The 122,200-nt window shown below is 39.9% G+C and overlaps 3 protein-coding genes and 1 long non-coding RNA gene across 4 annotated transcripts in view; 3 read left to right on the top strand and 1 right to left on the bottom strand.

The window, feature by feature from the left end:
- Positions 1 to 12,420: 12,420 nt before the first annotated feature.
- On the top strand, positions 12,421 to 77,210 carry LOC122561445 (mucin-19-like; the record flags this gene model as incomplete). The annotated part of the gene is made up of 30 exons (XM_043713188.1): positions 12,421 to 12,517; positions 20,546 to 20,614; positions 20,727 to 20,955; positions 22,667 to 22,784; positions 30,331 to 30,409; positions 31,641 to 31,747; positions 33,508 to 33,683; positions 37,231 to 37,292; positions 37,380 to 37,505; positions 38,364 to 38,484; positions 38,594 to 38,732; positions 39,625 to 39,717; positions 40,269 to 40,341; positions 40,421 to 40,558; positions 46,236 to 46,391; positions 49,479 to 49,573; positions 51,399 to 51,525; positions 53,316 to 53,562; positions 53,644 to 53,702; positions 53,816 to 53,916; positions 54,430 to 54,575; positions 54,673 to 54,811; positions 55,677 to 55,781; positions 55,921 to 56,112; positions 57,433 to 57,669; positions 61,416 to 61,572; positions 61,850 to 61,975; positions 65,028 to 65,166; positions 65,889 to 65,920; positions 76,726 to 77,210. Coding segments are annotated over exons 1-30 (4,170 nt in total), but the record flags the coding sequence as incomplete, so codon positions are not given.
- Positions 77,211 to 77,465: 255 nt separating this feature from the next.
- LOC122561646 (integumentary mucin A.1-like) lies at positions 77,466 to 78,104 on the top strand (the record flags this gene model as incomplete). Its single annotated transcript, XM_043713600.1, has 1 exon — positions 77,466 to 78,104. A coding segment is annotated over one exon (639 nt), but the record flags the coding sequence as incomplete, so codon positions are not given.
- Positions 78,105 to 78,548: 444 nt separating this feature from the next.
- LOC122561643 (intestinal mucin-like protein) lies at positions 78,549 to 103,402 on the top strand. The gene is made up of 12 exons (XM_043713595.1): positions 78,549 to 79,110; positions 79,201 to 79,433; positions 85,725 to 85,908; positions 86,026 to 86,245; positions 87,123 to 87,307; positions 90,993 to 91,062; positions 93,022 to 93,122; positions 93,269 to 93,300; positions 96,100 to 96,195; positions 97,290 to 97,347; positions 99,792 to 99,900; positions 102,834 to 103,402. The coding sequence occupies exons 1-12, from the start codon at positions 78,948 to 78,950 to the stop codon at positions 103,009 to 103,011; spliced, it is 1,629 nt and encodes a 542-aa protein (XP_043569530.1). The 5' UTR covers positions 78,549 to 78,947; the 3' UTR covers positions 103,012 to 103,402.
- Positions 103,403 to 120,685: 17,283 nt separating this feature from the next.
- Positions 120,686 to 122,200, bottom strand: part of LOC122561647 — a 1,925-nt gene continuing 410 nt past the window's right edge. The window contains exon 2 of the long non-coding RNA XR_006315065.1: positions 120,686 to 121,554. This is a non-coding gene — a long non-coding RNA (uncharacterized LOC122561647). The remainder of the gene's footprint in view (positions 121,555 to 122,200) is intronic.

Raw genomic sequence — 122,200 nt, 5'->3', positions numbered from 1 at the left:
TGGTACGTGTATGGAATGAGCTGCCAGAGGATGTGGTGGAGGCTGGTACAATTGCAACATTTAAGAGGCATTTGGATGGGTATATGAATAGGAAGGGTTTGGAGGGATATGGGCCAGGTGCTGGCAGGTAGGACTAGATTGGGTTGGGATATCTGGTCAGCATAGATAGGCTGGACTGAAGGGTCTGTTTCCATGCTGTACATCTCTATGACTCTATGACTCTATAAAACAGGTGACCAACTTTCTCAAATCTTGACTCAGAACCTAATGCAGAGAAAACTATGAGAAAGCTACTGAAGTTAATTCAGAGAAGAGCATCTCTGCAGACTCAGAATCTAATAATTGCAGCATGTAATTTTCTGCTAAACCATCTTCAAAACAAATTATAAAATAATGTGCATAAATTGCACAAGCCCAGAGCACTTTGTCATTTCTTTTATTACTAGTATGCAGAAAACTGTCAGGAACTACTCCCACGGTGTAATGTTGCCTCACAATGTGGTGACTGAATTAAGGAATTGTCTGAATATATCATGGGATATTGAGGAGACCCAGATATTAAGTGTATAAGCTAATAATAATCTTGAGTGGAAATCACCCCTGAGGAAAATTATCCACACATACAACGATTCACAATCTGACCAAAGATCAAGTTCTTAGAGAGAAAGAATTTCTCTCGAGCGTCCACAAAGACATCAGGAAACCTCATCTCATTCAAAGGTGATGGCTCCCATATGAATTGTGAGCAAAGTTCTACATCACATCCATCCTTCTCTTCCTCCCAAAACCAGCTTATTTCTTTCTTTACAGAAAATGTAAGAAATACTCATCAGGCCTGGCAGCATCTGTGGAAAGTGAACCAAAAGTAATGAAAGATTATCAGTCGGAAATCTGAACTGTTTCTCTCTTCACTGAGTGTGCCAGGTCTGCTGACTGTATCCAGCATTGTCAGTTTTTATTTCAGATTTCCAGCATCTGTAATGTGATTGCAATTTTCTTCCTTGCTGCAAAGATTTGGATGACTGTATGGACTGAGTAGGCAGCCAAGTACCTAAGCATTGACAATGCCACAAGCTCAATGTCTCAAATGCCTCCATCTCTCTTAGGAGCATGCCACAGCCAAACATCCATTCATTTAGCATCAAATGTTACACTGCTCATATTTATCTGCTGTAGCGATGTTTGCTAGGGATCCAGGTTCGATTCCCAGCTCGGGTGACTGACTGTGTGGAGTTTGCACATTCTTCTTGTGTCTGCGTGGGTTTCCTCTGGGTGCTCTGGTTTCCTCCCACAGTTGAGAAAATGTGCAGATTAGGTGAATTGGCCATGCTAAATTGCCCATAATGTTAGGTGCATTAGTCAGGGATAAATGTGGGGAGATGGGTCTGGGGGGGTTTACTCTTCAGAGGGTTGGTGTGGACTTGTTGGGCCGAAGGGCCTGTTTCTACACTGTAAGGAATTTAATCTAATTCCAAGCCTCTCAGGGTGTATGGGTGATGAACTTAGAGCATGGATCAGTACTTGGAGCTACGATGCTATGGCCAGTACAGAGACTTGGATATCAGAGGGTAGGAATGGTTATTGGGATGTTCTGGAGTTTAGATGCTTCAAAATGAATAGAGAGGGAGGTAAAAGAGGTGGAGGAGTGGCATTGCTAATGAGAGATAGTATCACAATTGCAGAAAGGGAGGTCATTTGGGAGGGTTTGTCCACTGAGTCAGTAGATGGAAGTCAGAAACAGAAAAGGAGCAGTCACTTTAATGTCCTTAATCCTACTCATCAAGGCTTTTTCATGCCTCCTCTAGCTCTCCTAAGTAACAGAGATACAGAGGAGCAGATTAGGAGGCAGATTTTGGAAGGGTGCAGAAGTAACACGGTTGTTGTTATGAGTGACTTCAACTTCCCTAATATTGATTGGAACCTCCTTAGTGCAAATAGATTTGATGAGCAAATTTTGTCAGGTGTGTCAAGGAGGATTCCTGACTCAATATGTAGATAGGCTGACTAGAGGGGAGGCCATATTGGATTTGATGCTTGACAACAAATCAGGTCAGGTGTCATATCTCTCAGTGGGAGAACATTGTGCTGATAATGATCACAACTCCCTGACTTTTACTATAGTGATGGCGAGGAATAGAAGCAGATGGTATGGGAAAGTATTTAATTGGGGGAGGGAGAATTACAATGCTATTAAGCAGGAACTGTGGAGCATAAATTGAGAACAGATATTCTCAGGGAAATGCATGACAGAAATGTGGAGCACTTGCTGCAGGTGCTGGATAGGTCTGTCCCATTGAGGCAAGGAAGGGATGGTAGGGTGAAAGAACCAGAGATGTGGAACACCTAGTAAAGAGGTAGAAGGAAGCTTACTTAAGGTTAAGGAGGCAAGGATCAACCAGGGTTTTAGAGAGTTACAAGGTAGCCAGGAAGGAACTGAAGAATGGACTTAGGAGAGCTAGAGGAGGCATGAAAACGCCTTGGTGGGTAGGATTAAGGAAAATCCCCAGGCATTCTACACTTATGTAAGGAACAAAAGAATAGCCAGAGTGAGGGTAGAGCCAATCAGGGATAGCGGAGGGAACTTGTGCCTGGAGTTGGAGGAGATAGGGCAGGTCCTTAATGAATATTTTGTTTCAGTATTCAGTACTAAGCAGGACATTGCTGTTTATGAGGATAACGTGAAACAGGCTGATATACTTGAACATGTAAATGTTAAGAAAGAGGATGTGATGAAAATTTTGAAACACATGAGAATAGATAAGTTCCCTGGACCAGACAGATATACACAAGGAGACTAGGGGAAGCGAGGGAAGAGATTGCTGCGCCTTTGGTGATAATCTTTGCATCCTCATTGTCTACTGAAGTAGTACTAGATATTTGGAGAGTGGCAAATATTATTCCCTTGTTCAAGAAAGGGAATTACAGACCAGTCACCTTACATCTGTGGTGGCCAAATTATTGGAGAGGAGTCTGAGACACAGCATTTATGATTATTTGGAAAATCATAGTTTGATTAAAGATAGTCAGCATGGCTTTTTGAGGAGCAGGTCATGCCTCACAAGTCTTATTGAATTCTTTGAGGATGTGACGAAGCATATTGATGAAGGTGGCACAATGGATGTGGTGTACATGGATTTTAGCAAGGCATTTGATAAGGTTCTCCATGGTAGGCTCATTAAGAAAGTAAGGAGGCATGGGGTACAGAGAAATTTAGCTATTCTGGATACAGAATTGGCTGACCTGTAGAAGACAGAGGGTGATAGTAAATGGAAAGTAACCAGCCTGGAGCTTGGTGACCAGTGGTGTTCCACAGGGATCAGTTCTGGAACCTCTGCTCTTTGTGATTTTATAAATGACCTGGATGAGGAAGTGGAATGGTGGGTTAGGAAGTTTGTCGATTACACGATGATTGGTGGAGTTATGGATAGTGTGGAGGACTGTTGTAGGTTGCAGCAAGACATTGACAGGAAGCAGAACTGGCCTGAGAAGTGGAAGATGGAGTTCAACCTGGAAATGTGTGAAGTAATTCATTTTGGAAGGTCAAATTTGAATGCAGATTACAGGGTTAAAGGCAAGAATTTGGCAGTGTGGAGGAACAGAGGGATCTTGTGGTCCATATCCATAAATCCCTCAAAGTTGTCATCAAGTTGATGGGGTTGTTAAGAACACTTTTGTTGTATTGGCTTTCATTAGTGGGGGAGTGAGTTTAAGAGCCACGAGGTTATGCTGCATTCCTATAAAGCTCTGGTTAGGCTACACTTGGAACATTGTGTTCAGTTCCAGTTACCTTATTATAGGAAGGATGTGGAAGCTTTAAAGAGGGTGCAGAGGAGATTTACTAGGATGCTGCCTGGACTGGATGTCTTATGAAGAAAGTTTGAGGGATCTAAGGCTTTTCTCATTGGAGCGAAGAAGGATGAGAGGTGACTTCTTAGAGGTGTACAAGATGATGAGGCATTGATAAAATGGATAATCAGAGACTTTTTCCAAGGATGGAAATGGCTATCTTGTTGGGGCATAATTTTAAGGTGATTGGAGAAAGAGTTAGGGGAGATGTCAGAGTTCGGTTCTTTACACAGAGTATGGTGGGTGCATGGAATACACTGCCAGCAGTGGTAGTAGATACATTAGGGACATGTAAGCAACACTTGGATAAGGCACATGGATGATAGTGAAATGATGGGTATGGAGGTCAGTTTGATCTTAGAGCAGGAGAAAAGGTCAACACAACATCGAGGGCCGAATGGCCTGTACTGTGCTGTACTCTTCAATGTTCTGTGTATGTTGCTTCCACCAAATATCTCCTTACTCTGTATGCCAGTAGTCAGTTTAAAATAAGAAATATAATTTCAGTCAGAAAACTAGATGTATGCACTCTCTGAACTACCAGCACAGGCCAATTAATGATGAAAGAAATGGTAATGAAAAGGTAAGGTTGAACATTTCACTCATTTCGTTATTTTCTACTTTATACCTAAGATTTTGTACCTACGCATTTTTGTATCTAAGATGGTGCCAGGAATGGCAATTTTGTATACTTTTCACTGTATTCCTGTATCGCTGTAATAATTAACACATTTCCACCTATATTGGGTTTTCCTGTGTGGTATTCCTACTTCTCTAACATTGATGTGAAGGATAACAATTGTATGAGAATCATTTAACATACTGGTATATTCTGGTCTAACAGAGCCAGTTAGGGACAGCCTTGCTCTCTGCTTCTTACAATAAAAATTATGTCCTGAAAGCTGATAATAGAAATTACATCATTGCCCCTTTACAGCACAATTAATCCTGGTAAAGTGAGTGAGAATTTTTATCATGGAGATATGAGATACTCTTCATAGGTCTGAATGGCTATCAGGTTATCTGGGATAAAAACAATGAACATTTCTTGCTGATGTTTGGAATGAGATAGCTCCAATAGTTCTAATATAGTCTATTATAGTTTGTGTTCTTCTTTTGTGTAAGAAACATGTATGTTCTTTCGGTAAAAGTCCACTGGCACCATCTTGTGAAATTGTTCAGAGACTGACATTCATGACAAACAAAAAGAAAACTTCCCATCTATTAAGCTGAGTTCCCCACTGGGATCGATTGATATTACTTTCAGCAGGGATTATATTGGCAGGAGTGAGGAAGGAAACAGAGAGAGTCGCAAAGGGCTAAGCATGGCCAAAGAGAAACAGGTGCATCAAGAGATGTAAAAACCAAAACTGCAGATGCTGTAAACCAGAAACAAAGACAGAATTTGTTGGAAAAGCTCAGCAGGTCTGGCAGTATGTGTAGAGAAAAATCCGAGTTCTGACCCTTCCTCAGAACTGAAGGTAGTTAGGAAAATGTCAGTTTCTGCAGAAGATAGTGTGGGTGACTTGGGTAAGGAGTAAACAATAGGTTGGGATACAGCCCAAAGAGACAAAAGAACAGTTGGACAGACAAAGGAGTGGATAACAAGCAGGTATTTGTTCCAATAATGCCAAATTTGACAAGGGGGCTTCCAAAATGTCTACCTTCTTCCTCAACCAAGGATTCCTCAGCACCATTGTTGACAGGGCTCTCAGCTGAGTCTGACCCATCCCCTGCACTTCAGCCCTCACCCCCCTCTCTTCCCTCATGCAACAGCAATAAGGTAACCTTTGTCCTTACCTACTGTCCCACCAGCATCAACATCCAGAGGATCATTAGCTGCCATCTCTGCACCTCAAGTGAGATGCCACCATCAAACACATATTTTCCTCCACTCCCTTGTTAGCTTTCCACAGGGACTGGCCCCTCGTGGACACCTTCATCCACTCTTCCTTCACTCCTAACAATCCTGCACAGCCCCACGGCACCTCCCCCAAATACGATAGAAGGTAGAACACCTGCCTGTTTACTTCCTCCCTCCTCAGTATCCAAGGGCCCAAACATACTTTCCAAGTCAAGCATCGCTTTATCTGCACTTCATCCAATCTAGTCTACTGCATTCGCTGCTCACAATATGGTCTCCTCTACACTGGGGAAACGAAGCGTACACTGGGTGACCACTTCGCAGAACACATTCTTCTGTCCTAAACAGCCTGAGCTTCCAGTTGCCTGCCACTTTAACATATCACCCTGCTCCCTGGCCAACATCTCTGTCTCAGGCTTGCTGCAGTGTTCCAGCGAAGCTCAGCGTAAGCTTGAAGAACAGCACCTTATTTTCCACTTGGAAAATTTACAGCCTTCCGGACTTAAATCGAGTTCAACAACTTTGGGGCTTGAGCTCTCCCATGTACTTACCCCAGACCCCACAGACCAGGCCTTGTTTTCACATAAACTGCTAATACACACAATTCATTGTTAACGACTAACAGTCCCCATTAATAGTTATTCACCGTCCTAGCCAGATGGATATCTATTCCTTTGTCTGTCCAACTGTTCTTCTCTCTCTTTGGGTTCTATCCTTACATATTGTTTATTGCTTAGCACCTCCCCCCATCCTATCTTCTGCATATAAACCAATCTTTTCCCAGGAACTATCAGTTCTGAGGAAGGGTCACTCAACTCGAAAGGTTAACTCTGTTTCTCTCCACAGATGCTGCCAAACCTGTTGAGGTTTTCCAGCAATTCTTGTTTTTTGCATCAAGAGACATGTAGGTACAGCAGATTGGAGACTTTGAAACTATTTGTTTGGTTGTACAACTACAGAAGAAAATTTGCAGAAGTTGTGCCAGGCAAAATTCCATGTTGATATTAATTCAGATTCATTGCCAATTCAAGAACTGCATTTACCAACATTGATAAAAACTACAATAATAAATCTTGTGGCATTAAATACCACTGAAGCCTTCATGAAAAGTAACAGAAACACTTTGCTTAACATTATACTTCAAAATTGGATCTTATAAATCAAATCATTCTAAGTGTGCTTTGAAGAGCAATTTAGTTTAGGTTTAACGTGGAGTTTTTTTGTAAGTACTTATGGAATGATTTTTATTTAAAAATAAAGATGCCGGCAGTTCACTGCTGCATAATCGATTGTTTGGATTATGGAAAAGGAATTGAATGGTATAGAACAGTCAAAAAAACTTGAGGTTGATCTTTCACCATGACTAGACTTCCATGTTGCCAAAAATATCTTCGTTATAGTCATAAATTATATTTTGTTATTTCCACATAAGCTACAAGACTTATTTCCGTGTTAAGCCCAAGCGATTAAAGAATTGAAAATTAATTATAAGTTAAGGAACTAAATCTAGTTTCATAGTTAATGATCACTAAAAATTCAATTTACCTGGACTTTCTCTCAATGCATGACTAGTTCCAACATAAATCTCCCTTATTTCCGTTTGTGCCATCATCTGTAGCATTCAAGGTCACCTTTAGTCATTATGATTTTTGGCTGGAAAAAAAAATAATAAACAAATAACAAGCTACAAGATTAATGAAGAAAACATCTATCCACAGATCATTAAAGCTACTTTACTGATTTTGAAAAATTAATTAGTGTTGCATTTGATATATTTGTTACATTTGGTAATTAATCAACCTAGGGAGTAAAAGTTGGAATCTTATCTGCCCTGAAACATTTCCATAGGTTTTTAAGTTAGATTTCTGAAATTTGTCCCCAGACAATGAAAGGAAGATCAAGAGATCCTTTAACCCATTGTAAGATTTTTCAGGGCTTTCCTGTAATAACTGACTTACGACAAGTTCAATGTGTTGCTGTGCACTCATCACACATCTTCTGCAAAGTTCCTTTTGGTCAGCTGACACTATCATTTTGAAGTTAGTCCAGGAGTGTGCCAATATATTCACAGGTTGCTTTCAACAATTTGTTAGAAGACCACTTGAACCATCCCCATAACCATTCTTTGCAGAGTAGAAAGTATACAGTATTGAAGTAGCATACCAATGTATATACCAAGTGAACTGGATTCACTAATAGATCTTTCACAGCACACATGCCCAGATCTCCAAATAGATCAAGCAAATTTTCAATTCAATATGAGAAAGGGCCAAAAACTAATTCCCTGCCTTGACTGGTGTTTTTATAGCCATTCAGTATGTTGGGTGAAATGAAAACAGTTTGCTACTGGAATGTGACTTACGCCAAGACACTCTGCTGGTGCCAGACGTTAAGAGAAACAGAAAAGCCAGCCCAACATTTTGACTTCTGTCTGTGAGAGAATGCACAATCAACAAACATGCACAGAAAAGATGTACATTCTCTTGATGAATTAAAACTTCATTGTTGACACGGTAAAATTATGATCAATTAGCAAAGTTTAAAAATTGGATGAAAAAAATTTGCATTGGTGTAAAGGTAATAACACTTAAATTGGAAAGGTTTTAAAATGTCAGCAATGGAAAGCTAAGAAATTGATGGCAAGGTTAAAAAAAAAATGTGAGAGTGAATGAGCAAGAAAAACAGAAACAGATCATAAGAGCTTCCCTAAGTGTGTGAAAATAACAAGATTAGCAAAAGTAAATGTAGTTGCCTTTAGAAACAGAGACAGGCATTACTATATCAGGGAATAACCAATTGAAAAAGATACTGAACAAATACACAGTAGACTCCATAAAAATCATACCAGAAAAGGTGGAATTGAAAGTTGTAATGAAAATAAGAATCTTAAAGCAGTTAATAACAATAAAAGGAAAATACTGGGGAAATTAATGAAAGAAACAGCCTTAAGATTTCCGAGGTCAAACAAAGCAATCAGTGTACCAACAATGCATGTATCTCCTTCGATTCCGAGAATTCTCTAGTTTCTAGAACAGTTCTAGAATGTTGAAATGTGACACACATACCAATAATATCACTATTCAGTGGGGAGGGAAAGTAGAACAGGGAGCTGGTGGTTGGTTAATCTGACACCAATTGCAAAAAAAAAGTTGTGATTTATTATTAGGAATGTGATAACAGAGTACTTGGAAAATTAAAAAAAGAATGAATGATTTTATTGTCACATATATCTTGAAGATACAATGTAAAGTGATTTGTTGTCACAATCTGGTACCATTTTGAATGCCAAAAAGAAATTAAGAATTCATTTTCTGCTCAAATTGGGTCTCTGCAAAATGTTCCTGTCCTCATGGAGTCCCACTCTGGAAAAAGCAATGCCAATGGCAATGTCCCAAAAGACCCTGCTCCCGCTGCCATCCAACACCACAGAGTCCTGGCTCTGGGCCCAGCCAATGACAAGAGTCCGGCTCTGAGCCTATCATCACTAGGAGGTTCTGCTATGAATTCAGCCATCGACAAGGGTCCAGGCTCTGGCCCTACCATCACCAGGAGGTCCTGATCCAGGCCCAGCCACTGACAAGAGCCAAGGCTCTGGCACTAACTTCTCCAGGAGGTCCTGATCCAGGCCCAACCACTGACAAGAGCCAAGGCTCTGGACTTACTGTCAGTGGGGATCTCACTCTGGCCAGTGCCGCCTAGCGTCCAGGCTATAGGCACTATCACTGCCGCCAGGAGTCACAATCCAGATCTCCGACACTGCAGCCACTTCCTCGCAAACACCGCTCTGGCCTTGAAGATGAAGAAAATAGAAAGGAGAAGATGAAAAGTACATAAGAAAAAGGGTGGAGTGGACTGCTCCAATAAGCCCAAACACTATCTCCTGTGCTGGCCCAGCTATCTTTTTTAGGCAGGGTCAAAATATTTATCTATGAAAAGGCAATTATGTTTGCATTTTTGAAGGAATAACAAACAGGTTAGTTAAGGGGAAGCAATGGATTTAGTTTAAATTTCCATAAAGCACTTGATAAGGTGACACACAAACGTTGTTCCACAAGATCAGACCACTGAGGGTTGCAGTAATTACTTCTTAAAAACTTTCCATGGGATGTAGGTATCACTGGGAAGACCAGCGCATGTTGCCTATCCATGACAATTACCCTCAAATCGATGATTGATTGAGGATTAGTTATGGACTTGCTGGATTTATTTGCTCATTTTTAGGAATGTTTCATGTTGAAAGGCACTCAGTATCTGACCAAGGAATCCAACATTATAAAGGTGACATGCTGATAGCCATTGCCTCTTCTTTCATTTTTTCTGTTGTCCCACTAACCAGTGACACTATCCCCGCATACTCCATCCTTCATTCACCATGACCCCAGGTCTCTCAGCAATTCTGGGCCTCTGGTAGGGGTATTATCAGCAGCAGCCATCAGTCATGGATCTAAATCCTGGGAAAAGTCGCTACTGACCAGTTAAGCACTTGTCCTGGATCCTAAATTCTGGGAAAAGTCTGCTACTGACCAGTCAAGCACTTGACGGCCAATTAATTTCAATTAGGCTTCTCCAGTGGAGGGCTTCGGAAACCAGTTGATTCCCTGCTTGATAGGAGAGACCCTATCCACCATATTAATTTCTACCCAACATTTCAGGTCAATTTATATTGATCAGAAACATTTCTATCTGATCAAATATTAGAGTATACTAACAACCCATACAGACAAAGTCCAATCAACACAGGTTGGGAATGTTAAGAGTTGGGAATGCCAGAGTATGTGCAGCACAAGCACTGGTATTTAACAGACATATAGCACCAATAATCATACTGCTATTTGTTTAACTAGACTCATTTTATCCATTCCTTGGGGAGATATCAAATGAAGTGCTTAAGTAACTTAAGGAATCGATAGAGTAGATAAAAGAATATCTTCTCATGTGAAGTCCACAGTTTAGGAGCATTCATTCCTAATTAGAACTAAGCTATTGATGTAAGGATATGGTTTCACATGTAAAAGTGGAGACCAACATGCTCCATATGATCTTGGACACTAGAATTACGATCAACATAGGAACAAATGTAGACTTCACAGGGTATATTAGTTTAATCAATATCTAATTCATTGTTGCTAAAAAACATAATACAAATTCTACAATTGCATGAGATCTCTATATGTACCACTCAGTCATCGGTCTTCTGGTGATGGAGTAGACTCACACAGTAGTTGAGTATCTGAACTCATAGACCAGTAGAAAGCTCTCACATTCTGGCATCTTCCTTGATGTATTCATCTCATCTGTTTCTTCTCCAAGTTCTCACTTTGCTTGTGGAAAGTCCAGGTGATATAATCTTTTGCTGCATCATGACATCCTTGTTTTCTCATCCCAGTAGTTTCTTGTGGTCTACATATGGGCAGGGGATTCCCAAGACCACAATGACATCTCAACTCAGTGTACAATTGATTGTTACCTGACCCTGTAACACAATTAATGATCCTAGGATTCAGCATCAGAACCGATTAATGCTTGACCAAGCTGATAAATGTTCAGCCATTTACAAAGCAAATGTTCAGCCAATTAGCAAGCTGCTGAAGTGGAGTGATTTAGAATACTTTTAACAATGAACAAGCTTACTAAATTCAATTCTCCTACAAAGGATATGAAAGTCTTGAACTCTTTCTATTTTCCAAAACATTCTTACGGCTGGACATCAATGAACGGTTTGATAAGAGTTTGTTGAGCCAAAGTATTAGCGGTTGCAATGTATAAACATTTAGATGGAGTTGAGATATTGAAAACTGAGATATGATTCAATTAAAGTACAGGATTATGGGACTAAGTGTCCATGATCCATAAAATTCAGGTTTACAAATTCACCACGGGATACGCTAATGATTACCTGAGCTTTCAACCTTAAAAATCAAATTACTGCCCTTTGCTACCACTATGAATCTTATAAACAGGATTCTGGCATTTGTGCATGTTTTGACAATAATACATGAAGGAAATAGGGAAGGAAGATGGCAAATGAGCTCAGAACATAGTTACATTATCATCTTCAATAATCTGATATGTTCACAATGTTACAGATAAAACACTTCCGCAAAGCATCCACTTGGAAACAATTTGAGTCTGGAACTGTTATTTTTCAGGAAAATTTCCTAAAACTACTTTCCAAACAAAAACCTAATACTTAACTGCTTGGATGAACTGCTCCATGTATGAATATTTTAGATAGATGGTTGACATTGGAACCAAACCGAATAGAAAAACTAAAACAAGTATGTAGGATGTATCAACAATACTCTGGGAATTATAGAGATGCATGCAAACTTAATTGACTGCAATAAATGGATTATTTCACCAACAAAATATAATCAATGTCTGGAATGGAAATAAATCAACAATCTCCAGGTCATTCACTAAATTTTAAGTGTGTCATTGAAATTCCTCCAATTATCTGCAATCCCTACCAAAGGCAAATTCCAAAACTGCATCTTTAGTGTTTACACAATGTATCTTTAAGGTTCCTAGTCCATTTAAAGTTTTTTTAAAATCTGTTTATCTCAAGTAGATGATTAATTGCCCACAATAAAACATCTATAGAATGGAAATAGTCTCCAAAATCAGTATTGTTTTTAACTTCCTCATTCTTTTCCTATTGGGCTAACACCCACAGGAATATAAATGACTGCAATGAGGAACCTCAGGTAATGGGAGCAAGTCATTCGAATGATAATTTCTCAGCTTTAACATCTGCAATGAAATACTCTTTATCACTTGTTATTGTGGTCCTGATGCAAATCAAAGGTAAGCAATCTTTTCCATGCAGGATCCCATACAAATCCTTTTGGAGGTCCAGTGAAGAAAAATTCAGTGTATGGTAGGTGTTTGCTGATATTACATATGTGAGTTTGTGATTGCATGCATCATACTATAATTAGTGCCAATTGGCATATTTTCATCAATACATACATTAGTTTGTGAAAACATCATTTTAGATAAGGAATTTGGTCTTGATTAAATAGTCTGCAATTTTGAAGTTATGGAGCTGAGGACAAATATTTAGTGGGTTTTACAAGGAATTTACTTGTATTTATACATTTTCTTAAGGCATGGTGCATCACTGGTTAGCACTGCTGCCTCACAGCCCAGGGACATATGTACAATTCCAACCTTCAATGACTGTCTATGTGGAGTTTACATGTTCTTTGCATGGGTTTCTGATGAATGCCCTGGTTTTCTCCACAGTAAAAAAAGTGTAGGTTAGGTGAATTGGCCATGTTAAATTGCCCTAAAGTGAACAGAGATATGCAGGCTAGGTGGATTAGCCATGATAAATGCAGGGTAATAGGGAATAGGGTGGGGTCTGGGTAGGATACTCTTCAGAGGGTCAGTACAGAGTCAATAGGCTGCATGGCCTCTTTCTGCACTGTAGGGATTCTATGTGTTTCTCCATCTACAATGCTGCGAACCATGTATTAACTGTGCTGCAGAGATTGTTGCTGTATATTCTGAAATTTATATATCTTGCTCTTATGCAATAGTGAAATGCAAAATGGATAGCAAAAATTGACAATTGAGATACTAAAATTATTTGAAGTTGCCTTTTAATACTATATATTACACTTGTCAATGTTTATACTATACATAAATGATTTCTTTAACAATGGTACGTTAATGAAGCTTTGAATTGTGTCTATTTCAGGTCTGTACACCGTATTTAAATATTCCAATTTTTAAAAATGTTTTCCAATATATTTCAGATATTTTTAATGCAAACATACTTGTGTTCCCTTTCTGGACTTGATAGAGCAATTTATTTAATAAAACTTTACAAAATGATGGCTTTATGGTCTGTTGTTTTAATATAAACCTAATGTAAAGACTGGAAAGAAACTTTGTGAATTTTAATATTCAAAAAAACTTCAGTTGCATCCATTAAATGAATCAATATGTTGTCTGATTGGAAAGGCTACCGAGGTTTGATTTTTAAGGTCCTATTCTTGCCAAAATTATAGACTAAAAGGAAAAAATATAAATGATCAAAACAAGTTAATATTCAAACTTCTGAATTAAAATAGTGAACGCATATCAATATCCTTTGTTTTTAACTTTGAACAATGTCTATTCCAAAACCTGCATTTCTATTAGGTCTGAATTGAAGTATAACATGCTTTGTTGAAATGTTGTAAATGTTTAAATATTGGTTTTGTTGGAATTTGGATTGGCTGCAATTTCTGTCAGACCCATAAGGCACAATTTTGGAATTGGATATCCGCACTTTTCCCAGCAAATTCCTGTCATAACCTCAGATGGAGAGTGTCAAAACAGCACAAACCATCTCCAGATTCTAATGATCAGATCCTTTTGTGCACTGATTTCTTCTCCCAGACCTTCCAGCTGTTGGCATTGGTACATCTGAAAAGATCAGCAAGGCAGCTGCCAAAGGTGGATTTTATCTTCTGGTTATCCCAAACTCTGTTTCTTGGCTGACCGCCCAAAGACATTGCAGTGTGAATGTCAGCAAAAGGCTGCAAGGTTATTTTTAAAGTAGCAGCTTTAAGTTGTGTGTAATGTTTTGGTCAGGCTCTGATATTGAGCATGAACTCAAATGCGTATTCATTACCCATGGACACATATTATATTCATTTTATTGTTTTATTGGGAAAGGTCACATAATCACAATTTTAAAAATAATCTGAATACATGTGCTATTCTGTACATTAACTTTTTGTGAGAAATAGCAACTGACCAAAGCATTGCTGACCTTGAAGTATTTTCTCAAGTTCTTCAAGAAATTTAAGGACATTGGTGAGGCCACTTTTGGAATACTGTGTGCAATTCTGGTCTCCCTCTTATTGGAAGGATGTTGTGAAACTTGAATGGGTTCAGAAAAGATTTACAAGGATGTTGCCAGGGCTGGAGGGTTTGAGCTATAGGGAGAGGCTGAAAAGGCTGGGGCTGTTTTCCGTGAAGCATTGGAGGCTGAGAGGTGACTTGATAGAGGTTTATAAAATAATGAGAGGCATGGATAGGATAAATAGACAAAGTCTCTTCCCTGTGGTGGAGGAGTCCAGAACTAGAGGGCATAGGTTTAGGGTGAGAGGAGAAAAATTTAAAAGGGTTCTAAGGGACAACTGTTTTATGCAGAGGATGGTGTGAGTATGGAATGAGCTACCAGAGGAAGTAGTGGAGGCTGGCATAATTACAACATTTATAAGGCATCTGGATGGATATATGAATAAGAAGGGATTAGAAGGAAATGGGCCAAGTGCTGACAAATGTAATTAGATTAGTTTAGGATATTTGGCCGGCATAGGTGAGTTGGACTGAAGGGTCTGTTTCCATGCTGTACGTTTGTATGACTCTGTGAGTTTATAACTGTATGCAAGAAAGACATAAATGTCTATTTAAGATCATAGTGGTGTATTATTGGTTAATCCCAAAGCACTCTTTTACAGTAGTCAGAGACACTTCCTTTCTATTTCACAGTTATAGTGCTTAATTTTAACTGTGCTCTCAATTCCCCATCTTAAGAGCTTTGATACAACTGATCTTAGACTTTCTCAGCTTCAAATAACTGCTTCAGGGTTTTAATCAAGCCCTTTCATCTGGAACATTTAAACTGAACTCCTTACACTGAGATACTGTCCTTCTTGACAATCCTAAGGTAACTTCCTTTTTAAGAAATAATTGTTTTGCAAGTACAGCTTTGGCCAAGACTTCTGCAAACTGTCCCAAACTGAAAATAAAAAGTTTTCTTCAAAGCTGTATGTGTTTCCCTTAAGCTGGAAACAAAACTGGAGAACCTTCACTCTGATAGCCTAATACACTATACTGCGTACTTTGTTCACTTGTAAACTCTCCAAATGTAAACAAACCCCCATTATTCTCCAGGAAGTTCATAATATGGTGTTTCAAAATAACTCACCATTGTTAGAGAAATATTTACAAGTTAATCATTAAACCCTTTGAAGTATACAGAAAACCTGTAAGCCACTAATTCAAAATTCAAAAATCAATAAAAATATGTATATGTTGTACAACTTAAATCTTAACACTAATTGTTCTTTATAACTTATCTCCGCTCTGCATAAAGCTAAAGTATTGCACATCTGCAAAAGAGATCATACACAATGGCAAATGAAACAGTTTAAGGGTGACAGGGGCTTAGTGAGCTCTTGTGGTCAATGGCAAATATTCTCAATCAATGTCACTAATTCATAATGCTCCTGCAAAATGTAAATCTTTGCATTATCTTACATTGCAATAGTTCAAAAAAAGTGACGCGTAATCACCTTGTTGAGGGCCATTAGGCAATAGATACTAGCCTTGCCTATCACACTCATTTTCCATGAAAGAACAAAACAATTGTCACTTGCTGATACACTACTAAGTTGCTGTAGGATCCAAGCTTTTTTTTAACTTAAGTTGGTGTAATTTCCATAATGTATTTGCACTGTATGCCACCAGATTTTCTTTAGAGGAAATCCAAATTTAGGATGCTTTAAGTCTGAATTTGGATCAAAAATCCAAAATTATTCAGTCCAAATTTGGGTCATTTGTTTCTCAAAGTCATTCCATGAATACACTCAAAAGTATCTCAATGCTTTAGTGAACAGTGAACAAAGTTTGATGCACTGATCTGTATCTATCAGCCTGAGCTGGAGCAGGTTAATCTTACAATGTAGATAAGGCAGACTTAATGTGTGCTGGAGCACTGTGACATTGGTGCTGTACACTGGCCTCTGAAACATTAATAGCTTCACCTTGCATTCGGGAAACAATTGAGTGTAAGCCTCAACTATAACCTACCTATGGGAATGAGACACTTAATCATTAGGTCTCATTCAAGGAAATTTTTAAAAGTTAACAGCCAGTATAATCCAGCGAAGAACAATCTGCAGCGTTACAATCCTTTACCTGTCTAAAAAGCTGTAAAGGTTCATGCTACTCAGTTTTAACCCTTTGGAACATGGCAATAAGATTAGAATCAAAGGCATGGTGTACCACCAGACAAATAATTCTATCTTTGCTACAGTTCATTTCTCTTGTGAAAATATATTTAGACTGACCTCCATTTGTTTACGGGATGGGCATTGCTGGATTTATTGACCATCCCTAATTGCCCTTGAGAAGGTGGAGGTAAATTGTCTGTTTGAAACGTTGTAGTTGTTGGAGTGTAAGTGCACCATGGAGTGCATTTCAGAACTTTGACCCAATGACAGTGAAGAATGGCAAAATGGTTCCAAATCAGGGTGGTGAGTGGCTTAGAGGGAAACTTACAAATGGAGGTCTTCCCATGCGTTTACTGCCTTGTCCTTCTAGATAGTCAAGGTTATGATTTGGAAATTGTTTCAAAGGAACTTAGGTGAGTTATTGCAAGGCTTTCTGTAGATGGCACACACTTCTGCCACGGTTCTTCATGGCGGAGGGAGAGAATGTGGGGGTTGTGGATGGAGTGCCAAGCAAGCAGACTGCTTTTTCCTGGATAGTATTGAGCTTCTTGAATGATGTTGAAACTCTACACATACAAGCAAATGCAGGATATTCTAACACATTCTTGATTTGTGCCTGATATATGTGGGCAGAATTTGGAGCCAGGTGGTGAGTTCCTCACTTCAAATTCTTGGTATTTAACCTGCACCTGTTGCCACTGTACTTATTCACTCAGTTCCTCATCAGTAGTAAGGCCCAAGGTGGTAATAGTGAAGATTTAACAATGGTAATGTCACTGAATATCAAGCAGAGATGGTTTCTCTGTTGTTGGAGATGGTCACTGACTCTCACATGTGTGATGCAAATGTAACTAGCCACTTAAAAGCCTCTATATTGTCCAGGTCTTGCTACACATGGACAATGGCTCTTTCAGTATCCAAGGAGTCATGAATGGTATGAAACATTGTTCAATAGTCAGCCAACATCCTCACTTCGGACTTTAGCATGGAGGGAAGATTATTGATGAAGCAGTTGAATATGATTCAAACTAAGAAGTTGCCCTGAGGAACCCCTGCAGAGAGGTCCTGAAGCTGAAAATACTGACAGAATTCATATTGATATCAGTTTGGCTAGGGCTCCTTGATGCCACATGCGGGCTGTCATTCTCACCTCATCTCTGGAAGTCAGCTCAGAACTGAGTACCCCTGTTGGAACTGAAACTGAGTATCAGAGATTTTTGTTTTCATTGTACTTCTATGTGACATTCTATCTGACACTAGATCTGACAATTTATTACACTTGGCATATGAAGCTGTGTTTGCTTATAAAGGGAATGAACTACAAAAGTTAATACCATGATATCCTCGGAGAATCCGTAGGCATGTTTCCTTCTTTTCTGTGCCGATTTGCTGACCTCTGCTAGAACTGCAGCTGGAGTCCCATGAGTGGCCTTGGGATTTTGGTTGTGAACTCTATACCACTTTGCTGGAAAATAACAAAGGGGAAAATTGAAAATGCAGAAAGGTGCACCAAATTATATATTGAAAATGACCAGTTAGAAGGGAAAGAAGAGAAGAAACTCAATCGCTCAGACTTTGGCATCAACACATCTAAACAATATTATAAGAGTAATGAATTTCACAATTCAACACTGTCTTCTTTCGATGCTTTCATTTTGAAGGCATCCCGTGTGCACTCTATTTTGACACGGAATAACATAAGACTGAACCTCAATAAAAATATTAGGCTCAATCTTTTTGTTTCAGTTAAATGAACATTGTGCTGAGTTTTTCACTTGAGGCCCCAACTGGATCTTTCTCAACTCACCCCCTTAGCTACCTTCCTGCCCCTGTGGCATCCTTCACATCCAATTCTAACCCCATCTTAATCACAGGTCATTGCCAAAACTGACCACTCACCAGGTATCTGCCGAACAAAGTGATATGGCTTGTCCCCTCCACCATCTTGAAAAAGTCGTTGTACATACGGAGAAGTGCCATCAGTCCAGATGGGGCAGACTGGGGGAAATTGGCCACTTGCTTTGGAGGCAGGTTCCTGGAGGTCTTTCAGCTGGCACGGACACAAGATGTCCTCTTTCCTCCGAACCAGTAGGCCTTGACACAAGAAACCTTAGCGAGTGCCACCTCAGCCAGCTGAATGCAGGCCTAGCAGTGAAGGAAGAAGGTCAATGACGTTCTCCACCCCCTCAATATAGGTGTTACCATCTTCTCTCCAATGCTGCAGACTCACTCGCTGTCTGCTACTGAACACAGCTCCTATCAAGGCTCCTGCTCTCCTACCAATGTTCCCTCAAAGCCACACAGACAGGTGGAGGTTAGCCCACATTCTGACTGGTACACAGACACATTGATTTCCAATTCTGGAATCTGCTGCCATGTATGGAAATTGCAGGCCAATGCATGATACATTAGATGAAATATAGACTATCACTCTCACTATTTCCTGTGATTTCCTCCCCACTCACTGTATTGCCCTAGCCCTCACCAACATGAATGTTGTCTGTGCTGCTACTCACTCACCTGAGAGGAGAAAGTGAGGTCTGCAGATGCTGGAGATCAAAGTTGAAACTTTATTGCTGGAACAGCACAGCAGGTCAGGCAGCATCCAGGGAACAGGAGATTCGACGTTTCGGGCACAGGCCCTTCCTGAAGAAGGGCCTGTGCCCGAAACGTCGAATCTCCTGTTCCCTGGATGCTGCCTGACCTGATGTGCTGTTCCAGCAATAAAGTTTCAACTCACTCACCTGAGACCCCTCCCCAACAACACCGAATGTTAAGACTATGTCACCCACTTTAATCTTCCATAATATCCACCTCTGTCTCTCATTCCAGGAGGAAAGTAGACCACAATGGCACAAACGGTCTTAAAATAGGCTGTTGGCTGCCTGATATTCTGCTCCTTGTCCCTCATGTGGATAGCATCCTGGCTCCGATTGCCCCACATGGCTGACTGACTGCGCCAAAGCCTCTGGCCTGGTATCGAAAGCTGTCTTTCATTGATTCTGACAGGACCCACTAAGCAAAAGCTATCTCTCTTACCTCGAGTAAGGCCTGCTGATAACAACGCCAAGCATCCTGGCTTTGTGGGTGTACTAAACAGCAAAGTCAGAGTGATGTGAGAGAAGCCTGGTATATCTGGCAGAAGTGACAAAACATAAAAGGGCAATATAGGGATGGACTTAGCATCAAGAAGAGCCTGGAGACATAACTGGTCCAGTCCATGAGCTGAGTGTGTGACCTTCAGCACACAGTGACCTGACAGAACATAACAATGAAAGCTGGCAGCCTAAGGTGGAAGATCAAAGTACCATAAAGGTTTTTGGGATTTCAGCACATGATGAATGGCAATGTCCATAGTCATGGGCATTATGTGAACCACACCATGGAATGCTGGGAAACTCACCATATCTCCCAGTAAATGCAAAAAAAGATGCGAAATGTTGCTGACATTAAGTTAGGCCTCACTGGAGTTCTTACCCAGTTCTGTCACAGATCTCACCATAGGCCATATCACTCATAGCCCCGTAAGATTTCACCCATTAAGGTTATTTGAGAGATTAAAACAAGACCCAGAACTTCTCCTCAATTGCTTCCTCTGAATGTTCACATTCCTAAGGTACATGTCTTCAACAGAGTCACTTGTTTTGGTTGGTTTCAATTTCTCTTTGGACCACACTTACTGATTTAATGTGGAAGTGACAGCAAATAACAGATTTCTGGCTCTATTCATCAAATACTCTGAAATGCTTTATGATTGTAACAAGAAAATATTGATACGGCTTCATGGGAATCCCTTTAGATAATGATGTATTCTTTGCCAAAATAAACATTATTTTGTACTTCACTCTTACAAATTATATGTCTCTTTCTAAATTAGCCTTGGATGGCTCAGTGCATTCCCTTCTTCCCGGGGCAGGAGATGATACGCCACCACAGAGCAGTGTTGGTTAGTGCTCATTCTTTTAATGTATTTGTGCATCTGACTTAATGTTATTCATGTAGAAGTTCTTATCCCTGTCGTATCAATACGCCAATATTCTTTTCTTCCTTGCTTCAAGGGAACTGTTACACATGGGGGCGAGGAGCGTTTAGAACTTTCCAAGATGACTTTTTTTACTTTGCATCCAAGTGCAACTTCATACTGAGCCGTCAGTGCAAGGGTCCCGGAGAGGATTTTAACATCCAGATCCGCAGGGGAACAAATGGCAACCTGGAACACATCCACATGCTGATCGAAGGTGTCTCTGTTGTTACAGCGAATGAAACAGTGAGAGTTAAAGATGTGACGTAAGTGAGATCTATTGTGAAGTTAGTTATAGAACAATCGCCCAAAATTTTCTATTCTTCAATATACTTATATGAATGTTGAGTATCGAATAAATATCCAAAGCCTGAAAACTCCTGTCTCTTCATTGAAATGTAGTCACACAGAATTTGTAAAATATCAGGAGAGTCTTTATTGAGGATGTAGGTTTGGTCGCTGAGCTGGAAGGTTCATTTTTGTTTGTTTCCAGCTCAGCAAGCAAACCTACATCCAGAACCTCAACCTGAGCTACAAATCTTCTTAAAACTTGCTAGTCTTTATTGTCTACTGAACAAAAGCAAACACTTAAAGCAAAATACCAATTTCATGTATTCGTCTGTTTACTATGGAGTTTTCTTTTTGGAACTATGTCAGACTCTCCTTTTAGCTTCTAATACATGTCAATCCAAAGGTTGGAAGAGGGCATTGTTATTCACATTCTGCTATTCCATGAGTCACAACATCACATAAAATATAACTTTTCCAGTTACTGAAATGGCTAGTTAAATACCTTGTGCATTTTCAGTTTAAAATAAGCATATTTATCAACCCAGTTTCTTGAATAAACATAAAACAATTGGTTTATACAGTTTGTAATTTGGAAGCATCAATGTGTATCCTTCTAAGAAACCCAAAACGCACAAGCGATAACATGCACATGCACACCAGGAAAAGGATATAAAATGATTCGCCTTTCTGAAAGGAAAATGCTTTGGCCAAAGAGTTTTAGTCCTGGAAGAGGAAAAGATGCAAGTGTGGAATGTTCACAGTATTTTCCAGTCCAATAGCCTGGTAATCGTCAACAGATCACCAAGCATGTCTTAATAAACATAATTTGCTCAAGAAATACAAGCATGTTTCTTCTTGAGCTGTTAATGGGATGAGGTTTTGTATATATATCAGGAACAGGACAGTTAAGCTGACTGGGTTGTTAATTATATTCAGGGCTGAGATACATAGATGTTTAATCAATAAGGAAATCAATGGTCAAGGGTAAAAGACAGGGAAGTAGAGTTGAGGATTATTAGATTAGCCATGATCTACATTACTGGCAGACATCTGCTGGTACATCTTATGGTCTTATGGTCTTATGGGCAGTCCCTTCCTCACAGGCATTTTCCATAAGTGAAGACCAGAACAAACTCCAAGCTAAACATTCCTCGAAAGAGCAGTAGCAAGAGGTTTCCAGTAAAGCAAACAGTTTGTACAAGTCATGTGATTTCTAGCTGGGCTTATAAAAAAAGTCTCACGTCCACAATGAATTTTCAATGACTTTTTAAGAAACTAATCCAGGTATCTCCCGAAAAATTGAAAGAATTGAATTTTTCCACTGAAATAACTTCACAGAGGTCACCAAGTTATCCTTCATTTACACGTGTATAGTATTTGACACTGGTCTGCTTCCTCAGAGCCAGCCCTCCAAGTGAACAGAACCCTGATATTCCTGTTTATTTTTTTTTTACAAGCAGTGACACTCAAGTTTATTTTTTTTTCTCCTATATTCCTGTTTATATCTGTCAACTGAGGCTCCCTGATTGGACCAGATTAATAGCCCCATCAGGGAACCCATATTCTATGAGGTATACCTGGCTGACCTCGTTACGATCATTACATCCGCAAAAATTAAGTCTTCAAATAAAATCTCAAATATGAGGCTTCTTAGTAAATTATTGACTCCATTCGTTTGTTTTCTAGTATAAAACTGCCATATGATGATAAGATCATTGCTATCCAGAAATATGGAATTTACACAAGGATTTACAACAGGAAGCATACAATATCTGTTATCTGGAATCATCGGGATGCATTGTCGGTAAGGTTATGGAAAGAGATTGATGCGGATTATTGTTACAGGAGGTGTAGACAATCAAGTAGAGATTTGGTATATGTTGATCTTCCTACACATGAAGCATCGCGTGTTGCACAATTCCATGGATCATCCCTCTAGTAACTCAATCCAATTGAATGTAAATTGCTGATGCCAGCAAGATATTTGAGGACAGAGTCTACGTTTGATTTTTCACCCAAAGTACAACACATCTGGCAATACAGCAAAAGCAAAGGCCAACAAAACATTACCTGCTGGCACCTTGAATGCAGTTAAAACATCCCAATTTCACAGAAACATTATCAAACAAAATTCAAAACGAAGCAACATGAGGGGATATCGCGAATACCTCGTCTGAAACCTTTGTCAAAGAGACATGTTTTAAGAGATCTCTTACAAAAGGAAAGGAAGGGAGAGAGAAGAGGGAACATTTGAATTAGGACTAAGAGAGCTGAAATCATGGTAACTGAGAGCAGAGTGATTAAAATCAGGGATAAGCAAGTGGCCAAAATTGAAGCATAGATATCTTAGGAAAATGGCTTCAGCATCATAGAATTTTTTGAAAAGCCACCTTGGTTTTTATTGGAATCTCAAGGTCAAATATAATACTGATTTAATCTCAAAATGAGAGGAATGAAATTGGTAGCTAGAGAATGGACAAGTTGGAAATTAACATAGGAAGTATAGTTAGTAAGTTTGCAGATGACACCAAAATCAGAGGCTTAGTGGACAGCGAAAAAGGTTATCTCAGATAACAACGGGATCTTGATCAGATGGGCCAATAGGCTGAGAAGTGGCAGATGGAGCTTAATTTAGATAAATGTGAGATGCCGTATGTTGGAAAAGCAAATCAGAATTGGACTTACACACTTAATGGTAAGGTCTCAGGGAGTGTTGCTGAACAAAGAGACCTTACAGTGCAGGTTCATAGTTCCTTGAGTCACAGGTAGATAAGATAGTGAAGAAGGCATTTGGTATGTTCTCCTTTATTGGTCAGAGACTGTTGAATACAGGAGTTGGGAGATCATATTGCAGCTGTACAGGATATTGGTTAGGCCACTTTTGGAATATTGCTCGCAATTCTGGTCTCCTTCCTAGCGGAAGGATATTGTGAAACTTGTAAGGGTTCAGAAAAAAATTGTGATCTAACAAGGATGTTAGACCACAAGACCAAATGATGTAGGAGTGGATGTAAGGCCATTCGGCCCATTGAGTCCACTCTGCCATTCAATCATGGCTGATAGGCATTTCGACGCCACTTACCCACACTCTCCCCTTAGCCCTTAATTCCTTGCGAGGTCAAGAATGTATCAATCTCTGCTATGAAGACATTAAATGTCCCTGCCTCCACTGCGATCTGTGGGCAGGGAATTCCACAGGCCCACTACTCTCTGGCAGAAGAAATGCCTTCTTATTTCTGTTCTAAATTGACCCTCTCTAATTCTAAGGCTGTGCCCGCAGGTCCTAGTAACCCCGACTAACGGAAACAAATTCCCAGCGTCCAACCTTTCTAAGCCATGCATTATCTTGAAAGTTTCTATTAGATCTCCCCTCAACCTTCTAAACTCTAATGAATACAATCCCAGGATCCTCAGCCATTCATCATATGTTAGGCCTACCATTCCAGGGATCATCTGTGTGAATCTCTGCTGGACACACTCCAGTGCCAGTATGTCCTTCCTGAGGTGTGGGGCCCAAAACTGGACACAGTATTCTAAATGGGGCCTAACTGGAGCTTTATAAAGTCTCAGAAGCATATAACTGCTTTTCTATTCCAACCCTTTTGAGATAAATGACAATGTTACATCTACTTTCTTAATCATGGACTCAACCTGCAAGTCAACGGTTAGACAATCCCAGACTAGCACTCCCAGATCGCTTTGTACTTTGGCTTTATGAATTTTCTCACTGTTCAGAAAATAGTCCATGCCTGTATTCTTTTTTCCAAAGTGCAAGACCTCGCATTTCCTCACGTTTGCCGGTGTTGGAGGATGTGAGCTATAGGGAGAGGCTGAATAGTCTGGAGCTATTTTCCCCAAAGCGTTAGAGTCTGAGGTTTATAATATCATGAGGGGCATAGATAGTATAAACAGACAAGGTCTTTTCCCCGGGGTGGGGGAGTCCAGAACTAAAGAGCATAGGTATAGGGTGAGGGGGGAAAGATATGAAAGGCACCTAAGGGGCAACTTTTTCACGTAGAGGGTGTATAAATGAGCTGCCAGAGGAAGTGGTTCGGGGCTGGTACAATTACAGCATTTAAAAGGCATCTTGATGGATATATGAAGAGGAGGGGTTGAGAGGGATATGGCCAAGTGCTGGCAAATGGGACTAGATTAGGTTGGGATATCTGGTTGGCATGGATGAGTTGGACTGAATGGTCTGTTTCCATGCTGTACATCTCTATGACTCTGAGTTGGGCTGAAGGACCTGTGTCCATGCTCTAGACCTCTCTGACTCTATGACTCTCAGTTAAGCAACTGTATTTGCATTCCATTGTGATCCCAGGATAGAGAACAGGGCCTGATAATGATTTGTGTGGTCCAGTCCTAGTTCAAGCCAACTGAGCTCCATATTCTTTAAAGTCTGCAACTATTAAATGTATTGAAGTGGGGATGGAGGCTATAATGGGCAGAGTGAGGAAGAGTAATTTTCTATTGGGGACAAGGGCATCAAAGGTGGAGGTGCAGATGCAATCAAATAAGCTCTTAGAGTCATAGAGTCATAGAGTCATAGAGATGTACAGCATGGAAACAGACCCTTCGGTCCAACCCCTCCATGCTGACCAGATATCCCAACCCAATCTAGTCCCACCTGCCAGCACCCGGCCCACATCCCTCCAAACCCTTCCTATTCATATACCCATCCAAATGCCTCTTAAATGTTGCAATTGTACCAGCCTCCACCACATCCTCTGGCAGCTCATTCCATGCACATATGTTGCTCCTTAGGTCTTTTTTATATCTTTCCCCTCTCACCCTAAACCTATGCCCTCTTGTTCTGGACTTCCCAATCCCAGGGGAAAGACTTTGTCTATTTATCCTATCCATGCCTCTCATAATTTTGTAAACCTCTAAGGTCACCCCTCTGCACGCAATATTCCAACAGTGGCCTAACCAATGTCCTGTACAGCCGTAACATGACCTCCCAACTCCTGTACTCAATACTCTGACCGATAAAGGAAAGCATACCAAATGCCTTCTTCACTATTCTATCTACCTGAGACTCCACTTTCAAGGAGCTGTGAACCTGCACTCTTCTTGAAGAAAGAGACTGAGAATGCTCTTAACTGCATTCTTGTTACAACGAGGTGTGCGGAAGTTTGAATCATTTCTCAATGTTTCAGTCTCCCTCGTTGGCTACAACAGAGATTTCTATTCTTTTTAAGGCTGTGCTATACTCTATTGTGACTGTACCCTTCCCCAAACTGTAGTTAATTGATTTCACCAAAAAAAAGATTCACTTATGACATTCCCTTGAGTTTAAAAAGAACCCTGTTTATTATATACTAAGCGCAAGAAAACATGATAAAACACAACATCAACTCTCTGTAAAATCACATTGGTACACGCAAACAGCACATGCACAATCAAACAGATAAACTAACAAGTTCACAAAAAAGGAACAAATACACACACAGTTGGTGGCTTGGATTATTGACAGTAGCAAATGATGCAGTTATCCTTTGATCAGAGTTTGGAGTTTAAGAATAGAGATATGTTGTCAGAACTATTCAGGTTGTTGGAGAAGCTCAGCATCCCTCTGAGAGGGATTGACATGAAGACATACATGTTTCCTGCTTTTGACTAACACTATTGCAGCTATGAATGTGATTCTAGAAGAATGGGTTGTCAATCTGCTTTCATGGCATGCTAATGAATACAACAGAGGTTCCTGACCATTAAACCAAAAAAACTGCTTCTGAGAATGTAATATGAAAACTTCAATCCACCTTTAGAAAACTGAATATTGCTTCATTCCCAATGAAGTTTTTCCAGCCACCTTTCTAAAAGCTACAGATGGGCTCAAAGGTTCCATCCAAGATCCACACCTCATTTGGCACAAATATCCTTCAAAAGTCTCTAAGTTGTGCCCCATTGTCAGATAAGTGCACTGACATTGTTATGTTCCCAGGTAATGGAAACACTGTACAAGTCAGATTCTGGAGTGAAACATGGTTTGATAGACCATAAGTTTCAGTTTTGCAATTTGGTTACCTGGTGGTTAGTCACTGAACAAATTCACAAAAGACTGCCAATGTACTTTTCATAAAATAACATAATTTTATTCAACAAAAGAATAGGAAAATAAACGATATACAAATATATGGCAATTTGGAAATATTTTGTTGTGAACAATGAAAGGAAGATGGAACCTAATTTCCCAGGAATCTCTTTTATCGAAACTCAAACCCAGTGATGTACCACACCAAACTTCACTTTCAAGTTTCTTCTTCAACTGACAAGTTTACAAATGCTTCCTTTCAATGGTTTTCTGCACATTCATCAACTATAAATTCTCTTCATCTCTCCCACAGACAAACAGTCACAAGGTAACAATTTTTTTCTTACTAATCTCTAAGGAAAGCTTAGGATCTTTTCTGCCTACTTGGACTGCAAAAACAGCTTAAAACTTATTTCTACCTCTGATGGCCTGGAGACTGCCAAAATTAAACTGCCCTCCTGCTTATCTCTGAGCTAAACATGCTTATGATCCCTGGCCTGTCCTGTTGTTAGAAAAACTCAGCTGAGTGAACACTTCAGTGATTATCTCCTCAGGTTACCTATCCAGTCAAAAGCAGAAATTGCTCTGAAAACTCAGCAGGTCTGGCAGCATTTGTGGAGTAAAAGTAGAATTAACATTTCAAGTCCACTGATCCTTCTTCATAGCATTCTGAGCTCTGAAGAAGGATCACTAGATCTGAAATGATAACTCTGTGTTAACTCACAAGTCCCTGATGAGACCACACTTGGAATATTGTGTCTAGCTCTGGTTTCCCTACTATAGGAAAGATACAGAGGCTTTGGAGAGGGTGCAAAGAAGGTTTACCAGGATGCTGCCTGGACTGGAGGGCTTGCCTAATGAAGAAAGTTTGAATAAGCTCAGACTTTTCTCTGTGGAGAGAAGGAGGAAGAGAGGAGACCTGATCGAGGTGTACAAAATAATGAGAGGAATAGATAGAGTTAATAGCCAGAGACTTTTCCCCAGGGCAGGACTGACTGGTACAAGGGGTCATAGTTTAAGATATTAGGAGAAAGGTATAAAGGGGACATCAGAGGAAGGTTCTTCGCAGAGAGTTGTGAATGCATGGAATGCATTGTCAGCAATAGTGGTGGAAGCAGAGTCATTAGAGACATTTAAGCGCCTGCTGGAACATGCACATGGATAGCAGTGAGTTGAGGGGCGCGTAGATTAAGTTATTATATTTTACATTATGATTAAACCTTGGCACAACATTGTGGGCCAAAGGGACTGTTCTGTGCTGTACTTATCTATGTTCAATGTTCTATGTCTATGTTTCAGATTTCTACCATTCTCAGTTCCTTTTCTTTTTAACCTGTCCAGTAATTTATCTTAAATTATATGTTTTCTTACAAATGCTGTAATCCAGGTCCTTGATTCATTAATATACTCAGCTTTTATAGCAGTAACACATAGTCACTGGGCATGTTTTTCTTCTCTAGAGGCAAATAAAGTTCTGATCCCTTGTTCTGTACTGTATCCTTAGTTCATCTCCTGATTGCCAAAGCAATCCTTAAAGTAGTAACTTCATTGTGTATGCTGTGCCGACAGTATAAAAGGTTCCACCTCTAATATGTGAACACTCTTATAAAGGGGTAAATCAAATGAGCAGATGAGAGTCTTTTCATGCCTGACCAAATTTAATTGTCTTTGATAAAATATTAACTTCAGACCAGCTGTCTGTTGTCTAATCCACTTGTGTGGTCATATGATGCCTATGTCCATTTTAAATTGGTTCCTATATCAAACAATTTTTGTCCATGTAAGTCCCTGGTATTAAATTGAATGATAACAGACTGTTGGAATGCAGAAGAAAGTCATTGAAGCCTAATTGCACCTGCAAAGATGGAATTCAAAATTTCAAAATTAGATGTATTTTATCTGGATTATCATGGCACTGTGTACATACATTTCTTAAATGCGAGCTATTTATCCCCATAAGCTCCATGCCCTGTTTATGGAGGTAAGCACAGGTACTGAGGTGATGGAAACAACATCTGCCATATGCATATTTGAAGTGAAATTCATCTCCAACATGCATCGTGTGAGGCTCTCCCTGTGAGCATGCTCTTAACAATTACCAGAAACCTGGTTTGCACAAAGCTGCTGGCTTAAAGTACTTTACTAACCCCTTTATTTAAAAATTGTTTTCTTCTTTGATCCTCTGATTGTGGAATGTTCTGGCAATCAGCCGGTCAATTTCTGCAAAGTGAAGCAAGCAGCAATTTCAGTTTAAATTTTACAGCATCAGTATATTTACATGAGCATTCAAAGAGAAAGCTCTTTTTTGGGTGAGAGTGTACTAATGTGAGAATGCCTTGTTTCACATGGTTTCCCAAGATAACTTTCTACTCATTGCATATCACATTGTCACCTAAACATTTGTTTGTCTTTAATGCTGCATGTGCTGAAACTGATGCTAAGATAATCTTCAACAAAAGCTCAGGTTTCCTGTTATTACAATTACTGCATTTTGATTTGTTATGACCTGATATGGCTACCAATTGTCAGCTTGTTTTCCTAAAGTCAAGAAGCCTTGTTTTGGTAGGTCCAATGTTTGTCATGTTAGTTAACTATGGTGGTGCTGTAACAGAGAGCAGATTTACTGGTATACATGATTGTACATATATTTATTGCTTAGAGTGAAAGGAAATTCCACTGGTATTAAACTAATATTCAAAATTTAATCCACATAAATAAAGAGTTCCATTTCTAGAGAATCTTTCAAGATCTTGAGACATTCCAACGTAATTTCAATGTTAATTAGATATGTTTCCACATACAGCAATGAGATAATGACCAGGTATATTTGTTATTCGGTCTGAAATGAGAGATAATTATTTACCAGGTTAATAGGGAGAAGCCCCCTTTTCTTCTTCACAATAGTGTCACAGATTATTACACGTCTTCCTGCGAAGGAAGATGATCTCATGGTTTAAAGTCTCATCCAAAGTAAATACCCCTAACAATGCAGCACTCTCTCCGTACTGTAGTAGAGCTTCAGCTTTGATTTTATGTTCAAAGCACAGCAGCAGACATGAATCCAAAATCTTCTGACGTAGAGGCAAAGTGTTACCAACTGAATCATAACTGTTCATTTCAGATTGTGCCATTGTGATTTCACTTCATCACTAACTCACCACTACATAATTCTTTCAATTCAAATCCTATCATTTGGTCCACAAGATACATTACTTGACTGTGGTTTGTTGAACCATTTCTGAAAGGGGTTCAATTATCAAATATGTACATTTTCATTAGATATTTGGAATTTGTTATCTTTAATTTACAGGTAACTCTTGACACTAAATACAAAAATCAAACTTGTGGCCTTTGTGGGAGTTTTCAAGAAGGAACTGGCATCAATACCGGTAAATAAAAACACCAAGCTTTTTTTTATTAGAATTCCTACATTGTGGAAACAGGCCATTTGGCTCAACTTGTCCACACTGATTCTCCAAATAGCATCCCATCCAAACTCATCCCAACCCTGTAACCTTGCATTTCCCATGGCTAATCCACCTAACCCACACATCCCTAGTCATAATGGGCAATTTGGCATGGGCAATCCATCTAATCGGCACATCTTTGGACTGTGGAAGGAAACCAGATCATTCAGACGAAACCCATGCAAAATGTGCAAACTCACACAGACAGAGGCTGGAAGTTGAACCCAGATCCCTGGCACTGTAAGACAGCAGTGTTAACCACTGAGCCACCATGCTGCTCCTTTTGGAGACTTTTGTCAATGTTATTCACAGCAGGATAACTTGCTTTAGAGGACAAAGATATATTTTTTCTAATTTGAGTATATTTATTGAAATGATATATCAGTAGTTAAGATCATCATCAATCAATAAATATATTTTGGTGTGGAAGAAAGCTAAAGCTAAAGCTAAAGACCTCACCCAAAGAAAAGATTTTTACCTGATGAAAGTCAGCGGTATGGTGGCTCAGTGGTTAGCACTGTTACTTCACAGCGCAGGGACTTGGGTTTAATTCCTGCTTCGGGTGACTGTGTGGGGTTTGCACTTTCTCCCTGTGTCAGCGTGGGTTTCCTCCTGGTGCTCTAGTTTCCTCCCCCAATCCAAAGCTGTGTGCGCCTCGTGTATTGGCCATGGTAAATTGCCTGTAGTGTTAAGTGCATTGGTCAGGGGTAAATAGAGTGTAGGGGAATAGGAGTGAATGGGTTATTTTTCGGAAGGTCGGTGTGGACTTGTTGGGCTAAATGGCCTGTTTCCACACTGTCAGTAATCTTAAAAAAATACCTATGATAATGCCAAATGGACATTTTTAGAAATGCAACCTGTGCATTATATCCTGCATTGGCCATATAGTGGGCACAATGTGCAAAGGCAGATATGTTTATCAGCAAAGTTTATAATAAACATGTATATGTAATATAAAACATTAAAAATGATATTAAGATGTTAAATTATATAAAGAGACAGTTTGCAGATGTACAATAATTTAAATTGATTATAAATAGATAATGAAATTGATTTGTCATCACTGCCGAAACAATATACCATTGTTTTTAGCATTTCACTGATTTCGAACAGCTACTATCTCATGGTATATTTCCCTTCTTTGCTTTTGCAGACTCTGATAATGCTGTATATAACATCATGGTTGCGAATCAGCTGGATGTTCTGGGTCAAGTATGTGTTAACAACCAACCTACAAGTTCAACATGCTCAGCAGCTTCGGTAAGTTCCTTATAATCAAATTTTTTCACAGCAATAGTAGATATGTGTCATCTTCTCTTACTGATACATTTTTGATTATCAATATGAATCTAAAAGTTGACAATCTCCAATAAATTAACTTCTCACATTAAGTGTGTTTTATTGTATGTCCTAATGGGTAGATCAAAACTGTGGGAGAATCCAAATAATTCAATATGATTTTCACTTGTGGATTACACTGCAAAGGTACCATTTACTGTTTATTCATGAATGAGCAATGAGTCAATCATTTGCATGGTTTTATAGGCAAATGTAAACCAGATACGATTTGAAAGGGAATTACTAAACTATTTGTGTATTTATGACAACTTGGCAACTTCCATTGTCATTTTATCTCACAATCATTTACAAAATACTAAAATTTCATTCCACAACCTGCCAAGGTGAGAATTCATAACTTCTGGCTGCCAATGCAAGACTGGGAAGATTAGTTATTGCAATACATTTCTTGGAAAAGTCATCTGATTTAATGATTTCTTGCCTACTTTTATACTGTATGCATCCTCCTCCAAACTGACTGCTTTTCAGAGGCCAATATTCCATGCATTCATAGACCGACCTTTGAGCACAGCATGCACACACACAGAGTAGCAACATTATAAGAAATGTTAGTCACATGAGAACAGCAGAGCGCAGGCAGAGTGGTACGTTGTTTGACTTGAGACAAGGAGGAAGGCAGAAAGTGGGGAACTCTAGACCAGCAATGCTGATTACTGTCATTCTTAAATGTCAAACATAAATGATTCTCATTCTTTCCCAAAGCCTTTTTTTTTCCCAAACACAACAATTTCATCACCTCCATGTTCAATCCTGCACCTATTTCACCAATTCCATCTGCACTCTTTGTCCAACACTCAGTAAGGGATGTCCCCAAACCTGCTCCCTATTTTCTACAGTAACTTTGGCAGAGATCAAGCAGAAATTCTGAGGACCTACAGAAATGGGTTTTGCAGTGAAATTATGGTGACAGAAAAGGACTAATTTTAAGGAAATTACTCATCATATTTGGAGTTGCAATATGCAGATATTGAACAGAGGTTAATCTGTTCAGTGTCAGTTAACCTTTCAGCACTAACCTGCCAATTAGTCCCCCACTGACAAATTGCAATTCAGCCAAATAACTTCAGCTCTCAGTGGCACAACATTACAACTTCACAACAAAAAATGTATAAAATAATACTTCAACTCTCTGACATAACTGAGTCCTTCTCTTTTTGTAAATTTGCTGGAGATCAGCTTTATTTGAAAAATAATGTTAAAATCTAGAGGAGGAAACATTGCAACAGGGCATTCAGTTATCAAAGGATCAATCAACATCCCAAATTTCAGGGTACTCATACTGTTAAGGGCTAATATACTTGAGTATTCACATTTGAACAAACCTACTGCGATTTCCTAAATCTATGATTCTAATCTACTTGAGCATACTGCAATTCAGTGAAATACTTTATCTTGAGTTGGTGTTGAAGCTATGTGAAGGAACAGTTGGACAAGACAGCAGAAATTCCATTCCTTGGAACATTGACTGTCAATGGCTATTTTATTTGACTTATTATTGCCACATGTATCGCAATACAGTGAAAAGTATTGCTTTGTGTGCTATCTAGACAAATCATATCCTGTGTAAGTATATTAGGGTATTGCTACCAATAGTTGGAGCCATGGAATGAAAGAATTTGAACACAATTTTCTGATTCACCCTTGTGCTTCTCTACTTTCAGAACTGCGTCAAGCCACTTTCGATGTATTTTTCAATATGCTTTGCAAATCCCACCTTCACTAATGAATATTTACAATTATGCAAGAAGGATGTATGTGCTTGTGGAAATAAGGAAGAGTGTGCATGTGCAACATTTGAAGAACTATCACGGCAATGTACAAATCTACCTATAAGAAGGTAAATGTTTTATTAATTGGTGATATGGTTGATCAATTTGAATAATAATTGCTGGAAGAGTCAGTACAGGAAAACAACACCTTGATAATCAGACTCCTTGAAAGTGGAGTCACAGGTAGATAGGATAGTGAAGAAGGCGTTTCTTTATTGGTCAGAGTATTGAGTACAGGAGTTGGGAGCTCATGCTGCGGCTGTACAGGACATTGGTTAGGCCACTGTTGGAATATTGTGTGCAATTCTGGTCTCCTTCCTATCGGAAAGATGTTGTGAAACTTGAAAGGGTTCAGAAAAGATTTACAAGGATGTTGCCAGGGTTGGAGGATTTGAGCTACAGGGAGAGGCTGAACAGGCTGGGGCTGTTTTCCCTGGAGCGTCAGAGACTGACGGGTGACCCTTACAGAGGTTTACAAAATTATGATGGGCATGGATAGGATAAATAGGCAAAGTCTTTTCCCTGGGGTCGGGGATCCAGAACTAGAGGACATAGGTTTAGGGTGAGAGGGGAAAGATATAAAAAAGACCTAAGGGGCAACTTTTTCTCTCAGAGGGTGGTACGTGTATGGAATGAGCTGCCAGAGGATGTGGTGGAGGCTGGTACAATTGCAACATTTAAAAGCCAGTTGGATGGGTATATGAATAGGAAGGGTTTGGAGGGATATGGTCCGGGTGCTGGCAGGTCGGACTAGATTGGGTTGGGATATGTGGTCAGCATGGACAGGTTGGACCGAAGGGTCTGTTTCATGCTGTACATCTCTATGACTCTGTGACTGTATGACATCCAGGCAGATCACTAACATGGGTAGGGACTGTGCTGATGGGTTATATTGGACATCATCATAGGCTGGATGTTGAACTCCCATCTCAGTAGGTTTAAAGGCAGGGACATGTTCATTCCATCAAACAGCCTGCCTGTCATCTACACAACAGCCTTGTCCACACAATATTATACCTGTGTTTGGAGAGTACTTCAGCAGCCTGCCCACCAGTGGGTCAATTGACCCACAATGGATTCAATTACAGAGCCTCATCTGCCACGATTGGGATTTAACCAATAGTATGAGATGTCCATGTAAGGGGCAAACCTAGCATTTCCCTGAACTGGTAATATACCGTCTCCCTGCTCCCTACCACATTGCCATTTCACCCAGTGCTACAGCCAGACTCCAAGCCTATCCTTCCAGTACTCTCCTCCAGGCTACTGCATACTGTCACACTTGCCTGTCTCTGATGATGGTCCCTGGTGAATACTACGTTGTAATACCAGTTATTCTTCAGGTGGCACAGTGCTATTAGAGTGCTATCAGGCTCTGATTCGTCCCTAAGGCAGGACTTTCTATTGTCAACAGGTGAACATTGGCCTTCTGTTTGCCTACAGATGGCTGTGTATGTAGCTGCTCATGTGTTTATACAGTAATTTCCATAGCATCAGGATTACCCCTTACTTCATGGGAAATGAAGTATTTTTGTCAAAGTCTCAACTGCAGCTGTAAACATATTGGCAGCAGGGTGCCTCAGTTAACTGTAAGATGAATTTAGTCCATTGTGTTTTCATTGAGAATGAATATTGACCAGGTAAGGGGGGAAGTCACTGCTCCACCATTAGTAGCTGAGCCCTCAATTGCCAGTGCCCTAATATCTGGATTACTGTCTATACATCCCTCCATTTCACTAGTTTGCTTTCCTCTATTGAGATGCTCCTTCAAATCTAGCCCTTCAATGAAGCTGAAAAATGTGTTGCTGGGGGAGGGGCATTGGGAATGCAATAAGTAGAAGGAGGTTAAGGTGAGGGTGATAGGCCAGAGAGGGGGTAGGGGCGTAGAGGTCGGGAAGAAGATTGCAGGTCATGAAAGCGGTGCTGAGTCCGAGGGTTGGAACTGAGACAAGGTGGGGGGGAGGGGAAATGAGGAAGCTGGAGAAATCTGCATTCATTCCTTGTGGTTGGAGGGTTCCTAAGCGGAAGATGTGTAGCTGTGTAGTTCAGTGCTATGCTTTGTTCCATGGTACTCCTGTGAAGCACATTGGGAAGTTTTACTGCATTACAAATGTTCTATAAGTATACAGTGTTTCTGCTGCAATTGCTCACTGAACTCAGAAGAGCACGTTTTCTGTTTTTAGAGGAGGAGATTTATTTCACCAATAATATAAACAGTACATCTCTAAGTGAGGTTTTGAGCTCATTGGGAATTAAAAATTACAATCAGCAATGTGAACATAGGTATTCGCCAATCAGTTTGTTTCTTTTTTAAAATGGTATAGAGAGAAGTTTCATATCAAAATGTAACATTATTGAAATAATTTGTCCAGTGTAATTTTTAGGCTATCAGAATCATGGAAATTTACAGTACTAGAAACCTTCCAGTCCATTGTTCCTTGTGCCTGTTAGTTGAAAAAGCTATCCAATTAGTTCCCCTCACATTCTCCGTCTCCATAGCTTTGCAAATGTTTCATTTAGAGCCAAGTTACAATTGAATCCACTTCCGCCTCTCTTTCAAGCAATGCAGTACACATCATAACAACTAACTGGATTTAAAAAAGCTCCTCATCTCCCTCTAATTCTTTTACCATTAATCTGTATCCTCAGGTTGCCAACACACCCATCAGTGGCAGCAGGTTGATCTCTCTAAATCTTTCATTTATTTGAATATCTCTATTCAATCTCCCTTTAATCTTCTCTGGTGCAAGGAGAACAACCCAGTTTCTCTCATCCCCCACGACATTTGCAATTCATTGAAATGGTATCTCTACTACTGTGATCTTTTGTTGACCTCTTAAAATGTTTGGAGATTTCCTTCGAGCAAAATAGACAGCAGATATTTACAGCTGTGGTTCTGATAATCCAGATAAGTGGCTAGAGGCATCCCTCTCACAACATGACAGACCTGAGCCATTTGAATAGCATAATTTGTGTGAACCTTGTTTGGAGTTTTGCTTTTCCTACCACATGGAAACTGGTGTTCCTGGTGTATGCAAACAAACAGAGACTTACAGACAATTGCTTGAAATTTTAATGCTTCATATGCATGGATTAGTCTGGGTAGCATTGCAAATGAGAGTTTGTAAAAGAAAAATCAAAGTAAATTCTGTGTTTTTTCGTAAACTCGAACAAGCCTTAAAATATCAACATTAAAGAAAAGGAAACAATTCTTAAATGCAACTGTTCACTTTTGCTGTCATTGTGATCGATAAAACTGAGAAAGACCCTTCAGCTCATCACATCCTTGCCAGTTATTATTCTAGTTATTCGAATCTCATTTTTGAGCATTTGAACAAATGCACAAATACTTCTTAAATATATAAGGGTTTTTCTACCACCCTTACACGCAGTGAGTTCCAGTTCCCAATAATCTCTGGGTGAAACCATTTTCCCTCACATCCCCTCTACACATTCTGCCCTTACCTTAAATCGATGTCCCCCAGTTATTGACCCCTCCATCGGGGGAAAAAGTTTCTTCCTGTCTACCCTAATCTATACCCATCACAATTTTAAGACTTAGTTGTTCTGACTCGCTGTGAGACTCAGTTAATTGAAAATCTTTACTGCTTGCAGTGATAATGAAGACGACTTCTATGGAATAGATTGGAAGGAGTGGAGCTCTAAAGTTAGTTGTGGTAAGAACTGTTCCTAAATTACTGAAATTCTTAGTCCTATTCTTGGCTAAATTTGAGAATTACATGGATGTGTAACTTCTCTTTCAGTAAGTCCTGATTGTCCTGAAAATCAATTCTACCAGGAATGTGGTGCAGCGTGTATCCCAACCTGTTCTGACCCAGAAACACAGCAACAATGTGATCAGTGTGTGAATACCTGTGAATGTCCAGAAGGTAATTATAATAAGAAAGACAGTTATCAGACCTTTAGTCTTGTGCATGATTCAGATTCAATGCTGAAGGTAATGCTGTTATTAAGTGTGCTGGACATTGATTAAACTGGGGCCTATTTGTTTCTTGTGTTAAGTGTTAAGGTTTAAAGAAGGATATCGCCCAACGAAGTAGTATAAATTCTTACTAGTATTGTTTTGAATTAAATAAATGCTGTTGATTAAACAATTACAGTCTACAAGGTACAGCCACCAGAGCTTATAGGAAGTGCATTGTTATCAATGCAACTTGCTCATTATAGTCAGAGTTAAAAATCACACAACAATACCTAGCTAGCTACCTGACGAAGGAGCAGTGCTCCAAAAGCTTGTACTTCCAAATACACCTGGTGCACTATAACCTGGTGCTGATTTTTGTCCACCTTAGTCCAACACCAGCTCCTCCACATCATTATATACAGTCAAATAAGGAAGGCCATGCAAATGGACAGGGTAGATAGGAAACATAATGGAACAAGAAGTTATAAAACACAAAATTTCAAACTAAATCAGTTTAATGGATGTCTAAAAATCAGGGGTGAGATTGGAACGAGAGGTAGGGTCCTCAGTTCAGACTTTTATTTTACACACTATTATCTAACACTCGACACAAGCTGTTTTGTTAATCGATTTGTCAAAACTTTGTGCATTCTTTTAAAGAGAACTAACCGCAGATTTGATCAATTGCACATTCATTTACATTTGGCTTTTGTTGTGACAGCACTAGGACTACAGTTTTCTAACAAGCGATTATTTCAAATAAATGTCATGTTCTCTGCCTTTGTATTAGGTAGATTAATTTAGTATTTATATTGCGCTTCAGGCACTGTCCTTGATGATATAAGAGACACAGGCAAGTGCATTGACAAAACAGCATGTCCTTGTGAATACAGTGGAATGATTTATAACTCTGGACAAATACGAAACATGTCCTGCCATTCATGGTAATTATATCTATTCAGATCACACACCTTTTTCAACTCAGCTGTCAAAACTTTGACATCAATACTGACATATTGAGTTGCTTGCCTGATAATTATATTTCTTTGCAAGTGTTTGTCAGAGTGGAATGTGGGAATGCTTCGATATCAGTTGCCCTGGAAGATGCAAAATTGAAGAAGGAACGCATTTTACGACATTTGATAATAAGTATTACACATTGAAAGGAGATTGTCTCTACTACGCTGTTGTTGTAAGTTGGACTTCAATGGATTTAATGTTGGGAAGAGAGTGAAAACATATTGAGGTTGCGTAGTGCAAAAATACCATTCTTGTCACTTTTGGACTATATAGGGCACATCTTGGCAATCTTATAAATAACAAAAAAAAAGGCTTCAAATGTAATAAATCCTAGCAGCATATTTGACACCTCCTACCCATTTATTTCAATGGCTAGAAGTACATAAATTAGAATTGAATGATGTTGTGACTGATATGTAAAACTCCAAGCATATGTTAGGGATAGACACAAAGGAAATAGTGTTGACATGTTTTCAGACATAATTAATATGAAGAAAAATTCGCTGGGAGCAAACAAAGAAAGACTATATTGGAATTCAAATCTAGATCGCAAATGGAATATAGTAACAAATAAATAATAAGTAATTCAGGAGAACCTTTTTACCTAGAGAATAGTTAGAACTTGAAACTTGCTGCCACATGGAGTTGATGGGATGAATAACACTTATGTATTTAAGATAACGTTAGTTAAGTCCATGAGGGAGAAAGAAATTAGAGTAATGTTGACCAGACACAATGATTTCCAATGGGAGAAGACTCAGATGGAGCACCAGCAACGACACAGAGCTGGTGAATCCAATAAGCTGTTTCAGTGTTGTACATTCTACTTAATTAATGTTTTGATTAAATGTAAAAGGTGCATAAGTTCCAAATTGGCATTTTGCACTACATTTAATAGACCTGAAGATGAGAACATTTGAAGATCATTCAGGAATGACTTTGCATCAATTTGACTGACCCACAGGAATTCATATTAGATCAGATTGGTATTTTGGTTAGTGTATAATTCTTATATATCTATTTGACAGAGTTTAGACTCATATTTAGAAACTTGTTATCCACAGACAAAAGCTTGGAGTGTGAAGGTTGAGTTGCGACCATGTCAGATCGCATTTAAACAAACATGTTTACAGCGTGTGGTGTTCACCAACAATCAGGTGAGATTTTACAATCAGTCACTTGGGAAGTATAGGCCTAAATATTTTTCTAAAGAGAGATATGTTGCAAAAGCTTTTGTGTATTCCATTCATCAAGACAAACACAAGAATGCCAAACTTCAAACAGTCACTACGGTTTATAATACAGGAAGAAAGAGAGTTGGTTGTTTGGCAAGTCATCTCTGATCAGCTAAAGCATTGCTCTGGAGAAAAAACAAACAAACTTCCTACTATTAAATGTGATTCTGCAATTGGACAACACATGCTGATCAATCCTGAGTGCTCTATAGGTGCAGCATAGGTATAAAACCCAATTCAAGATAGACCAACCAGAGTTGACTTGCAAATTAATCAATATCCTTTTTTTCCTGCAATATAAATTGTCCTAATTGTGTAAAGTTTGGCATTCTTGTGATGAATGCAAGATAAAATCTTTTTAGCAACCTCTGTTTTGTCAGCATGATATGTAATCTTGTTATTCAGATGCTTTAGAGTGGTGCATTTGAGCCAGAAATTATGCAAAGAAGGATTCTTTTTTATCTTTTCCGCAGACCTCGTATGCATTCACTAATGATGGTAATGTGTATTCTGAAGGGAATAAAGTTGGACTTCCCCTAGCAAAAGGTAAAAGACATCATCTCATTCTAAATACCAAATTGGCAAGTAGCAGTGATATTAATCTGTGCTTATTTTCTTTTCACAGGTGATGTGATAATATTTCAACAATCCTCAATGTTCATTCAAGTAGCAATGGATTCTGGTATGAAGATGCAAATACAGACATCTCCCATCATGCAGCTTTATATCTCACTGCCTGAAACTGCCCAGGGAAGTACAAAAGGTGGGTGTTTAATGCCCGAACAAACAATGTATTTAATTTATTGTTTACCCATTGTATTACACTTGTGCCCGTGAATCAATCTGATTCACACTTCTCATGTGTTTGTGATTTTGTATTTATGCAAGGGCAATGGTGCCTCCTATTTCCAGGTCCCATATCTCTCCTGACCCCCTTATAACCCTCAATAGCTTTATTCAAGTGCTTTCCCAATAGGTTAGAATAGCAGTGTACATGAGGCCCTTCAGCCCATCGTGTTTGTGCCAGTTCTTTCAAAGAGTGAACCGGTCAGTCTTGTCACAAATCCCCACATCCATTATTTCCACATTTGTTTTCTGAAAATCGTTATTCATTCTCCTATTGAACACTAATTTTAAACTGTAATTTTAAACTATTTTGATCTCAGTTTCAGGAAAGGAATTCATTCCAAATCCTAACCAGTACTTTTGTAAAAATGCCTTTAACCAATCAATTTAAATGAAATTAAATCGGTCCTGTGTAGGCTATCGATCTTTCAGCCATTGGAAAGAGTTTTCAAAGTGGATTGACTTTTACATTCTAGGCTTCTATTTATAAAAGCTATCACAATCTCAGGTTTCAGTATGATACATGTTACACCCACTACTTTGTCAGAACATTGAACATAACATTGTGATGTGTATTGTGCAATCAGCTCCACCTCTTTGAACTTAGGTGGATGCAGTGGCACATTGGTCTTATCTCTGAGCTAGTGATCTGAAGGTCCAAATTAAGGCTCTGATGCCATAGGTTCGAAGCCATGGAATTAAAAAAACCTAATTTAAAAAAACCATGTAATTACTGTCAATTGTTGGGGGAAGAAGTAAATCATCTGGTTCACTAATGTCTTTTCAGGAAAGAAATCGCTGCTCTCACCCAGTCTGACCTACATGTGAATCCAGACAGGTAGTAAATACCTTCTGGGCAGTTAGGGAAGATCAATAAATGCTGGCCAAGCAAGTGGCACCAACATAAACAAAAATAAACACTTGTCCCCAAGTCTTCTTTTTGAGATTTTCAAGCGGGCTGCTTTACAATTTCTCAATTTTACAATTTGTGACGCTTCTTGCTGGTTTTCTGAACTTAAATTTTCATTTTCACAAATTCATTTATTAGGTAATGCTGTCACATAGTAGCATTATCTTGTGTATTTGAATTGGCATACAAGAGATAGCTAGGCTCACACAGTATCAACAATAGCTATTGATTCTACATAAACTTATAGTCCCAACATGTAAGGAAGAGCATAGCAGGTCAGGCAGCTTCTAAGGAGCAGGAGAATCGACGTTTCAGACATAAGCCCTTTATCAGGAATGAGGCTTGTGGGTCAGGGCTGAGAGATAAATGGGAGGGGGGTGGGTTTGGTGGGAAGGTAGCTGAGAAAGCGATAGGTGGATGAAGGTGAGGGAGAAGGTGATAGGTCCGGATGGTGGTGCCGGGTTGGAGGCTTGGGACTAGGATAATGTGGGGGGAAGGGAAATGAGGAAGCTGTTGAAATCCACATTGATCCCATGTGATTGCATGGTCCCAAGGCCGAATATGACGCTTTACTCTACCAGGCATCAGGTGGTAACAGATAGGAGGTGGAGGAGGCTCAGGACCTGCATGTCCTTGATGGATGGGAGGGGGAGTTGAAGTGTTCAGCCATGGGGCGGTGTGATTGGTGGGTGCAGGTGTCCCAGAGATGTTCTCTGAAACGATCAGCAAGAAGGCATCCTGTCTCCCTGATGTAGAGGAGACCACACTAGGTACAATGGATGCAGTAGATGACATTGGTCAAGGTACAGGTAAATTTCTGACGGATGTGAAAGGATTCCTTGGGGCCTTGGATGGAGGTGAGGGGAGTGGTGTGGGCACAGGTTTTGCACTTCCTGCGGTGCCAGGGAAAGTTGCCAGGAGTGGGGTGTGGACCTGACGAGTGAGTCACTGAGGGAATGGCCTTTTCAGAACACTGATAAGGTGGGGAGGGAAATATATCTCTGCTGTGGGATCTGTTTGGAAGTGACGGAGGTGCCGGAGGATGATGAGTTGTTTGCGGAGGTTGGTGGGGTGGAAGGTAAGGACCGGGGTGGGGTTCTGTCCTTGTTGCACTGGGAGAGGTAGGGTTCAAGGTGGTGGTGTGTGAAGTGGAGGAGATGTGCTGGAAGGCAGCGTCAACCACATGCGAAGGGAAGTCACGATCATGGAGGAAGAAGGCCATCTGGGACTTTCTGAGGTGGAATTGGTTGTTCTGGGAACAGATGCGGCAGAGGCGGAGGAATTGGGAATAAGGGATGGTGTTTTTACAGGAGGTGGGTTGGGAGGAGTTGTAGTCTAGGTAGCTGTGGGAGTCGGTGTGTTTGTAGCATATGTCTGTGGTTAGCTAATCACCAGATGACGGTGATGGAGAGGTCTAGGAAGGAGAGGGAGGATTCCAAGATGGTCCAGGTGATTTTGAGGTCGGGTTGGAAGGTGTTGGTAAAGTTGGGGGGAGCATGAGGCAGCGCCGATATAGTCATCGATGTAGCGGAGGAACAGGTAGGGAGTGGTGCCAGTGTAACTGCGGAAGATGGACTGTTCCACATATCCTATAAACAGGCAGGCATAGCTGGGTCTTATGCGGGTGCCCATGATTACCCTTTTGGTTTGGAGGAAGTGGGAGGATTGGAAGGAGAAGTTGTTGAGGGTGAGGACCAGTTCAGCCAAATGGTGTCGGTGGAAGCGTACTGGTTGGGGATGGCGTGAGAGGGAGAAATGGAGGGCTTGGAGACCTTTGTCATGGTGGAACGATGTGTACAGGGACTGGATTTCCATGATGAAGATAAGGGAAATGAAAATCTTGAAGGAATGAAGGGCATGTGTGGTTTCACGAATGTAGGTGGGGAGCTTGTGCACTAAAGGGGACAAGATGGTGTCAAGGTAGGAAGAGATGAGTTTGATGGGATAGGCGCAGTCTGAGACAATGAGTCGACCGGGACAGTCAGGTTTGTGAATCTTCGATAGGAGATAGAATCGGGCGGTGCGGGGTTCATGGACAATGAATTTGGAGGCTGTGCATGAGAGATCTCCAGAGGTGATGAGGTTGTGGATGGTCTGGGAGTCAATTCTCCTGCTCCTCGGATGCTGCCTGACCTGCTGTGCTTTTCCAGTACCACACTCTCGTCACTGATCTCCAGCATCTGTAGTCCTCACTTTCTCCTAGTTCCAACATGTAAGGAAAACATTCATTTCCTAGATGCAGCGTTCAAATTAGCATAAGACCAAAGGCATTCATTAGTAACAAAAGTATTTTTTTCAAAATAGTTGGCATACTTCTACATCACCCTGATCACACCTGCGACAGACTGGTGAGGTCAGAGCTAATGAATTCCTGGTGCATAAGAATAAGCTGGAGCATTTTAACCAAGCAATTACCAAAGCATTCATTGCATTTCCAATCACAATTGCAAATTTAAATGCACCAATTGACAATATTCATTGCAATAGCATCCACCACATTTTTTTCCAAATAGTAAATCCTGATATTGTAGCTTAAGTTAGATATTCCACATCTACTGCTCCAATGAGTTCAGGTTTTCCTGGCTCTGAGGTAGTTGTGTATTCCATTCTTGACCGGCTTAAAGCGGTTATCTCTTCTTGCAGCCTCTTCATTTGCCCGTCCACTTTCCAATCTCTTTCTGCTGCCCCACACCCCATCTGCCACTGCAGCTTCATTCATTCTCAATTATCTTTACAGACTCCTTCTGCACGTCCCTTGCAGTCTCCTCCTTCATCCTCCAACTGCTTACGGCTTCCCTTGGCAGCCCCCACCCCAAATGCTCCTCCATGCTTTCCACACCTTGCCTGTCATGGCAACATGAGGCATCCCCGAGATCTGACTGACAGAAACCCAAACATTAGATTAGATTAGATTAGATTATTAACAGTGTGGAAACAGGCCCTTCGGCACAACAAATCCACACCGACCCGCCGAAGCACAACCCACCCAGACCCATTCCCCTACACCTAACACTACGGGCAATTTAACTTGGCCAATCCACCTTAACCTGCACATTTTTGGATTGTGGGAGGAAACCGGAGCACCCGGATGAAACCCATGCAGACACGGGGAGAATGTGCAAACTCCACACAGAGAGTCGCCTGAGGCGGGAATTGAACCCGGGTCTCTGGCGCTGTGAGGCAGCAGTGCTAACCACTGTGCCACAGTGCCGCCCTGCATCTGGTCTCCACAGTCTCCAAGGCCTGTTCCTACAAATGTCTACCACTGAGGTGCACTCAGTAATCCCCAAGAGCAGGGTCCTGCATTGGGCACAACCCAAGGCTGGGTCATGTAGGTACCAGTCCCCTCAGCCCGGAGCAGCATTGGCAATCCCACACTACAATGCCTCAAGCTGCACAGGTGAACCCACCTGAGGAGCAAAACAGCCTGTGATTGCCTGAACTTGAGAGACACAGAAGCTCCAAGTGGTGCAGCAACTTCTCACAAATTCTGTCTCCATCACCCACAGCATGACTTTGCTCTGATTGGCTGCAAAGGGCTGGTGTTTGGCAGTGATTGGCCCAACCAGCACCATGCTCTCCAGGGACCCACATTTCTGAAATATTAACATTTATAGCCCAAATGCTATATATAGCCCAAATGTCACATCATTCTTCCTCTCTCTTGTTCTCATTCCTGATTCTTTTATAATTCAAATTTGTATTTCAATGCTAAAAACACTTCCATTTACCATTTATGTGTTGCACGGCAATAGATATCCAGCGCTTTTGGCTTTTAGTGTGGATTTAAAGATAATTCATTCTGGCTTATGCATTTTATGAAACATGAATTCCATTATACAAAGCACCTTGCCTGATATTATGACATCATAAAGCACTACTTTCTTTTAGAAGTAGTCACTGCTGGATCATAAGAGACATGGCTCAGTATACTGCCTCACAAACAGCAATACCAGAATGAATACTTTGTCAAATTAACACTGCTTTTAGAAAGCCTACAGTGTGGAAGCAGGCCATTCATCGCATACAACCCCTCCACAGAGCATCCTACCCAGACCCCTGCCATTTCCCATGGCTAACCCACCTTGCCTGCACACTGTGGGGCAACTTAGCATGGCCTACCCACATAACCTTCACATTTTCGGACTGTGGGAGGTAACCCATGTAGACCTGGGGAGAATGTGCAAACTCCACACAGGTAACTGCCTGAGGGTGGAATCTAACCCAGGTCCCTATTGCTGTGAGGCAGCAGTACTAACCACTGAACCACTGTTCCACTTGTGGGATAAGCATTGGTTTATCATCTCATCCCAAATCTATCACTCCTTTAATAGTCTTGGTATTTTCATCCCTAATTTACCCCTATCCAATGGTGAGACATTTACTCTCCGAAGCACGGTAACAGTCTTTGTTTACATATGTATATCTCCAGTTTACTGACTACAGCCCCCTTCTGTTCCACTACATCTCTTTATCTGGTCTGTCCTTCTGTTCTACTGTGCTTTGTGATATCAGAGCAACATTGTCATTTACATATTCTATTATGCTACGTTATAAACTAAGCTAGAACTGACATTTGCACTACAAATCAAGAATGGTTTGAATTAATGAAGTGAAAAAAAAATCAGAAGACAGATATCAGCTTGATACCTTCATTTAATGATGTGTATTTTCTGTTTCACAGGACTATGTGGCATTTTTAATGACAATGCAAATGACGACTTTCTATCTGCACATAACATTGTGGAAAATGCACCTGTTACGTTTGCTAATTCCTGGGAAGCGGAAAGCAATTGCCCCGGAGCATCAATATTTGATCCATGTGTTAGTTCAGAAAATGGTAATATAGAATGGCTAATCCTTACTATAACAGACATTGTTTTATATGAGTAAAACATGTAAGACATGAGTTCTGAATTGATATAATAAATTTCTCATCTTCTCTTATGTAAAGAATTCCACTACCATAAACTATTCTGTTTTAATGATCCAATCAAGTAGTCACAAGCCTACTAACGACCGTCCTTAAAGAAATACTTCAGTCCTTAAATATTTCATAAAATGTATTCACAAATTAGCCTGTTGCTGAAATCATTCTTGATGCATTTTTCAATCAGGTTATTTTCTATGAAATTAACACCAAAAACAAATTAAAATTGAATATATGTTTGGTTTATAGTTTTTTTTTATTTGGCCACGATGTGAATGTTTTTTTGGACACATGTTCATTAGGAATTCTGTCGAGTACATGCTGCCCATATTGCCAGAGTGCATTCGAGCAGTGTGGCTGTTGGAGAGGGAGATTATGTCAGTATTCCAAAACTTGTCTTTGTCATCTGGTCTTGTTTCATTACAAGCTGGCACTGTACAAATGGTGTAGAGAGCACCGAAATAAGAGAATAAGAGAGATGAATGTGTGGCTGGAAAGATGGTGTGGAACTCCTGGGAGATTTGGGGGAGATGGCACCTGTACAAACTGGACAAGTTGCACCTGAACAGAACCAGGCATGAGCTCCTGTGGGTATTTTGCTCGTACTTCCCTTTCATTTGGAGAAGGAAATCTTCAAACAAACCTGGCAATGGGGTGAAAACCAGGACATTGTATTAGAGAGCAATACAAGAGTTTTCAAAACACTAGGAGACACAGATAGCATTAGAATACTAGGATCGTGGGTAGATTTGCAAAAGGAAGAAAGAATTCCTGTCTAAATCAGGTATACACTATACATTTGTGAATACTTGGAGTATGGTCAATAAGATTCCTGAGTGGCAGGTGCAGATTGCCATGGTGATATTATGACTATAAATTAGAAGCAGATACAGTAATAACATTTAAAAGACATCTTGACAGACACAAGAATAGGCTGGGAATAGAGGGACCAGATAGATGGAAAATGTTTTTAATTTATAAAGGAGTCGTGTCTGCGCAGGCAAATAAACATTTTGAGGCAATGCTATGATTTGTGAATTATCCCATATTTAGAATTTGAAGACATAATCACTTAAAGTTATACTAAATGATTTTGTCATATTCTCTGCAAATACTCTAACCAGAATTATTTAAATGTCTGAAAAATGGTCAAATAAAGTTGCAAACTGTCAACCAATTCAATGTGACAAATATTATCCTGCAAAACAATCTGATAAATAGGCTGATTGAATTTGATTTTAAAATAATTTACTTGTGGTTAGAGTCTCTGTGTCTCTCCTTTTCTACAGTTTTCTGATTTCCAACAGTAAAAAGAAGGTTAAGTAAGGGCACTCTACCACAAATGTTACTCTCAGTCAATGTTTGCAAGTGTAAACGAATGGACACAGGACCTGCTTCAATAAGGAGAAATAGCTCACCAAGCATGTGCTCATTGTAACATCTCAGGGAATGGGGTTTGAGCAGTCAGAGTTTGACTCTGTTTAATCCCATCAATCTGCAATATTGTATATTGTTGCTCAAACATTGCACTTTAGCTTTATTTAGTAACTGCATTATCTTGATGCCAAAGGTCGAGAGATTAGTCTTGAGAAAAGGATCTATAATATAAACAACATGGATAATAAGAAATGTAGGTCTTTAGGCCCTTCAAACCTGCTTTGCCATTCAATCATAGAATCCCTCAGTGCAGAAAGAGACCATTGGGTCCATCAAGTCTACACTGACCATCCAAAGAATACCCTATCCAGACCCTGCCACCTCACCTTAACCTCCCAACCCTGTATTTCCCATGACTAATCCACCTAACTTGCACATTCCTGGACAATTTAGCATGGCCAATCCACCTACATACTTGGACTGCGGGAAGAACCCGGAGCACCCAGAGGTAGCTCATGCAGACACAGGGAGAAAGTGCAAACACCATACAGTAACCCAAGGCTGGAATTGAATCTAGGTCCCTACCACTGTGAGGCAGCAGCACGAACCGCTGTGCTACCCCATGCCATCCCATGGCTAATCATCCAGTTTAGTACCCTGTTACAAATTTCTCACCGTGCACTTTGACTCCTTTAGCCCTAAGAACTATATCTCATTCCTTCTTGAAGATGTTTTGGCTTCAACTGCTTTCTGTGGTAGGGAAACATTTTGTTCTTAAGTAAGCATAAACATAACAAAATGGCAGAAATTTACATGAAAAGCTTACATATTTAATTTGCATTACAAACATGAGCCTAAATGCCCAGCTGGCCTTTGTACTGGACTCAAAGATAATGCACTTAAAGAGAGAACGAATATAAAGATTATGTAATGTACTGGTAACAGGTTGATTGTTGGACTGTGGAAAAGAATGAGTGGATGTGATCTGTATTTGGAAATGTGAAAGTTCTAGGAACAGGGTATTGCAATGTTGTAAAGTACCTGAAACCTTCTTTTATCTAATTATTTTTTATCTTTTTAAATCAATATCCTGTGCTCGCATGTGTCCATATGGCTAATCCCTCAGTTTTTGTTCTGATGTTTCCAAAACCTCTGGATCTTTATTTCCTCCCTAATTCTCTGGATCTTCTCACTCTTTCTTAATGCTTCTTCCTCCACTTGATCTGCCTTTTTCTGTCTTTCCCTGATCCCATTGTTATGTAACCAAGCTGACCCCAGCTTTTCATATTGAATTATTAAATTTATCACATCATATGTGAAATTTGAGCTGGAACATAAAGCAGAAGAGAGGAGAAAACCACAATGTGGCTAGTTTCAATGAAGATGTATCTTGCAAATATACTAATGTATGAATTTATGAAGTGGAAACTGTCAACACAATTTGGAACAAAAGTGCTGAAACAAATCTACATGAGTCAGATATGGAATGAATGTACGCTAAGTTTATTTTGACATATTATAAATGCATATTATTTTATTGTATTGCTTAAATTTGAATTACTTTTTAAATCGTATACTAGTTTTGATGAAAACTGACATGTTATTAAATGTGGCTTGCAGAACACTATGCAAAGCAGCACTGTTCCAAATTAAAAGATCCAATGGATGCTTTCGCTGTGTGTCACTCAACAGTGGATTACACGAAATATTATGAAGTAAGAATTCTATAAAAATCTGAATGCCTTCAGAGAAATTTAAAGTCAAAATATAATGTTAATTAATGATGATATGATCCCAGCTGATGGTAAAACTAGATAAGACACATTCCAGAGTGAAACCTGTTTTGATAGATAATAGCTTTTATATTTGCAGTTTGGTTAGCGTGGTGGTCAGTCACTGAACGTACTAAGAGACTGCCATAACACTTTGAACAAAAAAACATCAAAAATTATCACACACGAAAGGAATATTTCTACTTTTCACTATGTAAGAATTATTTCAAATGCTCATATTACAAACTGCAACAAAAAAAAGTTGATGTTTTGTCTTGAACAACGATCTTACAGATACTCAGACGTCAGTGATCACCCTCTTTCCACTTTAAGTTTCCTTGTTTAGTTGGCACAGCTGTATTTTATTCCAGCAAATGTCTGCAAACTTTTATGTCATCTTCTTATAATTATTGTCTCTTCCTGAGACCCTTAAACTATATGCCAACACAGCTCTCTTATGCCTTGCATGTGATTCTTAAACTCTTCATTTACAACCATCGGTTTCTGGAGCCTCTCAGGACTTTCATCTCCTTCTCTGACTGCTCTGGGCACTGCTAAAACTGTGAAGATGATTACAACATTGATTGCAAAAACGACTAAGCTTTTATAGCTCCCTCCAACCTGGGCTGCTTGGGACCAAGTCATTCCTGAAATTTGGAATTTTCTGGGAATTAGAATGATATTAATATGCCTAAATAGAAGTGTGTGGAACCAGAAGACAAGATGGATATGAATATTTACCTGAAACATAAAACAGTGACTGCAAAGTATAAAGCTGTAGCATGAATAGTTTTTAACAATCTAAATATTGTATCTTCCAAGTTTTTACACCCAAAGTGTTGTGCTAACATGATGGCATGTTAGGTTGTTTAGATTTTCTCAGACAAATTCCAGGTGACCATGAACATTTGGTTTGGAGAGATCACAATTTACAAAGCAGAAATGGGGATGAACAAAATTCTAGAAAAGCTATAAGAGTAGTGCCACTTTTATGTGCTGTCAGTGATGTTATCATGTTTCAGAGTGTTTCTCAGAAAGCAGTTAAGAATGAATTTGAAATGGTAAGGTAAAGCTGGGAAAAGAAACACCAATCAAAAATATATTTGGGATATCCCGAAAAGGACAGAAGGTCTTGGGCATCTGGATACCCAAGGAAGCCAGGAAAACTAAAGATAACTCAGAGATGGGTTCTTTGGAACACACAGCAAAGAACACAACAGTTCTTTGGTGGATTCATGACCTGAAGGATATTGGTCAATTGAAAGAATGCCAGCCAATCAACTGAATATAGAGTCTGTAGCCATCAAATAGTTAACAGAATCCCAATAAGGATGCTGAAAAACAGTTAATAACTGTTATCAGCAGAACATACAATATTGGGTAGATGCCAATATCTTTGGCTTATCAGTAGAGACAATTGATTTAAAATTATTTTAATGTGGCTTTAGTAGTACTGGGGTCTCAGAAAATAATGAAATGCTGAATAATCAAATGTATGCATTTAATCAAAAAACTAAATGTATTGTATAACACATGTATTTGCAGTTCACCAGAAGGTATGATCCTTTATCAATATTGGCTTTATATTTTAGATTGCAATTGCCATTGCTCAATGTATTCATTGACTATAGAGTAACTATTGAAGCAACAATGAGTTGCAGTGATTTGTTTATTTAGTCTTCTTATTTATTCATCCAAATCTAGGTTGTTTATCAGTGTGACATATCTGTGATATAAAACACTAACTTTCTTAATTCCATTTTTCTAGATGTGTGTAACTGCTACCTGTGCCTGTGAGAATATCAATGACTGTCTGTGTGCAGGATTGGGAGCGTATGTTCATGAATGTGCAGTGTATGGTATTATGGTCAGAAACTGGAGAAAAGGCATTTGCAGTATGTTCTTCCAATGCTTACATTTATTATGAAATTCTTGAATTGTATTGATCTTAAATTTTAGCTGATTAGAAATACGTTTTAGATTAGATTACAGTGTGGAAACAGGCCCTTCGGCCCAACAAGTCCACACCGCCCCGCCGAAGCGATACCCACCCATACCCCTACATTTACCCCTTACCTAACACTACAGGCAATTTAGTATGGCCAATTCACCTGACCCTGCACATCTTTGGATGGTGGGAGGAAACCGGAGCACCCGGAGGAAACCCACGCAGACACGGGGAGAACATGCAAACTCCACACAGTCAGTCGCCTGAGGCGGGAATTGAACCCGGGTCTCTGACGCTGTGAGGCAGCAGTGCTAACCACTGTGCCACCGTGCCGCCCCCCATTTACGTTGATGAATGTAAAAATATTGCTGCACTTTCTTTATGGCACCTTAAAGGAAACAGTCAACATTTAAAAGTCATTGGCTTTCTTGAAAGCATATTACACTTGGAGAAAGTGAAAACAATGCATGAGCCAATTTAAATATTCTTAATTTGTCAGTGGTGAACAGGGCTTCCCTTGTCCAAAGATCTATCATTAATTTAAAATTAATGTTAGAATTTTCAACTCATGCAATGCTAAATTTAAATAGAAGCTTACTTATACAGTCATAGACTCACACAACACAGAAACAGGCCTTTCAGTCCAATTAGTCCATGTCAATCAGACATCCTGGCCCATAGCCCTCTAAAACCCTTGTTATTCATATACCCATCAGATGCCTTTTAAATGTTGCAATTATACCTGCCTCCACCACTTCCCCTCTGGCAGAAAGTTCCATATATGTACCATCCTCTGTATGAAAAAGTTATTGCTCGTGTCCTTTTTAAATCTTTCCCCTCTCACATTAAACCTATGCCTTCCAGTTTTGGAAAAGGATCTTGGCTATTCACCTTATCCATGCCCCTCATGATTTTATAAACCTCAATGTGGTCACCCCGCAGCCTCCGACGCTCCAGGGAAAAAATGCCCCAGCCTACTTAGCCTCTCCCTATAACTCTAACTCTCCTGTCCTGGCAACATCATTGTCAATCTTTTCTGCATCCTCTTGAGTATAACAACATCCTTTCTATAGCAAAATGTTCAAATTATTTAAACATACATTTATAATGCTGTCTATCTACAAGGTATACAATTAAGAAAATAAATATCAGAACTTAATGATCATTCCTTCTAAATTTGATTCATAATGGTTTTGTTACACTACATCTGATTGAAAAACAAATCCTTAAACTCACCAATGTGTGAAAATACTTTAAAAAGCCCCAGGGGGAGCATTTCTTACATCACACTTTAAGCAGATTATAAGCATTCTTTATTGAAAGTATGGTCAAAGGTTCACAGTTTTAACAAAAGGTAACAACAGCCAAAAGCCTGGAAAAACTCAGCAGTTCCAGCAGCATCTGTGGAGAGAAAGCAGAACTAATGTTTCAAAAGAAGGGTTACTGGACTTGAAACATTAATTCTGAATTCTTTCCACAGATGCTACCAGACCTGCTGAGTTTTTCCAGCAATTTCTGTTTTTGTTTCTGTTTTCCAACATCTGCAGTTCTTTGATTTTTTTTGAACTTCAAAATCCTGCTGTGTATAGAGGAATTGCAGTGGAGAACTCTAAAATGCAATATAATGTCTTGGTATTAACAATCATATCCTCATTCAGTCAAATGTTATGACATGCAAAATGCATTATTCTTTTTCAAAGATATTTCATGAATGATCGCTTGTTTATTTGTTTCTAGATAACTCATGCAGTTACTCTCAGGTTTTTGAGAATGACATGAGAACATGTAACCGCACGTGCAGATCATTATCAGAGAATGATTATACCTGTGGCGTTCATGATGTTCCAGTTTATGGATGTGGCTGTCCTGTGGGAAAGTACATGGATGAAAACGGAGCCTGTGTGGACAGGCCTGACTGCTTATGTTATGCAGCAGAGCGATTTCTGGAGAAAGGGCAGAGTATTAATATGCACGGCCGATCTTGGTAAGTAGGTTCTCATAATTTTACAAAAATGTAAAAGGTAATTACATGCAAAATCTACTTTAATTAGTATTTCACACTCAGCATTTGCCAAGATGGAAAACTTCATTGCTCTCCAGAAATAACGACCTCCCGTCCTCCAGGTAACTAAGAATTACACAAGCTCTCCCTATACTAAATAGCACATGAATTGAACTCCATAGTGCATTGATGATTGGTCATTTTACAAGCTGTTTTTACATATTGCTTTCTTCAGATTGTCCACATGGGAAAGTGTTCATTAACTGTAACAGTGAAACTGCTCTTTCTGCTGAAAACTTGTGTGAGCGAACATGTCGAACTCTGAATACACCATGCGTGAGTGACTTCCATCATTCCAAACGTGACTCACGTTTGTTTCCATTTGCAGAACACGGAACTGGGCAATTACACAAAATGTGTCTAATATTAATAAATTATTTAATGTCCGGAGGGGAATTGAGGAGTAATTTTGCTCAATTCCAAAACTCAGTTCCTGAATGTTTGGCAGAAGTAGAAACTTTCAGCACATTTAAAAAGTATACAAGTGCATCACCTCCAGAACTATATAAGAAGTGGAGTAAGCTGCATGATCTCTTTTCTGCCATATAGTTACAATGGGCTGAATAATCACTTTCTCGTTCTACAGTTGTAGTGCAAGTCGGACGTATGACACACTAATGTTGACAAGTTTGGCCATTTTGTTCTGATGATCTATGAATTCTAAACTCAATACAGAGGCTTAAAGTTTAAGTCATTTGGGGCCAAACATTTTATAGACAAAGATTTAAGTAGATTTTAAAGACCTCCGTGAAAACACTTTGAAGCTATTTTGGTCTTTTCCACAATCAGAGTCCATGTGTGTCTGGCTGTGTCTGTCCCCCTGGTCTTGTGGAAGATTATGATGGAAACTGCATTGCTCGTGAAAACTGTTCTTGTTTATTTAGTGGTGAAGTTTACAGTAATGGCAGACAAATTCAAAGAGATTGCAATAAATGGTAAGGTTAAACAAATGTTAACCCAAAGTACAATTATATATCAAAAACTATTTGTGTCACTGAATAATGTCATTGCACCCTGTTCTTAATATTGCAGCACATGCCAGGCAGGAATGTGGAATTGTACTCACAAGGAATGCCCGAAGACCTGTGAAGTTTATGGCGATGGCCACTATGTAACTTTTGATGGAAAAAGATATGTCTATGATGGAAACTGTGAATATATTTTTGTTGAGGTGTGCATAAACTCAAAATGTTAAAATTGTGCATGATTTTATCACGAGGAGAAAGTGAGGACTGCAGATGCTGGAGATCAGAGCTGAAAATGTGTTGCTGGAAAAGCGCAGCAGGTCAGGCAGCATCCAAGGAACAGGAGAATCGACGTTTCGGGCATAAGCCCTTATTCAGGAGTTCCTGAATAAGGGCTTATGCCTGAAACGTCGATTCTCCTGTTCCTTGGATGCTGCCTGACCTGCTGCGCTTTTCCAGCAACACATTTTCAGCCATGATTTTATCACACCGATGTAATTGCCACTGGGGAAAAAAAACATCAAAATCAACTCAGTTACTCCAGCAGTATTCACATACTAATCATGTGCTGGCAGAATCAACTGAAACACAAAAATACTTTCCTCTTGAAGAGCATGGTGCTGGAAAAGTACAGCAGGTCAGGCAGCATCCAAGGAGCAGGTGAGTTGAGGTTTCAAGGATAAACTCTTCATCAGGAAGCTTGATTCCTGATGAAGACCTCATGCTCAAAATATCGATTCTCCTGCTTCACAGATGCTGCCTGATCGGCTGTGCTTTTCCAGTACCACTTTCTTCGACTCTGATCTCCAACATCTGCAGTCCTCACTTTCTCTTCAAATGCTTCCCTCTGCCTAGATTACAGAAAATAATCCGTTACATTTGGGGTCTCTTTCAATGGCATCACAGTCCACCTGCAAGCCAGGTAACTGAAAATAGAAAATCATTAGTTATACCAGAGTCTTGTGTTTCTTCAAACAGCATTGTGTTGCAGGTTTAATAAATACAAACTGAATAAGTATCATCCATCTTGCATTGTGTAATCCAATCCTGAATTCATTGTTTTGTTCTCAGGACCAATGTAATCGTCGAAAAGGCACATTCCAAATACTCACTGAAAGTGTTCCCTGTTGTGAAAGGGGAATGACTTGTTCAAGAAATATCAGGATTTTAATTGAGGTGATTTGCTTCCACTAATTTTAGTTTATCTCTTTCAGTTTTGGAATGAGACTTTAAATATGTGCAACCTGTAGTTACTGCAAACATAAAACACCCAGACACCTTCTAGAGCATTCTGTTTTCATGTGTATTTGTACAGGGTAAGCAACTCATTCTAACTGATAACCATGTGGAAACAGTTGAGAAGTTTACAAATCAAACCCAGTGCACAAATGAGTTCTATTCTCGCCATACTGTTGGGCTGTATTTGATCCTGCAATTTTCTCATGGAATCACCGTGATATGGGACAAAAGCACTAGGTTTTCAATCACACTGGATTCAAGATGGAAAGTAAGTATGTTTGAAAGAAAGTAAGCTTGAAAATCATCATATCCATATTTGTCTCTATTGGCCATTAGCAGAAAATATATTGGAGTCATTTCATCAATAAACAACTGCTTCTGAAGTTTATTTTACAATTATGCATAACATTTTTAGATTAAAATCCCCATATTACACAACAGGTCCTTTGGCCCAACACGTCCACACCAACCCTCCAAAGAGTAACCCACCCAGACTCATTCCCTATATTTACCCTTGACTAATGCCCCTAACACCATGGGCAAGTTAGCCTGACCAATCCACCTAACCTGCACATCTTTGGATTGTGGGAGGAAACCCACACAAAAACGGGGAGAATGTGCAAACTCCACATAGACAGTCACCAAAGGCAGGGATTGAACCCAGGTCCCTGGTGCTGTCAGGCTGCAGTGCTAACCACTGAGCCACCATGGTGGAGCACAGTGGAATTTGGAAACAGTTGGAAATCTATGGCCTGCTCAGATACAGTCAATCAAACATCGCCATGTGATCGAAACCCTTATTGTTTAGCAGGGGCACAGAGGAAGTATGGCATTTTATTAAGCATGATTCTCCAGTTTTGTGTAAACTTTTAAAATGGTTGTTTCTGTTTGCAATTAGAGCAGGAGAAAATTCAAATCAATACATTTCAATATGAATATTTCCTGATGAAGGGCTTATGTCCGAAACGTCGATTCTCCTGTTCCTCGGATGCTGCCTGACCTGCAGTACTTTTGCAGCAACACACTCTCGACCACATACTTCAATATGAGTCAACCAAACTCTTTCCACCCTCAAAACTGTCAGAGGACCTCAGGAAGTTTAATTTACAATCCTCATTTATTTCTAATGAAGATCTACTTCCAACCATAAACTTGCAAATCTGTTATAAGCACAGGCTTTCTCACTAATTACTTGCAAAATAAGAACTGTATACACTGAAAACAAAAGAAATGCTGAAGATCACAGCAGGTCGGGCAGCATCCATGGAGAGAAAGCAAGCTAACGTTTAAAGTCAGAGCTCTGATGAAGAGTCATCTAGACTCAAAACATTAGCGTGCTCTCTCTCCATGGATGCTGTCTGACCTGCTGTGATCTTCAGCATCTTTTTGTTTTCAGTACAGATTCCAGCATTTACAGTAATTTGCTCTGAAATTATATAAACTAGTTTTTGTAATTTTTTTAAAGTAAATCTGTGTACAATATTGGATTTTTTAAAATACAGTGCTCTGAAGAAAGCATGCATCTCTTTTCATATGAATCGGATAATGCTACAGGGTTTTTGTTTTCCCATGATCCCATTTTTTACAGAACAATGTATGTGGTCTGTGTGGGAACTTCAATGATGATGTTTCAGATGATCTAACTACAAAAGGCAACTCCTTGGTGACCAGTGCAGTGGAATTTGGAAACAGTTGGAAATGTATGGCCTGCTCAGATACAGTCAATCAAACATCACCATGTGATCGAAACCCTTATTGTTTAGCATGGGCACAGAGGAAGTGTGGCATAATTAAAACTGTCGAGTTTCAAGCATGCCATAGAAAGGTAACTCTTCTGATGGGATCTACATCATTTGTAATGGACATCGAATACACTTGGCAGCTCAAGTAAAGATTCAAACATTTGCATAAGACTCATTTAAGATTGGTCTTTTCCATGAAGAAATTAAAGCTTGCATCTCTATAGTGCTCCATAGAACAGCTTAAATGCTCAACTATTTAATCATTGTTGTAGGGTAGGAAATCACAGTTACGAGTTTAAACACAACAAGATTGCTTCAGTATTTAGAGTGCACTTTAACTTTAGTGGCAAGAACCAAGCCAATTATAATTTCATGCTGAATTTAATAGAGCCAACTTAAAAGGTTCACTAGTCCTGATTGGTTACTAGCCCTATTCCAAGTATAAATATTCGCAAGTTTTATAGAATTTTTAAAGTTTATCAAAACAAGTACAAAAGAACCTGTACTTAATAAAAGGAATAATTTTCAGTTCATTCACTTTGGGAAACCAGTGTGTGACACTAATGGACTAAACACATGTCTCATGTTCTTTTATTTTAAATTTTTTTTTATCCCCAGTCTTCCTTATTGTGCTTAGAAACAGGCCTCAGTAACTCTTACTAACCACTACACCCTGTGCACGATCAGAGATATACTGAACTCTAATGTATAGGCAGTTAAGGCTCAATTTTGGATCGCCTAGCTAGTTTATGCTCAATTCCTGATTGCTTTTAAACAAACCAATGATCACCTTACTGACATTTTCCTACTCTCTCCTGATACATTCTTTGATACATTCTCTTATGACCATGTGTACCTCTTAGCTTACCAATGCTACAGTTCTTTCACAAAATAAGATGGCAACAATATGGATTCAATCTGTGTCTGCCTGTAAATATGGCGTGTCACTTCCTAGTTATTAACTATCATCCTAAAACATTTGAAAAGATCAATGCAACTTCAATTCAGAACCTATTTCCAAAATATATATCCATATATACCCCATAGTCCTGGCACACACTCAAACTTACAAAAGTATACTATTTTAAATCATAGTTGTATTAAAGAGTCATAGACATGTAAGGGTGGCACGGTGGCACAGTGGTTAGCACTGCTGCCTCACAGCGCCAGAGACCTGGGTTCAATTCCCGCCTCAGGCGACTGACTGTGTGGAGTTTGCACGTTCTCCCCGTGTCTGCGTGGGTTTCCTCTGGGTGCTCTGGTTTCCTCCCACAGTCCAAAGATGTGCAGGATCAGGTGAATTGGCCACACTAAATTGCCCGTAGTGTTAGGTAAGGGTATGGGGTATGGGTGGGTTTCGCTTCGGCGGGTCGGTGTGGACTTGTTGGGCCGAAGGGCCTGTTTCCACACTGTAATGTAATCTAATCTAATAGACCCTTCGGTCCAATTCATCCATGCCAACCAATATTGTAAATTAATCTAGTTACATTTGCCAGCACAAGGCCCATAACCCTCTAAACCCTTCCTATTCATGTACCCATCCAGATGCCTTTTAAATGTTGTAATTGTACCAGCCTCCACCACTTCCTCTGGCAACTCATTCCAGGGAAAAGCCAGGGAACTACAGACCAGTGAGTCTGACATCGGTGGTGAGCAAGGTGTTGGAGGAAATCGTTTGGGACAGAATTTACATGTATTTAGAAAAGCAAGGATTGATTAGGGATAGTCAACATGGGTTTTGTACCTGGGAAAACTAACTTGACAGAGTTTTTTGAAAAAGTAATGAAGTGGATTGATGAAGGCAGAGCAGGGTGGTCGTGATCTTTATCGACTTCAGTAAGGTGTTTAGTAAGGTTCGTCATGGGAGACTGGTTAGCAAGGTTAGATCACATGGAATACAGGGAGAACTAGCAATTTAGATACATAACAGGCTCAAAGGTAGAAGACAGAGGGTGGTGGTGGCAGGTTGTTTTTCAGACTGGAGGCCTGTGACCAGTGGAGTGCCACAAGGATCGGTGCTGGGTCCACTGCTTTTTGTCAGTTACATAAATGATTTGGATGTGACAATAGGAGGTATGGTTAGTAAGTATGCAGACAACACCAAAATTAGAGGTGTAGTGGACATTGAAGAAGTTTACCTCAGATTTGTGGGCGGCACGGTGGCACAGTGGTTAGCACTGCTGCCTCACAGCGTCAGAGACCCGGGTTCAATTCCCGCCTCAGGCGACTCTCTGTGTGGAGTCTCCCGTGTCTGTGTGGGTTTCCTCCGGGTGCTCCGGTTTCCTCCCACAGTCCAAAAATGTGCAGGTTAGGTGAATTGGCCAAGTTAAATTGCCCATAGTGTTAGGTGAAGGGGTAAATGTAGGGGAATGGGTCTGGGTGTGTTGCGCTCCGGCGGGTCTGTGTGGACTTATTGGGCCGAAGGGCCTGTAAGTAGTCTAATCTAATTACAACAGGATCTTGATCAGATGGACCAATGGTCTGAGGAGTTTAATTTAGATAAATGTGAGGTGCTGCATTTTGGAAAGGTAAATCAAGGCTGGACTTATGCATTTTATGGTAAGGTCCTGGGGAGTGATGCTGAACAAACAGACCTTGGAGTGCAGGTTCATAGTTCCTTTAAAGGAGAATCTCAGGTAGATAGGATAGTGAAGAAGGAATTTAGTATGTTGTTTGTCAGAGAATTGAGTATAGGAGTTGGGAGGTCATGCTGTGGCTCTGCAGGACAATGGTTAGGCTACATTTGGAATAGTGCATGCAAGTCTGGTCTCCCTCCGATTGGAAGGATGCTGCGAAACTTGAAAAAGTTCAGAAAAGATTTTTATGAATGCTGCCAGGTTAGAGGGTATGAGCTATAGGGAGAGGCTGAATAGGCTGGGGCTGTTTTCCCTGGAATGTCGGAGGCTGAGGGGTGACTTTATAGAGGTTTACAAAATCATGAGGGGCATGGATAGGATAAATAGACAAGATATTTTTCCCTGTGTTGGGGAGTCAATAACTAAAAGGTATAGGTTTAGGTTAAGGAGGGAAAGATTTAAAAGGAACTTAAAAGGCAAGTTTTACAGACAAAAGGTGGTGCATGTATGGAATGTATGGTGCTGCCAGAGGAATTACCTTGAATAAAGTTATTTTATCTCAAAATATTCTCATGTGTTAGCCTAAATTCACATTAGCCTAAACCATAAAAGGGTAACAAAACCATAAAACTCTGACTTTCCGTTTGATCTGGGCTGTGTGATTTGTTTCCTAACAAGACTGTTTGATCATTAGCTCAATTAAATATAATAGAATTTAATTCCTTACTTGTTTCATCAAGTCAAAACTGTTCATTATTTCAAAATAGCTTAATACTACAGAAACAAGATGCACTGCCTGTTTTTCTGTTTCTCTCCAACGATATACATTCAGGGATAAAGAGTATCTGAAACCATAAAAGAAACTCACCTACTCTTCCTCAAATAATGCCATGCAATCATTTAGGTCTACCTGAAAGGAAATAAAGGGTGTCAATATGTCTCATCCAAAACTCTATACAACGTAGCACTTCCCAGGACTGTATCACAGTGTTAGCCCTGCTTATGTACTCAGGCCATTGGAATGGGCTTTGAACACACAATCTTTTCCCTGACAGACCTCAGTAACATCAATGAACCAAGGCCAGCATCATGCAAGCATATCTCTGTTTATTGCAATATCTCCCCCACCTAGCTCAACTACATTAAAAATCCACCGTAGACTTTTCTCTCTCCATTCCTGCAAACACTTCAACAATTGTTCTAATTCATCCTTTCTTTCCTGTTTTTATATTAAATTGACATTTCTTTATCAGGTTGACCCAACTCCATTCTATGATGCCTGTGTCCAGGAGGCTTGTGCCTGTGACTTGGAAGGGAAATATCTGGGTTTCTGTACCGCTGTAGCAGTGTATGCAGAAGCTTGTAATAAAGCTGGTGTTTGTGTTGACTGGAGAACCCCAGAACGATGTCGTAAGTTAAAAAAATCTATTAACTGTGCAATGATGGAAGGCCAGCCACTTGTTATTTAATTGTATTATCAACGATTGTGTCGAATTCAATATGTTTTATAACAGCAAATGTATAAGTGATGTTTGAGTCATAAATTATGATTGTTTATGATTTATTTCAGCTTATAATAAGACATAGTGATGACTTTCTCACATGTTTTGATCAGACGTTATATGAATGGCAATTATATTTCAGATTGAATTAATTGCTGCTAATGTATTTCCTTTTTATATTGTAGCTGTGTATTGTGACTACTATAACACACCTGGTGAATGGAGTTGGCATTATCAGCCATGTGGAACATTAACACAAAAAACATGCTCAGAACATAGCGTTGGAAAGAAATACTCTGCAATTCTTGAAGGTTGTGTTTGAACTCAAGCCTATATTTTCTTCTTTTGGTTAATGGCTATTCTCTATGATATTATCTAAGAGTTTAGACGAAGGGCATTCTTCATTCTTCATTATTCTTCATTCACATTACACAAAGCAATGAGAAAGTCCCTATGAGTTAGCAATCCTTGCTCCAATTGACCTCAGTGGTAAAGACACTGGCCATTTCTATTGCTGACCCAACTGAAGTCAGTGGATTCGGGGCACAGTCATTTAATTGGCCAGCCCTCAGGGAGTGCTCACCTAATACACAGACTGTGAAATCGTGGCATTAATTATGGCATTAATACCCAGGCCAGAAGGACTGTCAGTCACACACAGAAAACTTCATGTGGGAACCATCTCAAGGCTCTAAACCAAATCCAAATTGAATCCCTGAAGTATCCCCCACATTAAATCAATCCGCCAATCTGAAATTTTCACTGAGCACCAGGAATCTTCCAAACTATGGGATTTCTTGTCCCCTCTCTTTTCTGCATATTAATTAGATTAGATTGGATTCCCTACAGTGTGGAAACAGGCCATTTGGCCCAACAAGTCCATACTGACCATCTGAAGAGTAACCTAACCAGGCCATTCCCCAACATTTACCCCTGACTAATGGACCTAACACTATGGGCAATTTAGCATGGCCAATTCACCTGATCTGCACATCTTTGGACTGTGGGAGGAAACCAGAGCACCCCGAGGAAACCCACACAGACGCGAGGAGAATATGCAAACTCCACACAGACAGTGGTCTCAGGCTGGAATTGAACCTGTGTCTCGAGCACTGTGAGGCTGAAAGCAGTATATGTGAGTCAATTAGTTAACAAGCCTCGTTAAACTCCTATGACTGTCTTTATGCTTTTGCATTTAACGCTTGATTGATCATATCTGAGGATATTGATATTTGGCACCAAATGTATTCTATATAACTGCTTAGGTATACAAAAAAAGCACACAGTATTTTCAAAATCCTATTCTTTTAAGACCTGATTGTGTAGGAAAATAAACCCATCGGTGACAAGAAAGTGATATTTCACATTTCCTTTACAGAAAGGTATATGGGACTTCAACTTTGAAAGTTAATTGTCCAGGTGTACTTTAAGCTAGAATTTGTACATTTTCTCTGCAACCAAGAAGTAAGGAACTTATGCAGGACTCAATAATACTTCCAATCTGTTTTCCTTTCAAATTAGCAATGCACCAGTTGTTGATTTATTTGAGAACTAAATTTCTCATTTAATATAAATTAAATACCACCTTGCAGATGTTCAATGCTTTCATGTTTCCAACATTCCCATTCACAGAGCCTCATAGAGTCATAGAGATGAACAGTATGGAAACAGACCCTTCAGTCCAATCCATCCATGCCGACCAGATATCCCAACCCAATCTAGTCCCACCTGCCAGCACCCGGCCATATCCCTCCAAACCCTTCCTAGTCATATACCCATCCAAATGCCTTTTGAATGTTGCAATTGTACCAGCCTCCACAACTTCCTCTGGCAGTTCATTTCATACACGTACCACACTCTGCATGAAAAGGTTGCCCCTTAGGTCTTTTTTATATCTTTCCCCTCTCACCCTAAACCTATGCCCTCTAGTTCTGGACTCCCCGACCCCAGGGAATAGAGTTTGCCTATTTATCTTATCCATGTCCCTCATAATTTTGTAAACCTCTATAAGGTCACCCCTCAGCCTCCAACGCTCCAGGGAAAACAGCCCTGGCCTGTTCAGCCTCTCTCTATAGCTCATATCCTCCAACCCTGGCAACATCCTTGTAAATCTTTTCTGAACCCTTTCAAGTTTCACAACATCTTTCCGATAGGAAGAAGACCAAAATTGCACGCAATATTCCAACAGTGGCCTAACCAATGTCCTGTACAACCACAACATGACCTCCCAACTCCGAAACTCAATACTCTGACCAATAAAGGAAAGCATACCAAATACCTTCTTCACTATCCTATCTACCTGCGAATCCACTTTCAAGGAACTATGAATCTGCACTCCAAGGTCTCTTTGTTCAGCAACACTCCCTAGGACCTTACCATTAAGTGTATAAGTCCTGCTAAGATTTGCATTCCCAAAATGCAGCTGAGAAACAAATAAAAAATATTCTTAAAATCACACCTAACATTCTAGTAAACAGCTTATACTATTACAGCAGTTGGTATCAAGCAACTCTCCAGGTGCAATTATGCATGCAGCTTGGAAATCTAGCACTTCATCACTGACCTGAATGGCAGATGTCCCTTTCTGAATTTTCTTCAACTGAATCCACACAGGGCATGGGCAATATGGCCACCGAAAAGGTGAGGGATGAGCAAAACATGATTGTGGCCACGGGCATACTAACATTTCTCATGGAAACCACCTTATTTCTTTATTTGATGTCTCAGAATGCCATAAACTAGGCAAGCTAGGATCCCATTAAAGGTGTTTTTCACCATACGAAAATAGCAGCCTTCCTTGCAAGCATTGTAATCACACAGCAGACTGGATATTCAAAGAACCATTCAGCTACCATTGGTATCATTTATATTTGGTAAGAAGAGACATTGAAACCACTATGCTTTGTGACAAAATGCATGTTACTTTTATCGAAAAATGCATTCATGCTTAACAATCGTGGAAAATTTTACTCACTTATTAATCATATATAATAACTATCAGTAACCCATATTTCCAAACATCCAGTGCATTCTGCATAATACAAAATACTTTTTCAAATAATGTAGAAAGAAAGATTTAGTCTTTTAAAAATTGCGAGCAAAATAGTATTTGAGAAAATTTTAAAATCTTTATAATAACATATGTAACAACCAGTAAATGCAGATATAATTCAGATATGAAAGCTGAAAATGGTTGAGATGTGCAACAGATGAGCCAGCATCTGAAACAGAAAATGGCCAGGTTACTGTTACTTATTTACTTTCAGGTTTTTATCATTAGCAGGTTTTCTTATGGTCATTTTGGATTGGAAAACAGTACAGGCAGTGCATCACACTGATGTTTTTACTTTCTGTTTAATGTAGGTTGTTATGCAAAGTGTCCAGAAAATGCTCCTTATCTGGATGAAAACAAAATGAAGTGTGTGAACATGTCTGACTGCACTTGCTATTATAATGGAAAAATACTGGAACCTGGTGAAAAAAGCAATGACTGCAGTAATTGGTATGATGTCCATACAGATATATTTAAGACACATTCTTGCTAATCAATACAATATTGAAAATTTAATGAAGTTGATTGGCAGGTAGACAGCTTGTGGAACAATGTAATGTTTAAATAATGCTGGAACTTTATAAAATGAGTAGTCAGGGAAGTATTTCAATAGATTCTCATTACCTTAATAATTTGAACCCAAATCAATTTAACTCCACCCCAGTAGAGTTCCTTGAAACCTTATTAAACATTGGTGATCAGACAAAAATGTCAAGAATCTTAAATATTATCATATTCTGATTAAAAATATTGTTCCTCTTGGGGTTTCTTTGGGTTTTTTTAAGAAGTTCAGGCTAGATTGAGATACTATTGTTAAACAACATCTAATAATACACTGTACATGATGGTAAGGTGCATGCTCCATGTTGTACTGTACCCAATCTCTTAGCAGAACACAAAAGTCACAGTGACATCACAGCTCACACCTCCAAAACATATCTATATATTCATTAAACTCTATCTTTACACATCAAAATAAATTCTGCAATGCTGTTAAGCAGCAAGGTATTTTTATTCTTTCGATTTTTTTAATGGGAATTTAAAAACACAATTGTGAGCCATTATTTATAGCTTTAAACACTTTGCTCAATTGGAGTATAGTAAAACAAACTAAAGAAATGCTGTAGTGGAGTCTGAAACTATGATACTTAAACCGTTTTTTTCTGTTACAGTGCCTGCATTGATGGAAAAATTATCTGTACAGGTAACTGTGTCCTTTATTAAGTCTACAGCAACATTAATACACTAGCAATGGCTACAAAATTGTTATAAATTATTGCTACAAATCTTAGTACAATACTTGATGTACTAGAGTGCACACAAGGTGTTTGATGTTACAATTCTGTTAACATTGTCTGTGGTTTCATCTCGATGGCAAGTTGTGAATGTTATCAAACGTCGTGTGTGTGATTGCTGCTGGCTCAATAGATTTAAACAGCAAACAATTGCATTACAGGAAGTGAAGCAGCCAGATTAATTCCTAAATGAACGTAATCAACACAGGCACGCAGTTGATTAATGCATTGATAGGTTCGGCAGATAAAGTTAGTTTCTAGTTGCTATGGTTCAACATGTATTGTTAGGCATGCATGTGTATTTTCATCAAACAATAGCATCCACTGACCAGCCTTACAGATAACGTACAGTGGGTATTCCATGGAACTGATACTTACACAGAGACGTAATCTTCAGCAAAGAAAAGTAGATGAAATGAGCAATTCCACTTTTTCCAAAGCCTTTTTTTTAAAAAGTCACTAAACAAACATTGAAAGGAAGTGCATAAATAAACAAGATAACTTAGTCCCCTTTGTGTGTAATGTGCCATGGACATCCATATCTAGAAAATATGATTTCAGATGACCATGTGACTTAAGATATACAGATTTCACTTTGTCTTCCAATTGGCAATTTCTCCCATTCTTTTCATGGACTAACAAGCACATAACTATTGCAAAAAATAAAATAATCTTCAAGATCAGTAAATTGACATTAGTGTTCATATTTAAACAACTGCAATCTTATGAATGTAATATTTCCAATTAATGAACAGCATTTAATCAGCAATAAAGTTATTACAATTTCTAACAATCTTTTAGAACTAATTGTAAAACTAATTTTAGTGCAATTTTTGAGGAACATAGATTCTATAGAAGAAGCTGATTTGTAAGGTTTATTGATTTGGCCCATTATATTGTACCTTCAATGCAAAACTAAATTAAATGGTGATTAGACAATTTCTAGCTTTCAGTGGAGACTATTACTTGTGTAGAAAGGTTCAAATTCTGGCCACCTTAATGAAACAAGTGATTGAACAATTTCAAGTTTATTATCAATGAATTACAGAGTATTATGGCACCAAAGGCAGAAAGGTAAATAATTAACTTTCATTGTCCATTTCTAGAATGATGAAGTTTAGAATTAAATGTGGTGAGCATGTGAGCCCCTCAATACGCAATGAGGAAGACTGGGAATAAACAGTCCACGGATTTGAGCATTAACTGATCTCAGCAATGTGAACAAACATTAGAATTACTTTTTTTTTACATTCTGCATTTGTTTCTTGAATTATTACATATAAATACCACTTGTCACTTCATCTCAGTCAGTAGCACCCAAACTTTAAACACACTTAATGAGTTTCAGGCATAGTCAGGCATATATATGCATATTATACAACAGGTGTGGCAGCACAGTGGTTATGATTTCCTTGCTTTCTCTGTCCAAAGGCAGATCAAAGCACAGCACCAAGACCCCCATCATGAATTAGGCAAAAAGGCAGGTACTGAATTCATTCCAGCCAGAATAGGCATCAAACCCCATGTGTTGCCACCAGTCTGATCTAATCCGGCTGTCTAACCAACAGAGCCATCCACCAAGGAGTCCAAAATAATGTAGCATGAAGCTAGGGATAATGATGGTAGAGGCTGAAATTCTTTCCAGCACATGAACTTCAGAGCTATATTTCTTACTTTTTGCTGAATGATTGTCACTCTATGCTCATCCTGAGGATTAGATAATTGCAGGTTTTAACTGCACTTCTGTTTTTGCGTGCAGCCTTATTGGAGGTTAACTCTTCAGATGAAATATCAAATTGAACACTTGTATAAATGTTGTACCTGTAAGAGATATCAGGATTACTGTTGTAGAAGGTTGATCTTAAATGCATTTCATTGAGCTGTTTAGTCCAAACCAACCTTGCAGCTCCTATGAAAAGTGCAGTAAGAATTGCAAATTTACAATAATGAATGGAAAATTGCAGAAGCAAAATCTCACATATTCTCTTTATTGCTTTTTAATATGAAAAGTCAGTAATATTTTACTTTTATCTTTAAAGTTAAATACAATAAAAATAGAGTTGAGAAACACAATAATTATCCGTTACCAGCAAATCTAAGTTAATCTTCTTTTTCCTCAAGATAGCATCATGACATATTTCAGAAATATTATGCTTTTTATTTTTTAAGGTACATTTAGAGCATCGAACAAAACTGGCAACTTCAATTTTGTCCAGCATCATCACTATTCATTCATGGGATTTGAGGTTTACTAACTATTTATTGATCATCCATAACCTTTCTTGGGAAGTTATTGTGTAATAATCGTTTCACATAAAAACAGTGTTTATTTCATAGCTTGAACTTACAGACAGCAACTTTGCAAGATAAATCTGGATATCAGAAATTCAGGCACAGAGATCAATGCACTGCTCATAACTAACCTTCACAGATGGAAAACCGTGAGGCTGTAATGAGCCCAATGTTTAATGGCCATTATATCTACCTGCACCAAACCACTTAATATATAAAAACAAATCCATACTGTACATTGACCAATTAAGAAAAGAAGCTCGAAAAAGTTACACATTCTCTGCCAGTGTAGTTAACTCAGCCACATTAGGGAGATTTAAACAATCCTTGTATAAACGCATGGATGATGATGGAATAGTGTAGGGGGATGAGCTGAGAATAGTTCACAGGTTGGCGCAACATTGAGGGCCGAAGGGCCTGTTCTGCGTTGTATTGTTCTATGTTCTAATTGTTAGTATAATATTTATTGTTGGGAAAATGTTAGGATCGATTTTTCAAGGAGGCTTAGGAAATCATTAACCACTATATAGTAAGGCAGAGACAACATGATTTTATGAAAGGGAAGTTGTGTTTGAGATAGTTATTAGAGTTCTTTGAAGATGCAACAAGCAGCATGCAGGAGATGCAGTGCATTTGGATTTCGAAAAGACATTTAATAAGATGCCTCATAAAAGGTTACAGCAAAATATCAGAGGTGATGGTATTGATAGTTGGGTTGGGTGGGAAATGGGGGCCTTTGATTGTGCTGATAGGTTAGAGGATTAGCTAACAGAGAATTGGGATGAATGGGTTACTTCCGGGTTACAAACTGCAACTAGTGGACAACTACAGAAATCAATACTGCGCTTCAATTATTTATACAATGACTTGTATTGTAGCTGCATTTGGTGACTATAAGTTGGAAGCTTGCTGTGAGGAGGATACAATGGGAGATTGTGAGGGAGTTTTGCAAATATTGATGTAAGCAGGCAAAGTATATTAGATTAGATTGCTTACAGTGTGAAAACAGGCCCTTCGGCCCAACAAGTCTACACCAACCCGCCAAAGCGCAACCAGGCCCATTCCCCTACATTTACCCCTTCACCTTACACTACAGGCAATTCAGCATGGCCAATTCACCTAACCTGCACATTTTTGGATTGTGGGAGGAAACCGGAGCACCCGGAGGAAACCCACGCAGACACGGGGAGAATGTGCAAACTCCACACAGAGAGTCGCCTGAGGCGGGAATTGAACCCGGGTCTCTGGCGCTGCGAGGCAGCAGTGGAAGATGTGAGGAAGTACACAGAAGCTTAATATTTAAATGGAGAGAGGCTTTGGAAAACTATAATGCAAATGGATATGGTTGTTCTTGTACAAGAATCACAAATAATTACCACATCAATGCCCAAGTAATTCGGAAAGTAAATGGAATGTTTGTCTTTATTGCATGAGGGTGGGGGTGGAGTACAAAAGTAGGGAAGTCTCAATGAAGCTCTACAGGTAATGGTGAGACTGCATCTGAAGTGTATGTATTTACTTTACAGACTGCCAGAAGTATTATAGTGCAGAAAGAGGCAATTTGTCCTATTGTTTCTGCACTGGTTCTCCAAACGAGCATCATCATGACTTGGGGACATTTCCCCTACCTTTCCCATGTACCCTTACTTAGTGTCTCTATTTGAATAAATATCCAATGGTCCCTTGAATGCCTTGATTGAACTCACCTCTACCAAATATCCAGACAGCACATTTCCCGACCTGAACCACTCCCCTGGAGAAATTTACCTCCCTTCATATTTGCTTCTATTGCTAGTCACTTTAAATCTGTGCCCTCATATTCTTAATCATTTTACAACGAGGAACCATTTTTTTTAATGACAAAAAGAGAAATTGCTGGAAAAGCTCAGCAGGTCTGACAGCTTCTGTGGAAATCAGAGTTAACGTTTCAGGTCCAGTGACTCTTCAATCTGCCAGACCTGCTGAGCTTTTCCAGTAATTTCTCTTTTTGTCATTAAAACTTCTGTCCACGGAAGCTGCCAGACCTGCTGAGTATTTCGGCAATTTCTGTTTTTGTATTTGTTTCGATTTCCAGCATCCACAGCTCTTTCAGCTTTTCATTTACCATTTTTTAATATCTACTCAGTCTAAGCACCTCTTAGTTTTTGAAAAACTCCATCAATCTTGCCTTAGCCTTCTTCTCTCTAAGGACAACTGCCCAATCTCTCCAATCTGTCCTTATTCCAGAAGTTTCTCATCTCTAGAAGCATTCTTGTAAGTCTCTCCTACTCTCTCTCCAATGCATTCACATCCTTCCAAAAGTGTGGCAGCCAGAACTTTACACAATGCTTCAGCTGAAGTTGAATAAACATTTTATACAAGTTCAGCACAACCTCTTTGTTCTTGTACTCTATTCTTCCTATTATTAACACAGCAAGTACAGTATCAACTTGATTAATAGCTGTCTCTACCTATCCTGCCACTTTTAATGATATGTGCACGTGTCCCCAAGTCCTTATACATCCATGCCTCCTTTAGATTTGTATCCCTGATGTTACCCTTTATTTTCTATCAGTCAGACAAGTTTTTATTTACAGCGTCACTATCCCTTGTATTCAATGACCTATAGCTTTGCTCACACATCTCTTGTGTGGCATTGTGTCAAACACCTTCTGGAAATCAATGTACGCCACATAGACAGCATTACCTTCATTGGCTCTTTCTGTTATCTCATCAGAAGAGCAACAGTTAATTACTTAAACATGACATTCCTTTTAGAAATCTACTTACTGAGGGATACACTTCTGTGGAAGCAGGTCAGGGAAGGTCCCTGGCTGGTTCCTGGGATGAAGAGGTTGTTCAATAAAGAATGTTTGGCACTATATTCACTGGAGTGAAGAAGAATGTGAGACAATCTTCTTGCAGCATTCAAGAGTGGATTTGACAGGGTAAATATTGGAAGGATGTTTCCTCTCTTGGAGGAATCTGGAACTAGAGAGGACAGTTTTTAAAAAGCTGTCTGCAATTTTAGACAGAGATGAGGAGGAACTTATTCTCTCAGAGAATCAATAGTCTTTGGAATTGTCTTCCACAGAGAATGGTGAAGGCTGGCTCATTAACTATATTGAAGGCTGAGTTAGATTTTTGATTGACACAGATTATGGGAGACATACAGGATTAGAGCATAAAGGCTGCCACTCAGATCAGCTATGATCTTATTAAAAAGCAATGTAGGTTCATTAGGCTAAATGTTCTGCTGCTGCTCATACTTTACATGATCAGAAGTTGGAAATTCTGCACTGCGTTACTCATCTATCAATTCCCCAAATCTGTCCACCATCGAGAAGTCAAAAGTGTGGTGCTGGAAAAGCACAGCCGGTCAGGCAGCATCCGAGGAGCAGGAGAATCGATGTTTCGAACATAAGCCCTTCATCGGAAACATTCCTGAAGAAGACCTTATGCCCAAAAGCATTGTGCTCCTTGGATACTGCCTAACCAGCTTGCTTTTCTAGCACCACACTTTTTGACTTTGATCTCCAGCATCTGCAGTACTCACTTTCTTCCACCATCTATAAGTCACAAGTCTGACATGTGATGGATTCTCTTCACTTGGCTGAATGAGTGCAACAGTCAAGAAGCACAACACAATCCAGGACGAAGCCTAGTTGATTGCCAGCAAACCTACCACCTTAGCCATTCACTCTGTCCATCACCGATGCACAGTGGCAGCATTGTGTTTTGTATATAGGAATGCAACAGGACATCAAGGCTCGTCCAACAGCACTTTCTAAACCCACAACATCTACCAGCTAGAAGGACAAGGGTACAGAAAGACGACCACCTAAAAACCCTATACTATCCTGACTTGAAATTACATCACTGTTCTTTCCCTGTAACTGAGTCAAAACACTGGAAATCTCTTCCTAAAAATACTATGGGTATACTACCTATCACCAAATAAAAACCAAAAGAAATGTGGATGCTAGAAATCAGAAAGAACAGAAATTGCTGGAAAAGCTCAGCAGTTCTGGCAGCATCTGTGAAGAGAAATCAGATTTAACACGTTTGGTCAAGTGACCCTTCTTCAGAACTGATGATAGCTCAGAAGATGTTGGTTTTTATGCAGAAGATAGGGTGGGGGGAGGAAGAAGGCATTTGGTTTGCTTGCTTTTATTGGTCAGTGCATTGAGTATAGGAGTTGAGACATCAGGTTGCAGATGTCTAGGACATTGGTTCATAAGAACATAAGAACTAGGAGCTGGTGTAGGCCATCTGGTCCTTTGAGCCTGCTCCACCATTCAATAAGATCATGGCTGATCTTTTTGTGGCCTCAGTTCCAGTTATCCGCCTCTCACCGTAACCCTTAATTCCTTCATTGTTCAAAAAAAGTCTATCATTTACTGAAGCAGCATCAACCACCTCCTGGGCAAGGAATTCCATAGATTTACAACCCTCTGGGTGAAAATGTTCCTTCTCAACTCAGTCCAAAATCTGCTCCCCTTAATTTTGATGTTATGCTCCCTTGTCCTAGTTTCACCTGCCAGTGGAAACATCCACTCTACGTCTATCTTATCTATTCCCTTCATTGGTTTATGTTTCTCTAAGATTCCCCCTCATTCTTCTAAATTCCAGTGAATATAATCCCAGTCTACTCAATCTGTCCTCATAAGCCAACCCCCCCACCTCTGAAATCAACTTAGTGAACCGCCTCTTCACCCCCTCCAGTGCCAGTACATCCTTTCTCAAGAAAGGAGACTAAAACTGCATGCAGCACTCCAGGTGTGGCCTCACCAGCACCCCATATAGCTGCAACATAACCTCCATGCATTTAAACTCAATCTCATTAGCAACTAAGGACACAATTCCATTTGCTTTCCTAATTACCTGTGGTACCTGCAGAACAACCCTCTGTGATTCATGCATAAAGACACCCAGGTCCCTCTGCAGAGCAGCATGCTGCAACTTCTTACCATTCAAGTAATAAGCCATTTTTACTGATATTCCAACCAAAATGGATGTTTTCATTGGAAATCTAGGCACACCTCATCCACCGGCTCCCCATTGTCCAGTGTCCGTAATGTCTTCATAGAATGCCAAAAGATTAATTAAGCTCCAGAGACTAAGGTTTAATTCCAGCCGCGGGCAGTGGTCTGTGTGGCGTTTGCACATTCTCCCTGTGTCAGCGTGGGTTTCCTCCGGGTGCTCCGGTTTCCTCCCACAATCTAAAGATGTGCAGATTAAGTGAATTGGCCATGCTAAATTGCCCATAGAGTTCAGGGATATGAAGGTTAGCTGCATTAGTCAGGTGTAAATGTAGAGTAATAGGGTAGAGGAATGGATTTGGGTAGGATACTCTTCAGAGGGTCGGTGTGGATCTGTTGGCTGAAGGGCTTGTTTCTTCCACACCATAAGGATTCTATGAACCCATGCTGCATCTGCCCAGTGGGACAATTTCTATCTAGATGCCTTGCTATTCTTTCTTTGATAATTGACTCAAGCATCTTCCCCACTAAAGACGTTAAACTAACCGATCTATAATTCCCCATCTTTCATCTACTGCCCTTTTTAATCCCAGGTGTCACATTTGCTGTTTTCCAATTCACTGGTTCTGCCATTTTAGGAGTATTGTATGAAATTCTGGTCACCCTGCTTTAGGAAGAAAGTTGTAAAAACAGAAAGGGTTCAGAAAAGATTTACAAGGATGTTGCCATGGTTGAAGGATTTGAGCTATAGTGAGAGGCTGAATTGGCTGGGATGTCGGAGACTGAGGGGTGACCTTGTAGATTTTCATAAAATCATGAGGAGCAAAGACAGGGTAAATAGACAATGACTTTACCCCGGGATGGGAGTGTCCAAAACTAGAGGGCTGAGGTTTACGGTGAAAGTGGAAAAATATGAAAATGACCTGAGGGGCAACGTTTTCATGCAGAGGGTGGTGCATGTATGGAATGAGCTGCCAAAGGAAACTGGTACAATTACAGCATTTGAAAGACATCTGGTTTTGTATGCAAATAGGAAAGGTTTATGGGCCAAATGCTGGCGAATGGGAACAGATTAGGTTAGGACATCTGGTCGGCAGTTACAATTACAACATTTAAAATGCTGGCAAATGGGACTAATAAGAGTCATTGAGACACAGAGATGCACAGCACGGAAACAAACCCCTCAGTCCAACTCGTCCATGCTGACCAGATATCCTAACCTAATCTGGTCCCATTTGTTAGCATTTAAAAAGTTGTAATTGTCCCAGACTCCACCACTTCCTCTGACAGCTCATTCCATACACCCACCCTCTGAGAGAATATTGACCCTTCGGTCCCTTTTAAGTCTTTCCCCTCTCACCCTAAACCTATGCCCTCCAGTCCTGGACTCCCCTACTCCAGGGAAAATATGGGATATCTGGTCAGCATTGGACAAGTTTGACTGAATGGTCTGTTTCCATGCTATATGTCTCTATTATTCTATTACTCTCAACAATAGGTGGGGAGAGAGCCCAAAGAGAGAGAAGGGTAATTGGGCAGACAAAGGAATGGGTAACAAACTGGCTAGGAGATTGGATAGTCATTAATGGGGACTGATAATGGTTAACAAGACCTGGTGTGTGGGGAATGGGGTAAAGAATTGGGAGAGCTCAAGCCATAAAGTTGTTGAGGGCGGCACGGTGGCACAGTGTTTAGCACTGCTGCCTCACAGTGCCAGAGACCCGGGTTCAATTCCCGACTCAGGCGACTGACTGTGTGGAGTTTGCACATTCTCCCCATGTTTGCGTGGGTTTCCTCCGGGTGCTCCGGTTTCCTCCCACGGTCCAAAGATGTGCAGGTCAGGTGAATTGGCCATGCTAAATTGCCCGTAGTGTTAGGTAATGTAGGGGAATGGGTGGGTTTCGCTTCGGCGGGTCGGTGTGGACTTGTTGGGCCGAAAGGCCTGTTTCCACACTATAAGTAATCTAAAATCTAAAAATACTGTATTGAGTCCAGATGGCTGCAGAGTTTCTAAATGAAGAATGAGATGCTGTTCTTCCAGCTTGCACTAAGCTTCTCTGGAGCATTATAGCAAGCCTAAGTCTGAGATAATGGCCAGGGTAAAGGGTGGTGTGTTGAAGTGGCAGGTAACTGGAAACTCAGGGTCTTTTTTGGGGACTGAAGGTAGGTATTCTGTGAAGTGGTCACCCAATCTACATTTTGTTTCCCCAACGTTGAGGATACCACATTGTGAGCAGCGAATGCATTAGACTAGATTACAGCAAGTGGAAGGAGAGCATTGCTTCACTGTCTTCCTGATGGCATCACCAAGATGGACTAGAACAACTCAGGAAGGTGGCTCATCACCAACCACACAAGAATGATTAGGACTGAGGGACAAATGCTGGCTTGGCTAGCAATCTCCAATCCCTTGAATGAACAAACGTAATTAATAATGTGTTAGTTGACAAGGTGGCCTTGCAAGGAAATAGTGTTACCAGACCCAGAGAGTAAAATAACTATTGGCCTGCCTATTCACAATAAAACAAAATACTGATGCACTTTCCTATCCCTGAAAAAACTTTCCGCTGTTTAGGGTAAAGTCTCCCATGAATGGAGATAAAGACTCTATCCAGGACAAACAAATGAGGAGCAGCCTGATTCTGTGGACAAATTGGAGATGATTGCAATGGCCTTATAGTCAAATGTTGGATTGCACAGAGAGTGTGGTGGTTTGAATCTTGAGTTACAAAATAGATTCAATTCATTTTTGTGCAAGGAAAACACCTCTGCAAATAGTTTGGTTTCAGGGTCCTTTGATTCATATGGGCACAGCTCAAAATGAGCTATCACTCCCAAAAGAGGGAATCATGTGATGGCAAGAAAACCAATTAATTCTTCATGCTTGTTGGAGAGAATTTAGCCTGATGGTAATGTCATTGCATTATTGTAGTGGTAGCCTACTACATTGATGACCCAGGTTTAAATCGCACCAAAATAGCTCTTGGAATTTAAATTATTAATATATCTGGAATGAAAAGCTTGTCTCAACCATGGTGAAACTATTGCTATTGTTAAAAGACCCATCCAAGTCACTAATATATTTTAAGGAAGGAAATCCTCCAACCTTCTCAGGTCTGGCCTACACGTGACTCCACAGCAATTTGTTGGTTGACTGTTAACTGTCCATTGAAATGATCCAGTATACCATTCAATTCAAGGGAAAATTGACAACAAATTCTGGCCTTCCTATCAATGCCCACATCCAAAGAAAAAAACTTAGTGAACAAAACTCTATGGCAGTGACTCAAAAAACTCTTTTGGATTCTAGAGATTGCTTTTAGACTTAAAGTTAGTAAAAATAGCCTTCAATTCCATGATAAATTGGCATTGTCTAATACTCAGCAAAGACTGGAAACACATTCTGTAATAATGGATTTGTTTTTGATTGTGTTGTTTTCTGTCATATTTTTACCTTACAGAAGGATGTAAAGGCGAATGGTCTCCATGGTTTAATGAAAACACACCAACTCTGCAAAACAGAGCAGACACCGAGTTATTAAACCAAATGTCAAGTTCTCTGTGTCCATTCTATCCCTATAAAATTACAGACATTCAGTGTGAGGCTCTCAAATTTCCCCAGCGCCCAATCAATGAGATGAAAGATAACGTGACATGCGATAAAGAAACAGGACTTGTTTGTACTTACAGTCATCAGGCATCCGAAAGCAGTTTAATGTGTTTGGACTACAGGATAAGAGTTTGCTGTCAGCACCCTACACCCAGCACAAGAGCTACCCCAAAAACATCAGTAACAACCACAACTACCACAGCTCCCACAACATCCACATCCACAACTACCACAGTTCCCACATCATCCACACCCACAACTACCACAGTTCCAACAACACCCTCATCCACAACTACCACAGTTCCAACAACACCCACATCCACAACTACCACAGTTCCAACAACACCCACATCCACAACTACCACAGTTCCAACAACACCCACATCCACAACTACCACAGTTCCAACAACACCCACATCCACAACTACCACAGTTCCAACAACACCCACATCCACAACTACCACAGTTCCAACAACACCCACATCCACAACTACCACAGTTCCAACAACACCCACATCCACAACTACCACAGTTCCAACAACACCCACATCCACAACTACCACAGTTCCAACAACACCCACATCCACAACTACCACAGTTCCAACAACACCCACATCCACAACTACCACAGTTCCAACAACACCCACATCCACAACTACCACAGTTCCAACAACACCCACATCCACAACTACCACAGTTCCAACAACACCCACATCCACAACTACCACAGTTCCAACAACACCCACATCCACAACTACCACAGTTCCAACAACACCCACATCCACAACTACCACAGTTCCAACAACACCCACATCCACAACTACCACAGTTCCAACAACACCCACATCCACAACTACCACAGTTCCAACAACACCCACATCCACAACTACCACAGTTCCAACAACACCCACATCCACAACTACCACAGTTCCAACAACACCCACATCCACAACTACCACAGTTCCAACAACACCCACATCCACAACTACCACAGTTCCAACAACACCCACATCCACAACTACCACAGTTCCAACAACACCCACATCCACAACTACCACAGTTCCAACAACACCCACATCCACAACTACCACAGTTCCAACAACACCCACATCCACAACTACCACAGTTCCAACAACACCCACATCCACAACTACCACAGTTCCAACAACACCCACATCCACAACTACCACAGTTCCAACAACACCCACATCCACAACTACCACAGTTCCAACAACACCCACATCCACAACTACCACAGTTCCAACAACACCCACATCCACAACTACCACAGTTCCAACAACACCCACATCCACAACTACCACAGTTCCAACAACACCCACATCCACAACTACCACAGTTCCAACAACACCCACATCCACAACTACCACAGTTCCAACAACACCCACATCCACAACTACCACAGTTCCAACAACACCCACATCCACAACTACCACAGTTCCAACAACACCCACATCCACAACTACCACAGTTCCAACAACACCCACATCCACAACTACCACAGTTCCAACAACACCCACATCCACAACTACCACAGTTCCAACAACACCCACATCCACAACTACCACAGTTCCAACAACACCCACATCCACAACTACCACAGTTCCAACAACACCCACATCCACAACTACCACAGTTCCAACAACACCCACATCCACAACTACCACAGTTCCAACAACACCCACATCCACAACTACCACGGTTCCAACAACACCCACATCCACAACTACCACAGTTTCAACAACACCCACATTCACACCTACCACAGTTCCCACAACACCCGTATCCACAACTACCGCAGTTTCAACAAAACACACATCCACAACTACCATAGTTCCAACAACACCCACATCCACAACTACCACAGTTTCCACAACACCCACGTCCTCAACTACCACAGTTCCTACAACACACACATCCACAACTACCCCAACTCCAACAACACCCACATCCACAACTACCATAGTTCCCACAACACACAGAACTACAGCTACCACAATTTCCATAGCACCCACATCCACACATACAACAGTTCCAACAAGACCCACATCCACAATGACCAAAGAATGGACAAGAACCACACTGACAAACATCCCAACATTTATTACCTCACACACAATACCGCTGACAACGCAATGTTTACCAGATCCAAAGCCCACATGTCCAAAATCAGCAAAATTTCTCGATGAAAATGGATGTGAGAAATGGTATTGCTATTGTAAGTATCATTTATATTTGGAATTGATTATTTTTATTCAAAACTCTTTATAAATGATTAATGAGTCTCCTTTGCCCTATCTTCTTTCAGGCCAATGTCAAGTATGGGGAGACCCCCACTATCTCACTTTCGGTGGTACACAGTATGATTTCTTTGAAAATTGCACATACACACTTGTTGAAGAACAAGTTCCCAAATACAATTTCTCAGTTCTCGTCGATAATTATTACTGTTTCGAGGGCCTTCCTATGTCTTGCGCGAGAGGGATAGTTGTGTCTTACAATGAAAGTGTTGTCACTATTACAACTGGACGTCAGCATCTGGTATGTACAACACAATAAACAGTAAATTTGGATTGTTTATCCCTCTAACATCATTAAAAGTGTGAGAAGTGACCTTTTGAAATGGTTAAAATTGTGCCCTTTAATAAAAAATATCGTGGGATATAACAGGACATAAACATAGAAAGTTGTAAAATCAGAGAGTTGTTGCAGTGTGAATCAATCAGAGAACAGTTGGTATTTTATGTCTATAACGACTCTGAAAGGGTAATGGAGTTAGTTCCCTTTCCTTGTTCTTTTCCCAAAGCAACGTTATTTTTTTCTTTCTACAGACAATTATCCACCACTCTTTTGAACGCCACATTTGCATCTTGCTCCATCACATTGTTCGACATTGAAATTCAAACCTTCACTACTTTTTCCTGTAATTATTACTTCTGTCATATTGATCCTTTTGCTTTTTCTAAAAATATATTTTTATTGAACAAATAGATTTTTTTAATATTACAAGTACAAAACAATACAATTCAAAACAGGACTCTGGACCATTTGTCAAAATTTAAACCAGGGGTATCTTCAGCATGTCCCAGTGCAAGGTCTGTATGGGCACTCCTCCCCATTGTCTTTGGTCTTGCGATAGGATTCTTTTGCTTTAATCTTCTTAATGTGGTGTCCCCTGGTTTGTTACCCTACCACCAGTGGAAATGGTCTTTGTCGAAATGATCACCTGGATTTTAAACACTCTATAAAACGTGTCTTAACATAACTGCAAAACCAAAATACTAAAGTTGCTGTAAATCTCGAACAAAAACAGCAAATGCTGGAAATTCTCAATAGGTCAGTTGGCATATATGGAGAGAAACAAAGTCAGATCATTGGCCATTGATCATCACAGACAAAGGAGATGCAGGTACAGGAACCAAGGGGCATTTTGTGCACAAATTATAGAAGTTTGCAGTGCAGATTAAGAACATGTTTATGTGGGCATATAGGATCCTTGGATGAGAGACATTGAGTCAAAAAACAAGATAGTGCTGATGAAAGTAATTTCTGTCTTCTTTCAATCTTCTTTTCACTATGGACAGCAGCCCATCTACTCACAAACTAAAGTACCTCATCCCTGGAATCATTCTGTTAAAACATTTCTGCATTCTCCCTAACACTTCACATCCTTCTTAAAGTATGATACAAAAAATTGAACATAATTATCAAATTGAGGTCAATACATAGCTTTGTGGAGATTAATCATAACTTTATTGGTTCTGCATTCTCCATTTATGAAACGCAAGATCCTAAATGCCCCTTTAGACATGTTCTCAACCACATTGTCACCTTCAGAAATTTCTGCACATATTTTTCCTAATCACTGTTTGTGCATCTCTTTTGCAATTAGAAAGATATATGACAGGAGCAGGAGCTGCTTGCTTGTTAATGACTAATGCAAAGTATTAATTTAGTTCTTTGGCTAATTCTCGTGCCTCCAGCTGCAGACTTGAGTTTTAGCCCCAGTGCTTCTCCTACTCTCTTTCCAATTATACATGCCCATAGAGGACTTCTGGATCTTTTTTTGTTTAAGCTGCTAGCGTCTTCTTATACTTTGCCATTTTTTCCTTTCTTACTTCCACTGTGATCTGACTAAGTGTAGCCTAGTTCTCATTTACATTAACTTGGCATGTATCACACTTGCTCTTTTTTCTGCTTCAGCTTACACTCTATCTCCTTCATCATCAAGGGGCTCTGCCTATGGTTGTCCTGAGTTGACCTGTCATTCAACTGTGCATTGAAATTCCTGAATCATTCCTTCGTTAAGGGTGTTCCATTGTTCTGAAAAAAGATGTGTTCTCACCTCAATGAAATTTGCTTCCCTCAGATTAAATATATTAATTCTATAATGCTCCACATAACCTAAACTTTATGATATTATGATCACTATTGCCAAAATGTTCTCATCCTGACAATTGGTCCATTCATTTCATAGAATCATTTCAGAAACAGATCTCCTTCTTTTACACCATTACTGTCTCAGTCCATATTATGATAAATAAGCCCCAATTCTAATGCTTTAAAGTGTTTGTGCCTTTCTCTAATATCCTACACTTTTGCTGCTGGATAGTATTACCCCTAGTTGGCACCCGTAGTAACTAGGTTATTTGTTCTGTGTGTCCAAGAAAATGTTCTGATTCAGTATATGGATGAACCCACTAGAGAAGGTGCAAAATATGACCTACTATTGGGAAATTAGATTAGATTAGATTCCCCACAGTATGGAAACAGGCCCTTCAGCCCAACAAGTCCACACTGACCATCTGAAGAGCAACCCACCCAGACCCATTACCCACCCCATGTTTACCCATGACTAATGCACCTAACACTATGGGTAATTTTGCATGGCCAATTCACCTGACCTGCACATCTTTTGGATTGTGGGAGTAAACCGGAGTACCCGGAGGAAACGCACCCAGACATGGGGAGAATGTGCGAACTCCACATAGTCGCCCGAGGCGGGAATCGAACCTGCGTCCCTGATGCTGTGAGGCAGCAGTGCTAACCACTTAGCCACCTTGAAATAGGCAGGGCAGGTGACTGAGGTGTCAATGGGGGAGCACTTTGGGGCCAGCGACCATAATTCTATTAGTTTTAAAATAGTGATAGAAAAGGACAGAACACATCTAAAAGTTGAAGTTCTAAATTGGAGAAAGGCTAATTTTGACGGTATTAGAAAAGGACTTTCAAAAGCTGATTAGGGGCAGACATTCGCAGGAAAAGTGACAGCTGGAAATTGAGAAGCCTTAAGAAATGAGATAATTAGAGTCCAGAGATGTATATTCCTGTTAGGGTGAAAGGAAAAGCTGGTAGATGTAGGGAATGCTGAATGACTAGAGAAGTTGAGGGTTTGGTTAAGAGGGTTTGGCCGGAGGAAAGATCACAGAAGTGCTTCACAGGAGGCTCCCAAGCACTGAGGATGTCACCTAGACAGGGGACAAAACGTCTGCAACACAAATTCCCGGCTCGGCGAACAGAACCACAACAAAGGTGCTGCATTTTGGGAAAGCAAATCTTAGCAGGACTTATACACTTAATGGTAAGATCCTAGGAAGTGTTGCTGAACAAAGGTACCTTGAAGTGCAGGTTCATAGCTCTTTGAAAGTGGAGTTGCAGGTAGATAGGATAGTGAAGAAGGCATTTGGCATACTTTCCTTTATTGATCAGAGTATTGAGTTTCAGAGTTAGGAGGTCATGTTGCGGCTGTACAGGACATTAGTTAGGCCGTTGTTGGAATATTGCGTGCAATTCTGGTCTGCTTTCTATCGGAAAGACGTTGTGAAACTTGAAAGGGTTCAAAAAAGATTTACAAGGATGTTGCCAGGGTTGGAGGATTTGAGCTAGAGGGAGAGGTTGAATAGGCTAGGGCTGTTGTCGCTGGAGCGTCAGAGGCTGAGGGGTGACACTATAGAGGTTTTTAAAACCATCAGGGGCATGGACGGGGTAAATAGACAAAGTCTTTTCCCTGGGGTTGAGGAGTCCAGAACTAGAGGGCATAGGTTTAGGGTGAGAGGGGAAAGATATAAAAGACACCTAAGGGGCAACCTTTTCACGCAGAGGGTGGTACGTGTATGGAATGAGCTGCCAGAGGAAGTGGTGGAGGCTGGTACAATTGCAGTATTTAAAAGGCATCTGGATGGGTGTATGAATAGGAAGGGTTTGGGCTGAGTGCTGGCAAGTGGACTAGATTAGGTTGGGATATCTGGTCAGCATGGACGATTTGGACCAAAGGGTCTTTTTCCATAAGTACATCTCTATGACTCTATGACTAAATAGTTCTGCCATCAGCCTTCTCAGAATACCAGATGGATTTTTATGTACTACCACTGATCACCTGAGATTAGGTTGGCAGGTCATAAGGCTTGGTGCAAAATTGAGTGTCATGTTGAAGACAAAGGTCATTACCCACTTACATCTCCTGATATTCTGGTATTTTACCAGGCTATTGGCTGCTCCACCAATCATATTATTCATTGAGCGCTTGAAGTGACCATTGGCATCCTAAGGACCTTCTCCTATCTCTGTTGGTATTTTAACCATGACAAGGGGTTGCACAGCATATAAGAGGTGAAACCCGATGGCTTTTTTTATGATCTGAGGAGACCTATCCTATCTGGACTCCCTGTGCTCAAAAGGGAGCATGCACATGCCCTCGCATGATCTTCCATTCACAAACGTAATGCTCAATACTGCTTGCTACAGCCCAACAGATAGACCCAGGTAAACCACGGTCTCCCCCATACCCTGTTGACCTTCAAATCCAACTCCATGGCTCCTCAACATTGGGACCTGCCAACTGTCCCTATATTGGCCACTACCTCAAGCGTGCTGCTGTGATTGGATAGCTGCTGACCATTCAGGGCTTGACTTTCTCCCCAGTGGTTCTCTCCCTGAGCCAATTGCTCATAAAACTGACCTAAACAAGTGGAGGTGCGTTCACTCCAACCTTTCAGCCAGGGTAGGTACAACTGCCTCCATGTGATTGCCTCCCATTTTCTCTCTGCCGCATCATTATATTCTCCATTAGTATTGCAAGTAATTGCAAACTCTACTCTTCCTTTCTTTAAATTTCTGTCTTTCTTGAGCATCTTCTATCTCAAGATATTCAGAACCAAGCTTTTATGCCACATTATGTCATTATTTTCCTCTGTAATTCACAAACTGAACCTACCTTGCCTCATGCATTTTTTACATAGAATATAACAGCACTCACGAACATGAAGGCATTAGAGTTGTTACTATTGAGGTCTCACCTGCCTCAAGACCAATTTCGATGACACAGAAATCTAAACTCCTCCCTCCTGTACCATCTCTACAGCCATGCAGTAATCTGCTCAATCCTCTTGTTCTTGTTCTCATTCATGCAAAATACCAACAGTAGTCCAGAGGTTATTGTTTCTGAGACACTTCTTGCTAAGTCGTGCCTGTAATTCTGGCAATGTCCATATAGCTGCACTGTCCAGACGACCATGGACCTGACTCCAGTTACACTCCCCTGACAAATTAGTATTTACAAATTAATAATGGTTTGAAATGGTTTGTACTCATGGAGCCCCTCCACTACATGCCTGATCTGACTTGATATTTCAGCAGTTATATATTCCCTTTCTGCCTTCACACTATCTTGAAATCTGCTCTCTACATAGCTCTTAGTTTGTGGATGCATAGCAGTGACTCCAGCCACAGCTCAAGCCCAGTGGTCGAGCTGGTAATAGTTACTGCACACAATGTCGTCCAGGACAGAAGAACTGCCTGAGGTTCCCATGTGGAGCAGGATGTGCCTCTAATGGAACAGCAGTGACCTGCCACATCTCTATTTATTGGACTACTATATTAATCTGGTGTAAATAAAACTTAAGACTTTAAAAACAAACTTAAAATACAAAACATGTTTTAATAACTCTAATTCTTTACCTTAGCTCCTTACCTCAATATGCTTCCCTTTCTAACGATCTTATCTTTCATGAGTTCTGCGATTCCTTCCTCTTCTCACTGACTCTGATCTACAATCACTCTTTCTTATTGTGAGACATTTGCTATGACATAGCATTCCTTTAGCGCTTTTGAGAAAGGGGGAGAAATGAGAAGTTTGGCAAAGATTGCTGAGTTTTAAGAAGGGGGCTTTTAGTGCAGGAAATTGAGATAATAGAACTAGAGAGAGTTTTAGAATCCGGGTGACTGAGGGCTTTCCGACCAACAGAGGACAGCGCTGAGGCTAGATTAGATTCCCTATCGTGTGGAAACAGGCCCTTTGGCCCAACCAGTCCACGCCAACCCTCCGAAGAGTAACCGACCCAGACCCATTTCCCTCTGACTAATGCATCTAACACTAAGGGCAATTTACCTGACCTGCACATCTTTGGACTGTGGGAGGAAACCAGTGCACCCAAAGGAAACCCACTCAGACACAGGGAGAATGTGCAAACTCCACACAGACAGTCACCCAAGGGTGGAATCAAACACAGTTCCTTGGCACTGTGAGGCAGCAGTGCTAACCATTGTGCCACCCAATGTGCAGGTACTAAAGAGCAGAGCTGGAATAATGGGCCATCAGTGCTGGGCAGAGGGTTAAGCAGATGGATAATTAAAAAGGGAATAAAGATGTGAAAAAGACATTGGGCGACAAAAAATCATTGTAAGTGAGCTAAAACAGTGGCAATGGATGAAGAAGAAGTAATGAGAAATGGAAAACAGATGTACTATGTGCTTCAATCATCAGAAAATATTATGTGATTTTTCACTGAAATTGTCCAATTATTTAGGATTTTAAACCATTATTCACCTTTACAGATAACATTTGATGGAGCCATTGTGACTGTTCCCTACAGTTTGAATGGAATTGACATATATTCTACACACCACAGTATATATATTTCTATTCCTGAAATACAAGCAATCATAATTGCTTTTGGAGATTCCTTTCAAATTAGATTGTCACAACAATACTTCCTGAACAATACTCAAGGACAGTGTGGTATGTGTACTTCATTTTCAACTATATGTATTCCTGAAAGATGAGATAATCATACTATTTCTTCCAGAGACACTACAGATACTTGTAAATGAGTATGGATTTTTTTTTCTCTCAAAGGTTCTTGCGTGGATGCTGGTGATGATTGTATGAAAAGGGATAGGGAGGTCATGCCAAAACACTGCTGCCACATTGCTGCAAATGACTGGAAAGTTCCTGACCCAAATAAGCCGTACTGTCAACTAACTCCTAAAACTAACTCAAAAGACCCCTGCACTGATACAACTCCCGCTCCAACATGTACCCCAGAAAAAACAATTTGCATGCTACTTTTGGGCAAGTATGTGAATGTTTTCATTCATATTTTACTTTTATCTAAATAAATACAAGAAAGTAAATTGTAAATTGTAAAGATAAAGGTGAACTGATAAAATGCAATTTGCATTTATGAAGAGAATATATATAGCAAGAAAAAATTGGTTGGTCCGCAGATATTTTGAATTTCATAGTCTGCTGTCTCACTCAAGGCATAATTGATGATTTGGAGAATTCATTGCTCCAGATGTAACAATATTTCAGCTATTCCTGGTGTTTGTGTTGTGAAAAAAGTATATGATACACACACACATATATATGTATTATATGTTAATATCATTTATTTTAGGCTTTGGATGTTGAAACAGAGGCATGTGGGTTTTGATCTCTGTATAAAAGAAGGTTTAATGATTGACTTGTCAGCCTTTCTGGAGCCATGACTTAAAATCAATGTAGTTCAGAGAACAGAGAACTGGGCTCTCTTGAAGTTAAATTGAAGTGACGTTTTTTTATTTGTATTCTGGGAGCTTTACAATCGCAACATTGAAATTCATGATCTTACTTTGAAGAATCAAGATTTTTGCTTAAGAAAACAACATCATAGATTGGAAAGGTTTCAGTTACAATTTGTGGAAGACTGAGCTGAGATTAAATGTAAGAAATATTTTTTCTTTGTGAAATAAGTTAGTTCAGAATAGTAAGAAAATAGGTTACCTTAGTGTAAACAATTTGGTTTGAAAATTCCAGACTAGAAGTGTTTGGTTAGAAGATAAATGAGTCTAAAAGAGTTTATATTGACCAGAAACATAAATTTAATCTGTGAGATAATATAGTTTATTGCGCTATAAAAGAATAAACGTCTTTGTACTTTAATGTTCTTCTTTTTATGGCTTACCACGTAGACCATTTGAAGATTGTCGGAAACACTACAGTGAAGATGTAGATCGTTATTACCAGACTTGTCTCTTTGACCATTGCCATACAAACGAAACAGAATTTGATTGTTCCAGCCTGGAAGCTGCTGCTATTGCTTGTAATGATAGGGGTGTATGTGTCGACTGGAGAAACTTTACAGACGGATATTGCAGTAAGGATAATTATGCTTTTTTTTTCGCCAGAACTAAGAGACCAGTCTTATCTGGAGAGGTTGAAATGACTGTGGCTACTTCCCGTGAAAAAAAAGACTAAAGAATATAAAGTGTTTGATCGATCAGATGTAAAAAGATATATTTCCACTTGTGGGCGAGAGCAAAAATTAAGGGCCAAAAACAGAGATTGTTAATGTTCTTAAAACTCCAGAATGCCAAGAGATGCAGGTCCAAGAAAAGGCAGACATCATTTTCAGTCAATTTTTCACAAATCTGTCATAATCTGTGAACATTCCAGAATTGCTCTATCATAGCTCTGTTTGGGATTTGAGCATTTCAGATCTGTTTTATTATGATTAAAACCAAATTGCTGACAATATCGCTTAGAACCTGACTGATAGGACTACATTTATCTCTTGTATACCCAACACAAAAACCAGGAGTGCATAACAACCACTGGACTTTGAACATGCACTTCCCACAGTTTTCTAGGAAGTAGTTTCAATAGATGCAAAATGAGGTGTACACACCTCATTTCCTGATGTGTACAAGGCAGTGAGCTTCAGGTCTTTTAAGTTAAAACTAACAATAATCAGGCCTCAGGCTATCTCCAACAAGTATGTCTTTGGGTCTATTAAGGCTCTTAAGTATGCTTGAACTTTGTAGATAGTTGAGAAGAGAGAGGAATCAGGAGGTGAGTTACTTATCGCAAAATTTCTAGCTTTTAACCTGCTCTTGAAGCAGCAGTATGTATATGGTTGATCCAAATCTGTTTCTACTCCATGGTAAATCCCAGGATGTTGATGGTGGGGAATTCAGTGATGGTTAATGCTACTGAATTAAAAGGAGTGATAGTTAGGTTCTCTCTCATTGGAGGCTGTCCTTGTGTGGCCCAAATGTTGCATAAATGTTACTTGACACTTATCAGTCCAGACCTGGATGTTCTCAAGGTTTTGCTGCATATGGGCGTGGAATGCTTCAATATCTGAGCAGCCGTGAATAGTGCTGAATGTGGTGCCCACCATCAGTGACCGTGTCTATTTCTGAACTCATGTTGGAGATGGTCTTGATGAAGCAGCAGATGGTAGTTGGGCCAAGGAAATTGCGCTGAAGACTTCTTGCAGTGATGATGTGGGTCTGAGGTGATTGACCTCCAACAACCACAATCATTTTCCAGCTCCCATTCACAGGCTCATCTTCCTCCAGCTCAGAGCTGAAGCCTGTTCTGATCCATTGAACAGCCAAACCATTGTAAAAGTCCCTCATTGTGTCCCAGTTTTCATGGATAAGGCCATCATATTCATGCAAAATAAAACCCTTAAACAATCAAATCCCAAAATGCAGCACAGGAATATTATGAAACAAAATTGGACTTCAAATCAAAGGAGATGAAGTAGATAATCAAAAGTTTTGTCAAAAAGGTAGGTTTAAGGATCATAAAGAATGATAGAGATGCTTCAATAAGCGATTTAAGAACAATTTAAGACGCTGTAGGATGTTTGGTTTGATTTTTAGATAGTTCGAATCACTCCGAGATCCCTGGTTCTGACACTGGACTTATTTAGGGAATGTGAAATGCAAAAGACAGTAGACAGGTAATTCAGGGCAAAAGAATCTCTGTGTTTAGTTAACTACAAAAGGTAAGTATAATACAAGAAACAAAAAAAGGCAAATGCAATAAAACAGTGAAATTGACAGAGTTATACAGTAATTAAATAGACTATCGAATTAAACAGAGGCTCAAATACTATTCAAAGCTAAACAGCAGTTTTAATCACAGACATTTCCATCAGGCTACCTACTGTTGGGGTCCTTGCCCTGTCACCACCCACCTTCTCCTCCCTGCCAGCTAGGTTGGAAACTTTGGGGTCTCAGGAATCTCAGCTCCCCCTGGGGAAAACACAGTTTAAGTGTGCGTCCAGTGGCTGAGCTTCTTGCTGCTGGTTCTCTTGGCTTGGAACAGGGCCCTGACACTGGAAGCTCTTGTTCAGGTAGAGCTTGGTTGGCTTCCTACCCTCTTGGATATCTTTAGTTGTAATAATGCTCTTGGTTTGTCTTCCTGATTCACTGTCTCGGTTCGGCCTCCATGATCCTTGGTTCCAAAGTTGCTTGTTGGGGTTAGAGAATGTGGGGAAAATGTTTCAGCAGGAAAAGGCTCTCTCTATGCCCCAGATCAGGGCGAGCAGTTATACAGACAGTGTGCCCCATTATCTCCTCTCAAATCTGTGTTGTATTGTGTTTCTGGTGTTCCCTTTTGTGGTCACTTGGCTTCCTGGTAGTTAAGAGTAGGTGTGAATGTCCAGTATCTCTGTCAAAAAGTGTGGCTGGTCAGGCAGCCTCTGAGGAGCAGGAGAATTAACATTTTGAACATAAGCTCTTCATCAGGAAATTGGTGAGGGGTGTTGCAAGGGGGCTGAGAGATAAACGGTGCTGAGTTGGAGGGTAGGATCTGGGATAAGGTGGGGGGAAGAGAGATGAGGAAACTGGTGAAATTGACATTGATTCCACATGGTTGGAGGGTCCCAAGACGGAAGATGAGGCGTTCTTCCTCTAGTCATTGTGTAGCTAGGATATGGTGGTGAAGGAGGCCAAGGACTTGCATGTCCTTGGCGGAGTGGGAGGGGGAGTTGAAGTGGTCGGCCACAGGGTGGTGGGGTTGTTTAGTGCGTGTGTCCCAGAGATATTCTCTGAAACGTTTCGCATGGACCTAACAAGAGAGTTGTGGAGGGAATGGTCTCTGGGGAATGCTGATAGGGATGGGGAGAGAAATATAGCTTTGGTGTGGGGTCTGACTGTAGGTGGCAGAAATGGTAGAGCATGATGCATTGTATTGGAGATTGGTGGGGTGGAAGGTGAGGACCAGGACAGTTCTGTCCTTGTTGCAGTTGGAGGGGTGGGGTTCAATGGTGGAGGAAATGTGCTGGAGGCTATTGTTGGCCACATGGGAGGGGAAATTGCGGTCCTTGAATTAGGAGGCCATCTGGGATGTTCTGGAGTGGAATTGATCCTCCTGGGAGCAGATGTGGCGGAGGCAGAGGAATTGGGAGTAAGGGGTAGAGTTACTTGACTCTCCTGCTCCTCGGATGCTACCTGACTGACTGTGCTTTTCCAGCGCCACATTTTTTTTAACTCTGATCTCCAGCATCTGCAGTCCTCACTTTGCCCTGTCCGGTATGTCTGTGCATGAGTATTGATTGAGTTGCGCCATTCAGTCTGAGTTGGATGGGGTTTAGGCCTTGTTGATTATTCTTTTAGAGAAAATGAGTGTATTGGGTTTTGGGGCTGAACAATGGTTCCAAGCAGCTATCTTTGTGTCTTGTCTATTTTCCCAGAGCATTGCCCAGCTGATTACCTTGTTCTTTTACTTTTAAAAGTTATTTGAAAAGTTCAGGGGTTTGGTCCACTATTTCAGAATATGGAGATTTTTGCTCAATCCTACAAAGCTTTTGTACTAAAGCAGTGTCATTCAGAAAGGAATGCCTGTTATATGGTTAAATCATCAATTATAAAATACTTATATGACAATCCAGGATGTTCTTTGGTCTATTTTCATTCACAGATTGTAATGAAATTTTAGAAGCGATGCTCTGGTTTTTCATGGTCATTTGTTCACAGCTGTTATTTTCTAGAAAAACGTTTGTTATTTTGCATTCCTACACCTCATGTGTTTGCTTGCTTTTCAAGATTATACCTGCCCTGAAGGTTTCATTTATAAGGCGTGTGAAACTTGGGAAAATGATCGGTGTAAGAATAAGTAAGTATTTCCACCTGTCACACACTGAGGGCATGATGTGATGAACAAAGATTAATTGTCATGACACTCAGGCATTGGATACATGTGTCGAGAATTGTGGTGCTGGAAAAGCACAGCAGGTCAGGCAGCATCCGAGGAGCAGGAAAATTAACGTTTCAGGCAAAAGCCTTTCATCAGGAATGAGGCTGGGAACCTCAGAGGTGGAGAGATAAATGGGAGGGGGCACGTGGCTGTGGGGAAGATATCTGAGAGTGCAATAGGTGGATGGAGGTCAGGATAAAGGGGATAGGTTGGAGGGGAGGGTGGAGCAGATAGGTGGGAAGGAAAATGGGTAGGTGGGACAGGTCATGAGAGATAGCAGGTTGGATCTGGGATAAGGTGGATGGAGGGGAAATGAGGAACCTGGTGAAATCCACATTGATGTATTGGGGTTGGAGGGTCGCAAAGCGGAAGATGAGGCGTTCGTCCTCCAGGCATTGAGTGATTAGGGAGTGACGATGGAGGAGGCCTAGGGCCTGCATATCCTGGGTTTCTTCCTCCAGGAATTGAGTGATTAGGGAGTGGTGATGGAGGAGGCCCAGGACCTGCAAGTCCTTGGTTTATTCCTCCAGGCATCAGGTGATTAGGGAGTGGCAATGGAGGAGGCTCAGGACCTGCATGTCCTTGAGGTGGGCCCCAAGGACATGCAGGTCCTGGACCTCCTCCATCTTCACTCCCTAACCAACTGATGCCTCAAGGAAGAAACCAAAGACATGCAGGTCCTGACCCTCCAACCCCAGGGCATCAAGGTGGATTTCACTAGTTTCCTCATTTCCCGTCACTCCACCTTATCCCTCTCCACTCCCAAGGGTCCCAGCTTCATTCCTGATGATGGGCTTATGCCTGAAACATTGTTTCTCCTGCTCCATGGATGCTGCCTGACCTGTTGTGCTTTTCCAACACCAAACTCTCGACTCTAATCTCCAGCATCTGCAGTCTTCACTTTCACCATTGGATGCATGACCAGAGTTTTCATCGCACTGTTGTAAGCTTTTAGAGCCCCATTCACCTGACAAAGGAGCAGCTCTGAAAGCTTGTGCTTCCAAATAAACCTGTTGGACTATCATCTGGTGTTGTGTGACTTCTGAACTTGAGGAAGGGAAGTCCAGGACCCAGCAACAGTGAAGAAGCAGCAATATACTTACAAATCAGGATGGTGTGTGTCTTGGAAAGAAACCTGCAAGTGGTAGTGTTGGTGAATTTCCATTGTGCATCTTGTAGATGGCACACACTGTTGCTACTGTGCACCAGCAAGGGGGTGGGGTGGGGGTGGGGTGGGGGGGGTGAATACTGAAGGTAGTGGACCGGCTAGCAAACATGCAGGCTGCCACGTCCTCAAAGGTGTAAAATACCTCCATGTTGTTTGAGCTGCACTCATCCATACAAGGGCAGAATATTCCATCCAATTCCTGATTTTTGACCAAGAAGTTATGTCCACAGGGCATGATATCCTTTGCCTCTGATCTGTTCTTGCTGCCAAAGTAGTTATATGTCTCATCAGTGAAGTTTCTGGCCAATGGTAAAATATATCAATGATGGATCTGGCGTGCAAATGTGTCTTCCCTAAAATATTTAATGCGAATTAAATTTAACAGACTATATAATTGATGCTCTGGCCAAAAAAGCTGCTCCCTTTGACACTTGCAGGCATTTTGCCCCAAGTGAGGGGAATCCATGTTTTCCCATATGGACACGGACATTATTATTTACGTGCTTTTGCATACCCAATAACAAACACTTGGGCAACTTGAGCTGCTCACTACATTTCTCCACAATACTTTCAGTGGTGAACTGGACCATCCTTGAATACAAATCACAAACAAATTACCAGTTGCTCACAACATAAGCAATGTTATTGAAGCTATGTGAACAGGATTCTGATATGTTGGCTTCATTGTTAAAAATAAACTTGATTTTCAGCATGCTGATCCCTGGCCAGAAATTATATCCTTTGTCAGAAAGCTGTTTTTGTCCAAAAGGAATGATATTTTCTGAAAACAAGACCACATGCGTTAGCTCATGTAAGTTGTCTTCGTTTATTTAGCCATGAACCTATTTGATAAATATGAATAGAAATTAAAGCAGCTCAGATTTCATCAGCAATTTAGTTAACCTGTTATTTGTGGAAAAAATGTACTGATAGTAAGTTTAACCTTCATTTTTATAGGTTGCATTGACAATTCAGGAAATCTCAGAGAAGTAAGTGTTTATTCACTGATACATTTTTATCAGGCCTATGTAGTTTGACAGATGATGCCAGGGGCTTAATAAATTTTAGACAATCACATCACAAACAAATCTCAAATCTATTTTATTGCATTGAATTTATAATCTGTCATCATCTGTTAAAAACCACTATGAGGATATGATTTATCAAATGGGCTGCAATCAAGTGGTTCTTCAGCAGTTTGCACGTTATAATATTTTGGTAAAACTGTCTATTTAATACACCAGGAACTACAACAGCATCTTAAACTTATTCTGTTGATCATCCACTTTTTGTAATTAAATTCCAATTAAGACCAAAGCTCCAGTTCCATGATCCTATAAGCACAAATAGACAAGTGGTAATTAAAACTCCAATGCAAGCTCTTAAACAGAAATCCATTCAGCACATCAAGATCAATCTACACCTAGACCATGTTCCATTGTGTTATGACACTTTCATGTCTGGCCTTTTACATAAAGCCTCAAGTTAGATGTCTAAAAAATAAAGGAAAGACTGTTCTAAATTTAACTGAACAAAATCTAACCATAATCAACTCGCCACATATATCTCACTAATAGGGAGCCTCCTGTGTTCTGTTGGTTAGATTAAAATCAGACACTGCCTCATTTCCTCTTTTTCCAAGCATCCTCCAAACTAGGTTTTCTCAACTTCATCAAAGTATGGTTATAAATTGGTTGAACGTGATTTTACTTTCAAAACAAAAGGAAATTGACTCAGCCTGATTATTTAGGGCTAAAGGGATCAAAGATTATGGGGAAGAAATCATGATCATATTGAATAGCAGAGCAGGCTCAAAGGGCTGAATAGTCTAGTCCAGCTTCTATTTTCAATCTTTCTATATTTCTATGATTTCCTGCAATAACTTCTTTAGTAACAGCTTCCAAACATTTCCCAACAACAGATGTTAGATTAATTCACCCTAGTATTCTACTTCCTGACTCTGCCTCTTTTTGATTAAATAACTTTGGGCGGCACGGTGGCACAGTGGTTAGCACTGCTGCCTCACAGCGCCTGAGACCCGGGTTCAATTCCCGCCTCAGGCGACTGACTGTGTGGAGTTTGCACGTTCTCCCCGTGTCTGCGTGGGTTTCCTCCGGGTGCTCCGGTTTCCTCCCACAGTCCAAAAGATGTGCAGGGTCAGGTGAATTGGCCATGCTAAATTGCCCGTAGTGTTAGGTAAGGGGTAAATGTAGGGGTATGGGTGGGTTTCGCTTCGGCGGGTCGGTGTGGACTTGTTGGGCCGAAGGGCCTGTTTCCACACTGTAATGTAATCTAATCTAAAAAACTTACATTTGCGACCTGATTGAATGGCACCTTACCTGAATGTCAGACATTTTGGAAAATTAAAACCAATGCACCAATTTTCTCAGCAACCACTTCATTTCCATCAGGACCTATACACTTATTTACTCATAGCTCCAACAATTTACTCAGTGCTACCTCTTTGATGATTCTGATTTTCCTGAGTTCATTCCTTCCATTGCTAGATTTAATGCTGCTTCTGGGAAGTGACTTATATCCTCAATAATGCAGACTGATAACAGCATACCTGTTTAAACCATCTGTCATCTCCTTATTTTCCATTACATATGTAGTCTCATTTCTGTCGGACCAATGCTCACTCTGTTAACTTTAAATAATTTAGAGAAACCTTTACTGTCTGCTTTCAAATTTGTTCAGCATTCTGTTGTACCATTTTTTTCTCTTTATTAATTTTTAGCCATTCCATTCTGTTTTACTATATTCTATATTCTATCCAATTTTCTGACCTGCCACCTGCTTTTTTGTACAAATTTCTACTTTTTCTTTACATGGATAAAGCCTCTGTCATCAACCACAGATGATGATTCCCACCCCTGAAATTTTTCTTACTCTTTGCAATGTACCTACTTTGTATGTTCTGAAATAGTCCCTGCAATGCATCTCTATTGATCCATCCTTTAACCCAGTTTGCAGTTTACTTTAGCCAGCTCTGCTTTCATAGCATGATAATTAGCCTTTATTTATCAAAAGCTTCAGAATGACTCCTGAATGTAAAATTCAGCCAAATTTTGATTGCTGCTACCTCTGACCACCGTCACTCTGAGATCAAAGTGTGCTGCATTATGTTGATTTGCTGTGCTTTGCAAAGTCAAAGCAGGCAATGAGCTGATGGGTTAGGTGCTGAGGAACTGGGGGAATGAGAGCTGAGGAGGATAAGGACATTGGGATGGAGGAAACTCTCCTGGTCCATGACCATGTTCAGCTGTGTCGGGCGCAAATGCCACATAGAACCTGATTAACACTCACTTCCAATAGGTGAGGTGTGGGGTTCCTCTGGGTGCTCCAGTTTCCTCCCACAATTAAAAAAAAAAGATGTGCAGATTAGGTGAATTGGCCATGCTAAATTTCCCATAGTGTTCAGGGATGTGTAGGTCAGGTGCATTAGTTAGGGATAAATGTAAAGTAATAGGGCTAAGGGTTTGGGTGGATTACTCTTCAGAGGACTTGTCAGTGTGGACTTGTTGGGCCGAAGAGCCTATTTCCACACTTTAAGGATTGTACCATTGAGTCAGCTACCCAAAATAATTCATTCTGGGAAGATTTTTCTGGTTCTCCTTTTTCAAAATAATTGGACAGTCAGGAGGTGAAAGGAGCAACTTGCAAAGAAAGCGACTGCTGTTTCAGAAATTAACTGCATTCCTGTGATCCCTAACAAAAACTAAGATGGTTAATACATTTGTAGATGTCTTGTTGGTCACATTATTATTTGTGTGTTTCCTTCCTAGGAAGGAGAAACATGGTCTCATCCAACAAATTCATGCATTGTCTTCACATGCTCTAACTTTCAAGTTGTAATTACAGAGAGACCGTGCTCTTGTGAGGTTGGTATAGCTTTTTGCTTCTATCTACAGGTGTCTCAATCTTGTGGGACAGTGCTAAACACAGAACACTGGTTCAACTAAGATATTTAAAATGGATTTATTGTAATGATCATTTTTGGATAAGTGCACATGCTATTTTAAAAGAATGTGAAGCAAAGGAAGATATCCTCATATATGGGTCATTTATATCATTTTTCATGTTGTTAAAAATATTTTGAAATTCATAAACCTTCATTCCTAATATATTGGATGTAAATCTCACCCAACGCAAGTGAAAGGAAAATCAACACTGCGCCAGAAAGAGAAAAATTAGGATTGTTGACCAGAACTGTTTGAAGGGATGGGTCAAGAACATTTTTCAGACGTTGGAAACATAGATGGAAAGGCAGAGAGCTGAGAGAAGGACCAGGTGGCTGATAGTTGCAGAGTCAAGGGAAGCAAGGTGATGAATGGAGTTAAAAATGATAAAGATCACAAATGTACAAAGTCAGCTGAGGGGTGAAAGAATTATTGTAGATCAGCGAGGAGATGGGTGATGGTGCTTACAACAGGATATGTTGGCAACCTTTCACTGTTTAGGGTTTAAAGAATATAAAGGCAGCCAGAGAGGGAAACAATGGAAGGAATTGAAGTTGATGAAGCACACAGTTGTTTCAGTAGCAGAAAGGATAATATTCTATTTCAAATATATATCAGTAAACAAAAACTATCAGTCATTATCTCTTGGCATTTAGATTTTGGCCTGTGATTTGATTGGTACAAAATTAGTTTTGCATGATTTATTATTCATTAAATGGGAAACAGGTAAAAGATGTATAATAAATATATGGAATTGCCTGTGTACTTTTTGTTATTATTATTAGAATAAAGAATGGAATTAATTTTTCTGCTCAGTTCATAATCGTGTAAAAGTGGGGGGAAGTATTAACACATTTTCCAGGAACTTGAAGCAAAACAGACTCCTATTTCAGCAGAAAATCAGATAACTGCAAATATTACAAACATTTCCAGGGTTTTGCATGATTGCTCTGTCTTTTTCATATTCAGATAATCTTCACAGCAGTAACTATATGACATTAATTTTGTTTGTTTAGAAAGCAAGTATCTGGGAGGAAGATTACTGCTCACATTGGTGTCGCAAAGAAACCCCTGGTAATCACCGACTTCTTTCCAGTAAAGCAAAGAACTGCAGAAATATGAAACAAATAAAAACAGAAATTGTTGGAGAAAACTTACAGGTCTGGCAACAGCTCTGGAGAAGAAACAGAGAGAATGTTTTGAATCCTTTGAGCAGTTCTGAAGGGTCACTGGTCTCAAAACATTAACTCTGTGTTTCTCTCGCCACAGATTAGATTAGATTACTTACAGTGTGGAAACAGGCCCTTCGGCCCAACAAGTCCACACCGACCCGCCGAAGCGATACCCACCCATACCCCTACATTTACCCCTTTACCTAACACTACGGGCAATTTAGCATGGCCAATTCACCTGACTTGCACATCTTTGGACTATGGGAGGAAACCGGAGCACCCAGAGGAAACTCACGCAGACACGGGGAGAACGTGCAAACTCCACACAGTCAGTCGCCTGAGGTGGGAATTGAACCCAGGTCTCTGGCGCTGCGAGGCAGCAGTGCTAACCACTGTGCCACCATGCCGCCCACAAATGCTGCCAGACCTGTCAGTTTTCTCCACCAATTTCTGTTTTTACTTGTTTCAGACTTTTTTTCTTTTCTTGGTTGCTTATTGAACATTCTTTGCCACTTTGTGTTTAAATCAATGTTCCAATAATGACTTTATAAGAGGGAAATTGGGCTCAGACTTTTGGTTTCACTTAGTGATTGACCAGAATGGTACAGACACACAGGGCAAAATTTAATGACCACTTAAGGATGATATCCTTTCACCTCTGGGATTCATCCAATGATGGGTAGCAGTGTTGTTACACAGGTAACCCAAAATACAAACCTGAGGATCCCAGCGGGAGGTTGGGGGCGGGGTGTGGGGATGGGGGTGCTGTCCTCATTCAGAGGCTCTTGTTGCCTATTCGAGGGATCTGGCGTCAGGAATGGGAGATGGGCGCAGCCACTCCCTTCCCTTTATGTCCAATTCCTACCTTTCATCCCCATGGACATCTCCCACCCCAAAATACATAGCCCCCCCCCTTCCCCCCCACCTCCCCCATCAGTGACCCCACCCTACCATTTCCATCCCACCTTCACTCTTCTTTGCTCTGGATCCCTCTTTGATGTTGGGCCTCGTTGATGCATTTCCAGTAGATACCACTGCTGCCAAAGGCATTGATGGCAATGGAGAGCTGCCAGTGTCTGGTTAACCACCAACACTCAGAGTGGGTTCCATTCCCACCTTCAGCTCCTCAATCCCAGCAATTTCTGGGCACTGAGAGGGGATATCTCCAGTGTGAAAGCCAAACTCTGCTAACAGCTAATCCCTTACTGGAGGGTAATGGAGTGCCATCAGTAACCATGTTATAGTAGCCATTCTGCAAGTTAATGGTTACCCTGATCAGATGATTTTTCATAGTAAATCATACAGATTCATCAAAAGGCCTAAAGCATTTGGTCCTGGAAAATGCCCAGGTTACCTTGGAAGGGTAAGGTATCTTGAAAAGTTTGAGCAACAGGTAAATTCAACTGTTTAACTTTGCTATTCTGAGGTAGCAACATGAATGGAATTCACCAGTAATAGGCTGCTGCCATCAACTCAAGAAGACATTCTGCCTACCACACAAGTGGGTGACGTGGTATATGAATTTCAGTACTCATGTGATGGCTAGGGATGGAGGTTCTAAAGATTGATGGATTGTAACAATGCTGTATCCCTTTGAAAGTTTGTGATAAGCAAAGGTACTGACCATACCCTACCTGGCCATGCCTTCAGAACTTGGAATAGTGTCCAACATTAGACGTGAATTTGCAATGGAACAACATTTGCTAAACAGCCCTAAGTCTATAAAGGATTATGCTGATAACTCATTTCGGATTGCCAGTCAGCTTGCTGTGTGGTGCACCTGCATAGAAGCTACATACATCAATACTAAGTGGCCTGTTCTTTCCATACAGACAGAATATATATAGAGACTGAATGTATTGCAACTGCACACAACAGTCAATAGCCATTCTCTGGTTTATTTCTTAGAGCAATGACTTGACCAATCAGAATCCTGCCTGACTTAAAATGTAAACAAAACTTGGCAGTTTATTATCAGTCATCTCTAACTGGTACATTCTCCATGTCAATGACCAATCAAAAGTGAATTACTAACAAATCAGCCATGTCCTCACATTCAGGATAAATGTCATTTCTACTTTTCTCGTAAATTATCTTGATGAGCACAAGACAAAAAGAATCAGGAAAATCTTTTTTCAGCAAACTCAAATTCTGTATTATCATATAATAAGTAGAGATATGTCTACTCAATGACCTAACAGTATGACGCCTGAATCATCTAACTTCTTACTAACTCTCTTAGAAAATTCTAAATGGTTTTTTTCAAGGTTCAACAATAGTAGAAATTTCATTTATATTCCTCTGAGTTTTAGTTTTAATTTTGCTGTTACCATTCTTTTTTCATAGACTATTGTAAAGTGTCATTTATTTCCAAAAATATCACACCTGAAAATTCAAGCTGTTCAGCAGAAGTTACGATGACAAAATGTGAAGGAAACTGTCCTGGACGTTTTGAGTAAGTGCTTTCATGTAATATTTTTCATATAATTAAGATCCATAGAATATTATGGGTCTAATAAATAATGCAGACAAATACAATAATAATCAAGATTAAGGATTTACCAGGATTCACAAAGCAAAGATTGATGTAAACGAAAAGGACCATTCACCATTTTTTGAATTTGGCTTCTAGTTGTTGCATCTCTCCTATATCCCAGCTTATAACACACATTTCAGCAACTGTTCCATCCTGAGGTCTGTTCTAGTTATGGCCATTACAGCCATTAATATTTACAATCTTAGTCAGTTATGTCAATGCATCTTCTTGATCCAACTCCCTCAATCCAATGAAGTATTCCACAGCCCTGCTCAGAACTCTTTTTCTGATGCTGAAGAGCCCAATTATCAAGTTATCCTCTAAATGTTTTCTCTTAAATAACTGGTGTTTCCCTCATCTTCAGCCTACATGCCTTCTTCTGCTTTAACAACTAGAACTGCATCAGTCCTCCAGTTTGTATATGACTGGCACTCTATATAAACCTTCAGAAATAACAGATTCCTGAAGAAGGGCTTATGCCCGAAACGTCAATTCTCCTGTTCCTTGGATGCTGCCTGACCTGCTGCACTTTCCCAGCAACACATTTTGAGTTCAGAAATAACATCTCAACATTTGAATACAACTAATGTAGCGATGTAATCCTGTGTAGTGTGCCCTTTGTTCACAACACTGTTTTAATGCCATTGCCTGAGCTTCATATTCCATGTCCTTATTATCATAAGATGACTTATTTACACCACCTTATCAATGCTTGCCTCAGTCGCTACCTCAGATCCAACTCCTCACCCACTGCAACAGAAATCTTATCCACTATTTTGTTGCTTCTAGGCACAATTATTCTAGTATTCTCTATATCTTCTATTATCTGTCATCTGTTAATGCTAATCTATATGAAAATAACATTAAAATGTCCTGAGGAAGAAAGTTAACATTATATAATGTGGTTCTGCGCCCTCTTCAATTTTGGTCTACAAGTTCAGTCAGGCAAAGTAAAGCCCTCCAACGCATTGCAGGTTATTAATTTACTAAATTATTGTCATAAAATGTTCACTTTAATTTCATTTCTGATGACAATTGCATTTAGTTTTCCCAGTTATCCCAAGAGACTAACTGGATCTTGAGGTACATTCAAATATAGGAATGATATTTACCTGTTTCTGGGTTTCTGGAATCTTCTCTGTGTTCAAAATAAAGCTTGAAATGATGTGGGATTGGAGACAACAGTGCACCTCAAAATTGACCTATACTGTACACAAACTAGAATCCAACACCAAAAAGTGCTATATTTAATGAAAGTGGTTGTCAAAATGTCACACAGATATATGCTGGATTCTGCCATCAATGATAACATGCCTGTCTTACTGAAGACCACTAGGAAAGCTGCCCATAAAGACCTAATATTTTCTGCAGTGCAGACCTCTCCTTTCAGAAGCCAAGTTGAGGGGCTCACTAGATAGCCAGCAACAGCAATGTCATCCTACAGGACAGACAGACAATCACATTAAAATATTCTCTCACCAAACAAAGCAAGAGCAAAAAATAATTGAAACCTTTCACTTTTACCATTTTTTATTAGATTGGGACATACAGATGGGATTAAGGAAGAAGATTAAAATATATAAATAAAACAGAGAATTACAGATGCTGGAGATCTGAAACAAAAACAGAAATTGCTGGAGAAATTCAGCAGGGCTGGCAGCATCTATGGGAAGAAAGCAGAGTTAACATTTCGAGTCCAGTGACTCTTCATCAGATCTGTTAGCAGCTATAAAAAAAGTGGCATTTATGCTGAAGCTTAAGTTGGGAGGAGAGTGGAAGGTTGAAACTTTATTGCTGGAACAGCACAGCAGGTCAGGCAGCATCCAGGGAACAGGAGATTCGACGTTTCGGGCACAGGCCCTTCTTCAGGAATGACTGAATGACTGAATCCAGCAATAAAGTTTCAACTTTGATCTCCAGCATCTGCAGACCTCACTTTCTCCTAGGAGAGTGGAAGGAGAGAAGTGAGCGGATAGATGGAGATGGAGCCCTGGGAAAGAGATATATGAAAGGGGTAGTAAACAAGGAGATTATTGATAGTGGAATAGGACAGCAGGAAAGCTGAATAAGGGGTAATAAGAGCAAAGAGTAGGAGAAAATGGGTGAGCTGTAATGAATGCACTCCATACAATGTGATAACAGGCCTAGGAGATTGAGAGAATGGGTAATTATGCTAAAAGCAATCAGGTCATACCTGCACCGGGTGTGAAGTGGGTAATAAACATGGAAGGATGGAATGAGGTTCAAAATTTGATGTTGAGTCCTATATGATATATAAATACATTACATTTTATTGTTTCAAAACATGCATAGTTTCTAATCATAATGTATGTTCAATAAACATTAAAATATCTTTCCAGAGTCAGTGAAGCTCTTTGGTAGCAATTATGAACATTGCACACTTTTGCAAACCCAGTTACACATTATTCAACAAGATGTAGGTGTTTCAAATATTTTTACAGCACAGCAAAGGGCTTAAAAGTGAAAACTCTCGACAGTTCATGAATTCTAATCGATTACATTCAGGGGAAATCTCAACAGTGTAACCTCTGTTTAAGCCTCAAATCATTGAGGGCAACATCTCTCTGTGTGCATGTGCACACAGAAGCTGCTGATGGTTGTGAAGGAGAAAAGCGAGTGAATGCTAACAGTTTCGCTGTTATTACTGTCGCAAATTGCAAGATGTGGTTTCATTCACTACGAATCACATTGTCAATATGCATTGCTGATATATCACATAATGCATTCAATTCTTTGATTCCTATGTTAATTAACATACGCACATGTAGTCCCTATTGAGTTGAAGCATTTGGACTGACTTTTATTTTTACTGCTGGCTTCTTATTTTCCAGATTTGACACTGTTACAAACACCATGATAAATGAGTGCAGCTGCTGCCAGCCTACAAATATTCAAAATATGACAGTGAACCTTGATTGTGAAGATGGAGACAGCATCCCATATACTTATGCTTATTTTACGGCATGCAAATGCATTGGCAAGACTTGTAATAACCCATTCTCTGTCTAATTATTTTTGTTGTTGGGTGCAGCCTTAAGAGTGCAGTTCCATTGTTTTCATTTGGATAGACACCAACACCTTTTAATATACATGGCTGGTTTGTGCTTTGGTAGAACAGACACTTTCTGCTTACAGTGCAGTCGCATAGTTCAGATGGAACATTGATTATACCAATGTAGCTGCATTTTAAAAGTCTATTGCTCTTCAAAGCTAAAATTAAATCAACTTTCCGTTCTCATCATAATGATTTTCTCTGTGTACCATTTGTCAGGAAGAAACGCCCTGGTAGAAATGTTACAGAACTGCTTTTTATTAAGGTATTGTGGGATTTTGCAATATTTCTATCATACGTTATAAACCAGCCAGCTTTTGAGAAATTAAAATCAAGAATTGCAAACAATTACTTCATCTATGAAGTCAGTTATTTCAAAATGTGATTCATTTTTAAAAACATATCGGGCATAATTTCTCTGAAGCCCACCTTTGGTAGAACGTAGATTGCATTTTCCAACCATAGAAAGCATTACAAGATTAAAAATGCTAAGCAAACTTCCATATCACCACAGATCATTCAGCCCATCAAGAATGCACCAACTCTTCAAAGAGCATCCCACCCAGACAGATCCCCCTATCCCAATAACCCCACATCCAACATTGCCAACCCACCTGCCCTTCATATCCCTGCATACTATGGGCATTTTAGCATGGCCAATCCATCTAATCTGCACATCTCGGACTATCGGAGGAAACTGGAGCACCCCGAGGAAACCCATGCAGACACGGGAAAAAGTGCATACACCTCACTGTTACTCAAGGGTGGAATCGAACCCATCCCTGGCGCTGTGAGACATTAGTGCTAGCCACTGTGTTGCCCCAGATGGGTGAACTAATTTTTCACTGCATACAAGTTTGAATTTTGTGATAAACACTTGACTGATAAAACTCTGGTGGCATGATGCAAATGTTATTCTATTGTCTGTGGTTAATAATGACATTGCGTAGTATTTCAGGGGAACAAATCAGTGAAAAAAATGGTTTAGTAATGTTGTACTGCCTTTAAGCAAACTTAGAATTTGCATGTCGATCAAACAATATAGGAAAAGGTCTGATTCATTTTCTCAAGTAAGGTGACAACAAATATTAAACTTTTAACTCCATCAAAACCATATTATACCTGGGATTTTATAACTATAAAGGAGGTGGCGCCCAAAGCAGCCCCAAGTCTTAAAGCTGGCATAAAAATTCTGAAGTGTAGTTCTCATTTTTTATGCAAGAGATATATGGCTGACAAAGATAATGCACATCTATTATTCCAACAAGTTGCCTGTGATTCTACAATGAACTAGTTGTGACAGGCCATTTTAGATTTAATAATGAGCAATGAGTCAAATTTAATTAATTCCTTAACTGTATGTGAAAGACTAGCATTCATATAATACCTTCCATGGCTCCAGGCCAAACCAAAATGTTCTGGCAGATCTTGAAAGCATTTTTGAAGTATAGTCATTGTTATAGCAGGAAACATAACAACTGCAAGCTTTCTGGATGAAGCAATTAGATAATAACCAAATAATTTGTTTCAAAGTCATGTTAGCTCGAGGACAAATATTTGTCAGGCCATAGGGTGAACTCCCCTGCATTTCTTAGGCAATTGCTATGGAATCTTTACATGCATTTTAGAGGGCTGAGAGGATGGATACTTGGGTTGAATATCTCACGTGAAAGGCAACAGGCTCCTTGCCTACACCCCAACTCCCTAGACCCATCACATATCACAGAGCAGTACTGTCTCATCATCACCTTAAAGGTCAGCCTAGATTTTATGGAGTAGCAAATGTGCTCCACTGAGCTACAGCTGAAACACATAATAGTGTCTTCATAATCCTAATTATTTTAGGATTGTTTCTTTAAATATTGCTTACACAGCCAAACAATGAGTTCCTCAATTAATACATCTTTTGGAATCATGTATAGTTAATAATTTTATTCTCTCTGTGGGAATTAATGCCATTGGAGCAAGTGACTTGCACACTTTAACACTGCAATAATAAAAGTTAAAACTTAACTTCTGATAGATACTGATATTTATCATTTTTAAACATAAACTTTGCATTTTATTTGATTAAACAATGATCATACAAAGTGGTAGATAGGGCATTTTAAGAATTCTATTGTAGCTGATTTCTGAAAGAGTATGGACACTAGATGAATTAATGAATTTCACACATTTTTTCTTCAATTGCTACAATCATTGCTGTTAGATATGATTTGGAAATGCCAGTGTTGGACTGGGGTGCACAACGTTAAAAATCACACAACACCAGGTTAAAGTCCAACAGGTTTAATTGGAAGCACTAGCTATCGGAATGCTGCTCCTTCATCAGGTGGTTGTGAAAGCACCTGATGAAGGAGCAGCACTCCTATAGCTAGTGCTTCCAATTAAACCTGTTGGACTATAATCTGGTGTTGTGTGATTTTTAACTTTGCTGTTAGATAGTAAGACAGAACACCTTATAAAGATTGGAACACACAGGCAAAACTGTAGATTGAGCGTTGAGCAGGAAACTTTACTGAAACAGACAGAGCAAACAATTCACCCAAACAAAAAAACCAGAAGAACCGCCAATGCTGGAAATCAGAAACAAAAACACAAATTGCTGGAAAAACCTGGCAGATCTAGCAGCATCAGTGCAGAAAAATCAGAGTTTTGGATCCAGTGACCCTTCTTCAGAACAGAACTGCAAACAAGTTCTTGGGTGTAACAGATACGAGCTTTGTGTTAGCCTATGCAGGCAGTAATATGGTGGACTCCATATGATGTATATGCATCTGCAAAAATCTGAACAGATTAAATACTTGATTGAATTTAATTAGCCCCGCTTACTATAAAGATGTTATTAGGACTTGGTGGGAGAATAAATTAGGACCTCTTGAAGAACAAACTGCAAATGGTGGACCAATTTGTATGGAGAAGCTTGCAGATTTTGTCCCTGTGTCTTAAACTCTTACAACAGATAGTTCGGAAAGGTTGGTGTTTTTATCAAGAAATTTGACATACACAGGGATGGCGCGACCTCCTCTGCCAGCCTCCAGGTCCTCTTTGTGCAGACCACCCCATCCACTAGGACTTCCAAGTTTCATGTCGAAAATATGTGGCACCATTTTCCCTTTCTGAAGAATGGAGGTAGGCAGTCAAAGTAAATAATCAGAGACCGTATTAAATGATTTTCCTGGCTCTTCAACATTTTGCCTGTGATGAAGCAGACTCTATCCCCACTTTCCCTGTTAACTTTGATGGCTGACAGCTTAAAAAAGCATGGCTATGTATTTATGAGATTGCCACATTGGCATGAGTGAAGTCATAATTCAGAAAGAAGCTCCTTCAATGAGCAAGACAGCTTGTAAATGCCAGTGCTCATCCCAGCTCTACAGCGGTCTTTTAAATGTGACATGATGGCCAGGGATGCCAGTCTGCTGGAGACTATTGAATGAGTAGCCAGTTCTTCCAGGAATGTCAGGTCATAGCATGGGGGCTAGAATTGCATGAGAGGAGTGGGGAAGATATTTAAATGAGTTGAGTCCGGTAAAATATCTGGACAAAATAAAAGTGAGATTCAGCCCCAGGTTTTTAACATCTTTTCATAATTAAATGATCTCTCACTGAACTTTAGCCTCACAACTCTCCCCTACTCTAGTATCTCTTCTGTTTTCAGTGGCGAAACGAAGGTAATCTGACCAGAACACTACACAGTTTCAGCAGATCTTTGACCATGTATTTAGTGCTGATTTCGCCATATAATTCAACATTATTTGCTTCATTGATTATTGTACCTGTAGAGCTGAACCCCTGTCACCATTCCAATTGTAGAGTTTGCACATTAAGTGTTTAAGCAATATAAAACACCGCTGCCTAACTTCGTCTGCGCTGTCCTGCTCATGTCCAGACCACTCATGCCAATGTAGCAATCTCACAAACACATAGGCATTTTTTTAAACTGTCAGCTACTACAGTTAATAGGGCAAGTGAAGGTAGAGGCTGCTTCACCACAAGCAAAATCCTGAAGAGCCAGGAAAATCATTTAATACAGTTTCTGATTATTTAATTTGGTCGCCTACCTCCATTCGTCAGTTAGCCTCTCCACATTTGGTGGGGACAACTGTCCCTATCTCCCTGTGGCTCAGTAAATTCCCACCCTCTCTACAATACTATGTGCCTTATTTTTACCTGCACACCTCTTGTAGAGCATCTTAAGATATCCCACTTTCAAACATTCATTACAAGATGCAGAGTATTCCCTCTATTAATACAAGATCTCCACAGATTTCCACCAACATTGGCCAGCTGTAAATGACCTGTTACAAGTCTTGGTTGATAAAGTCTCTTTCTGTTTTAACAATATCATTCCAGCTTACCAATGTCTACATTTTACTTTGATGCATTAGATAGTAAGGTTTGGGGGTTGTGGCATTCTCAGTGAAAACTTCATTCATATAACGTGTTTAAAATATAAAATATCCTGAGGCATTTTAATTGAAAAGTTGTAAGGGGAATAGAAACACTAGTTGGCATTTAATGGAGACCATAAGGTGATTCCCCGCTGGCTGAAGAGTTGTCTGCCAAATTAAAAGCAGGCACTTAAACTGGGATCAAGAACCCCATGAGCAGAAATCTCAATCAGATGCCAGTATGTGTGGAACAGCAGTGGTGCCAGACAAGCAGTGCCTGCAGTTGGTACAACATGGTCATGAACAAGACCATGCAGGCACTGGTAAAAGGTTGGCAGTAAGGGTTGCTCTGACCATTATCTTTGCAATGCCAGGTTTCCCGATCAGCCTTTGAACAAACCCAACCACCACATTCCCTCTCCACGGCCCACCACCCCCACCACCCCCGCAGAGGCCTGTAAGGAAGCTGGCACAGGCTTGCCCATCGTGCATTTTGCATGGCGAGACCTGGCCAGTTGCCAGGCTACAACCAGCAGGATGAGGCCCTGAAGTGAGCATTAGCTGTCCCCATGGGGTTTCCCTTGACAATGGAGCAAAGAGGCCAACCATCATGAAAATAATCAGGGCGGAACAAAACCAGGAATGGCTGAAAAAGCTTACCAGGTCTGGCAGCACCTGCGGTGAGAGATCAGAGTTAATGTTTCACGTCGAGTGACCCTTCCTCAGAACTCACTCGACCCGAAGTGTCAACACTGATTTCTCGTCACAGATGCTGCAAGAGCACCTCGAGCTTTCCCGGCTATTTTCTGTTTTGCTTTCCGATTTACAGCAACTGCAGTTTTTTCCCCGAGATTTAGTCAAGGAGGAGACAGCTAAGTGGTGGTGCGCACTCCTCAAACCCAACCCCACCATCGTCCTTCTTGTTTCATTGCACCTCCCACCAGCAAACTCCGCAAAGAGTGACTGAAAGTCTGAATATCAAAATGCAATCTAAGACAATTTTTTTTCAAATGAAGAAAAAGATAGATGCAGTTGAGAGCAGTTTAGGAGGTGGCAGCAGACACAGGATGGGGAAAAACCTCTGAAGGTTAGACGAGGATTTAAAGTTTAACAAGCTGGGAGTCAAAATGGGTTGGAGACTGGGAATGCTCAACAGGCAAACCTACACAGTCTTGGTCATGGGAGAAGTTGGGATTTGAAACACAACTCTTGAGTTGAACAGCCTGCTAATACTGCACGCTGTTTCACTGAACCCAAATGAGAGGTCAGGGGGAGGAAGAGCAAACACACTGTTTAGTTATTTACAATCAAATATGCTTGTCAAGAATTATGACCATGGAGGGCAAGCCAACTTTGAAGAAAAACATTTGAACTCAGATCAGTAAAGATGTCTACCATGAGAGATAGGAGAGGAGTTAATATCTAATTTAACTTTTGAGAAATAAACTATCAAAAATCATTGAGGTATCTGGTCTGAACTAGCAAATGGTAGGCAAACTTTAAAACAGATGATAAACATTTATAAGGCAGATTCTAAAAATTGTTAATTGTTAATCTTCTTCACCTGTCTAGACATTATCAATAAAGATGGCAAAGTAAATATACACCAAGAATACGATATACTAGCAAATATATTAAAACTGTTTATAAAGCAGAACAGCAATGTGAGCAAAAGGTTTCTTGAGGACAGGTTTTGTTTGATCTACAAGCTTTTGCAATTATTGCTGGCACTGAAACTGTGTCTGCTGCAGAAATACTAGATTTCGCAAACACTGTATTGCTCCCTGAATAAATATTATGCATATCAATCACTAATTTTAACCAATAGTTTTAAATGAGGTCAACTTATTGTCAGCTCCAAGGAGAAAACAGAAAAGAACAAAACGGGACGTTGACTATAATTTATGTAAATTTAACATGTGATATCATTTGCCAAAAAATTTGTTATTTTAACTTACTCACTCTATTTCCTTTAGTTTTGAAAATAATCATAAGAGATTACAAATCACAAATCTTGAGCTTGGATTCCCAGCTATTTAAAATAGGTTTGGTTCAGGCATAACTGATCCAGTTTTTATTGTCCAGCTACAGTTGTTAAAATCCTTAATAGTTCCTTTTACAAGTTACTTTTGCTATGCAGCTGTACATTGGCTTTTTTAACTCTCAAAATATACTTTATTCATTAAAAAGTTCTTGTATATTTACACGCACACAAAAGCAGTTCAGTTCTGTACAGTTGCTTACCAAGTAAACACAAAACATTGGAGTTTTACTATACACAAAACCAAAGATCTCTCTAACACATACAATACCAATATTTGCATATATTTGACACACTAGTAGGGTCAGATAATTGAATGGACCCCCATTTACCTACAATAGGAACACGTCACACTGTGGTCTTTCCCCACTGCACCTTAGCGGCAGTTGCCCCAAGCTTTAGTGCATTCTTATTAATTTCAAAAATGTACTTTATTCAGATATTACATTTTGTACATATACATTTTGACACAAAAGCAGTTCATTTCTGCAGTTGCATATCAACTAAGCATAAAACATGGGAAGCTTGACTATACACTAAACCAAAGGTCTTGTTGCTGGATTCATCCAGCACGAGAATGAGAAAGATCTCGCCTCTTTCATATCAGTGAAACCATAAGCAGACCAGCTTTGCCTCCTAGTGAATGTTATGACTTTGAAGTTTCAACTCAATGAATGGATCAATGAATGAAAGTGGTTAATCACAGGGGTGTTCTGACACATTCAGCCCATCATGCCTGCACTGGTGTGCTAAATGATCATTATCTAATGCAAATCTCCTGCCATTTACCAATATCCTTACACATCATTTTTATCCAAATAATCATCCATCCTCTCTTGAATCCATTCACTGTGCCTGGTTCCACCACAGTTTCAGGCAATACATTCCGTTCCTAATTACCTGCTGGATGAATATTTTTCTTTATTTCACCTTTGCTTCTTTTGCAGATCACTTTAAATCTATGCTGTCCTGCTCTTGTTCCTGCTTGTAATCTCTACTGGTATTAATCATACCAAACCCCCTCAAAAAAGATAGCCTAGTCCCTAACTTTTTCTTATTTTAAAGGCAAGTGCCAGGCATCGTGATCCAGATGCAATTCAATTGATCAAACTACTACTCTTGAAGCAAAACACTATATTCATACGCTATAGTTAAAGCATAATAAAAGAACACAATTGGAAAACTTAACAGAATAATAGATTATTTAATTACTAAACAGTGACTTTCCCAATATGGTAACATCCCAAAAACACATCCTTGGCAAAGGCAAATTTAGTCAAAAAGATTTTCTTACATACAATTCTAGCAGCAGGAAGAGAACCCCCAGCTTATAGCTGTAATAAAGAGGGGAAAAACAGCTTCAAGACCCCAGCAGCAATGCTACTGAAGGTTGATATTAAAACAAAATCCTGGTTCTTTGGGGCTTGATCCCACCAATTCAGGCTGCTTCTAATGTTCCAACTTTCGGAAAAAAAACAAGACCTGACAAGCTGTTTACCTCACATGGGCATCTTTGTCCCTACATTTCTTCATATAATAAAAAACCAAGACCAAAGGCAGTTCTTAAAGCCCTGGTATTGTCACACCGCTAATGCTTTAATATGGATCAGGAAAGTTCCTGAGACCTTCCTGACAAATAGTCATTGACTCAGCTTGCTTTCTAGACCACATGATTGATACACCTTACAAAACATAACCTGACAGTTGAAATGTGATATTATCAATCCATCATTTTAAAATACAAGTTTAAGACATTAGTTATCTTTTCCTGCACTAAACCTTTCAGTTTTTAGATTACAAAATATACATTTGTTCTTTTCATCCTAGAATCCGATTAAGATAGTTTACTCCTCAGCTATTTTTCTCAGTTATATCAATCACTATTAGAAAAGATGCTTCCTCAGTCCCTGATCACTTACAGAATTTTTTATAGTTCTTTATTTAATGCTGTATGGGGGTTTTCCAATGTCTTAGAAAGAGAAAATAGAAGTACAGAGAATAGGAGTACTGAGCCCTGAGTGTATTCTGGCATTTAACTTGATCAGAGCTTATTCTCTAACACCCATCATTCCTGCCTTCTCATTGATAGCCTTTCATCCCTTTAGCTCTAAGTACCATATCTAACTCCTCCTTGAAAACATTCACTGTTTTGGCTACAACCACTTTCTGTGGCAGAGAATTCCACAGCTCACCACTCTCTGGGTGAAGAAATATCTCATCTCAGTCCCAAATGGCTTGCCCCATATATTTAGATAGTAACCCTTGGTTGTGGATTCCCCAGTCATCAGAAACATGCTTCCTGAATTTACCCTGTGCAGTCCTGACAGAATTTTTAACATTTCTATGAGATCCCCCTCATTCTTCTAAACTACAGTGAACATAATTCCCACAACAGTCTTCACTGACCATTGCTCAAGTGGTTATTCTTTTTGGTTTGGACACAGCAAAGTGACCTCTAACACAAATGCAAACAACTCATCCTACATCCAAACCAGTTTCTAAGTTTTTATCTAATGTTTTAGAAATTGTATGGAATGAAATTCTGCCTAGGATGTTGGTCTTGTTGTATTTACACACCCTCTACATACGCATGATATTTATACTATTTCTAAATACCCATCACTTGGATGTGCAATACAATATTCATAGTTTCTTTTAATAAGATGAATGAATGTTAAAGCTTCACTGGTACAACCAAGTGCACTTGTTTTAGATTGGCTATTAACAATTAATAAGATGGAAGTATATTTTACAATAGAAGAAGAGAAAATTAAAGAAAGATAATAATATTAAAAAGCATTAGCTGATTTGAAGGACAGCAATTTATTTATCTTAAATAAAACAGAAATTACTGGAGAAACTCAGCAGATCTGGAAACTTCTGTGGAGAGACAGTAGAGTTAATGTTTTGGGTCAAGTTATGAAGAAAGGTCACTGGACAAAGTCTTGACTCTACTTTCTGCCAGACCTGCTGAACTTCTCCGGCAATTTCTGTTTTTGCTACATAATGCCAGTATCTGCAGTTCTTTGATTTTGGTTTAAATTATTTACCTTCTCTTTTAGAGTTATGATGGCCATTGTCAGAATTAGTATGATAGCAAGAAATTAATTTGGATTCATATGGGTGTGGTTAAGAAATAAAAAGGGGAAAAACACACTGCTAGAATTAGTCTTCAGCTCCTTTTATGTCAATATGGTGGGACAGGGAATAAATCAAGACATAATGGCAGCATGCAAAAAAAACACTACATTACTTTAATCTTCATGTAGATTGGAATAGTTAGATTGGTAGAGGAAGAAATGTGACCAGACCTGGCTGGAATGGACAGGGCAAGGAGCTTGGCAGCAAACAGGGTGGAAGAATAATGGTTTAAGAAAATAGTTAAAGAGTGAGAAAGAAGGATATCAGAAAGGGGATACTCAAATCATGCTTAACCAGGAAAATTAAGGATAGCATAAAATTGAAAGAAAACATATTATGTGGAAAAGATTGGTAATAAGACAGTGGATTGGGAAAATTTTAAAAGCCAACAAAGAGTAATTGAAAAATAATAATGGAAATAAAGTCTTTGAATATAAACTTGCAAGTAATAGCAGGATGGACATCAAGAGCTCCTTTCGATATATAAAATGAAGGGAGAAGTCAAAGTAAACTCAGACTTCTTAGAGAATGAAGCTGAGAGAACAGTGGGGAACCAGGAAATGCAACAGCAGTTGAAGAAATATTTTGCATCAGGCTTTACAATAGCATTCCAAAATTACTAAATATTCAAGGGGCAAAAGGAGGAGAAGAATTAAATACAATACCTATCAATATCGAAAAAGTGCTAGGAAAACTAATGGGTCTAAAAACCAATAGGGCCCTGAACCTAGTAGGATTCACCTTAGGATATTAAAAGAAGTATGGAAGTATTTGATGCACCAGATCTTTCAAGACTCTTTAGATGCTGTAAATGTCTTAAGAGGTTAGAAGATCTGTAAATGTAACACCTTCATTGTAAAAAAAAAAGGAAGGAGACGAGAAAAGATAGCAATTTTTGAGATTTGTAGCTCAGGCTGATGGTATGGATATAAGTTCGCTCACTGAGCTGGAATGTTTGTTTTCATGGTGTTCTCATCACCATGACTCAGTAACACCATCAGTGAGAGTCTCTGGTGTAGCGCTGGTGGTATATCCTGCCTCTCTATTTAAAGGTCTTGGTTTCTTAAGGTGGGTGATGTCTTGTCAGTTAGCTAGACAGCTGTTATTGACAGAAGGTTAATCTATTACAAATAATATAACAGGAGATCATTTAGAAATACATGACTTCAAGCCTGACAAATTGATTAGAATTCTATGAGGAGCTAACAAGCAGGATATATAAAGGGGAAACAGTGTATTTTGATCTTCAAAAGGCATTTTATAAGGTACCATATAGTAGACAACTTAATAACAGCACAGGGTGTTTGAGATAGTATATCAGCATAGATAGAGGATTGGTAAACAAATCGAAGACAGATTTGGGATAAGGGATGCATTTTCAGGATGACAAGCTGTAACTAATGGAGTCTCACAGGGATCACTGCTTGAGCCACTATGAATGACATGGATGAGAAAACTGAATGCATTGTGGCTATGTTTGCAGATAACACAAAAATAAGTGACAAGGCAAGTGCTGTCGATAATAATGATTCTGTACAGGGATATAGACAGGTTAAGCAAATGAGAAAAGTCTTCGCAGATGGAATATGTTGTGGGAAAATGTGAATTTATGTACTTTATTAGGAAGAATAGAGGAGCTGAATACCATTTAAATGAGAAAAAGAATGCAGAAAGCTACAGTACAGAAAGATTTTGGAGTCCTTGTATAGAAATCATACAAAGCTAACACACTATTTCAACATGTAATAGGGAAGGCAAATGAAACTTTGAGCTTTATTTCAATGGGAATGGAATAGAAAAATAAGGAGGCCTGAGAATAATGGTCACAGGACTTGAAACATTAACTCTGCTTTCTGTCCAGAGATGCTGAAAGAAAGTGAGGACTGCAGATGCTGGAGAGTTAGTCGAAAAGTGTGGCGCTGGAAAAGCACAGCAGGTCAGGCAGCATCTGAGGAGCAGGGGAGTTGATGTTTCAGGCATAACTCCTTCTGGGCTTATGCCCAAAATGTCAACTCTCCTGCTCCTTGAATGCTGCCTGACCTGCTGTGCTTTTCCAGGGCCACACTTTTCGATTCTCCAGAGATGCTGTCAGACCTGCTGAGTTTCTCCAGAAATTTCCATTTTTGTTTGCTTCACATCTCCATCATCTACAATTCATTGCTTTATATTAATATCAGGCACTAGTCAGGCCACACCTGAGATACTGTGAACAGTTTTGGTCTCCTTATCTAAGGAAATATACATGTTGGCATTGGGTACGATGGTGGCTTGATTCTGGATATGGAACGATGGTGTCAGGTTGGCAAAACAAATAGAGGCAGGACTTATACAAGTAATGGAAGGGCCTTGGGTATTATTGTAGAACAGGAGGACCTAAGGGTTCAGGTACATAATTCTTTGAAGTTTGCATCCCAGGTAGTCAGGATGGTTAAAAAGGCATTCACATGCTTGCCTTCATTGCTCAGTCCTTTGAGTACAGGAGTTGGGAAGTCATGTTGAGGTTGTACAGGACGTTGGTGAGGCCTCTTCTGCAGTAGTGTCCAGTTCTGGTCACCCAGTTATAGGAATGATATTATTAAGCTAGAAGGGGTTTAAAGAGATTTGCCAGGATGTGATCAGGTATAGAAGGATTGAATTATAAAGAAAGGCTGGTTAAGTTGGGTATTCTTTCACTTGAGCATAGGAGGTTGAGTGGTGACCTGATAGAAGTTTATAAAATCATGAAGGGTATAGATAAGATTAATGGAGGGCATCTTTTCTCTAGGACACGGGATTTTAAGTCTGGGGCACATTTTTATGGTGAGAGGAAAGAGATTTAAAAAGTGATATGAGGGGCAATTTTTTCTTTTACACAGAGGATACTTCGTGTGAGGAATGAACTTCCAGAGGAAGTAGGATGCAGGCAGTTTCAATGTTTAAAAGACATTTAGGTAAGTCCCTGAATAGGAAAGGTTCGGAGGGATATGGGCCAGAAGTAAGCACATGGGACTAGTTTTGTTTAGGGTTGTGGTTGGCATGAACTGGTTGGACGGAAGGGTCTGCTTCTGTGGTGTGTGACGCTATGGATCAGGATGAGTGTTGTGTTGGATCAACAGCAGGTACTCAGGTCTGGCAGGGAGGGAGTCAGATCAGGAATGTCAAGGCTCAGCCAGGGCTACGGTACCAGTGGGGTTCTGTGGTTCACTTACCCCAAGAGTGAAAGCTTTTCAATACTCTAAATTTTCCTGAGTAACTATTCACTTTAAATAAATTAAGAAACATCTCAGAATTATCCAATTTTAAGGGACTTCAATGAAAATTGCCAATCAAAATTTTCATTTTCTTGGGAAACTCTCTTAGTCATCTGCATCGGGATGTCAGCAAGTTGCCGATGTGCACGTCCAATATACCCTGCAGCAACAACTGTGGGTATTGTCAGTCCAAATGTGCATTCACACCCTAAAGAATGACCTGTGGCACTACTCACATTAAGAAAGAGGATTCACTTGTTTTACACAGACAGAACATTACACAGCTATTTAGCCAAGTATGTACTGTTACGTGCCTCCTAAAAGGTTGTAAGTTCAACTGCTTTAAGTAAATACTGTAAAAGTTCATACCGAGAAAGTTCATCCCGAAAAAGTCCATACAAAATTGCTGAGACTGTATTCTAGATAAGTGCCAATGTTTGATATACAAAGTATACAGATCCAACTATTTGTATTAGCCAGTGCAAGATATTTGAACAATAATGGGTGTGTATATCTCATTTTTCATAAACAAAAGGCGTTGGTCATTTCCAATAGACTTTAAAAGGGTACAGGCTTCTGGAATGGGCAAACACAGGGCAGATGAAACGCAATGCAACAAAGTGTGAAGTGCTCTGCATTGGCAGGAGAATGAGACAATGTAAACTAAAGGGCATAATTCTGAAGAGTTTGCAAAAACCAAGAGACTCAGGTAAATGCACACCAATCACAAAAGTTGGCAACACAGATTGAAATGAGATTTTGATGAATCTTTATTGATCAAGAAGTGCAATGATTGGTTAAGAACTGGAATGGCTCGAAAGGATGTAAACAGATACAACTGGAGTTTAAAAAGGGAATTTGGATAAAAAGTCTAAAAAAAATTGCAAGATTATGAGGAAAAGACAGGGACATGGGACTAGCTGATTTGCCCTTGCAAGGACAGAAACTTGAAAGTGAAAGTTATTTCAAACTAAACAAAAGCTAAGTACAATTTTATAAAGTTAAACAATTAAAGTGCAATTTTAAAATGACCAGACACATATATTCCGATTATGTCAGCATGAGGAAACATCTAGACAACATTCAGGCTTGGATTAATAAATGGTGAGCAATATTCACGCATTACAAACCCCAGACAATGGTCATTTCCAATAAGCGACCATTCCCTCTGGGACTTCCTAATCCAATCTTCAATGACCACCAACACCACGCCCCATTCCCATGCAACCTTCCCATGTAACCGCAGAAGGTGCAACACCTGTCCCTTCACCTCCTCCTTGCTCACCATCCAACGACCTAAACAGTCTATCCAGGTGAAGCAACATTTCACCTGTACCACCTCCAATGTTGTGCATTGTATTCGCTGCACCCAGTGTGACCTACTCTACATTGGAGAAACCAAACATGGACTGGGTGACCACTCTGCAGATCACCTCCAGTCCGCGCACAAGCATGACCCCGACCCTCCCATAGCCAGTCCTTTTAAACCAGCATCCTGCTTGCATGCCCACGTGTCTGTCCTCAGCATGCTGCAGTGTTCCAGTGAATCATAGCACAAACTGAAGGAACAGCACATTTTCAGACTCAGCACTTTACAGCCTTCTGAAATTAATATTGAGTTCAACACCTTCACATTGTGAACCCATTTCTTTCTTTTAGCTTTATTTGTTAGATTCTCTGTCACCATGTCCTCTTTCCCCTCTCCCCACTCCAGTGAGACTATCTGCTCTTTCCAGTTTGTCAGTTGGACACACCATTGTTCTATCATTCTCACATTCTGATCACTTAATCTGCTCTATCAGCACCCTTTCCCCCCCAGGACTTCAATCCCACACTATTGCATAAATGCTGCCTCATCCACACCTCACATTATCTCTGATGAAGAGTCATCTAGACTTGTAACATTAACTTGCTCTCTCTCCATGACTGCTGCCTAACCCGCTGTGTTCCCCAGCATTTTTTGTTTCAGTCAAGAGGGAATCTAACCACTGCTGAATTCCCCACTCTCAACATCTTAGGGTTTGCTATTGATTTGAATCTGAACTTGATGTGGACAGTGTCTACAGGAGAAAATCAGATGTTATAAATTACCTTCTGTCTTCCAAAACGAGCTGCAAGAGCAACCTTGATGGAATACACTTCACCTGTCTGGATGAGTACAGATCCAGCAACACTCCGAACTTAACACCATCCATACAAAGGAGAAAGTGAGGACTGCAGATGCTGGAGATCAAAGCTTAAAAATGTGTTGGAAAAGTGCAGCAGGTCAGGCAGCATCAAAGGAGCAGGAGAATCGACGTTTAGTGCATAAGCCCTTCTTTGATGCTGCCTGACCTGCTGCGCTTTTCCAGCAACACATTTTTAAGCACCATCCAGACAAAGCAACTTACTTAATTGGCATCCCATCCACTTCCTTAAACATTAATCTTGTCTATTACTACCGCACAGGAGCAGCAATGGCCCTCATCTGTATGGTATATGCGGAAACTCTGGAAAGCTTCCTTCAATAGTACCTTCCAAAACTGAAACGTCTGTCGCCTAGGTGACGAAACAACTAATTAGAAATAAAAACAGAAATTACTGGAACAATTTGGCAGAACCATTCTGAAGGAGGGTCACTGAACCCCAAACATTGTCTCTGTTTTCTCTTCACATATGCTGCCAGACCTACTGAATTTCTCCAGCAATTTGTTTTTGTTTTCCAGCATCTGCAATTCTTTGTTTTTTTTTTATTGAACACCAAACTTGATACTGTCCAATAGGAGGTAGTAACATACTACTGATTTGGTAGCATGTTTGCCTCCAACGTTTGAGAATTCAAGACCCTGTAGGACTTGAGCATACAGTCGAAGTTTACAGTTGAAGTGAATTGAATTGAATTGAATTGAATTTGTTGTTATGCGTACCGAGGCACAGTGAAAAGCTTCATCTTCTGAGCACTACAAACAGATCGCAGAGTTAAGTAGCTGAAGTAGCGTAGATAAGTAAATAATAGGTATGCCATTAAGTTTAAAGAGTGTAGAACAATTGTAGGAAATAGGAAACCGAGATCTGCATGCAGGAGTTTGCAAGGAATCGACCACATCCGGCACCATCTTGCTTTGTTCTGTTTACCACTAGTTGGCACAATTTGTTGGATGGGATATTAGTAAGAGTACATGGTGTTAGGTGCAGTATATTTGCATAAATTGAGGAGTGGCTGCCTAACAAAAAACAGAGAGTTAGGATAACTGGGGACATTTTCAGGATGGCAACCTGTAACTAGTGAAGCGCCATAGGAATTAGTGCTGTGACTATGATTATTTGAATATATTACTGATTTGGTTGAGGAAATTTAATGTACTATAGCCAAGTTAACAGATGGCAAATTTAGGTGAAAAGGCAAGTGGTGATGATGACCCAAAGAGTCTACAGATGGATGTAGATGGGTTAAGCAAATGGGCAAAAACTTGGCAGATGGAATACAATGTGGAAAAATGTGATGATGCATTTTGGCAGAGAGAATACAGAAAGTGAATAATATTTAAATAGTGAAAACTTGCAGAAAACTACGGAACAGAGGGGATTTGGTCTCCTCATCCATGAATCACAAAAAAAACACTTGCAGAAAAGAAAAGATGGTTGGCCTTTATTTGAAAAGAACCGGAGTATAAAAGTAGGGAAGTTTGCTAAATACTGTGCGGGAATACGATGAACAGTTTTGGGACCCTTATCTAAGGAAAGATATAGCGACATTGCAAACTACCAAAAGTGTAACCCGAGTGACTGTCTAACGAGAGATTGTATTTTGAGGAGAAATTGTGTAAATTGAGTCTGTACAGTTGGAATTGAAAGAATGAGAATCATCATTATTGAAACATACAAATTTCCTAGGAGCCTTGACAGGCTAGTTGTGGAAAATTGTTTCACCTTCTGGGAATGCTTCGGGCCAGAGGGCATAACTTCATACGCAGGTGAGGAGGAATTTCTTTTCTTTGAAAAGTTGGAGAATCTGTAGGTATTATTTTATCCCCGAGGGCTGTTGAGACTGATTTTTTTTAGTATATTCAAGGCTGACATAAACATATTTTTTTTAGATTAGATTAGATTACATTACAGTGTGGAAACAGGCCCTTCGGCCCAACAAATCCACACTGACCCGCAACCCACCCATACATTTACCCCTTACCTAACACTATGGGCAATTTAGTATGGCCAATTCACCTAACCTGCACATCTTTGGACTGTGGGAGGAAACCGGAGCACCCAGAGGAAACCCATGCAGACACGGGGAGAACGTGCAAACTCCACACAGTCAGTCGCCCGAGTCAGGAATTGAACCCGGGTCTCCGGCGTTGTGAGGCAGCAGTGCTAACCACTGTGCTACCGGGCCTATAATCAGTAAGGGAATCAAACATTATGGGGAAAGAGGCAAGATGGTGGATTTGAGGATTATCTGATTGGTCTTGATCTCATTGAAATGCAGAGCAGATTCAATGAGCTGAATGGCCTATTTCTGCTGCTACATCTTACGGTCTTAGCACAACTAAAGAACAGCTCATAATATCAAGAGCTCAACAAGAAAACTGAAAACCCAAAATACAATTAATCAACAATCAGCTCATGCATCTATGTATGGCACAAAGTACATCTCCTTGTTATATGCCTGAACTGTCAATTCACCTGCTCCTCAGATGCTGCCTGATCAACTGTTTTTCTGACTCTGATCTCCAGCATCTGCAGTCCTCACTTTCTCCTCCTCGTTATATGAACATGTTCAAAGATAGTAAGAAGTTCAATCACCTCCAGAAATAATAATAAAAAAAAATCCACTATTAACAAAAGGTTGCAATTCAAATACATTTATTCTTGGATCAATATGACAGGGTTCTTGTGATTTAGATCCACAGCAAGATACCCTTTACCAGCATCATCCTGAAACTGTGTACTATACATATAGCTCAAAATCATGCATATTCAAGGGATTTTTCACAGTTCATGATTATCTGCAAACTTAACAGGAATTTTGAGAACCTAAGTTTACAGAAATTGCTAAACCAGCCAGAAAGTGCTGTAACAAATCACATCAAGTCTATCACTGATTTGTTGTAAATTATCACAAAGCACCAGTTTCCCCTTACTGCACCCCCCCAACCATTATTTAAACTATCAATGTCACAAAGGTAAATCTTCTGCAACAATTAACAAATGTGTTTCCCAACTTTATTATATTCTCTAGGCAAGGAATGTATAGCATTTTTAAATTCCAAACATTAAACTGTGGCTTTTTTTTTCCCCAAACAAAAACAGAAACACAAATGGGACATGTGTACAATTGTTATTCATACTTCGATTTGGAACCGAATTTCATCCCAATTAGGAGGCATGCAATCTGCATGGGTTCTGCCTTTTACTTAGAAGATAACTTCGTGTAGTTCTTGACCGTCTGGCAAATACACCATTCGTTGGTTTCAAAGCATCATCCTTATCTGCAGGAAGCAATATTGAATGTACCATCTCTGTTACTGCCAGGAAAGCAGTGAAAAGTGTCAAAAGTGCTCCAAACATGTATAACTTGACAACTTTTGAATTTGGTCTCTGGCCTTCAATAATCGCTTTGATCAAATTTATCCAGATACGACTGACACCTTTCATCATGTTTGTATGATCCAAGATTGATTTGATGATTTAGTTCTTCAGGAGGTATACAAAGGTCTACAAACATAAATTAATTAATTAATTCATCCAGTGCATTAGCAAACAATAACTACAACATTTGTGCACAGTCTTTTCAGATTAGATTAGATTAGATTCCCTACAGTGTGGAAACAGGCCCTTCGGCCTGACAAGTCCACATCGCCCCTCCGAAGAGCAATCCACCCAGACCATTCCCCTACATTTTACCACTGCACCTAACACTACGGGCAATTTAGCATGGCTAATTCACCTAACCCGTACATCGTTGGACTGTGGATTAAATGCAATCTTTGAAATCTGGTGCAGAGGGTATATAGACCCCAACACTTCTGTCCCTCTTTAAAAAAATTTATTCCACATCCTTTGACCAAATGTTTCACCACGCTCAAATAGCCAGCTCTGCTCGGTTATCTTAGTAACATTTCTCACTTTGAGCTCAATCATTTAATTTTACAGTACAGGTGGAGTATATTCGGCTTTTCCTATTGCTACTGGCAATCACCAAGAACAATTCTTCAGGCAGCAGGGAAACTAGCTGCCAGTGAACTTTAGAAAATTATAAGTTTTCAATAGTATGGGAATTAAAATACGTCCTACACAGTGATGAGGGCGAGATAAATCTTCATTTCAAATCTGTGTCCTAAATGGGATGTGGAGCCACGGA

This window comes from Chiloscyllium plagiosum, chromosome 23, assembly GCF_004010195.1.
Source record: "Chiloscyllium plagiosum isolate BGI_BamShark_2017 chromosome 23, ASM401019v2, whole genome shotgun sequence".
Taxonomy (NCBI): domain Eukaryota; kingdom Metazoa; phylum Chordata; class Chondrichthyes; order Orectolobiformes; family Hemiscylliidae; genus Chiloscyllium; species Chiloscyllium plagiosum.
The sequence above is the reverse complement of the archived record's forward strand: the minus strand, read 5'-3'. Positions and strand labels throughout refer to the sequence as shown.

Excerpts from the sequence above, each read along its gene's own strand:
- LOC122561643 (XM_043713595.1), top strand. The coding sequence starts at position 78,948 with ATGACCAAAGAATGGACAAGAACCACACTGACAAACATCCCAACATTT. Across the intron at positions 87,308-90,992 it reads CTTTACAGACGGATATTGCA|ATTATACCTGCCCTGAAGGT; the intron begins GTAAGGATAATT and ends TTGCTTTTCAAG. Across the intron at positions 91,063-93,021 it reads AATGATCGGTGTAAGAATAA|CATGCTGATCCCTGGCCAGA; the intron begins GTAAGTATTTCC and ends CTTGATTTTCAG.